The sequence below is a fragment of the Salvelinus fontinalis genome, chromosome 5 (assembly GCF_029448725.1).
Source record: "Salvelinus fontinalis isolate EN_2023a chromosome 5, ASM2944872v1, whole genome shotgun sequence".
Lineage (NCBI taxonomy): Eukaryota > Metazoa > Chordata > Actinopteri > Salmoniformes > Salmonidae > Salvelinus > Salvelinus fontinalis.
This window is the reverse complement of record NC_074669.1, coordinates 10629362-10773540: the sequence shown is the minus strand read 5'-3', so window position 1 is coordinate 10773540 and position 144179 is coordinate 10629362. Positions and strand designations below refer to the sequence as shown.

General features: G+C 42.9%; 3 protein-coding genes across 6 annotated transcripts in view; all 3 read left to right on the top strand.

Moving 5' to 3' along the window:
* The window catches only part of grm8b (glutamate receptor, metabotropic 8b), a 214148-nt gene extending 198097 nt beyond the window's left edge, over positions 1–16051 (top strand). The window contains exons 9-11 of the mRNA XM_055922410.1: positions 1–549; positions 14365–14611; positions 15456–16051. The exon at positions 1–549 is cut by the window's left edge and continues 387 nt beyond it. Coding sequence (XP_055778385.1) covers positions 1–549; positions 14365–14611; positions 15456–15505 — 846 coding nt within the window. The 3' untranslated portion in view covers positions 15506–16051. The remainder of the gene's footprint in view (positions 550–14364; positions 14612–15455) is intronic.
* A 52536-nt stretch (positions 16052–68587) lies between these two features.
* On the top strand, positions 68588–115262 carry pot1 (protection of telomeres 1 homolog). Of its 4 annotated transcripts, XM_055922407.1 has the most exons (21): positions 68588–68692; positions 82526–82721; positions 83894–84027; positions 84423–84495; positions 85569–85669; positions 87313–87420; positions 87527–87595; positions 87967–88093; positions 93241–93371; positions 95147–95440; positions 96287–96442; positions 107344–107528; positions 107638–107717; positions 107859–107885; positions 109184–109340; positions 109788–109993; positions 110841–110976; positions 111097–111179; positions 112389–112483; positions 112635–112740; positions 114875–115262. In XM_055922407.1, the coding sequence occupies exons 3-21, from the start codon at positions 83908–83910 to the stop codon at positions 115018–115020; spliced, it is 2400 nt and encodes a 799-aa protein (XP_055778382.1). In that variant the 5' UTR covers positions 68588–68692; positions 82526–82721; positions 83894–83907; the 3' UTR covers positions 115021–115262. The 4 variants fall into 4 exon arrangements, with proteins under 4 accessions (XP_055778382.1, XP_055778383.1, XP_055778381.1 ...); XM_055922408.1 differs by lacking the exon at positions 82526–82721 and having other exon boundaries at positions 85572–85669; XM_055922406.1 differs by lacking the exon at positions 82526–82721.
* Positions 115263–121719: 6457 nt separating this feature from the next.
* Positions 121720–130945, top strand: LOC129855087 (prosaposin receptor GPR37-like). The gene is made up of 2 exons (XM_055922405.1): positions 121720–123240; positions 128827–130945. Exons 1-2 carry the CDS (start codon positions 122182–122184, stop codon positions 129658–129660), a joined length of 1893 nt encoding a protein of 630 aa, XP_055778380.1. The 5' UTR covers positions 121720–122181; the 3' UTR covers positions 129661–130945.
* The last annotated feature ends 13234 nt before the right edge of the window (positions 130946–144179 follow it).

Genomic DNA, 144179 nt, shown 5'->3' with positions numbered 1-144179 from the left:
GGTATCTTCCTGTGCTATGCGATCACCTTCCCCATGATCGCAGCCCCTGACGTTGCCGTTTGCTCCTTTAGGCGCATTTTCCTGGGCCTGGGGATGTGCTTCAGCTACGCTGCTTTGCTTACCAAAACCAACCGCATCCACCGCATCTTCGAGCAGGGCAAGAAGGCTGTGACTGCACCGCGGTTCATCTCCCCGGCCTCCCAGCTGGTCATCACCTTCAGCCTGATCTCAGTTCAGTTAATGGGCGTGTTTGTGTGGTTCGCTGCCGACCCGCCGCACACGGTAGTGGACTATGGCGAGCAGCGCACGCAGGACCCTGAGAACGCCCGCGGGGTGCTCAAGTGTGACATCTCAGACCTCTCACTCATCTGCTCGCTTGGATACAGTATCCTGTTGATGGTCACATGTACTGTTTATGCCATCAAGACCAGGGGAGTGCCAGAGACCTTCAACGAGGCCAAGCCTATTGGATTTACTATGTACACTACCTGCATTATTTGGTTAGCATTTATACCCATCTTCTTTGGGACGGCACAGTCGGCAGAAAGGGTGAGTCTGTTTTGATCGTGTTTGTATTTAATACACCTACATTGGGGGTATTCAAATCTTACCCAACGATGTCCGGAGCCTGCTGGTTTTCTGTTCTACCTGATAATGAATTGCACACACTTGGTGTCCCAGGTCTAAATCAGTCCAAAGATTAGAGGGGAAGGATGAGAAAAGCAGTGGAACTGGCTTCAAGGTCCAGATTTGAATTTGAGGGGTCTACAGTGTAATTGTGAGTAATCTATTGTGTGGAATTGGCTAATATGCTGTGAATCTCAGAGGCTCTTTGGTGATAAGAGTTGGTAGAAAATGGAAAGAGTCTGTGGTCTGTGTCGTGATCTCACTTAAGGTCAGTAATTATTTTGACCCCTAGAGTTTACTAGCCACTCAATTTAATTAACTACCCTCACTTCCATTCTCTGCACTGACTGTTGGTCATGTAATGACATGTGGAATTAAATTGCTAATGATATGGTTGTTCTGGACTATTTTTACAATTAGAACGCTGCATATGATTTGCGGGGAAGTGCGACGGCTATCAGTCACACTTGGGAAGAATGGTATCTGTAAATAAGCTGAGGAACGTCTCTCTCAATCTTCATATTGCCTATTTTGTCATTCCATAGATGAGTTGGTTGTTTAGCAACAAGACTGACGTATGCGCAACTAGGGGGCAAAACAGACAGGGTTGGCTTAGATAGTTGACATGTAAACTATATTTTGTCTCCAATGTTTATTGAAAACATAGATACATTTGCATAATGAGCACTTGTTGTCTCTCAAGTACATCGTTACAGTTGTTGGTAAACTACTTCGAATTTTTGTCATATTAGCATATTAGCACGTGACATCAGCCAAAACACCTCAAAACAAGAAATGGTATCAAGAACAAGATAAAACTAGCTGAAACGGGCCACCTATGATTCTCCACGTGGCAGCAGCTTGTCATTGTTGCCAGCTGTCTGGCCATCCAGAATCAAACAACACACGGACGTCTGCCCCATTGAAGCGTGCTCATCGTTTTCGTGACGTTGTCAGCTAACCCATCTATAGGATTAGGCCTACAATGCACAATGTCAGTCAGTGTTATGCCACACATCACGACCTAGCAAATCCCATGGCAATACTTTCAATTGGTCCAAATTCTACAGCAAACTGGACAATTTCATATGATTTCAAAGGTTACCGTAGATAGGCTGCTAGATGGATGATTTCAAAGGTTACCGTAGATAGGCTGCTAGATGGATGATTTCAAAGGCTACCATAGATAGGTTGCTGGATATAGGTTGCTAGATGGATGACTTCAAAGAGGGATTTTTCCATTGAAGTTTTTTACTGAAAGCTGCGTCAGTCTTTTAAATTGAGTAGCTGAGTGAAGAAAGACTTTGTTTTCTTCCCCACTATTTTTGGGCCAGATCTCATTAGCACAGTTTTCTTGTGAGTTCAGGAAACTCTTGTGAGTTTCTTGTGAAGTTCTGTCACATCGTTACAGTTTTTTTGGATGTCTTGAAACAATGGTTGGTCTGCAACAATTAAGGCGTTACTAATGATCAACACAGAAACCATGACAGTAATGTAGCATATTTGGTTGTTTTTATATAGCCTCCAATGCATTCAGTGTAGACCTCTTTATGGATCCACATTAAAACAGTGGAACATTTCACCCAGGCTTTGAGTAGCAGCAGATGTAGCCAGGCCTTTCAAAGCTGAATATTGGCTTACTTAGGTCACAAATATTGCAAACTATAGTTGCATTATAGAAGGTCTTAACTAGCCAAGCCATACACAGTCCTAATAAATTAATGTAATGCTGTTCCAATTTCATGTAAGAAAACAAATGGTTTAGAATCATTACTATTCATTGTTAAGCTTATTATAGTCTACCCCATGGGAGCAACTTACTGTGGACCAAATAAATAATAAAAACGAGTTATTATTTTTGAAGTCTCTTAAGTGTACCCATAACTGTTTTCCCAGATGGTGATTATACCTCATTATTTTGTATCTTTATTAGTCGAACCTGTTGCAGTCTGTAGGGAGCGACGTACAGTAGCAGACCAAAGTCCCTATGGTGCCTGTGGTATTCTGTTGTCTTCCGAAAATCCCACATGAGTTTAAGAGTATTGAGATATTGATCAGATATGCTCACTTTCTTCAGGGAGAGAAGGACCCTATTGACCATCATGTCACACAACCAATTTAAGTAATTGGACATGACACTGTTAGTGACAAGGTTTTGAGCACTGCCTGAAATTGTAGAATTGCAGGTGACTCTTGGTCATCAGTTTCTCAATGTGGCTTTCTGGGCAAAGTGGTAAGAAGAGGGGAGTTGCTGGCAATGCAGGTGAGAGCCATATTTATTATTTAATAAGATAATAAAGATTGCATTCTCTATCTAATAAAGTATTAGTTCAAGGACAGCTCGTCTTCTAAACCTTTAATGGTTGAAACATGATTTGGGCTCTGTAAAACGTTCTGCTAGTATAATACAGAATGGTTGAAACATGATTTGGGCTTGGTAAAATGTTCTGCTTTTATAATACAGAATGGTTGAACTAGTAGTGTTGTGAATCACAGACTCAGATTTGCAAAGAACCTTATTCCACAAGTAACATATGGAGTCTATCAAATGACCTTATATCACAAGTAACATATGAATGTAGTCTATCAAAGGAACTTATAACACAAGTAACATATTAATGTATTCTATCAAATTGAGCTAGTAATATATACGTTTATAAAATATACAAGCTACAGGGAATTGTGTCTACCATGATATTTACAGAGACTGGGTTGTTTACAGAGACTGGGTTGTTTACAGAGACTGAGTTGTTTACAGAGGCTGGTTTGTTTACAGAGGCTGGGTTGTTTACAGAGACTGGGTTGTTTACAGAGACTGGGTTGTTTACAGCGGCTGGGTTGTTTACAGAGACTGGGTTGTTTACAGAGACTGGGTTGTTTACAGAGACTGGGTTGTTTACAGAGGCTGGGTTGTTTACAGAGGCTGGGTTGTTTACAGAGGCTGGGTTGTTTACAGAGGCTGGGTTGTTTACAGAGGCTGGGTTGTTTACAGAGGCTGGGTTGTTTACAGAGGCTGGGTTGTTTACAGAGGCTGGGTTGTTTACAGAGGCTGGGTTGTTTACAGAGGCTGGGTTGTTTACAGAGGCTGGGTTGTTTACAGCGGCTGGGTTGTTTACAGCGGCTGGGTTATTTACAGAGGCTGTGAGAAACATTACCAACACCTTGATCTTTTATTCTTTTTTGTATTATTTGATATGTAATATGTTGTGTCTGCTTAGCTCTGAAGTAAGAAACACAGCCGTGGCTAAAGGTATTGACTTTTCTGTCACCCCTTCTTTAGGAACAGATGCACCAATCCCACTTCTACAGTACCTAGTGTAAACATATGCTAATAGAATGAATGATACAGTGCATAAACCTACAGGAACATAACATCTGTTAAGCGGAACGACACAGGGGAACCCAAGAACAGACTCAGATGAGGAAACAGTGATGAATGAACCAAAATATGTATTGTTGCACAGAGAGATATGGAGTGCAGATCCGGGGTAGCTCGGATGAGTTGCAGAAAAACTAGATGTGGAGACTGAGGTTGGAGTTAGCTGAGTAGAACAGGGTTAACAGGTCCTGAGGGGAATCCAAGGTAGTGGTGGTGAGTAAAATCCAGAGCAAGGTAGTTGGGTGGTGAGATGTGGAACAGGAGACAGATGCCAGAGAAAGAGCGGTAACTGCAATGAGAGGATAAACGGTGTCAGGCAGGGAAACAGGCACAGCAGAGTAACAGGATCTTGAGTAATAATAAATGTCTAGAGTCATGAACTGACTGAGCAGAGATTACAATCCAGCAGGGTGGAAGTGGTATTTGTTGAGGTCTTGACTATGGAACAGGTTGCAGCTGGTAGGGATCTGCTCTGACTCCAGCATACCTGTCTCCAACCACACAATCACACAGAGGGAGAGGGAGAGAGAGAGTGTACATGGGGAGTAACTGGAGGTCAAGAAGACACCGGATGAACACCAGAGGGCGTAGCGGGAGCAGATGTGACAAAATCAGTGGATGAATGGAATTCTGTTGTGTCAAGAATATTTCACAATTCAACTCCAAGTTTCCATCTTGCACGTCCTCACTGTAGCACTGAACATGATGTATAAAACTCACCACCTATTAATAGATTGATGGTTGATGATTTTGCCTCAAGACAGAAAAGCTCTCCAGGTCTTAACCTCTCTTGGGCACGTGAGACGATAGCGTCCCACCTCTTCAACAGCCAGTGAAACTGCTGGGCGCCAAATTCAAATACAGAAATACTCATTATAAAAATTAAGAAAACAAAACATATTTTACATAGGTTTAAAGATTAACTGCTTGTGAATCCAACCACGGTGTCAGATTTAAAAAATGCTTTACGGCGAAAGCATACCTTACGATTATTTGAGAACATAGCCCACTAGACAAATCATTACAAACAGTAGCCAGCCAGGTAGAACAGTTACACAATTTAGAAATAGAGATAAAATTAATCCCTTACCTTTGATGATCTTCATATGGTTGCACTCAGCAGACATTAATTTACTCAATAAATTTTCATTTTGTTCGATAAAGTCTCTTTATACGCAAAAAACCTCTGTTTTGTTCGGGCGTTTTCTTCAGTAATCCACAGGCTCAAACGCAGTCAAAACAGGAAGTCAAAAAATCCTAATTGTATCCGTAAAGTTCATAGAAACATGTCAAACGATGTTTATATTTAAACCTCAGGTTGTTTTTAGCCTAAATAATCAATAATATTTCAACCTAACAATAACGTCGTCAATTTAAAAGGTAAACAAGAAACGCACTCTCTCGGTCTCGCGCATGAAAAAGCTCTGTGACCCGGCAGGGTCCACTCATTCAGACTGCTCTTAGTTCTTAATTTTTCAGAATACAAGCCTGAAACAATTTCTGAAGACTGTTGACATCTAGTGGAAGGCATAGAAACTGCAATTTGAGTCCTAAGTCAATGGATACTGTATTGGCATTGAATAGAAAACTACTTCCTGAATGGATTTTTCTCAGGTTTTCGCCTGCCAAATCAGTTCTGTTATATTCACAGACGCTATTTTAACAGTTTTGGAAACTTTAGAGTGTTTATCCAAATCTACCAGTTAAATGCATATCATATATTCTGGGCCCGAGATGCAGGCAGTTTAATTTGGGCATGCATTTCATCCAAAATTCCGAATGCTGCCCCCTACTCTAGAGAAGTTAAACAGTGTAGAATACTACCTTATTAATCTTTAGAGAATTAACGAGCCTCACTGGCCATTGAAAAATCACCTCTACAGAAATCCCTTTTTTAGAGGACTGCAAAACACCACATACAGTGGTGAGAACAAGTATTTGATACACTGCCGATTTTGCAGGTAAGTTCTGCTTTTCTGATGTATCAAATACTTATGTCATGCAATAAAATGCAAATTAATTACTTAAAAATCATACAATGTGATTTTCTGGATTTTTGTTTTAGATTCCGTCTCTCACAGTTGAAGTGTACCTATGATAAAAATTAGAGACCTCTACATGCTTTGTAAGTAGGAAAATAGGCAAAATCGACAGTGTATCAAATACTTGTTCTCCCCACTGTATCAAACTCTATATTTGTGGAATTGGGAAAAAGGGGGAACAAAGCATAATAGCCTTTTCATATTTCAGAAAAGTAATGCCGCTTAAGTTGCACTGTCCTAAGAGTTGCACTGTCTAGGGTTCCCGAGTGGGGCAGTGGTCTAAGGCACTACATCTCAATGCAAGAGGCGTCACTACAGACCCTGGTTCAAATCCAGACTGCGCACAATTGGCGGCGCACAATTGGCCCAATGTCGTCTGGGTTTGGCCGGGGTAGACAGTCATTGTAAATAAGAATTTGTTCTTAACTGACTTGCCTAGTTAAATAAAAAGAGACACCCTATTGTTCTCCAGCAGTCCTATTCCAATTGTGAATTACTGACACACATGGTTAAATGTCAATAGAGAATACCGGTATGATTGGTGTCCCTGAAAAAATATATAAAATTGTCAGGACCCAGTGTGAGAAAGTCACTAATAATGAGGCAGAAGATGAGGCAGACACAGCAGTACTAGAGACGGTGGTTTAATCAAAGGAAAGATCTTCCGGCAAAAATATAAATCCACAACGTCCAAAACAAAAGCCAAGAGACAAAAATAGATATCTTCCAAAATACAAAGAAAATCCACAAAGTGGTAAGAACAGCAAGGGAAAAAACAAACCTCAAAAGACTAATCCAAAATAAACAAGAACAATACCAGAGAACCTCTGGAAACTCCAACAAGAGAAAAAGTTAACAGCAGGGCTGGGGCTGGGTGCTAACGTACAAACACTGAGCAAAGAACTGAGGAACACACAGGGTTTAAATACTAACAGGGGAACAACACACAGGTGCAAACAATAATAGAGCAAGGAAAAAACAAAAGGTTCAAAAAAGGTGCAATGGGGACATCTAGTGACAAAAACCAGAACAATCCTGGCCAAAACCTGACATAAAATAATGCTTATATAGCACACGACCATGATTAACAGTCTTTCTCATTGATCAGATCAAGCTGGATAAATGCCCCAGCTCTTGTCATTTTAGAAACAGATGCTTGTCACTACAACTCTCATCACAAGGTGATGTGTTGGGCGAGTGCACATTCCATGGCTGAGATTGCCCACCTTCTACTAGTTGTCATGGTTGCACCCACTAAAGTTTTTATGGTTGCACCCTATTGGTTGTTTATCCCTCAGATTAAAATACCCTGAAATGACTGGTAAAGCATTCTGGATTATAGATTTGCCCTCGGTGACGGGAAAAGTTTCTGTGAAATAGGTCAACTAGAGCTAGTAAATATGTTTTTGTGGATCCGGGATGTCGCCTTCAGCGACGGGAGACCAATCCAATGTACAGGTCTCCCGGAGTGAAGAGGCTACAGAAAACATTGTTGTTTTGAGCTTATGCTGTCGCTTCAATGTCAATATTCACATGTTGTAAGGGGTGCATTGCATTTATCGTGTGTATGACTAAGCCTAATATATGTCCATAAACCATTTCATAAGCATGATCCTTCAGACGGTTATTCTCAGTTACTTTGTTTCCTCATCCGAATTTACATAACATCCTGACTTGGGTTCCTATCATAAGTAAGTTGTTATAAATGTCACCAGTGTGCAGAGATTACATTTCTACAAGCCTGTTTAGGTTCATGGCAGACATGGTCTAATTAGGTTATCCACTCCCCATAAATCCATTAGCCTACTCGTCTTCGGCTTTCATAGTTTCATGCAGTAGCCTACTAGACGTCATCTCCATGCACTGTATGATTCAGTATAGGATTGTCCTCTGTTATTGGATCTGTAGTCTGAGGCAGCTTGAGGTACACCACCTGGACAGGATGCTGGTCTGTCACAAGGGCTTAACCCCAATCCGTCTGAGCGCCAGGCAGAGAGACATCGAGTTTATGGTATGAATTTACATTATGCTGGGAAACTCTTCAAAGCCCTATAAAGTATAGCAATGCCAAAATATGATTAGTTAATCAAAAGCTGTCATGTTTGGTGTTAGTATGCCTTGCATTTTGTCCTGGAACCTGTGAGAAAGAGCACATTTGCTGAAAGTAAAGTTTCACCGCATCTTCTCAGTGAAAACTGATATGTTCTCTGTCATGTGACCCAGGGCAACCTCTCGTTTCAGGGAATATAAAACTGGAGCTTAAGTGATAGCTATGGATGGAGGCAACAGCCACGTTTTTTCTTATCGACTTTCTTTCGACAAGTTCAAGGCATATGAGAACGGGATATGCAGTGGACCAAAGCTAATCGCCACTTTCAGAGACTTTAGAAAAAGCTAGAAAAATAATTTGATAGGAGTGAAAAGAGCAAAACAGCTGATATATTTGTGATAGCTTACACATATCATATCACATCACAGACCTGCTTGGCAGAATACTGAAAGTCGGTCAAGCTTCTACAATCTTCTACAATCTACAGGCAACCAAGGTTCTCCAACATATACTCTCTGATTACAACCTCATTGATGCCTGGTAAGCTCATATCCCTAAAGCAAACGAGTACACTTTCCATTCAAACCAGCACAAAACATTCTCCAGAATCGATTTTGTACTCTTATCTACTCCTTTATTTTATTTAATCAAGAAAATAGAAATTCAGCATATGAACCTATCTGATCATCATGCTTATTACTGCCAGCTACATACTCTATATCAGAATCTCCTTAAAGAGCCATGGCGCTTTAATATTTCCTTACAAAAAAACGTACTTTCTGTGAACAATTTGAAACTGAATTGAATTCATTCATAATGATTAACAACATTTTGACTGGAGCCAAATATGCCCTACCTAATGCCTCTAAAGACCACGATGGAGGGCTCCATCCTAATAGTTTCCCATTTTAAATATTTGGGAATAGATAGATTTCCTTTCTTAAATAAAACCATTGCTAGAAATGTTAACAGAACACTCAAATCAATTCAATCCGACCTCAGTAGATGCACTAATATCCCAGTTGCTGAACAATTAATCAAATTGACTACTACATTGACCCCCCCTCCATTTGTTTTGTATACTGCTGCTACTCGCTGTTTATAATCTATGCATAGTCACTTCACCCCTTCTTACATGTACAAATGACCTCTAACCTGTACCCCCACACACTGACTTGGTACCGGTACCTCCTGTGTATAGCCGCGTTATTGTTATGTTGTTATGTTACTTTTTACTTTACTTTATTTGGTAAATATTTTCTTAACTCTTCTTGAACTGCACTGTTGGTTAATAAGGGCTTTTAAGTAAGGATTTCACGGTAAGGTCTACACTTGTTGTATTCGGCACATGTGACAAATAGAGTTTGATTTGATTTGAAGATTCGGCATGGGTTCCCAGATCCTCAAAAGGTTCTACAGCTGCACCATCGAGAGCATCCTGACCGGTTGCATTACCACTTGGTATGGCAACTGCTCGGCATCTGACCGTAAGGCGCTACAGAGGGTAATGCGTACAGCCCAGTACATCAATGGAGCCAAGCTTCCTGCCATCCAGGACCTACAGTATATAATAGGCAGTGTCAGAGGAAAGCCCTTAAAATTGTCAGAGACTCCAGGTACCCAAGTCATAGATTGCTTTCTCTGCTACCGCACGGCAAGTGGTACCGGAGCGCCAAGTCTAGGACCAAAAGACTCCTTAACAGCTTCTACCCCCAAGCCATAAGACTGCTGAACAATTAATCAAATGGCCACCGGAATATTTACATTGACACCCCCCCTCCATTTGTTTTGTACAATGCTGCTATTCGCTGTTTATTATCTGTGCATAGTCACTTCACCCCTACATACATGTACAAACTACCTCAACTAACTTGTAGCCCTGCACAATGACTTGGTACCACTACCCCCTGTATATAGCCTAGTTATTGTTATGCTATTGTGTTACTTTTTTTTTCTTTCTATGTTTTATTTCATTGATTTGGTAAATATTTTCTTTACTCTTCTTGAACTGCACTGTTGGTTAAGGAATACAACAAGTAAGTAAGCATTTCACGGTAAGGTCTACACTTGTTGTATTCGGCGCATGTGACTGATTTGATTTGAACCAAACGTTGAAATATATTTCCAGGCGCAAGCAATACCTTGCGATCAGGAGGGCAGTCTTTTGCATCCCTCCCAATGATACAAATGTGGAATCCATACACCTGCCGATATCATGGACAGTAACGGTTTGAGAACATTCCAAGATTTGAAAGGCACATACACATTAAATTATCTGGGCTCCATAAAGGCCTGATCTCTATAATATATAAACTTTGATAAGCTCATTCTGAGTTATCCATTAAAAAAGTATGGTCCACAGGTCTAAGTGAATTTGAACAACCCTTTAACTGGAACAGAATATGTTTACAGACTTTATTTAACACCAAAGAAAGGTTTACGATGAAATTGCTCCCAACTGTTCACTGTGTCCCCTAAATCAGGCAGGCACATTCCTTCATATGATGTGGGAGTGCCCTGCAGTTAAATGCTTCTGGGAAAAAGTTACAAAATTAATTTTGAAGTGCATGAATGTAAATATTCAATGTATTGCATCAGGTATGTTACTTAATGATTGCTCCTTGTATCTCACATCTGAGACGGATCCTTGAATCTCAATCCAAGACGATTACTACTGGCAGGCAACACCGCCGCACAAACATATGTTGGCTCTTAGATGGCAATCACCCCACTCTCTCCCAATGCACCAATGGATAATACAAGTTATAACATTCAAATTATCTACAGTGAGAATGAATGGCGCTAATCAAGGAACAATTGAGGTTTGGACAAATACTGTACTTGACTCTGTAAAGAATAATTTCAGCTAAACCCCAACATACACAAATAACCAATCTATAAAGCCCAACACATACATACAAACAAAAAAATACAAAACGTTGGTCACAAAAAAGAAAAGTCAGATATGGTAATTCATGGAGTGAAGTAAAGATGGTTTAACGTAGTAATGGTTTGAAAAACTGGATTTAAACAAGACTGTAGACTACACACAAAAATATTATAGGAAAATGTACAATTGCTGTGTAGAAAGTTAACATGATGAACAGGAATTACATTTACTTCCATGAGTGTCCAAAAATAACTATATGAAAGCCACACCCGTAATAGGCCACGCCATCTGAAAAATAACCTATGGATTACATAAAAAAAGACCCAACTGCTGGTGAAAAAAACAACAACTGATGGTTAAATTAAGCCATGTTTAGGTCATCCCATCAACCCAACTTGTTTGGTTATTCACACAACACAACTGTCTGGGTCAAAACAACCCAGTGTGTGTTCTGTCCACTATTTAACCAGCACTGGGTTACCAAATAACCCAAATTGGGTAGTTTTTAGCCCATCATTTTTTTGAGTGTATGATAGACTGTGATACAACATCATTATATTGTTGTTTTTCATAGCAGAAGACTGACGTCCAGTTTAATGACATTATGACAAAAATAAATATCATCCTCATACCTATGTTCAGTATACCCATACCTACCAGTACCTTCAGTTAGACTCCTCCCCATTTCCCCCCACTACCATTAAAAACAGTGTGCTTATGACCATGATGTGCTTGTGATGTGGGTAGTAGTCATTCTCTTCTCTCTCTGCCATGGCCACATCGCCACACTCTCTCTCTGCCATTGCCACATAGCCAGGCTCTCTCTCTGCCATGGCCACATCGCCAGTCTCTGGTGGTAAATGTCACTGAGCTTCATGCCCCAGATTCCTAGCTGACCTAAAAGCGAGGGTGATCGTTCCTCAGCTCTTGCCTTTTGAAGCCCACCCCATTAGTCTTATTATAGATCTAAAGAGGCTGTTGAACTGGTTCAAACTAGGACTTGCCACCAGCCCCGACTGGTGACTCACTGGAAAACACTCTGTAGCCAAAAGATTCAGTTAAGATAACCTTAGGGAATGATAAGGGGTTTGAGCCACAGATGGTGCTTAACTTACCGGCATCTCAATGTTTCTACTGCTTGAGTACCTGCTCCTCTTTATAGAGTATTAGCTCAAAAGTATTGTATCAAAACTATCGCACCTTAAATTTAAACAGTACCGGCACCCAAATGAGTACTGGCAGCTGGCTACAGGTAATATTATCACCTTTATAAGTGGTTAAGAAATGGCTTGTGCTCCAGTATGGTTAACCTTGAAATCTACGCCCAACATTGAGTAATATAAACTTTTTTGTCACTATATAAAAAATTCCTAGATGTTTGTCTAAAGGCCCTCTAAATGGCTTTATGCTTAGATGTCTACTAGACATTTTCCTAATAATAGCTTTATGTGTGATGGAATGGCTTCCTCTGTGGAGATGTTTTAGACTCAAGGGAGCTGTGCCATCTGCCAGTTCCTTTTCATTCTCTACCACACTAACTGTACAGATATGGCTGAGCAAACGCCCTCTGAGAATTCTCACTGTCGGTTTACCGCTCAATGAGAGGGCCATTAGTTGTGTTGACGTTTCTAAAGCCTGTTGCTATGACGACTCAGGTGGTCTCTTAGCAGGATTGTTTGGTGCAGGCGTTTTTACGTCAGCGGTTCTTGACAGGCACTGTGGTACTGTGACATTGGAAAGAAGTCAAGGAAACTGTTTCCGCTTAGCAGGTGGGAGAAGACTGGATGTGTGTGCATGAGGTCGGGGTACTTCACCTGGTTGTTGGTGGTTAGATGAGTTTGTTTTAAGTGGTTATAAGAAACCTGAATAGTGTAATAGTGTACCGTGAGTTGAACGTTCCATGTGCATCACATTTACATTTAAGTCATTTAGCAGACGCTCTTATCCAGAGCGACATAACAAGTGAACAGCAACTTGGTTGTATACGGTTGGTTTGAGTTTGATCCCAGTACGTTCAATGGACCTCACTATTAAACTGACAATACGTCTTCTGAGGAAAGAGCACCTGCCGAAATACAAATCAGATCACAACAAATGTCATCACAGGCGCCGAATACAACGGGGGTGGATCTTATCGTGAAAGGCTGACTTACAAGCCCTTAACTAACAATGCAGTTTTAAGAAAATAGAGTTAAGAAAATACTTTCTAAATAAACTATGGTTAAAAAGTAACATAGTAAAATAACAATAATGCGGCTATATACAGGGGGTACCGGTACGAGTCAATGTGCGGGGGTGCAAGTTAGTCGAGGTAATTTGTACATGTGGGTAGGGGTAAAGTGACTATGCATAGATAATAAACAACGAGTAACAGCAGTATAAAGACAAAGGGGGGGTCAATGCAAATAGTCCAAGTGGCCATTTGATAAATTGTTCAAGAGTCTAATAGCTTTGGGGTAGAAGCTGTTAAGGAGCCTTTTGGACCTAGACTTGGCCCTCCGAATCATTTCAGTCTTCTAAGGGGGAAAAGGTGTTGTCGTGCCTTCTTCACGGCTTTCTTGGTGTGTTTGGACTATGATAGTTCGTTGGTGATGTGGACACCAAGGATCTTGAAACTCTTGACCCGCTCCAGTACAGCCCAGTCGATGTAAATGGGGGCCTGTTCGGCCCTCCTTTTCCTGTAGTCCACGATCATCTCCTTTGTCTTGCTCACGTTGAGGGAGAGGTTGTTGTTCTGGCACCACACTGCCAAGTCTCTGACCTCCTCCCTATAGGTTATCTCATCATTGTCGGTGATCAGGCCTACCACCTTTGTGCCGTCAACAAACTTAATAATGGTGTTGGAGTCATGCTTGGCCACGCAGTCGTGGGTGAACAGGGAGTTCAGGAGGGGACTAAGCACGCACCCCTGAAGGGCCCCCGTGTTGAGGATCAGTGTGACAGATGTGTTGTTGCCCACCGTTACCACCTGGGGGTGGCCCGTCAGGAAGTTTAGGATCCATTTGCAGAGGGAGATGTTTAGTCCCAGGGTCCTTAGCTTAGTGATTAGCTTTGTGGGAACTATGGTGTTGAACGCTGAGCTGTAGTCAATGAACAGTATTCATAATGAGGCTATATACAGGGGGTACCGGCACCGAGTCAATGTGCGGGGGTACAGGTTAGTCGAGGTAATTTGTACATGTAAGTAGGGGTAAAGTGCATGCACTCTGTGCCATGCCAAATCAAATCTAAAATGTGATGCAATATGATTGGATTGATAGAAGATGCTGTGTCAGGGATCACAAAGGTTCCCCTCCAAGGACTCTCTTTGAAGCACCTCAGACTCATTGACTGATTTCCCCCCCCCCCCCCCCCCCCCCCATGTGTCTCTCGTCAGATGTACATCCAGACAGCCACGCTGACCGTCTCCCTCAGCCTGAGCGCCTCCGTCTCCCTGGGACTGCTCTACATGCCCAAGGTCTACATCATCATCTTTCACCCAGAGCAGAACGTACCCAAGCGCAAGCGCAGCTTCAAGGCCATTGTCACTGTCGCCACCATGACCAGCAAGCTGTCCCAGCTAACCTCAGAGCGACCCAACGGAGAGGTGAAGACCGAACTCTGTGAGGGCATGGACACCAGCAGTGAGTATAAAGATGTGATCTGATCCCCTTAACATATTATGCCAGGAGTTTCCAAACGTTGTCACTCATGCCTGCCTTCCAGCATTGGTGAACATCCCGCGCCTCTCCTGTCTCTTTCTATGGGCACAAGCACTTTTCATGACACAAACAGTTCACACCCCTCTTGTTGGTGTCGCCCCACAGTTTGTGAACCACTGTATTATACAACCACCCCCATTTATTTTTTTTACCAATAATTGTATTTTTGTGTAGCCTATGTTCATTTTAAACACAGGTTTGGCAAGAGGCTTTGGAATTTCTACATACAGTAAAATCAAGCGCAGTTCCTCAGCTACAGCTGCAGTATCTGAGATATCTTGTTGAAATCAGCTTGTAGAAAATGTTTTGTATTTTCTCATCTACGATAGTTAAAAAGACACCTGAGAACTGATTAGGCAAAACTGTTCATCACTCGGATTTAGACATCAAAGGCCTTTCTGAGCCCGTCTGCAGAAGTTTCATACAGGCAAGCAAGAATCCGGTTGTTTACTTATCACGATTGTGCTGACTGCACAGTTTGATCTCTAAAACTTTGTTGCTTTTTTCCTATGTATGGACAATTTCTCCAATTAATACATGAATACATCTGGAAAATTCAACTTCATTGTGAGTGATTTAATAATCTCACATAGCCAACTGTATTAGTTTAGGTCGCCGGTAGAAAGCCATGGTAGCCTCAACATTCCCATCAAGACTGTTCGGTTATGGGGTAATGCATTGAGGGAAGGAATGCAAGCAATACAATTAGTACAGAGGGAATCACTACCCTCTAGGAAACTAACACCTCCATTCTTTGTCTTTACAGTGCCATCATCCAAAACAACATATGTCAGCTACACCAACCATGCCATTTGAAGAGAGAAGTTCTGAATAGAGGATTACTGAGGAATTCCACATGCAGACTTGGATGTGTCAGATTCACACATGACAGGGCCTTCAAACAAGCATGAGACATTGATATTGATCAGAGTCAAAATGATGTCTGAGAGGGTGGCAGCCAAAATAAATATGTCTGCTCTTTCATGTTCAAAGACAGAGCTAATGGGCCTGTTAGAAGCAGACAAAAAAATATATATGGTCAGTAAACAAACCATCCAAGAGACTTAACGAAAAGAGGATGGTGAACAGAAGAGGAAAACGAAACCTAATTTAAAAGATCATTTAAAAATACATTGTTGGGATCAACCTTGTTAGTTGTTATTCTAATTGTACGTATTTTGTGGTTGTGAAGATTTCAAATTCTTGTCTCATGTCGTCTGACCTGCATTACAAGATGAGTCTGTCTGTATCGGCTAACTAAATCGTAGCCTTGAGTTGTAAAATCTGTTAATGACATGGTTTAAGCATGCACATTTTTATACAAATACTTTATTTATAATAAAGGAATGTTTTGGAAATGTTTAGCATTGTTGGATGTGTATGAGGTAAAAAATACTGAACAAAACTATAAACGCAACATGCAACAATTTCAAAGATTTTAGTTCATATAAGGAAATCAGTCAATTTAAACCCTAATCTATGGATTTCACTTAACTGGAAATACAGATATGCATGTGTTGGTTACAGACACCTTAAAAAAGGAGGGGTGTGGATCACAAAACCCTGTCGGTATCTGGTGTGACCGCCATTTGCCTCATACAGCGCCACACATCTCCTTTGCATAGAGCTGTTGATTGTGACCTGTGGAATGTCCCACTCCTCTTCAATGGCTGTGCGAAGTTGCTGGATATTTCCAGGAACTGGAACACGCTGTTGTCGATCCAGAGCATCCCAAACATGCTCAATGGGTGATATGTCTGGTGAGTATGCAGGCCATGGAAGAACTGGGACATTTTCAGCTTCCAGGAGTTGTGTACAGATCCTTGCGACATAGGGCCGTGCATTATCATGCTGAAACATGAGGTGATGGAGGCAGATAAATGGCACGACAATGGGCCTCAGTATCTCACCATGTTATCTCTGTGCATTCAAATTGCCATCGATAAAATGCAATTGTGTTCATTGTCCATAGCTTATGCCTACCCATGCCTTAACCCCACCGCCACCATGGGGCACTGTGTTCACAGCGTTGACATCAGCAAACCACTCGCCCATACAAAGCCATACACGTGGTCTGCGGTTGTGAGGCCGGCTGGACATACTGCCAAATTCTTTAAAACAATGTTGGAGGTGGCTTATGGTAGAGAAATTATCAATACATTCTCTGGCAACAGCTCTGGTGGACATTCCTGCAGTCGGCATGCCAATTGCACACTCCCTCAAAACTTGAGACATCTGTGGCAGTGTTGTGTGACAACTTCACATTTTAGAGTGGCCTTTTATTGTCCTCAGCACAAGGTACGCCTGTGTAATGATCATGCTATCTAATCAGCTTTTTGATATGCCACACCTGTCAGGTGGGTGGATTATCTTGGCAAAGGAGAAATGCTCACTAACAAGGATGTAAACCAATTTGTGCACAACATTTGAGAGAAATAAGCTTTTTGTGCCAATGGAACATTTCTGGGATATTTTATTTCAGCTGATGAAATATGGGACCAACACTTTACATGTTGCATTTATATTTTTGTTCAGTGTAGAAGGGTAAGGTAGCGGGTATGATTTATGTACAGTAGTTTGCCTCAGTTTAGATGGAAGTGATATTCAATGCATCAACAAGTCCTAACATTTATGTGGTTGCCTTGACACATCAAAAATATATCAGGATGGCAAGTAGGCAAGATTACATAAAGAAGGTATGAAGTCTCAAAGCCAACTTTGAAAAATATCTAGAGCAGCCAAAATCGCCATGGTCTCAAAGGAAGTTTCTCCTGAGACAATCTTTATACAGTCTTGGCAAAATGATATCATGAGTTACCTGTGAGCATTATATAATTCAACTAGAAGGAACATGCAAATAATGAAGTACAGTTTGCAAATATTTGTTCAGTGTTTTACTGACTGTGCAAGGTCACCAAGACTTGACAAGTTTGTTTTAGTTGGGGGGGTGTACTAATTTGAAAGATAATCCCTACATTTACATGACGCTCTGAGCTTTTGTGTGCAAGTGCAGCAGCTTTTTCTTAGTAATGTGGCTGATATTAAAAATATGTCCGCAGGGTGCACAAAGCAAAGACATGTTTAGCACTCTACTCATTTGTGCTATCTTGAACAGGGTAACAACATAATGCAACAATAACGATAAGAGAGGAAATCCGAAACAGAAAGGTAGAGAATGTTGCAATGCTGTAGTAATTGCAATTGAATCGAGGGACCACTATAATGCTACAATGATGGTTTGGGTCTTGAAGAGACTTTCCAACCAAGTCACTTAATTGGATGAGTAATCATTTGAATGAATGCAATTCTGACACACCTAACAGAACGTACTACGACAAAACAAAAAAACTCCCTGCACAGTACCGTATCTGCTTTGCTACAGAATGAGAAAACCAGTCAAGGGAATCAATATAGCTGTTGGAACAGGCAAAGCAAGATCAATACAAGCTGCAAGTGAAAACTCCTCAACCATGAAATTATATTTCAGCATTTTCTCCTGAAGAAATGAGGGCAGGTAGAGTTTGAGTGATGAACCTGTGAGCATTCAATGCATATTTCCCTGGTTGATGATATCATTTCACTAGATAAAGCTGGGAGAACTTGAGAGCTTCTCTTCAGATACTGATGCGAAACATAAATCCTCAGTGTGTTTATCGTGCACCCACAATGTTAGTATTTGCTGCTAACTGCTCTCTCTACTTTCGTTTCATATTACTAAATGTTGACAAATGTTGATGTTTATTGACAGATTGGTACCAGGAAATAGATTTCAATATCACATTAACTAAACATGTCAACTTCTGTCCCACTTTCTTCCTTCAAAGAGTTTTCATAGTGGCAGCGATGGGATATCTCACACTATAAAGTCTACAGGGTATGATTGTGCTTGTCCTTGGACACACTGTTCCTAAGCTCAAAGGTTGCAATATTTTTTTTTATACATTTCAGATTTATTTGAGTTTTGGCCGACTAACGACAGCCAAGCAGTCCCCAGTGTCATCACGGCTGTAAAAATAGTTTGGGCATATTGATCTTCCCCACACAGGGAGACTTAAATGTGTGGCAGCAACTCCACCTATAGAGTACCCCAACTCCACCTATAGACTACCCCAACTTCATCTACTGACTACCCCAACTCCACCTATAGACCACCCCAACTCCACCTATAGACTCCGCCTATTGGTCTTACCTGTGTTGTTCTTTTATACCAATGACAAAAAATAATAAGGAGTTTTAGGATAGGGGGCCACTTTACACTGCTGTATTTGGATTCATCCCCTTGTCTCTTTCTTTACCTTTAGTGAGCTCTTTGGAAGAAGACTGAGGTTCCTGCACCATAAACTTAATTGGTTATTTGACAGACATACTGGAGGTTCCCTGCTACTAAGCACTTCCTCCATGCTCCTGTATGGGTGGCGACTCAGCCAATTATCCACTGAGCGCTTACAATACTCTAATGACCCTCGGTGTGTCACTCTTGGGAGTAGGGAGATCTGAGTGAATAGAGATCAATTAGACATGCAGTATGCTTTGTCAGTTGAAACTCTTTTAAGCCTTGCCCAAAAATTGGCATTTCCTTCCTGAAATATTTCATAAATTGTATCTATTTTATAACATAAAACCAACCTCATTTGAGTTGAGAAACCAAAAGAAGATCTTGGTAAGGTGACATCTCGTGAGTCCAGTGTTGTAGGACGATCTTGTGAGTCCAGTGTTGTAGGACGATCTCGTGAGTCTAGTGTTGTAGGATGATCTCGTGAGTCCAGTGTTGTAGGACGATCTCGAGAGTCCAGTGTTGTAGGACGATCTCGTGAGTCTAGAGTTGTAGGACGATCTCGTGAGTCTAGAGTTGTAGGACGATCTCGTGAGTCTAGTGTTGTAGGATGATCTCGTGAGTCCAGTGTTGTAGGACGATCTCGTGAGTCCAGTGTTGTAGGACGATCTCGTGAGTCTAGAGTTGTAGGATGATCTCGTGAGTCTAGTGTTGTAGGATGATCTCGTGAGTCTAGTGTTGTAGGACGATCTCGTGAGTCCAGTGTTGTAGGACGATCTTGTGAGTCCAGTGTTGTAGGACGATCTCGTGAGTCTAGAGTTGTAGGACGATCTCGTGAGTCCAGTGTTGTAGGATGATCTCGTGAGTCTAGTGTTGTAGGATGATCTCGTGAGTCCAGTGTTGTAGGACGATCTTGTGAGTCCAGTGTTGTAGGACGATCTTGTGAGTCCAGTGTTGTAGGACGATCTCGTGAGTCTAGAGTTGTAGGACGATCTCGTGAGTCTAGTGTTGTAGGATGATCTCGTGAGTCTAGTGTTGTAGGATGATCTCGTGAGTCTAGTGTTGTAGGATGATCTCGTGAGTCTAGTGTTGTAGGATGATCTCGTGAGTCTAGTGTTGTAGGATGATCTCGTGAGTCTAGTGTTGTAGGATGATCTCGTGAGTCTAGTGTTGTAGGATGATCTCGTGAGTCCAGTGTTGTAGGACGATCTCTATCAAGTTCTCTACCGTCAACTTAATTATAAAAAATATTCAAGGCACAAATGGCTTTCATCCAGTAAAACCATCCCTCTCAACTGTTTATATCATTCTTATGGATCAACGTATTTCTGAATCTTATAAGACAAACTCCAGTCCATTCTATGCTGTCATTAGAAACAGCCGTGGAAGTTTATTTCTGACCTTCTGGCGATATTCTGAGTTATCGATTTATGGCGGACTCTGGCCACAGTCCTGTGGAGCACAGCTCTTTCATGTCTGAGCCCGGACGGAGAGGGGAGGCTGGGGAAGTGCCGAAGCCTCTCTTTGATTTGCCAAGGGATCAATTGGCTGAGTAGCAATCAGGCCTGGTAAATCCCAGATGGCCTCTTTGCTGCACTGTGACTGATAGTGTGGTGTTTGCTTGGTTGGCTATCTTGTGTCTTATAACTAACACCAAACATCTCCCTCTATTCCTGGTACCTTCAGACATTTACTTTTTTATCCTGAACATGTGAATGCAAAGAGGTTTTCTGGACGGGTTTGAATTGCATTGATGGGTTGAAATTGGAGCTAAATGCGGTTAAACCTCAGGATTGCTCAAATGCAAAATGCTATGATGCATTGGGCTAATTCACAATGACATGGACTATGACTTATTGCAGCCTCTGCATGTCTTGCACGGTCTCCTAACTGGGAAGAAATATTCAGTGTATTCACTAGTTGATGCCATAAGGACCTAACCAAATTGCTTAAGTCATGATGGAAGCATCAGCCACATTCACTGCAACAAAGGATGATCTATTCCTGAACATGTGTTATGTAGTCATTCATATTTCTCTTTAATCACATTTAAAATCGGAACCCAAAATGCTACTGAATTCAATTCAGTCAATCAATCAATCAAATGTATTCATAAAGCCCTTTTTACATCAGCCGATGTCACATAGTGCTATACAGAAACCCAGCCTAAAACCCCAAACAGCAAGCAATGCAGATGTAGAAGCACGGTGGCTAGGAAAAACTCCCTAGAAAGGCAGGAACCTAGGAAGAAACCTAGAGAGGAACCAAGCTCTGAGTGGTGGCCAGTCCTCTTCTGGCTGTGCCGGGTGGAGATTATAACAGTACATGGCCAAGATGTTCAAACTTTTATAGATGACCAGCACGGTCAAATAATAATAATCACAGTGGTTGTAGAGGGTGCAACAGGTCAGCACCTCATGAATCCGTTTTTTTAAGCAGAGAATGGAAGCTCAGTTTGCATTGAAGTGTCAAATTCTCACAAGTACGCCAAAATTAAGGATGATTTTGCTGAAATTAGAAAAAGGACACTTTTGCCTGGAAGTGACAGCTTGCTTATTTATTTTCTACCAGGGGTTGTCATTACCAGTTCACCAGCTTCTGTCACTTTTGTTGGCACATTATACTTGACATTTTCAAAGAGTTAAAGCCACAATGTGCCATTTCAACAGCCTGACCCTGCCACTTGTTTGGTAATCTGAAGGATGGGCCTGGGGGAAATGAAACAGCTCTCAAATTCATACAGAGATATGGAGTTCAAGGATTGACAGTGTATAATCATTTTAAACATGTGTGTGACAAGCCCAATAGGGCAATCAGTTCTGTATTTGGGTTAAGGATGAGTGAAACAAATCTGATGGGACCAACAACTCCCTCCAGCTTTCATAAAATGAGCAGGTTCTTTAATTTTCTATGAATCATAGGGTCTCAATTAGTCACTCTCTGCTAAGGGTTAGAATACTGATAAGTCATAGATGGTACAGCACTCCTTTAATCTCAATGACCATGACTGATACAGTAGCAGTTCAATTCAGACCATGTCTGCCCTAAGACTAAGGCTGTAGTAGGAACACTCAGATGTGCAGATCCATATCTCTAGCAGAGCAGACCAGGGTCGCGCTCCCTCCTAGGAGGGCGCAACGTTCTGTACGTTGCAGGTTGGAATGTTGGGTAGCAAACTTTCACATGATATTAGAAGCATGTCTGATCTACATTATTTATTTCTATCTGAACATTCTGTCATGTTGAATAACACTGAAAGCAGCCCAGTATGTTGGGTGGATCCAGGGATAAACTCATAAATGAGAGGAGTACTAACGTGTTGATGTCTCTTCTCAGCATCTACCGCATGTCTCACACATAACTTGCTGTGGCCACTGACTGCTGACCAACCGCAGGAGAAGCTTGATTTATCACACACACACTATACTCCCTCCCGCTCTTCCTCCCGAGGTAACTCTATAAATATCTTGCTAATTCCCCAGCGGAATTCTGGTGAAGACAACGGTCGCTGGATGGCCTGTGCCTGTGTAACCCTCTCACCAGGCTCGAATTTGACTCTCACGATATTAACTTACGTAGAATATCTCAACAACATGGGATGTTAGGTGAGAAGGACATCTCCAATAAGAATCCCTATTGTAAACTCTCTAAGGTGATGACAACTAGGGTGTTAACTTCAGATGGAATGATTATAGATTTCTGTTATTGTATAAGGATATGCTTTCCCATGCATTAAATGAAATTGAAACAGTAAATGACTCCAAGGCAACATACATAAGGTTCAAGATGTGTATTATTACATTTTCAAAGCACCACATCAAAATAAATAAAACTAATAAACCCCAATGAGTCGTGCACAACACATGACCAAATGATTTCAAGTTTGCTTAATATGTAGGCTGCGTTGGAGATCCCAAAAAAATGAAGACACACATAAAGTCCAGAAGCACCCCACCGTTGTGGTTACTCACTACTCGTCGATATTCCCTCAGTGAAGTATGGCAGTTCCTTGCAGGTTTCCTCACAAGATCCACAGCAAGCACAGCTATCAAAACAGACAGTACTCTTTAGCAGTAACCGATATCCCATGGGAACATGAACTTGTTAATTCTCATTCGGTTTCACACGATGCTAGGCTAACCTCAAGGCTGTCCAATACCTCCATGATGAGACGGTAGCTTCAGTCTTTACTAAGTCTTTCTTAACAAAATTATAACAACTCTCTTATAAAATACAATCGGTATTTCCCTTCAAAACTCGGTAGGTATGGGTTTTGTTTTTATTTTTATCGTCTTCTTTTATAATTCTTCTTCACCAACGGTCATAATGTAACGTCCATCCTTTTCCCAACGTCTCTCTCCCTCTCTTTTTTTCCCAGGCCTCCCGTTAACCAGGTCAACTCTCCCATTGGACACAGCTTAACATGCGACCTTATTGGTCAAAACTTAAACGTAAAAGTAAACCAACCGATTCACTTATACATTACCAATTAACTATAACAAATTAACAAAATACTTGGTTCTAACAAGAGTATTAGACCTGAATTATCCACGGTGTGTCGTCATGCGTTAAAAATCTGGTTTTTCTGTTCATTTTTCTACCATTTGGCTATTATTGAAAAAGTCACCATCCCCTCCCTCTTATTAATGGCTCATCAATGACAGTGTGCTTTTCCCCAAGATTACAGCATCACTTTTAGCAAGCAGCCAATCGCAAATCTACTTTTTTAATAAAACATCACTAGCTACCAAGGCCTGTTTGAGAGAACATCACTAGCCACCAAGCCTGCTTGAGAGAACATCACTAGCCACCAAGCCTACTTGAGAGAACATCACTAGCCACCAAGCCTGCTTGAGAGAACATCACTAGCCACCAAGCCTACTTGAGAGAACATCACTAGCCACCAAGCCTACTTGAGAGAACATCACTAGCCACCAAGCCTGCTTGAGAGAAATGGTACATTGTGTACATACTTATTTTGTGAGTGACTCTTGCAATGTAGGCACATATTCACAGAGTTTGTGTATGTAGTTCGATGTGACATCTCCACGTGGTGTAAGCTACAGTACTGACATTTACCAAATGAATGAAACAAAAGAATAAGTATTTAGGTCAGCACAGCAAGAGGTTGTTCACAATGCAGCATGTGAACCTTATCCAAAGTAATCATACACAACTGAGTGCGTTTTGCAAAGATTCATTGAAATAACTCAACTATGTAACATACCATCCATAGACTAATTTCGATCCCGACCAACACTTCACACGTCTCTGTTCTTGTCTAATAACACCACATCATGTGCGCTTGCCTGCAATCCTAAAAGAAAACCCCCATGTCAGTGACAGATTGCAGTCACTAATCACATTGAGGAGTGGTGATTAGACACCTACTTGTTTGAAAAAGTGTCAATTCAAATATTAAGGATTAAACCAAGTCTCACAATACAATACAGACAAAATAATCCCTGGAAGTACATTTTCCTGTTTTTAAATTCTTATGAGTGCCCACTTTCCAGAGATTGTTTTTAATTCAATGTCAGACAATGGCATTGTTTTATTGCCTAGATTAGACTACGACCTCAGAGGCTGACCTGTAGGAGACATTTCTATCTGTCGATCATGCAGAGTTTGGTGTTTATTGATTAAGATAACATTAGCCATAATGCTCTTGGGGAATTTTGATTTACAACACCAGCCATATCATTATTTATTTAGTCTCAGAATGTTGTAAGTTCCCTTCTGAAGAGTCTTAAAAGATTCTGCATGTGGAAGAAGGTAGGCTGGGAGCAGCACAGGGTCAGTCAGAGAGCAGCGTCCCTGGAGCAGGGTTGGGGTTAAGTGCCTTGCTCAATGCCGGTTGGTTAATTATGAAAGCATTGTCTTTGTTGTGATTATTCAGACAGAGAATCATTCTTTGGCATGAGCAAGGATAGTCACACAATCCCACAACAACTATCCTTTTGTGGCTGCTGGTCAGGCCATCGATGGGGGAGAAAAGATGAGTGAGTTGTTGACCTTTTGCATGTTGTACACCAAGCTTTAGATGATCCCCAGAGCACAGATGTGTCAATATTACACCTCTTAAACTGGCTCAACATAATGTTGACATGTGGCATTAAGGAGTGAAATAAATCCCCAAATAAATGTTGCCTTCCATCCTCCAAAAGTGAGAAATCCCTTTGTTTGACTGACCAGAAGGATAAACCAGAATGTGCACTCTAACATGCACTCTAACGTGCATTCTAATGCCTAATGTTTCGGGTGGTTTCAGACAGATACATACTCAAGACACAAATGTTTTTGTCAAAGCAATTTTCTAGGCTGCCAGTTTGCCAACTTCTTAATAAGCAAGTGCGAAAAATAAACTAACCCTGAACTTTGAACTGAATCAAGTATGTCTGGTTATACAGCTACTGTAGTTGTGTAAATCCTTCGAAATTGGGGTGAATATTTTCTATGTCAAACAATGTATTTTGAAATTAAAATGTTCTTCTGAGAAAAGAATAGAAACAGGAAAGTACACCAAGCCATCATGGAGAGACGATTACTAGGCCAAATTCTTCAATGGCTTTGACAGCATAGTTGTGTCAATGTTGTAACACATTAGAGGCATTTGCCAATCCCAAATCAATCCCTAGCCCTCTATGCACTTGTCGAAATCTAGCATAGACAAAAGATACGGGAATATTTATCTGCCATATCCCATTAGGTACTTTGTTGATTCAGATCGAATTTTCAGATCAGATTCTTTGTCCTCAATATGTCATGTTATATAATGTGCATACTTATAGAGAAACATATAGTTTTCAGTGATTAGTCATCAGGGTTCCAGTGTGGCTTAGCTGGCAGAGCACAGTGCTTGCAACGCCAGGGTTGCGGATTTGATTCCCACAGGGGACTAGTACGAAAATGTATGCACTCTGGATAAGAGGGTCTGCTTAATGACTCAAACATAAATGTATTCTCCTGTCATTTAAGATGTTCTCTTTGGACTTTCTGAATGCTGAGATAAAGTGGTGAGGTGGATTTTCTGTCTTCAGAATTCAAATCAAAGGTCTTATCCTCATATGGGCGTAGGAAAGATACAGGCCTACAGCATTGAGCACTTTATCTGATGAGCATTTATTTAGTCTATATCGCTATCTTTAGTTTGACATAATTGTCACAACTTCCGCCGAAGTTGGTCCCTCTCCTTGTTCGGGCGGCGTTCGGCGGTTGAAGTCACCGACTTTCTAGCCATCGCTGATCCTCTTTTCATTTTCCATTGGTTTTGTCTTGTCTTTTATCACACCTGGTTCCAATCCCATCAATTACATGTTGTGTATTTAACCCTCTGTTCCCCCTCATGTCCTTGTCTGATTGTTTGTTTGTAAGCTTTGTGCAAGTTATGTTCTGTTGTGCGACGGGTTTTGTACCCACTTGTATTATTTTGCATATTTTGGTTTTCTGAGTTTTTGAGCACTTATTAAACTGCTCCGTTTTATACCAAGTTCGATCTCCTGCGCCTGACTTCCCTGCCACCAGCACGCACCCCCTTACAATAATACATGATCGTTAAGCACATTCTAGTTTTAAATGAGCCTGGAGGTTAGAGAGGTGGACCAGTAACCAGACAGTTGCTGGTTCAAATCCCAGGTCTGACAGGAAATAAGGGGGTATCTGGTATCTAAGAGATAAAACAAAATTACCATCTGGTATCTTGCCCTCGCCATCCTCACCACCATACTGGCTTCCACAGAGGAGCGAAACCCAGGACCTCCATACAGTGTCACCTTCTTTAGATGCTCTGCACTCTATGGCTGTTTCATGAGCGACCAAAGTGTTCATATTTGCTATAATTACTTCACAACCGAGACAGGCCCCCAACCATGAGAGAAATACTCTACCCTGCAATAACATCCTCCATTAGTTTCACTCTGTCTACTTTCCAGCTGGATTGGGATGAGGGTCAATATCTCATGATTGTAGCAGAAGAGTCCAAACTGGAACTGGTACAGCTCCCGGATTGGTTTGCTTACAAACAATATTGTGGACACCTGCATATCCCTCAACGATGTACCAAATCACTTAGACTACAAAGAGGTGGGCAATATCAATATCAATCAGCGTGTGATAGAATATTTGAAATTCTATATTCAACATTTCCTAACCTTTTCTTAGTGTCCATTGCTTTGTCCAATTTCAGCACTGTGGTGCTGTCCTCAAACGCTGCCTAGTCTCTACAGGGTTCTAACCATTTCAGAACAGTGGCGCTGTCCACCAATGCATAGTCAGTTTACTAAAGGGACTTTAATTCCCTCAACTACTCAGCCAAACTTGCTTTTCGTATATTTGAAATAATACGTTCACTTAAATTATCCCATTGCAGAAAGCATTATTGTAATGGCGTTCCTCTCTCTCTTCATGAGAAGAGGTGGAGTAGTGATGAGCCAAGGCGCAGCGGGTTGTGAATACATGATGATTTATTAAATAAACAAAACAGACAAAGACGAAAACGAACTATACTTGATATAACTAACAAAATAACAAAACGATGTAGACAGACCTGAACAAACGAACTTACAAATACACGAAGCACGCTGACACAGGAACAGACTACATAAACGCACGAACAAACCGAAACATTCCCGTATGGTGTAACATCGACACAGACACAGGAGACAATCACCCACAAACAAACAGTGAGAACACCCTACCTAAATATGACTCTTAATTAGAGGAAAACGCAAAACACCTGCCTCTAATTAAGAGCCATACCAGGCAACCAAAACCAACATAGAAACAGATAACATAGACTGCCCACCCAAAACACATGCCCTGACCTAAACACATACAAAAACAACATAAAACAGGTCAGGACCGTTACAATTATGAATAACATTTACCCCTATGTTTCATCCCTATCCATCAACTTACAATAACTTTGTATTTCCTGCATAGTTATCAGAAGATGATTTGTTTAGGGGGGCCTCTGCACCAGACAGACAAAGCAGTGTGTTGCTACTGGTTGGACGGCTAAAGACAGGGACAAGGAAAAACCTGGGAGGTGCGGGCTGCACGTGTCTGTTATTAAAACAAGCAAGGCGCATTTGCCACAACAAACGCTCCCATCTGTTGTTTGCAGTGGTGTAAAGGACTTTAATAAAAAATCTTTAAAGTACTACTTAAGTCGTTTTTTGAGGTATCTGTACTTTACTCTACTATTTATATTTTTGACAACATTTACTTTTACTACATTCCTAAAGAAAATGATGTACTTTTTACCCCATACATTTTCCCTGACAACTAAAAGTACTCTTTACATTTTGAATGCTTAGCAGGACAGGAAAATGGTCCAATTACCGCACTTATCAAGAGAACATCCCTGGTCATCCCTACTGCCTCTGATCTGGCGGACTCACTAAACACAAATGCTTTGTTTGTAAATTATTGTCTAAGTGTTGGCAGTGTGCTGCTGGCTATCCGTAAAATGGAAGGAAAAAAACAAGACAATCGTGCTGTCTGGTTTGCTTAAATATAAGGACTTTGAAATGAATCATAAATGTACTTTTGATACTTTAGCAGGGGTGGAAATAGTACTGTAAAATCCATTCAAGTAGAAGTACTTGTCGAAGCTGTCGCTCTCCTCATCCTCAGATGAGGTGAGGAGAGAAGGATCTTCGGACCAAAATGCGGAGTCAGGGAAATAAGCCATTTTTATTACAAATACGACGTAGACTAAACGAAACAAAACACTTTCAAAACTTACAAAATAACAAAACGACGTACAACGGAACCTGAACATAAACTTACATAGACAAACGTAAACTCACGAACAGGAACGGACATCGAAACATACGAACAGCCCAACAGCTCCAAAAGTGAATATATCGAACACAAACGAAGACATCACAAGAGACAATCACCCACAAACAAACAGTGAAAATGCCCTACCTAAATATGACTCTTGATTAGAGGAAAATGCAAACCACCTGCCTCTAATCAAGAGCCATACCAGGCAAACCGAAACCAACATAGAAACAGATAACATAGACTGCCCACCCAAAACACATGCCCTGACCATAAACACATAAAAAACAACATAAAACAGGTCAGGACTGTTACAGTACCCCCCCCCTCAAGATGCGCACGCCGGGCGCACAAGCACAAAGTCCAGGGGAGGGTCCGGGTGGGCAGTTGACCACGGTGGTGGTTCCGGCTCAGGACGCTGTCCCCATACCACCATAGTCACTCCCCTCTTCTGTCTACCCCCTCTAATGACCACCCTAACACTACCCTCCCCTAAATAAACAGCTAGCACCGGGACAAGGGGCAGCACCGGGACAAGGGGTAGCACCGGGACAAGGGGCAGCACTAGAACAAGGGGCAGCACTAGAACAAGGGGCAGCACCTGGACAAGGGGCAGCACCGGGACAAGGGGCAACACCGGGACAAGGGGCAGATCCCAGCTGAAGGACTCTGGCAGGTCCTGTTTGGACGGCTCTGGCAGGTCCATGCAGGCTGACGGCTCTCGACGCTCATGGCAGACTGACGGCTCTCTACGCTCATGGCAGGCTGACGGCTCTCGACGCTCATGGCAGGCTGACGGCTCTCGACGCTCATGGCAGGCTGACGGCTCTCGACGCTCATGGCGCTCTGACGGCTCTGGCTGCTCATGGCGCTCTGACGGCTCTGGCTGCTCATGGCTCTCTGACGGCTCTGGCTGCTCATGGCTCTCTGACGGCTCTGGCTGCTCATGGCTCTCTGACGGCTCTGGCTGCTCATGGCTCTCTGACGGCTCTGGCTGCTCATGGCTCTCTGACGGCTCTGGCTGCTCATGGCTCTCTGACGGCTCTGGCTGCTCATGGCTCGCTGGCGGCTCTGGCAGATCCTGTCTGGTTGGCGGCTCTGGCAGATCCTGTCTGGTTGGCGGCTCTGGCAGATCCTGTCTGGTTGGCGGCTCTGGCAGATCCTGTCTGGTTGGCGGCTCTGGCAGATCCTGTCTGGTTGGCGGCTCTGGCAGATCCTGTCTGGCTGACGGCTCTAGCGGCTCCTGTCTGGCTGACGGCTCTAGCGGCTCATGGCTCTCTGACGGCTCTGGCTGCTCATGGCTCTCTGACGGCTCTGGCTGCTCATGGCTCTCTGACGGCTCTGGCTGCTCATGGCTCTCTGACGGCTCTGGCTGCTCATGGCTCTCTGACGGCTCTGGCTGCTCATGGCTCTCTGACGGCTCTGGCTGCTCATGGCTCGCTGGCGGCTCTGGCAGATCCTGTCTGGTTGGCGGCTCTGGCAGATCCTGTCTGGTTGGCGGCTCTGGCAGATCCTGTCTGGTTGGCGGCTCTGGCAGATCCTGTCTGGTTGGCGGCTCTGGCAGATCCTGTCTGGTTGGCGGCTCTGGCAGATCCTGTCTGGCTGACGGCTCTAGCGGCTCCTGTCTGGCTGACGGCTCTAGCGGCTCCTGTCTGGCGGATGGCTCTGTAGGCTCATGGCAGACGGGCGGCTTTGCAGGCTCATGGCAGACGGGCGGCTTTGCAGGCTCATGGCAGACGGATGGCTCAGACGGCGCTGGGGAGACGGATGGCTCAGATGGCGCTGGAGAGACGGATGGCTCAGATGGCGCTGGGGAGACGGATGGCTCAGATGGCGCTGGGGAGACGGATGGCTCAGATGGCGCTGGGGAGACGGATGGCTCAGATGGCGCTGGGGAGACGGATGGCTCAGATGGCGCTGGGGAGACGGATAGCTCTGTAGGGAGGAGAAGGAGAGACAGCCTGGTGCGTGGTCTAGGCACCGGCTGCGCTGGAGAGGAGGAAACAGCAGGAGAGAGAACCCGGAGAGACAGCCTGGTACGGGGGGCTGCCACCGGAGGACTGGTACATGGAGGTGGCACCGGATATACCGGACCGTGAAGGAGGACACGTGCTCTTGAGCACCGAGCCTCCCCAACCCTACCAGGTTGAATGAACCCCGTAGCCCTGCCAGTGCGGCGAGGTGGAATAGCCCGCACTAGGCTATGCAGGCGAACCGGGGACACCACCTGTAAGGCTGGTGCCATGTACACCGGCCCGAGGAGACGTACTGGAGACCAGCTACGTTGGGCCGGCTTCATGGCACCCGGCTCGATGCCCAACCTAGCCCTCCCAGTGCGGCAAGGTGGAATAGCCCGCACTGGGCTAAGCACGCGTACTGGGGACACCGTGCGCTTTACCGCATAACACGGTGTCTTACCAGTACGACGCCTTCTACCTCCACGGTAAGCACGGGGAGTTTGCTCGGGTATCCTACCCGGCTTTGCCACACTCCTCGTGTGCCCCCCCCCCAAGAAATTTTTGGGTCTTACTCACGGGCTCCCAACCGCGTCGTCGCGCTGCCTCCTCATACCAGCGCTCCTGGGCTGTGGCTGCCTTCTTCTCCTCCTTTGGACGGCGATATTCCCCTGGTTGAGCCCAAGGTCCTCTACCGTCCAATATCTCCTCCCAAGTCCAGAAATCCTTATTGCTCCGTCGAGCATTCCCATACCGCTTGGTCTATGTGTTTTGGGTGGGTGATTCTGTCATAGCTGTCGCTCTCCTCATCCTCAGATGAGGTGAGGAGAGAAGGATCTTCGGACCAAAATGCGGAGTCAGGGAAATAAGCCATTTTTATTACAAATACGACGTAGACTAAACGAAACAAAACACTTTCAAAACTTACAAAATAACAAAACGACGTACAACGGAACCTGAACATAAACTTACATAGACAAACGTAAACTCACGAACAGGAACGGACATCGAAACATACGAACAGCCCAACAGCTCCAAAAGTGAATATATCGAACACAAACGAAGACATCACAAGAGACAATCACCCACAAACAAACAGTGAAAATGCCCTACCTAAATATGACTCTTGATTAGAGGAAAATGCAAACCACCTGCCTCTAATCAAGAGCCATACCAGGCAAACCGAAACCAACATAGAAACAGATAACATAGACTGCCCACCCAAAACACATGCCCTGACCATAAACACATAAAAAACAACATAAAACAGGTCAGGACTGTTACAGTACTGTTACTTTAATGAAATTGTAATCAAGTAGAAGTAAAAGTACTGGTGTAAAAAACTACTCAAGTAAAAGTAAAAAGTACCACATTTAAAAAGTACTCAGAGTAAAAGTTAATAAGTTACTTCTAAAATAATTTGCTATTTCAATTTTAATGGTTATTTTTATTCTCCTTTTACAAGAATTTGAAAAGTGTGTGGCAAACGTTCCATAAATCACCAGAAAATAACCAACAAGATAAGATCCAGCACAGCTGATTTAATATAAAATCTTCAACTTCCCATACACAAATGTTCAAAGGAATGTTCAAAAGGCAATTTTTTTGTGGAACTACCTATCGAACACTTAACTCACTTCACTTCTCTCTGAATTTGCCATTCAGTTTCAGTATGAGATGATTTTCTAAGTTAATGTCACGGATCCCTCCGGAACTTTCATTGCGCACACCTGCCCCCTATTCCCATTGATTGGTATTTGTATATCTGTGCCCTTTGATTTCCTTGGTCTTGTCGATTATTGTTCCCATGTCCGTTGATGGTGTGAGTACCTGTGCGCTGATGCAGCTGTTATGCTGCGTGCTATATATATATTGTGTATTACGGGTATCGTCCCGTGTCGGTCAACGAGGTTTACCCTCGCTCTTTGTTTTGGAGTACAGCCCAGTGTTTTTGTGTACGTGTTTGTTTTGGGTGTATTAAAAACCCCCATCGTGTATTCCTCCGCCTGTCTCCAAAATCCTTTATACCAGCATGACAGTTAATTGACTCTATCCTGGCTCGCTTTGCAGTGAAGAGTAGTCTAGCACAGATAAAAAGACGCTCACAGGCGGCAGAAGCAGGCAGGCCTGTGTTGAGTTTGAGTGACAACTTCTATATGTGGCGGCAGGCAGCCTAGTAGTTAGAGCATTGGACTTGTAAACAAAAGGTTGCGAGATCAAATCCCCGAGCTGACAAAGAAAAAACCTGTTGTTCTGCCCCTGATTAAGTCAGTTAACCCACTTCCAAAGCCGTCATTGAAAAGAAAAATGTGTTCTTAAATGACTTGCCTAGTTAAATAAAGGTACGTAAACAAATGAAGTAAATCCATTTTGTCCGATGGACTAAGCAAGATACCCATCCAGCTCCCATGTACCTTCTGACTGTTTCCATTGTACCTTCTAATCCTCTTCATCAGATGAATGCGGCCTTAGATGCTCAGTCTCATCCTGTGTGATTGTGTCACGATAATTCTTCAGGGACGCCATACCTGTACATTGGAAACAACACAACATTCACATATTCAGTGTTTCAGCAAACTCTATATGTGGCTGGCAACACAATCATATTATTGGCATTGCAATGGCTCTAACACAGACGTCAACACTTGTTATTCTCATATACTGAGATTGATTTGAGTTGTTCAAATACATTCAGACCTAACAAATTCTCTAATGTTGAGGTGAGTCCATGTCTGGCTGTACCCAAACATAGTTATATGCAAAGGTCCAGCACCTGTAATGGAACTTAAATAATGAAAAAAAGAAAAACATAACAAAAAACAATTAAAGAAAAGACTCAAAGACCAAAATATATCATCATATGGACAATGAGGTTAAAAACTTTTGGAGTAAATAAATCATACTGGCTGTGATGACATCAGCTTTGTCAGTCCAAGACATCTTGAACTTTGGCAGAAGGATTGCAGCAGCAATAGGCTGTGGCTCCTCCATAATTTCTCCAAAGCACTTTTGGAGACCGTTCTGAATGGCTTCGATAAGTGGTAGGCACAATGGAAAGATGCTTCCAGCCTTTGAAGTTTCGTTTTTAGTAGGAAGATCCCTGGCAGCAGCCACCCCAGATGCGTGTTGGTCTCAGACTGTAGAATGTTCAAAGCTGAGACCATAGGCTTTATCACTTTGCAGTACTCATTCAAGAAGGACATTTCTGCCGGGCTCAGCCTAAAAGAAAAGGTACATGTAATATCTCTTAGAATTCTAACATTTCATGGACAATAAATATTACTGTAATAGGAAAGCATTACATTGATTCAAAGAATTGCTACTCACATTTTCACTTCTAATTCTTCACACACATTTCTCATGGCATCCTCCCCCTTCTCTTGTATGATACGTGTGATCCTCTCCACAGTCAGGTAAGTTGAGTTCCAACGTGTTTGATTTGGACGGATCAACTGCAGTTTGCAGGTTGACTGCCCCGTTTTATTCCACATGGCTTGGCATTTGGCAAAAGACCACCTGGACAACCTTTTGTAGCTTTCACTATTTGTTTCTGCCAACGCAGAATCTGTTGCAATGAGGTTCAGCAGGTGACATGTACACCGTTGATGCTGAGGAAGTTGATATTCTAGGCCACTATCATTTTCCAAGATGGAATAGGTGTCTTGGTATTCAACCTGCTCTGCTGGCTCTTCAGCATCTGAGTCTCGGTCTGCTGACTCGACTGCCTGGCTCTGCTCACCAAAAACATTGAATGCTTTGATGAAGTTTGATCCACTGTCTGTTGTGGTTCTTATCACTTTTCCCCTGATCCTGTATGCATAATGGATGTCATCGAGGGCACCTGCAAGCACATCAAATTTGTGGGAACCTCTCAGTCTCTTGCAAGCGAGTGTAGCAGAACGTCTCACCAGAGTTTCTTCATCTATCCAGTGACATGTGGCCCCGAAGTAACTCCTTTGATGAGCTGTCCAACAATCAGTAGTGGTGGCAACATAATTTACCCTGCCAAGGTGTGCCATAACTGTCTTCTTCATGTGATTGGCAGCTTCATGTATTGTTGAACTAACAGTAGGTTTGGAGATGACTTTGCATTGAGGGTGCAGGGTGGTTACCAACTCTTTAAAAGCTGGTTGTACGACCACAGAGAATGGCTGTTGGCCCTCACAGATCAAATTAATGACAAGCTTGTCAACGGTTGCCTGTGAGACGGCTCCTCCCACTGCCATCACTTCAGACATCTTTGCTTGCTTGCAAGTTGAAGAGGTGTTTGATAGTTCCTTGGTTCATTTGTTTGTGGTTGCAGAGGTGAGCATATTGTAGTTTGTCTTCTTTAATGGATGTTTCCTCTGTGGACAAAATTATTGCATCAATCTGGGCAAAATGTTTGGTTTTATACAAATTAACTTAAATCAGCACATAAAGTGCAATCTGTAAGTATTTGGGCAATGACAAGATTTTTGTTTTGGCTCTCGGACCAGCACATTGGATTTTAAAAGATACAATGACAATGGGGTTAAAGTGCAGACTGTTAGCTATAAGATGTTTTTAATCATATCAAATGAACCATTTAGAGATTACAGCATGTTTTGAATAATGCCACTGTCCAAATACATACGGATGTTGGAATATTGTTCTTTCTTTTCCCCAGTTATAAGAACTACAGTTTAACCAAACATGATTTTTGGCTATTATTCGAAACTCAGTGATCCAACCAGATATAGCTAGGTAATAAGCATGCAAAAAAAGATCATGCACATACCTAAAAATCCCAGGTCTCAAAATTATTTATTTATTTTATCTTCACAAGTTCATTCATTTCACTTTTAGCTATTCACAACAACTTACATTGTTTCCAAGATGGCGTAGCTGTTCAGATGTCTTTGTCTTTGTCTTGTTGTGTCCTGTGTATATATCTTTTTTTCCCCTTCATATATATTTCTTTAGATTTTTAACCTCAGTTTCAACATACTCTCCTGCATCCCACCTCACCGAATGTGGTATGGATCTGCTATTTTCTATACCATAGAACCGGAACCCCCAACAGAAGCAAGTCATCTAACTAGCTATTAGCCAGTTAGCCACTGCTAGCGGTCATCAGCTAACCTTAGCCTGGTCAACTCCTGCCAGTCTGCACAGGGCGATTCAACCCAGAGCATACCAGACTGCCTTTTCTCCACATCTCCGGCTTCCTACCGCAAGCTCTGGACCTTTTCACCTGGATTATCGCAGCTAGCTAGCTGCTATCCAAGTGGCTACAACCTGGCTAACGTCTCTGTCCCGAAGCAAGCACCAGTTAGCCTGGAAATAGCCTCGTGCTAGGCCCATCTCCCGGCTAGCTGAAGAGGTCCATCAGCCACTCCTTGGGCTACAATACATATTTTGCCAATTGGCCTGGACCCCTTTTACTGCCGGCACGGAACCCCGCCGATTCCACCATGACTGGTATACCGACGTAATCCGCCCGAGTGGTTTCAACAGGCTCCTCCGTCACGACGTCCCCTGAAGGCCCATCCGCTAACCTGCTAGCCGTGGCCCGCTAGCTGTCTAGAGAATATCGGACTGTTAGCTGAAGAGGACAATCAGCCAATTTCTTGGGCTACAATACCTATTTTGCCAATTGGCCTGGACCCTTTTACTGCCTACACGGAGCCCTGACAATCCAACAAGACTTATTCCGTTGCGACGTCCCCCCTAAGGCCCTTCTGCTAGCCTGCTAGCCCCGGCCCGCTAATTGTCTGAATCGCCGTGTCTCCAGCTCGCCTAGCCTCCCACTGGTCCCTATGATCACTTGGCTATGCATGCCTCTCCCTAATGTCAATATGTCTGGTCCATTGCTGTTTTGGTTAGTGATTGTTGTCTTATTTCACTGTAGAGACTCCAGCCCTGCTCAATATGCCTTAGCTAGCCCTTTTGTTTCACCTCCCACACATGCGGTGACCTCACCTGGTCTAAACCTCTCTCATCGTCACTCAATGCCTAGGTTTATCTCCACTGTATTCACATCCTACCGTACCCTTGTCTATACATTATGCCTTTAATCTATTCTTCCGCACCCAGAAACCTCTTCCTTTAACACTCTGTTCCGAACGCACTAGTCAACCAGTTCTCATAGCCTTTAGCCGTACCCTTATCCTAATCCTCCTGTGTTCCTCTGGTGATGTAGAGGTTAATCCAGGCCCTGCAGTGCCTAGCTCCCCTCCCATTCCCCAGGCACTCTCATCCTGCCTGTTTGGCCCTGTCCGGGGGTATCATCGGATGGGGCCACAGTGTCTCCTGACCCCTCCTGTCTCAGCCTCCAGTATTTATGCTGCAGTAGTTTATGTGTCAGCTAGGGTCAGTCAGTCTTATATCTGGAGTACTTCTCCTGTCTTATCCGGTGTCCTGTGTGAATTTAAGTATGCTCTTTCTAATTCTCTCTTTCTCTCTTTCTTTCTTTCTCTCTCTTTCGGAGGACCTGAACCCTAGGACCCTGCCTCAGGACTACCTGGCATGATGACTCCTTGCTGTCCCCAGTCCACCTGGCCGTGCTGCTGCTCCAGTTTCAACTGTTCTGCCTGCGGCTATGGAACCCTGACCTGTTCACCGGACATGCTACCTGTCCCAGACTTGCTGTTTTCAACTCTCTAGAGACAGCAGGAGCGGTAGAGATACTCTTAATGATCGGCTATGAAAAGCCAACTGACATTTACTCCTGAGGTGCTAACTTGTTGCACCCTCTACAACTACTGTGATTATTATTATTTGACCATGGTGGTCATTTATGAACATTTGAACATCTTGGCCAAGTTCTGTTATAATCTCCACCCGGCACAGCTAGAAGAGGACTGGCCACCCCTCATAGCCTGGTTCTTCTCTAGGTTTATTCCTAGGTTTTGGCCTTTCTATGGAGTTTTTCCTAGCCACCGTGCTTCTACACCTGCATTGCTTGCTGTTTGGGGTTTTAGGCTGGGTTTCTGTACAGCACTTTGAGATATCAGCTGATGTAAGAAGGGCTAAATCAATAAATTTAATTTGATTTGATTTGTTGACTTCTGTCACCGTAAAAGCCGTGGTTTCATGCATGTTAACATTAGAAGCCTCCTCCCTAAGTTTGTTTTACTCACTGCTTTAGCATACTCTGCCAACAAGGATGTCCTAGCCGTGTCTGAATCCTGGCTTAGGAAGGCCATCAAAAATGCTGAAATTTCCATCCCTAACTATAACATTTTCCGACAAGATAAAACTGCCAAAGGGGGTGGAGTTGCAATCTACTGCAGAGACAGCCTGCAGAGTTCTGTCATACTATCCAGGACTGTGCCCAAACAATTCGAGCTTCTACTTCTAAAAATCTACCTTTCCAGAAACAAGTCTCTCACCGTTGCCGCTTGTTATAGACCACCTTCTGCCCCAAGCTGTGCGCTCAACACCATATGTGAATTGATTGCCCCCCATCTGTCTTTAGAGTTCGTACTGTTAGATGACCTAAACTGGGACATGCTTAACACACCGGCCATCCAACAATCTAAGCTAGATGTCCTCAATCTCACACAAATTATTAATGAACTCACCAGGTACAACCCCAAATCTGTACACACGGGCATCCTGACCAACCTGCCCTCTAAATACACCTCTGCTGTCTTCAACCAGGATCTCAGCGATCACTGCCTCATTGCCTGCGTCCGTAATGGGTCACACCTCACCACTGTCAAACGCTCCATAAAACACTTCAGCAAGCAAGCCTTTCTAATCAGCCTGGCCCGGGTATCCTGGAAGGATATTGACCTCATTCCGTCAGTAGAGGATGCCTGGTTATTCTTTAAAAGTGTCTTCCTCACCTTCTTAAATAAGCATGCCCCATTCAAGAAAGTTTAGAACCAGGAACAGATATAGCCCTTGGTTCACTCCAGAACTGACTGCCCTTGACCAGCACAAAAACATCATGTGGTGTACTACATGAGCTTCGAATAGCCCCCGCGATATGCAACATTCCAGGGAATTTTGGAACCAATATACACAGGCAGTTAGGAAAGCAAAGGCTAGCTTTTCAAACAGAAATTTGCATCCTGTAGCACAAACTCAAAAAACTTCTGGGACACTGTAAAGTCCATGGATAATAAGAGCACTTTCTCCCAGCTGCCCACCGTACTGAGGCTGGGAAACACTGGCACACCAATAAATCCACAATAATTGAGAATTTCAATAAGCATTTTTCTACGACAGGCCAAGCTTTCCACCTGGCTACCCTTACCCCGGTCAACAGCCCTGCACCCCCTACAGCAACTTGCCCAAACCTCCCCCTATTTCTCCTTCACCTAAATCCAGATAGCCAATGTTCTGAAAGAGTTGCAAAATCTGGACCGTTATAAATCAGCTGGGCTAGACAATCTGGACCCTCTCTTTCTAAAATTATCCACTGCAATTGTTGCAAACCCTATTACTAGCCTGTTCAACCTCTCTTTCGTATCGTCTGAGATCCCCAAAGATTCGAAAGCTGTCGCGGTCATCCCCCTCTTCAAAGGGGGAGACACTCTAGACCCAAACTGCTACAGACCTACATCTATCCTACCCTGCCTTTCTCAGGTCTTCGAAAGCCAATTTAACAAACAGATCACCGACCATTTCTAATCCCACCGTACCTTCTCCGCTATGCAATCTGGTTTCCGAGCTGGTCATGGGTGCACATCAGCCACGCTCAAGGTCCTAAACGATATCATAACCGCCATCGATAAAATAAAATACTGTGCAGCCGTCTTCATCGACCTGGCCAAGGCTTTCGACTCTGTCAATCACCACATTCTTATCAACAGACTCAAGAGCCTTGGTTTCTCAAATGACTGCCTCGCTTGGTTCACCAACTACTTCTCAGACCGAGTTCAGTGTGTCAAATCGGAGGGCCTGTTGTCCGGACCTCTGGCAGTCTCTATGGGGGTGCCACAGGGTTCAATTCTCGGGCCGACTCTCTTCTCTGTATACATCAATGATTTCGCTCTTGCTGCTGGTGACTCTCTGATCCACCTTTATGCAGACGACACCATTCTGTATACTTCTGGCCCTTCTTTAGACACTGTGTTAACTAACCTCCAGATGAGCTTCAATGCCATACAACTCTCCTTCCGTGGCCTCCAACTGCTCTTAAATGCTAGTAAAACTAAATGCATGCTCTTCAATCGATCGCTGCCCGCACCTCCCGCCCGTCCAGCATTACTACTCTGGACGGTTCTGACTTAGAATATGTGGACAATTACAAATACCTAGGTGTCTGGTTAGACTGTAAACTCTCCTTCCAGACTCACATTAAGCATATCCAATCCAAAGTTAAATCTAGAATTGGCTTCCTATTTCGCAACAAAGCATCCTTCACTCATGCTGCCAAACATACCCTCGTAAAACTGACTATCCTACCGATCCTTGACTTCGGGGATGTCATTTATAAAATAGCCTCCAACAGTCTACTCAGCAAATTGGATGCAGTCTATCAGAGTGCCATCCGTTTTTTCACCAAAGCCCCATATACAACCTGTATGCTCTTGTTGGCTGGCCCTCGCTTCATATTCGTCGCCAAACCCACTGGCTCAGCTCACTGGTCACAATATCAGCACCCACCCATAGCACAGCCCCAGCAGGTATATCTCACTGGTCATCACCAAAGCCAATTTCTCCTTTAGCCTCCTTTCCTTCCAGTTCTCTGCTGCCAATGACTGGAACAAATTGCCAAAATCACTGAAGCTGGAGACTCATATCTCCCTCACTAACTTTAAGCATCAGCTGTCAGAGCAGCTCACAGATCATTGCACCTGTACATAGCCCATCTGTAAATAGCCCATCCAACTACCTCATCCCCATATTTTTTTATATTTTTTTGCTCCTTTGCACCTCAGTATCTCTACTTGCACATTCATCTTCTGCACATCTATCACTCCAGTGTTTAATTGCTGAATTGTAATTACTTCGCCACTACGGCATATTTATTGCCTTACCTCCTTAATCTTACTTCATTTGCACACACTGTATATAGATTTTTTTCTATTGTGTTATTGACTGTAAGTTTGTTTATTCCATGTGTAACCCTATGTTGTTGTTTGTGTCACACTGCTTTGCTTTATCTTGGCCAGGTCGCAGTTGTAAATGAGAACTTGTTCTCAACTGGCCTACCTGGTTAAATAAAGGAGAAATAAAATGGGATGGGATGGGATGGCTAGCTACTAGCCACCATAATGTCAATGCGGTAGTAGCCCGCACTACAGCTTGTAGTTCCTTCAGCTGTGTAAAGATGTTTGTCAGGGTTAGCTTCTAACTAGCTAGCAAAAGAATGAGCTAGCTAACGTTAGCATTATGCTACAGATTGAATGCACCTGGCTAGTAGCAACACTTTGTTAGCTACATTATATAGCCTACACAACAAACGCCATTCACGGCGACAAAATATATTTCTAACTTTACTTTTCGTACCATTAACTTACCTGTTTCCTCAAGTCTGACAGAGTTTTTGTAGGCAGCCACCTCCACCATCTTTGGTAAGCAGAGTTTACATTTCCTAATTACACTATCTCCTCTTCTCTGCTTGAAGCTGAAGTGTTCTTTTAGATGCGGCCAGGGACTTCCTTCCTCATGGTCTTCAGAAGATCCGGCCACTGTCTGTGTGTGTCTGTATTGTCTCCTGAACCTGCTCAATCTTGTTAGGTTCCATTTATTTTTCAATTTGATTAGGAAACCTTTTTTTCATGGCATGTAGCTACATTTTTCTTACTGTTACAAAATCCTGCTACTATCATTTGGTTTACATACACAGCTGTGATTGGGCGTTTTGGCGCGATGCGTGAAATTGAATTGTATTGGTCCATCTGGTCATGTAACTTGTCACTGACAAACAAGTGCGCAATTTTTATGTGCTTGCCATGATGATGTGTATCATTTTTCTAGAATCTAGATTGTACTCTGTAATTATGGTTTTGAAAATGTACTTAAGTACTTTACTTCATTCAAAAAGTACTTAAGTAAAAGTACAGCCTTTGAATAATACTCAAAAAAGTACAAGTACACAGAAAAGCTACTCGATTACAGGAACGTGAGTAGTTGTAATTCGTTACTTACACCCCTGTACTTAAGTATATTTAAGACCAAATACTTTTAGACTTTTAGTCAAGTAGTATATTACTGGGTGACTTTTACTTTTACTCAAGTATGACAATTGGGTACTTTTTCCACAACTGGAATTGACAGAAGACCCCATGGTGGTGGCCATGTGCTGACTGACCAGCAGGAGCGGTGTACATGATGAGGGCCAGGAATGACATACGGCTGTCCGAAATAAAGCAGGCCATTGAGGAGAACAATAACACTTGTCATCCATCAGCCTACCAACAATCGCCCACCTTTTGAAGAAGCACAAGGTATCTATGAAACACCTTTACCTGGTGCCTTTTGAGAGAAACAACGACGGGCCGAGTATGTTCAGGTACAGCACTCTATAATGTATTACCTTTACAATTAATGCACATGCTACTTCACAATATCATATTGGAACTATACAGTAAAAATAACTAACCAAATATATTTTAAGAGGGTGATGGTGCTTGACGCTGCTGTGAACCATCACAAGTGTATCTTTGTTGATGAAGCGGGCTTCAACCTTGATAAAACTCAGTGCCGTAGGCGGAAACAAGTTCCAGGATTTCGTGGGGGAAACATCTCCATGTTCGCAGCTATCTCTGAAGATGGTGTGGTAGGACGTAGGCCATTACTTGAATGCTGCAATGCTGCACACCTCCCTGCTGAGCAGGCTATTCAAGGTGAAGGGGTTACCTACACAATATATACAAAAGTATGTGGACACCCCTCCAAATATTTCAGCTACAACCGTTGCTGACAGGTGCATAAAATCGAGCACACAGCAATGCAATCTCTATAGACAAATATTGGCAGTAGAATGGCCCATACTGAAGAGCTCATTGACTTTCAAAATAGCACCGTCATAGGATGCCACCTTTTCAACAGGTCAGTTCGCCCTGCTAGATCTGCCCCGGTCAACTGTAAGTTCTGTTATTGTGAAGTGGAAACATCCAGGCGCAACAACTGCTCAGCCCCAACAACTGCTCAGCCCCGAAGTGGTAGGCCACATAAGTTCACAGATCGGGACTGCTAAATGATGAAGAGCTCAGTGCGCAAAAGTCATCTGTCCTCGGTTGCAACACTCACTACCAAGTTCCAAACTGCCTCTGGAATCAACGTCAGCACAATAACTGTTCATCAGGAGCTTCATGAAATGTGTTTCCGTGGCCGGGCAGGCGAATACAAGACTAAGTTCGCCGACATTGGACTCTGGAGCAGTAGAAACACATTCTCTGGAGTGATGAATCCCGCTTCACCATCTGGAAGTCCGACGGACTAATCTGGGTTTGGCGGATGCCAGGAGAACGCTACTAATCGAATGCGTAGTGCCAACTGTAAAGTTTGGTCGAGGAGGAATAATTGTCTGGGGCTGTTTTTCATGGTTCGGGCTAGACCCCATAGTTCCAGTGAAGGGAAATCTTAACTCTACAGCATACACTAACATTCTAGATGATTCTGTGCTTTCAACTTTGTGGCAACAGTTTGGGGAAGGCCCTTTCCTGTTTCAGCATGATAATGCATCATGCACAAAGCGACGTCCATACAGAAAAGGATTGTTAAGATCGGTGTAGAAGAACTTGACTGGCCTGCACAGAGCCCTGACCTCAATCCCATCCAACACATTTTTCATGAATTGGAATGTCAACTTCGAGCCAGGCCTTATCGCCCAATATCAGTGCCCAACCTCACTAATGATCTTGAGGCTGAATTGAAGAAAGTTCCCTCAGCAATGTTCCATCGTGTAGTGGAAAGCCTTCCCAGAAGAGTGGAGACTGTTATAGCAGCAAAGGGGGGGACCAACTTCATATTAATGCCTATGATTTTGGAATGAGATGTTCGACGAACAGGTGTCCACATACTTATGGTCATGTAGTGTATGTCATTGTGTTGGATAATGTTAGGTTACACTATGCAGAGTTGATTCAGGCATGGTTTCAGACCCATCACCGATTCGTGAGCCTATACCTGCCCCCAGACTCTTTACTCAACTCTATTATGGATTTTCTTTCAGGATGGAGGTGGAAGGTGTACCATCGTCATCCCCATGATCGAGCCACCCTCCTGGCCATGGATGAGGCATGTGACGACATCAATGCAGACCAATGTCAAGCTTGGATTCGCCATGCCTAAAGGTTTTTCCAGCGGTGCATGAACAATTAGGACATTCACTGTGATGTGAATGAGAATTTATGGCCAAATGCTCGAGGTTTCATGCAAATGAATCCGTGCTAAACGTTATGTTTTATTTTCATTCATTTCATTTCTTACATTTGATTAAACAGTACACCTAAGATGCAATATTTTAGCATGAATGATTGCAGAGGATGCCTTCATTGATCACACCATTGATTACACATTGGATAGATGTTATGGAAATGATAGATTTTCTTTACATTTTGTTGGGTAATGTAAGCGTATTGCCTAATGTGAAAACTGTGTAATCTATTGTAATTTACAGTACTGTAGCATATCACTTTCAGCACTTCTAAGGGTGATTTGAAACACGCATCTTGCATTGTTTGCTATTGGATTAACTATTAGTTAAAACAACTAAATTGAAAATATATCATTATGTTGTGTTTTTTTTATTAAACCAATGTTCTCATTACATTTCACAATAAATATATATTTTGAATTAATGGTTGTGTGGTGAGAGATGTTTACAATTCAAATTAATGCAATGACAGGTTTTGAATAAAAGACTGGCTGCGTTACAAGTGTCACCAGTTTGAAGTTTGGAACTAAGAGTTGTTAAAATGTACCACATACTTGTGAAAATAGTACCAAAGAGATAAAAAAAAAAAACTGTACTATCCTTGGGGGGGACCAGAAGTCCTCACAAGGACAGTAATACATGGAAAATTCGGATAAGTGGGGACATTTCGCTTGTCCCCACAAGGAAAAATACTAATTTAGGGTTAGGGATAAGGAAATTAGGATTTTGAATGGGAATCTATTGTTTGGTCCCCACAAGGGTAGTAAAGTGTGTGTGTGTGTGTGTGTGTGTGTGTGTGTGTGTGTGTGTGTGTGTGTGTGTGTGTGTGTGTGTGTGTGTGTGTGTGTGTGTGTGTGTGTGTGTGTGTGTGTGTGTGTGTGTGTGTGTGTGTGTGTGTGTGTGTGTGTGTGACTATGAGAGAGGGAAAGGTACTCAATGATATATTTTAATTTGTTTAACACTTTTTTTTGTTGGTTACTACATGATTCCATGTGTATTTTTACATAGTTTTGATGTCTTCAATATTATTCTACAATGTAGAAAATAGTACAAATAAAGAAAAACCCTTGAATGAGTAGATGTGTCCAAACTTTTGACTGGTACTGTACCTTACGCAGAGTCACGGATGACGGGACTCCTCTATGATCACACCCCAATGGGCTGCTAATGGCAGCTATTGAGAGCCCCGGAATTGTGTCTCGGGGGTTAAATGCTTGCATATTGTTGCAACCCTACTGGAATAATTGCCAGCTGCTGATTGACTCACTAGAATAATAGCCCAAGGCAGCCCAATCACTCAGGCTCATATTATTTATGAAAGTGGTACTTGAATGTCAATAGCAATACATGGTACAGTCATGAAAGGGAATTCACAGATACAGAATGAATGCAATAGTCATGGGCCTCTTCTCTGACACAGAATTAAACTAACAGAACATTAGTATATCAATAGAACATTACTTTTTCTGTATAATGTACTTAATTCTGACATTGTCTCGGTAACCTGGAATGAAGAGTCAAAAGTGCTGAATCAAATGTACCATGGCAATGACTTTACTATGCCGCTGCTACAGAGGACAACTGATTATGAGGTCATTTTTGGTGGGGATCTTTTTAAAGTTTCCGGCCACAGGACCAAATACTGAAAATGTATTTACGTTAGTTAAAACGTTAGTCCTCTACCATATAACCATAGGCTATAATGCCAGTTATGAAGTAAACAAACACAGGATTCCCATGAGACCATTGACAATTCCCTAGGATCGCAAAGAACAATCCCTGCACCTCCCTAGAAACAATGATGCATGAATAGCATCAGTAATGATATCAAATGAGTAATACACTATCCCAGCAGGGGCTACATTTAAGCTGCAGTCATGGTTATGCATGATTTACTGTAAAGACATTGAGTCTGTTATTTTACATGATACGGGGACGCTGGGAAGCAAGATGAGTGAGAGAATCTCCATACACGCAAAGCTAAGGAATGTGAATGCATGCATACATTGAGCATCAAGCGGTGAACATTCCCTTTGGGAATTCTGCTGATTGTAGGACAATTAGATGAAGTCTTATTTTGGATTCCCAATGAAGGCATGCTGCTGAGGTAACAGAAATGTCTGTCTTTTTGTAAAAAAATGTTGTTGAATATACCCAGACATCAGATGTATATAGAATCAAAACTAGATTATGACCAATAAAAATGTTGGTCATTACAACATTCTATTTATTTTCAAATTAATTTTGAATCAACGTTGACTGGCTGTGTTCTTCAGACTTCATATTGTCCTACAGTCAAGCTCTTCTTCAAATGTTACCTTTGTTGTTTACCAAGCACTATAGAGAACAAATAATAATGAGAAGAGACCATCATACATACAGTATTTCAGTACAATTTTATCAAATTAAATGTTCCTGGCTAAATCATTTCTTACAATAATGCTGGGACAGCTGGTTTACTGATAGGTAAGTACAAGGTAGTGAGAAATAGCTAAACTTGCTATGATTCACTAACATAATTGGGTGCTTAATAGCCTGCTGTTGCTGTGGAAACATATTTTCTGAACCTGTGTGAGTAGCCTACTGTAACTACTTCCTGTCTGGCTGCCCCTCGAGTCACACAAGAAGCCTGGAACAGTTGGGAGTGAAGAAATAGGAAAGAAAGCAGGGAGCAAAAGAGTGATTCGATTGTATGGACTATATTGGTACAGTACTTTGACCTGAGAGACAGAAATACTTCAAATCAATTATTGACGGTGAGGTGCACAGGAACAAAGCATGCCAAAGGAACTTGTTAATGAATGACCCAAAAAATGATATCCTTAATCTAGCCTAAAATTCTTCCAAATTGAATGCAGGTTGAGAGAATTTCATTCAGGTGGGGAATTTTGGTAATTGGGCAAGCTCTGGATAATTTTCACCATATAAAAATGGTGGCAACCATGCGTGTTGAGTTACAGAGCTTCAGGATTGAACAGCATGAATTATTCAAACTCTGAGTAGAAAATGTGTATATATCACTTCCATTAAAATATTGTATTCACTGTAAAATATTAGCTATGCTATCTTTGAATGTTTAACATATTATGTTTCTGGAAATTCCCCATGGCTTCAGCAAAATGCTGCTCCCATTTTGGATGAATGTCATAAAATGTAGATTCATATTTTAGCGCTGTCTCATTTTAATGCTAGACAATAGTAAACTAAGCAAAATGGGAGAGTTTGATATATTGTACAACATACTGAATCTGTATAGAGTATGTGATGACATTTACATTTACATTTAAGTCATTTAGCAGACGCTCTTATCCAGAGCGACTTACAAATTAGATGACATAGTCAGTTGTCTTCATGCTATTATCACAATAAAACATCCTATCATTGATGCTTTTACACAGGTACAGTGTCCTGGGATAACGGATTATTACAAGATCATGGTTGTTAATTCATAACTGACTTTCTTAATTATTCTCAGTTGAAAGAATACCAGTCTGACAAATATGTTCATACTTTTGTAACGTCCTGACCAGAGTTCTTATGTGTTTTGCTTGTTTAGTGTTGGTCAGGACGTGAGCTGGGTGGGAATTCTATGTTGTGTGTCTAGTTAGTCTGTTTCTGTGTCCAGCCTAATATGGTTCTCAATCAGAGACAGCTGTCAATCGTTGTCCCTGATTGAGAATCATATATAGGTGGCTTGTTTTGTGTTGGGGATTGTGGGTGGTTGTTTCCTGTCTCTGTGTTTGTAGTCTGCACCAGATAGGACTGTTTCGGTTTGCCACATTTTGTTATTTTGTTTGTTGTAAGTGTTCACTGTTTTTGTTTATTAAACATGTTGAGCACTGGCTACGCTGCGTGTTGGTCCGATCCCTCTTTAACCCTCTCTTATAGTGAAGAGAGGGAAGGCTGCCGTTACAACTTTTTAATAAAGAGTTGTTTCAGGTGAATATGCCTCATCTTTCCATGAGCCGTTTCCTCAAACTTAACAAATGCATCTCATCAAAGGTCTATGAGACGGAGAAGAGCAGTTCTGTCAGACAGTTGATTTTAATTAAAGGCTAAACAAATATCACTGCTGCTGTAAATGGGCCAATGATGGCAGTGATGGAGATGCTAAAACAAGTCCCGTCTGTTGCCTTGAATATGCAATTACTTGGGGCAGACAAGCAAGGCAAGTTGGATGTTGTTTGCAAATTAACAGCAATTTGGGAATCCCTATTTTGTGAATAAAACGTTTGTTTTAAAATTCAATGTCCAGCTATCTTTTTTAAGATATTGCATAACTGGAAGTTAGCCACAATAACGCCCTGCACCGTGTGCAAAAATCTATTAGGTACTTCACATAGTTCTAGATTGCAATATAATTTCAGCAGATGTCCAATACAAAACTGTGGTGAGCATTCAGGCTACTAATGCTGCTACACACACAGAAAGTACTGTCCACAGGGGCACAATTAGGACCTATAAACCTCAGTCAGAGGCTAGAACCTTTGCTCCAGCCCCAAGCTGGGACACTGGTGGGATGTAGACAGATGTAACCAGTCTGGATAGTCAAAGAGTCCCTTAAAATGATCATTGCCTTCTTATTATTGATCCTGTTCTATCTGTATTCTCGACTGAATTACATCTGGTAATGTGGAGAGCATTTCATCTGGAGGCAGCTGCCTGGAGGTTTTGGTTGAGTCTGCCCAGGGCTCAGAGCTAATGACCCTCCACAGCCCTCATGTTGACACGATGAGGGGCCCAGTGACCAGGCAGTGTGCTTACGGTCATGGACGCTGACAGCAGGGACCTTTAGAGTCTGCTGCTTTCAAGACTAACATCACTGCTGAGTGTCTAAATGTTTTTAGTTTAATAAGATGTGCGAAAAGTGGTCAAGAAGGTTAAAAAGACAATGTATGTAAGAACTTCCCTTTGAACAAAATGTTCTAATGTACATATGGAAATAAAACCTTGATAATAATAATAGTAACGTCCAGCAGAAGCAGAGTTTGAGAGGCCATTATTACACAATTCATATCAGACTTTTCTGACCAGTCCCCTAGACATGCAAGCTTGGTTACTGTCGTTGAAAATACACATTTTTGTTTTGAGAAAATATCCTTATCTGCTTCACACCTGTCTAGGAGAATCATATGAATACGTAAACAATACATTCTGTTTGAAGTTTCTCTGAGTTTTTCAACCTGATGGGAAAGTCCCCATTCTTTAGATCCCTTTCCTGGTATTTCTCAAGAATCAGCAGTCAAACGTCAGCACCAAGGGATAGATTATTGTTCAAATTGCATATCAGAGTATGTGTACGCTCAGTATTCTAGAGGCTTCTTCCTAACACCCGGGCACACATGATTATAAACTCTGGATAAGCTGGGGGACAGGGACTGACAACATACACACACATTCCACTGCTGATTGTATTTTTTCCCCACAGTTTGCTGTATAATTTAAACATAAAGCTGGTGGAGAGGAAACTGAATGCAGCATCAACCCTGAGAGGACCGTAGAGACAGCAGCCTGAGATGCACAGCTGTAGACTCCACAGACAGTGCTATAGATATACAAGTATTATCTAGTGTCAAACAGAATCATAATGATTTGAGAGATGTCACATTTTTATGAGAGATAAAGTTGTCTGGTAACTACACACAGTGCACAGGTTGGCCAATAATATCACACACACACCCACAGCTACAGAACATTTGCATTTCAAAACCCTTTTTCCCAAGGGCAAAAGAACGATTTCAATTCCCAACCTGTAACAAAACACAACCTGTCATTTCCTCTAGCGTACCTGGCAGGAGACAAGAGAAGGAAATCTATAACATGCTGTAGCTAATACATGGATCACTCACTTGAACGGGGGGTGGAGTGCAATCCCCTGGCCTTCACCCCTTGCATGCACCCTGTGTCTCCCCAAAAGGGTGGGGTCAGGGGACTTGTTTCTTGACACTTATTTTCACTGTCACAAACTACTCACTGTCACACTGCACAGATGGCTGTCTAACAGTTGCACTTAACTGTTTAACAGTTGCACCATCACACGTGGAGTGAACGGGTGGAATTCTGAGGGGGGGGGGGGGGGGGGGGGGGGGAGGGCAGTGGAGGGGGAGAGGGTTGGGGTAAAGGGCGAAGTGATGAATGGGTTTGGGACCCAGGGAAGACGTACAGCACTATTGCCTCTTCTTAGTAGTTTACGGCCAGCATCCTCTTCCTCATATTTCTCCAGCCGTCTGGTCCTGGACCTGGTCGGTTAATGTGAATCATCTTTACTTTACTCATCAGAGGAGAGATTTTTCCTTATCAATCAGGAAGATTTGCATTGTCCTCTATTCATAAATAATTTAACTTGACCAACCACCAACATCCTCTTCTTCCTGATTGTCATAATGCTGATCACATCTCTGTCTATACTGTGTTAAGATACATGGCGTTGAATGTATTGTAATCAAAAACAAATGTTCATGAAATAGGAAGCCATGTTTCTGGACTAAAGTTTGTCCCAAATGGGTTAGATTTGAAGTTTTCAGTAACTTGAAAAAATGCATGTGGACCACACTGGTCACTTTTTGTATGTATATTTGTAATCCTCTAATCTCTCCTCTATCTACTCTATTTTGGAAATAAGGTATTTGGGAGCGTCACTCATTTTTCTGACACACTGTATTCTATTTATCATGGTTTGTCACCAGGAGTGGCTAATGAGAACAGTGATGATGAGGAGGAGGAGGGCCACCTGTACTCTCCCAACCCCAAACAGTCCTCCTCAGAGAGTGACTATGATGACATTGCTAACCAACTGGACTCAAACCCAGAGCAAGGCAACTGAATGAGCTGGATAGAGATGAGTTTTATATCTCCAGTTTTCTGTTCATGTAAAAGAGTAGCTAGCTAATTACAATGATTTATTTTTCTATTATTTTTATACGTATATAACATTTTTAGATTTCTTGAAAACAACAACAGTACAATGCACAGATAGTGGGTACGCTTGCCCCCACCCGCCCGAGACGCTGGCAAGGCAAGGCCCCGCCAAATTTTCCAAGGGTGGGAAAAACCAAGCCCCGCCAGACGCCCAGGCGGGCATGGAAGCAAGCGCACCCATAACTACCAGGACCAGCACACCGCTCACAGCATGAAACCAAACCACAAAACATAAATAGCGAAACGCAAAACAGACAATAATCCCACCCTCACCCCTGATTGGAGGACCTCTAACATTTATACTGTACATTTGTGTATATAATTATTTCAACACTCATCAATTCCACCCTTCAGACAGCCACACTGGCACGGCTTAAAGATCAAAAGATATCTTTACAAAAAAGTAATCACAAACTTGAATCTACATTTAGTTGAGTTCATTCTACAAGTCATACACACTATATGGAATTAATAGCAACATCCTGCATTAATAAATCGTTAGAATCCTCTCCTAGTACTCGGAGGTTATTGATTGTGTCGTTTTTGAAGTTGTTGGCCCCAATTAATTTTATTTTGAGCAAATCTTTCAGAATCAATATGACTGTTTGTATTCTCTGTCATCTTGAATGGGTTTTTGTTCTTTAGTGACAGCATTGAAATTGCTTTTAATTAACCGCATCGTAATTTTTCATCAGACTTCTAAATCACATTATTATTTTCATTATATGATTGTTCATATTGTCATTGATCATGAAAATTATTCTGTCATTGATATTTCTCACACTATCAATTCCAATTAACTGGTAGCGTCAACAGTTAAGACATTAAACATTGTTCGAGGGGAAAATGGTTTCCAGCTAATTTAGACATCAGTAAAGTGGCCCCTATATACTGAATTGAAAATGTGTCTGAATTTGAATGACTGTAGAAGTGTACACCATGTGTGACCAACCCTCCTCCTGGAGCGCACTTGAGTACAGTATGCAGACCTTTGCTTCAGCCTGTGGCAGGTAGCCTCAAGGTTAGAGCATTGGGCCAGTAACCGAAAGGTTGCTGTTTTGAATCCCAAAGCTGACAAGGTGAAAAATCTGTCACTGTGCTCTTGAGCAATGCACTTAACCCCAATTGCTCCAGGGGCGCTGGACAATGGTGACCCTGGCAGTGACCCCAGTCCCTGTGGGTGTCTCAGAGGGAGTTGGGATATGCAACAAACACATTTCCATTGTGTAACAGGACAAATATAAGCACCCACCCCAAAAAATTTTTACACCTGATTCAACTAATGCTGATTTGATTAGCAAATCAGATGAGTGAGATTAAGGCTTGAACTAAATCCTAAAGAGGAGGACTCTCCAGGAAGAGGGCACCAGTAGGAGGGTTAGTCACCAGGAAGAGGGTTGGTCTCCAACAGGAGGGTTGGTCACCCTGGGTAGTGTTCAGTAGGGAGAAAACATTGTGAAATGTTGTCCAATAAATACAGACACAGATTTCAGTTGGAGAACCCTGCTATAGTTTGTATATGGTAGGCAAAACAGGCCCTGTCAGAATAACACATGGCACAGGGCTGTAATGTTGGGTGTGCCCCGGTCTTATTCATAGGCGGCCCCAGTGTTCTGTGGGATAACACAACATCAGTCAGGTACTGCAGGGGACAGCCCTGTCCCAGGCTCCACCCTCCTCCTGGCGGGAAGTCGTTTCTCAAGGCGATGATGGAAGACGTCCGGAGGCTGGGCAGGAGGAGTAAATCACTGTGCCTCCCCTTCCGTAGCCTGGAGGTGCTGGCAACGGCCGGAGGATTTATGACCATCTTTGTTTCATTTTTGTAGGGAGGCGACTCGCACTCTGTCACCCTCTTCTTGTTATTGTGGTTATTATTAATGGATGGAGGTTCCCAGGTACTGTACTCCTGTGTGCCATCGGGCCTGATATCTCTCTGCCGCCTCGGATTTGACCATTGTCTAGTGTGGTTTTATGTCTACATAACTACCCTGTCAAATATAATAAAAGATGCAGTGACTTAACCATTTTTCACACGGTCTTGAAAAGTGCAAAGGATATGCCATATCTGCTGCAAAAGGAAATCAGACTGCTGACCTGAACTGGGCAATAAAATATCCAGCCACATCCCCTCAACCATACTGAATAATTGAACATTGTCCAAAGAGGATGGTGTGAAAATGAGGTTCACTGCCATGTTCAATAACAAAAGCAATGTCATTGTACTGCTCCTTGGTAGGTCTTTGTAAATGATCTCAGACAATAATGTTTCATAATATTGTGTTCATGCTACACATTGTTTGGTGTGATATCTAAGTGTACCAGTAGCCAATTCTTTCTCAAGACTGCACCATTGTAAGAATGTAATACTTAAAGATCATGAACAGTCAAAATCATGTTTTTCATGAAATTGGATAATATTTGGATGAAACCAGATGAATGTACGATGACCAAAGTATGCCAAATGACTGTTGCTTCTACATTGATAAAGTTTGATCATAAAGTTACTGGTCCCCTCCACCATGTTAAACACTTGGATTAATTGTTAAGAGGACAAGGTCACATCACCTTAACTCTCATTTTAATACACCAATGGTAACATGATATTCTCTTACCTAATTGAAATAAGTACTGCCTTGTGACCAATATCTGAGAAAGTGAGTTTGCGGAGGGGCGTTGTTAAAATAGCTAGATACTGTAGCTACTCCACTGGTGCCGAAATTAACTGTAGGGTGTCAGTAAATATAATTACAAGTTTAAACTATTCATCTATGGCAAAGAGATGTATATGTTTCCCCCTTCATCTGTGTATATGTTTCCCCCTTCATCTTCATCTAGTTAGCTAGTTACTGGCAGGCTAGGTCTCCAGCCAGCATGGAATAAAAGTGGGGGAAGGGTCGTTCAAACTCTGATGCAGTTGTCATGTCAACACATACGTTAGTGCTGCTGTGAACCCCATCACAAGAGATATGACAATCATTGATGCAATTGCAATGTTTTATTAGTTACTTTGTGTATCACTAATCACTGCATCCAAGTTTCTTGACATATGCGTTTCAAAGAGCTGTCAGTCTAGGCGAGCTTATAAATATAAGCTCCCGCCCACTCAGCCTGTCTTTTCAAACTTCCTGGTAGTTAGCCATGAGAAGAAAAGTAATTTTTCTCAAATATTTAGCATTTCTATCCCCCCATAAATATTGTGAGGGTATATATTTTTGCCACTCAAATGGCTATTTTACATGGGACCCAGAATGACTGTTCGGGACCTTTAGCGGGACTCAAGTCCTCCTTTTTCAATTGGGTGAAATTGAAACCTTTCACTTGCCATTTGATTTGAGAGGTACTTGTATGTGTTGTATCTATTATGCCCCTCACTGACCATCATGGTCTATGACAGACATAAACAAAGGCAGAAACACAATACACTTCCTTGTGATGTCTCTCTTGACACTATTTACTGCAAATTGCCATGGCCCCATGACAACTGGAAAACTCATTAGAGCTGAGTAATGAGCATCCTACTAATACAGAGGGGGAGGGAGATAAAGCACTGAATAAAGAATTATGGTTTCTATCACAGACTTTGTGATTGTTAGGCATTTTTCAATTTAATTAAACAGTCACAAATCTGGTTGTAAAACTCAGAAGCTTTACATCCATAATATAATAATAATTGTTCCTCAAATGCAGTGTATGATATATACGTTTGTAGCTCTGTGTCTCTGTTTAAATCCAATGTAAAAGGCACCATTTCAAATATTACAAAAGACCGAATCAAGGCAGTCGGTCACATATGGATGATATCAGGGTAAAATGGATGCTGAAGGCTGGCATACTGTTGGTAAGCATTCATGTTAGATTTGTTTAATAAGATAGAATTGCATTACATTGTTGCACCTGTTTTTGGATGATTTAGAAGATGCAATGACAGGCAGTATTCAGAAAGTCTGTCTTGGTCAGGGGTGATGAATTAATTTGTAATCAGATGTTTTCCCCTTTTTTTATTGGTGCTGCAGGGCAGATAGAGTTCAAAGAGTGACATTATTTTGAATCTTCACATGGAGTGGTGGAGAAATGCCTACACACTATCCAAGCTTAATGGAGGTATTGACTGCAAAGTCACTACTTCTCTTACAGTATGTCACTTCCAATGGCCAGAGACTCCTCAGGCTGGCAGGTTACACTTCAGCAGCTGAGCTCTCCCAGCGCCTGTTAGTCCCACACAGACTAGCCTACTCTAGTCTGGGGCCTTAGCATCAAAAAGTGATGAAAACCGATACACGTTGGATACAAGCTTGAAATGTGGCAGAAATGCTCTTTGGGACGTATTAATTGATATTAGAAGGGGTGCCCAAAAATTGGGGCGTGGCACCCCTCTTATTATTTTATTATTATTAAACCGCCAATACTGAATCAGATTTTGGAAAGCTGATATTACTGTTGACTTTTTGTTGCCATATATAATAAAAAATCTAGTGAATTTGTGAGTCCGGGACCAGTCTTCAACAATATGCCATTACATTTCATAAGAAACCTGCCTAAAGTGGTAGAAATGGCCTGGAAACACCAGAAGTCTACCTGTAAACCACTCAAAATGTGTTGAACTACTACATGAATCACCTCAACAAATGCCTTTAAAAGGTTAAAAAATGCCATGTTATCAGGTTAAAAAAATTCTTAACACACCCTAGGAGTTACATTATGTAGCTCATTTATTGAGAACATGGGTAATTTACTCTGAATATGACCTTAAACAGGAGATGGTCATTCGAACATAGGCTTTTACATTAGACTACAATTTATGCAATATCACCTTGATATTGCACTGTTACAATTGAACTGTTACACAGTGGATACAAGCGTCAAAGTTGTTAGAAATGCTCTTTGGGACGTAATAATTGATATTAGAAGGGGTGCCCAAAAATTGGGGCACGGCTCTCCTGTTTTTACATTTTTTTTATTCATCCGCCAAAACCGAATCAGATTTTGGAAAGGTGATATTACTGTTGATTTTTTGTTGCCATATATAATACAAATTCTGTGTACTTGTGGGTAGTGGACCAGTCTTCAACAATATGCCATTATATTTCATAAATAACCTTCCTAAAGTGACAGAAATTGCCTAGAAACACCAGAAATCTACCTGTAAACCACGGTCCAGAACCTCCTGAGACGGTCCACGGTCCGGAACCTCCTGAGACGGTCCACGGTCCGGAATCTCCTGAGACGTTCCACGGTACGAAACCTCCTGAGACGGTCCACGGTCCGGAACCTCCTGAGACGGTCCACGGTCCGGAACCACCAGCAACGGTCGGCAGTCCAGAGCCTCTAGCGACGGTCTGCGGTCCAGAGCCTCCAGCGACAGCCTGTGGTCCAGAGCCTCCAGTGGGGGTTCCCAGTCCAGAGCCTCAAGCGAGGGTTCCCAGTGGGGAACCCTGAAGCCTCCGGCGACGATCAACGGTCCGGAGTCCCCGGCGACGACCCACGGTCCGGTTCCTCCGGCGACGATCCACGGTCCGGAGCCTCCGGCGACGATCCACGGTCCGGTGCCTCCGGCGACGATCCACGGTCCGGTTCCTCCGGCGACGATCCACGTCCGGTTCCTCCGGCGACGATCCACGGTCCGGTTCCTCCGGCGACGAGCCACGGTAAGGTTCCTCGGGCAACGATCCACGGTCCGGAGCTTCCGGCGACGATCCCCGCACCGGAGCCGCTATTGAAGAGAATGTAACCGCGAGCGGAGTGAGTACTTGGCCCCGCACCGGAGCCGCCCCCGACGGTAGATGCCCACCCGGACCCTCCCCTATTGAGTCAGGTTTTGCGGTCAGAGTCCGCACCTTTTGGGGGGGGGGGGTTCTGTCACGCCCTGACCATAAAGAGCTTTTTATTCTCTATGTTGGTTAGGTCGGGGTGTGACTAGGGTGGGTCATCTAGGTGATTATATATCTATGTTGGCCTGGTATGGTTCCCAATCAGAGGTAGCTGTTTATCGTTGTCCCTGATTGGGGATCATATTTAGGCAGCCATTTCCCCATTGTGCTTTGTGGGATCTTGTCTAGGTGTAGTTGCCTGCGAGCATTACATTGAGCTTCACGTTTCATTTTGCGCTTTATTGTTTTTTTCTTTGAGTTTTCTCTTCCAAATAAAGAGGATGGCAACATACCACGCTGCATCTTTGTCCACTCATTATAACGAACGTGACACTCCTCCTCATGGACTGCACCAGATTTGCCAGTTATTGCTGTGAGATGTTACCCCACTCTTCCACCAAGGTACCTGCAAGTTCCCGGACATTTCTGGGGGGAATGGCCCTAGCCCTCACCCTCTGATCCAACAGGTCCCAGACGTGCTCAATGGGATTGAAATCCGGGCTCTTCGCTGGCCATGGCAGAACACTGACATGACTGTCTTGCAGGAAATCACGCACAGTACGAGCAGTATGGCTGGTGGCATTGTCATGCTGGAGGGTTATGTCAGGATGAGCCTGCAGGAAGGGTACCACATTAGGGAGGCGGATGTCCTCCCTGTAACGCGACTCGTCAGTGAAGAGCACTTTTTGCCAGTCCTGTCTGGTCCAGCGACGGTGGGTTTGTGCCCATAGGCGATGTTGTTGCCGGTGATGTCTGGTGAGGACCTGCCTTACAACAGGCCTACAAGCCCTCAGTCCAGCCTCTCTCAGCCTATTGCGGACAGTCTGAGCACTGATGAAGGGATTGTGCATTCCTGGTTTAACTCGGCAGTTGTTGTTGCCATCCTGTACCTGTCCCGCAGGTGTGATGTTCGGATGTAGAGGTCAGCCCGGTACCACCAGTTCCGGCACCACGCACCAGGCCTACAGTGTGCCTCGGCAGTACAGAGCGTCCGGCGACAGTACCCAATCCAGAGCGTCCGGCGACAGTTCACAGACCGGAACCTCCTACGACGGGCCACAGTCCGCAACCTCCAACGACGGGCCACAGTCCGGAAACTCTAACGACGGGCCACAGTCCGGAACCTCCAACGACGGGCCACATTCCGGAACCTCTGGCGACGATCCCCAGTCCGGAGCCTCCGGCGACGATCCCCAGTCCGGAGCCTCCGGCCACGATCCCCAGTCCGGGGTCTCCGGTGACGGTCCCCAGCCCGGGGCCTCCGGCGATGAGCCACGGTTCAGCTCAAAAAAGGCGGAGGGACCAGGGTAAAGATGGGGGGTGGCGTCCAGAACCAGAGCCGCCACCGAGGGTAGATGCCCACCCAGACCCTCCCCGATAAGTTCAGGTTTGCGGTCGGGAGTCCGCACCTTTGGGGGGGGGGGGGGGTACTTTAGTGACTTTAGTTATATATGTTTTCTGTATTATTTTGGTCAGGTCAGGGTCTGACGAGGGTGGCTATTTGTGTTTTTGTCTTGTCTAGGGTTTTTGTTTATCTATGGGGATTTTGAATGTCTAGCTAATGTAGGTCTATGGTGGCCTGAATTGGTTCCCAATCAGAGGAAGCTGTTTATCGTTGTCTCTGATTGGGGATCCTATTTAAGTTGCCATTTTCCATTTAGGTTTTGTTGGGTTATTGTCTATGTGTAGTTGCATGTCAGCACTCATTTGATTAGCTTCACGTTCGTTTTGTTATTTTGTTATTTTGTTTAGTTTTCTTCGTTAATAAAAGAAGAATGTATTCAAATCACGCTGCGCATTGGTCTCCTCCTTACGACGAACGTGACAGCTGGCATATGTGTACCAGTGCCCTACGTTTTTCTTTTCTTCACTAATCAGAATTTAAGGAATACATTTGATGGGTTGGAACCAAAATTATTTTCCAATAATAATTATTTTCCAATTCTGAACAGAACCATTATTATGTTCTACTGACCAGCAAAATAAAGTTCTGAACCAGTTAGAACCAATTAAAAGTTATGGTTTATATCATTCCTTTCTGTTCCTTTTTAAACCTCTGAAATCTACTTTAGTTTTTACATTTAGTTCGACATTAAATAACTTCACCAATCAATGTGGACAGAGTAGCTTGCTATGGAGCGGGTAAACGATTTAATCTGTATAGCAAAGTCATTAAGAGCTAATTGTATTTTGCCAGGACATAATGGTTTAATCATAATGAAAGACAAACACACGCTGTGCTGCCAGTAACAGTTTAGGGCATGAGACGCAACTGAAATTTTGTAGGTGAGGAGAGAGCAAGAGAGGATGGAGGAAGCTTGCCTTGAAGCACTGTTATGACATGCATTATATGAATTATGCCCACATAAATATACCTACAGAGGAGCAGCTTTTATGGAGGAACTTTGAATGTCTTTAAACTTCCGAGTTGGTTTAACATTGGACTAGAGCAAAAGTTAGCCAGCTAGCTAACTAGCTTGCTTGCTAACAAGCTTGTGTGTGCAAATCAGCACTTCAATTAAAAACACATCTTACCTTTTTGTAGTTAATAAATCCAATGTGAAATATGATAACTATAGTATGCTTAACTAGTATGGAAAAAGTTGATCCATTCTTTTAAACATGTCTCCCTGATTTTTGAATCATGCTTGTAACGTTGTCAGTAGGCTACAGTAACCTATGCTTTAGAGGGGAGGAGCAGGTAGCCTACACACACACATGCTGGCAGGCAGACAGACACTGGAATAAGTTTCTGAGTGACATAGTAAATGCTTTTGCATAGGTGCTTTGTTTTTCCTGGAACATAAAATAATGTTATTAACTAGTTCCCATGCTTTTAAAATAACGGTTATGATTCTGGAATAGTATAGATCACTTGAGTTTCCGGTTTGGGTTCTGTTCCTCAAATAATTTCATAATTTTCTAGTTTTCTGTTCTGTTCCCTGAACCGGTTACAACCGTTAATTATTACTTGTTTTCATGTTTTCGTTTTTATTTCACTTAATAACTGTTTTAAATATGACTTTGGATACGTTACCATCTCCATTGGTGGCCATTTTGAATTCCACTTTCTGGATGATTTTGAAATGAGCATCCCTTCTAGGATGTTTTCATACCACCTGAGTAATGTTTATACCACATTGCATGCTTTTACTTGTTGCATGATTGCATTTTGATTACTGATACAGTGCTATTTGTGTTGTTAATTGAATGCGTCATGAACTTTCTTGATCATTTGTAATTATTTTTACTAATTTGTTTTACATTTGAATTATTTATGTACTTGTTTGACCTTTTACTGCATTGTTAGGAGCTAGTAACATAAGTATTGTGCTGCACCCGCTATAACATCTGCTAAACTGTGTACGCGACCAATAAACTTTGATTTGAATGTCAAATACCAGCTGTTATGGCAGCGATTTTGAATTTTCGCGATAACTCGCTTCCTGGTTAAGTTTGAAATGTGCATCCCTTCTGGGATGTTTTCATATCACCTGCGGAATGTTTGTACCAAATGTCATGCTTGTAATGTTTTTTTCTTCGGTAATGCCCAGTAGGCTCAATTCATTATCTTTGGTATTATCTAACTCATTATCTATTGGGACATTTTTTGCATAAATTTGCCCCCAAATGTTTTTTACATCCCCACCATTAAACATGTAGCCTACAGGCTACTGAAGCCTTACTTACTCTTACTGACAGTTGTGGCTTCTTCACGTGATGTATTGTTATCTCTACCTTATTGCCCTTTGTGCTGTTGTCTGTGCCCAACAATGTTTGTACCATGTTTTGTGCTGCTACAATGTTGTGTTGCTACCATGCTGTGTTGTCATGTCTTGATGGCATGCTATGTTGTTGTCTTGGGTCTCTCTTTATGTAGTGTTGTGGTGTCTCTCTTGTCGGGATGTGTGTTTTGTCCTATATTTTCTTAAAAAATATATAATTATGCTAGCCCCCGTCCCCGCTGGAGGCCTTTCGCCTTTTGGTAGGACGTCATTATAAATAACAATTTGTTCTTAACTGACTAGCCTAGTTAAAAAGAGGTTTTAAAAAATAAATAAAAACATATATACAGGGGGTACCGGATCATGATACGTTGGTGATGTGGACACAAAGGAACTTGAAACTCTCAACCCGCTCCACTTCAGCCCCGTCAATGTTAATGGGGGCCTTTTCGGCCCTCCTTTTCCTATAGTCCGGGAGGTTGTTGTCTCTGACCTCCTCCCTATAGGCTGTTTCATCATTGTCAGTGATCAGGCCTACCACTGTTGTGTCGTCAGCAAACTTAATGATGGTGTTGGAGTCATGCTTGGCCACGCAATCGTGGGTGAACAGGGAGTTCAGGAGGGGACTAGGGACCCCAGTGTTGAGGATCAGCATGGCAGATGTGTTGTTGCCTACCCGTACCACCTGGGGCTGTGACTGAGGTGGTATACTCCTCTATGCCATTGGATGAATCCCAGAACATAGTCCAGTCTGTGCTAGCAAACAGCCCTGTAGCATAACATCTGCGTCATCTGACCACTTCCGTATTGAGTGAGTCACTGGTATTTCCTGCTTTAGTTTTTGCTTGTAAACAGGAATCAGGAAGATAGAATTATGGTCAGATTTTCCACATGGAGGGCGAGGGAGAGCTTTGTATGCGTCTCTGTGTTGAGTAAAGGTGGTCTAGTTTTTTTCCCCTCCGGTTGCACATGTGACATGCTGGTAGAAATTAGGTAAAATGTATTTAAGTTTGCCTGCATTAAGGTCCCCGGCCACTAGGTGGTGCCTCATACCGCTCGTTGAGTGCGGTCTTAGTGCCAGCATCGGTTTGTGGTGGTAAATCGATGGCTACGAAAAATATAGATGAAAACTCTCTTGGTAGATGGTGTGGTCTACAGCTTATCATAAGGTATTCTACCTCAGGCAAGCAATACCTGAGACATATTTAATATTAGACATCGTGCACCAGCAGTTATTGAGGGCAGCTATGTCTTACCAGACGTAGCTGCCCTTTCCTGCCGATGCACGGAGAAGCCAGCCAACTCTATATTATCCGTGTCGTCATTTAGCCACATCTCGGTGAAACATTACAGTTTTTAATGTCCCGTTGGTAGGATAGTCTTAATCATAGATCATCCAGTTTGTTTTCCAAAGATTGCACGTTGGCCAATAATACGGAGGGTAGTGGTGGTTTACCTACTCGTCTGCAAATTCTTACAAGGCACCCTGCCCTCCTCCTTTTTCTCTGTCTTTTCTTCACGCAATTGGCGGGGATTTGGGCCTTGTCTCGACAAAGCAGTATATCCTTCGCGTCAGACTCATTAAAGAAAAAATCTTGGTCCAGTTCGAGGTGAGTAATCACTGTTCTGATGTCCAGAAGCTCTTTTCGGTCATATGAGACGGTAGCAGTAACATTATGTACAAAATGAGTTACAAACAATGCGAAAAAAATAGCACAGTTGGTTAGGAGCCCGTAAAACGTCAGCCATCCCCTCCAGGGCCATTATACCTGCTACGCTTTCAGAACTTTGCACCCTTCTGAAAGTGACCATGTTCCTCCTTGGTGGAGGTACTGATGGCTTTTATTTGTATTTATTTTATTCAACCTTTATTTTTACTAGGCAAGTCAGTTAAGAACAAATTCTTATTTATAATGACGGCCTACCAAAAGGCAAAAGGCCACCAGCTGGGACGGGGGCTGGGATTAAAAATGTAAAATAAATATAGGACAAAACACACATCACGATAACAGAGACAACACAACACTACATAAAGAGAGACCTAAGACAACAACGTAGCGAGGCAGCAACACATGACAACACAGCATGTTAGCAACACAACATAACAACATGGTAGCAACACAACATGGTAGTAGCACTAAACATGGTACAAACATTATTGGGCACAGACAACAGCATAAAGGGCAAGAAGGTAGAGACAATAATACATCACACAAAGCAGCCACAACTGTCAGTAAGAGTGTACATGATTGAGTCTTTGAATGAAGAGACTGAGATAAAACTGTCCAGTTTGAGTGTTTGTTGCAGCTCGTTCCAGTCGCTAGCTGCAGCAAACTGAAAAGAGGAGCGACCCAGGGATGTGTGTGCTTTGGGGACCTTTAACAGAATATGACTGGCAGAATGGGTGTTGTATGTGGAGGATGAGGGCTGCAGTAGATATCTCAGATAGGGGGGAGTGAGGCCTAAGAGGGTTTTATAAATAAGCATCAACCAGTCAGTCTTGCGACGGGTATACAGAGATGACCAGTTTACAGAGGAGTATAGAGTGCAGTGATGTGTCCTATAAGGAGCATTGGTGGCAAATCTGATGGCTGAATGGTAAAGAACATCTAGCTGCTCGAGAGCAACCTTACCTGCCGATCTATACATTACGTCTCCGTAATCTAGCATGGGTAGGATGGTCGTCTGAATCAGGGTTACTTTGGCAGCTGGGGTGAAAGAGGAGCGATTACGATAGAGGAAACCAAGTCTAGATTTAACTTTAGCCTGCAGCTTGATATGTGCTGAGAGAAGGACGTTGTACTATCTAGCCATACTCCCAAGTACTTGTATGAGGTGACTACCTCAAGCTCTAAACCTTCAGAGGTAGTAATCACACCTGTGGGGAGAGGGGCATTCGTCATACTAAACCACATTACCTTTGTTTTGGAGGTGTTCAGAACAAGGTTATGGGCAGAGAAAGCTTGTTGGACACTAAGAAAGCTTTGTTGTAGAGCATTTTACACAAAATCCGGCGAGGGGCCAGTTATGTATAAGACTGTATCATCTGCATATAAATGGATGAGAGCATCCTACTGCCTGAGCTGTTATTGATGTAAATTGAGAAGAGCGTGGGGCCTAGGTTCGAGCCTTAGGGTACTCCCTTGGTGACAGGCAGTGGCTGAGACAGCAGATTTTCTGACTTTATACACTGCACTCTTTGAGAGAGGTAGTTAGCAAACCAGGCCAAAGACCCCTCAGAGACATCAATATTCCTTAGCCAGCTCACAAGAATGGAATGGTCTCCCATATCTAAACCTTTTGCCAAGTCAATAAAAATAGCAGCACAATTTTGCTTAGAATCATGGGCAATGGTGACATCATTGAGGACCTTTAAGGTTGCAGTGACACATCCATAACCTGAGCAGAAACCAGATTGCCTACCTGAGAGAATACTATAGACATCAAGAAAGCCAGTCTGTTGATTATTGACAAGTTTTTCCAACACTTTTGATAAACAGGGCAAAATAGAAATTTAACAGATAGGATCAGGTTGATCTCCCCCTTTATATAAAGGACGAAACGTGGCTGCCTTCCAAGCAATGGGAATCTCCCCAGAAAGGAGAGACAGGTTAAAAAGTTTGGAGCTTGGCGATGATAGGGGCAACAACCTTAAAGAAGAAAGGGACTAAACCATCTGACCCAGATGTTTTTTTGGGGTCAAGTTTAAAGAGCTCCTTTAGCACCTCGGACTCAGTGACTGCCTGCAGGGAGAAATTTTGTAGCTGGGTGTAACGGATGTGAAATGGCTAGCTAGTTAGCGGTGGTGCACGCTAATAGCCTTTCAATCGGTGACGTCACTTGCTCTGAGACCTTGAAGTAGTGGTTCCCCTTGCTCTGCAAGGGCCGCGGCTTTTGTGGAGTGATGGGTAACGATGCTTCGTGGGTGACTGTTTAAAAAAAAAAAAAAAATTAGGGGGTGGATCAGCTTAATATTGCGGAAAGAATGTTGCTTCCAGTGTAATTGTCTGCATCATTTCCAATCCCCATTATTTTTGGGGGTAAATATATATATATCCATACACGTATGCATACATATACACATATATACATACACATACCTATATAGACATACATACTTTTTAAAAGAATATACCTTTATTATTATTCCCCGCAAACCCTACCACCGATCCCCCAATTGGAGTAAACTGATAAACATTTCTGTTTTTACCTTCAATTTATACATCTTATACACATTTTACAGACACAGTCTACTTTATAATAGTTCTCTCTTGTTTGTTCTTAGTCCTTCCTCTATTTCTGTTGTCCATCCAGTTTGATTTCCACTTGTAACTGTGCTATTTCACAAAAGCTCCGCACCTATAAACATTTCACAGATCCCGTATGCCCTACATTGTTAATCTTGTTATTAGTCCCACCCTTCAGCTCCACTCAACCCTTCCCATCTATCTTCCAACATCATCCATTTCGGATTTTTATTTGCCATATATTTTTCAACTGTGCTGTGATGCTTCACAAAAGATTTGAATCTTCCTATTCTCATAGCTTCCACGGATTGTAAATTAAAAATAAACATTTTTGCTAAAATAATTATTATATTATTGATTGATTGACTATGGCTTTTCAAATCCCCCAGTATTGCTATCTGTAGCGTTAGTTCTACGCAAATGTTGCAATTCTTCAGCCATTCCTGGACCTGTGACCAAAAACGAGCTACATACAGACAATACCAAAATAAATGATCTAGTGACTCTGCCTCCTCACAGCAGAATCTGCAGAGCTGGGAAGATTGTATCCCCCATACATATAACATTCTATTAGTTGCAAGAATTTTGTACAGTAATTTAAATTGAACAATTCGAAGTTTTGAATCCGGCGTTGTTTTGCGTATCAATTCATAAACCATGTGCCATGGAATGGGTACATCGAAAATCTCTTCCCAACTATTTTGCAATTTATATGGCACAGCTGTCAGTTTTTTGGTCCTTAAATTAAATTGGTATATGTTTTTATTTATCACACTTTTCTTTAACCATTTATGTTCTTTAATATAGGGCCGACATACAAGTTCCTTACTTTTTCCCCTTCTACTTGCCTCTTCCATTTTTGTGGTAATGCTGCAATTAATTGGTTGTAATTTTGGGTAGAGCAGACATTTCCATATGTCTGTGTTAGCTGCACGTGTGACATTACTCCACCAGTCCTATTTATGATGCATTCACAATAATTATACCTTTTTTAAACATTTCTTCGATAAATACAGTTTTTTTATCAATTAATATATTTGATTTTAACCACAATATTTGTGGTACTATTTGTTCCGTCCTTTCAGGTGGATTAAACTGAAATTGCAACCAACTTTCTAAGGCTTGTTTAAAAAATAAAGATATTTTGGGGATTATTTCCTTTTCAAACAACCGAAAGTGAGCAGGTGTAATCTGAATAAAGGGAAAAAGGCCCTTCTTGAACATAGGATGAGACATTCGTACCAATTTACGTGGGTGACTGTTGTTGATGTGTGCAGAGGGTCCCTGGTTCGCGCCCGGGTCGGGGCGAGGGGACGCCATAAAGTTAAACTGTTACATTGATGCTGTTGACCCGGATTACTGGTTGCTGCGGAAAAGGAGGAGGTCGAAAGGGGGGTGAGTTTAACAGATGTGAAATGGCTAGCTAGTTAGCAGTGGTGCGCGCTAATAGCCTTTCAATCGGTGACGTCACTTGCTCTGAGACCTTGAAGTAGTGGTTCCTCTTGCTCTGCAAGGGCCGCGGCTTTTGTGGAGCGATGGGTAACGATGCTTCGTTGGTGACTGTTGTTGATGTGTGCAGAGGCGCCCGGGTCGAGGGGACGGACTAAAGTTATACTGTTACATGTGTAACAGTATAACTTTAAACCGTCCCCTCGCCCCGACCTCGGGCGCGAACCAGGGACCCTCTGCACACATCAACAACGGTCGCCCACGAAGCATCGTTACCCATCGCTCCACAAAGGCCACGGCCCTTGCAGAGCAAGGTGCAACACTACTTCTAGGTTTCAGAGCAAGTGACGTAACTGATTGAAACGCTAGTAGCGCGTACCCGCTAACTAGCTAGCCATTTCACATCCGTTACACATGGGCAGGGGAAAAAGCAGGAGAAGCATCGTAGATAGTAGCATTACAAGGGATGGGAGATGATGAAATGTTGGAGGCATGGCTGAGTCAAATAGGAATCGTGACTAAATGAAGTGGTGATTAAAGAGCTCAGCCATGTGCTTCTTGTCAGTAACAACCACACCATCAACATTAAGGGACATGGGAAGCTGTGAGGTGGGTTTATTCTCCAGGTCTTTAACCGTTTTCCAGAACTTCTTGGGGTTAGACCCACAGAGAGAGAACTGGGCCTTAAAGTAACTCTTCGGCCTTCCGGATAGCCTGAGTGCATTTATTTATAATTTGTCTGAATGAGAGTCATTCAGCCTGAGTATGCATGTGCCGAGCCTTTTGCCAAATGCAATTCTTGAGGTGTAGTAACTCCGCAAGATCACGGTCGAACCAGGGGCTGAACCTGTTTGTAATTCTCATTTTCTTTAAGGGGGAGTGTTTGTTAACAATACCACTAAAAATATAAAAAAAGAAGGTCCAAGTGTCTTCGACAGAGGGGATCAAGCTGATTCTATACCATTTTACAGAGGACAGTTCATGAAGGAAGGCTTGCTCATTGAAGTTTTTTAACAAGCGTCTATGACAAATCAGGACAGGTCGTTTCACTGAGCAGCCATTACGAACACCGGCTGTAAAACAGTGATCACTAAGGTCATTACAGAAAACACCAAACTGATACTTATCAGGATTATTTGTGAGGATAACATTGAGGAGAGTAGCTTTTTCTCGGTGTTTGGAGTCATACCTTGTAGGATTGGTAATAATCTGAGAAAGATTTTGGGAGTCCCATTGCTTTAGAACTTGGTCATGTGGTTTAAGCATGTCCCAGTTTAGGTCACCTAACTGGACAAATTCATGCTTAGTGTAAGGGGCCTGGAGAGAGTTTAGGGCAGGTAGGGTACAAGCTGATGGAGGACGATAGCACCCAGCAACAGTCAACAAAGAGTTATTTGAAAGTTTAATGCTTAAAACCAGCAAATCAAATTCTTTGGAGACAGACTTGGTGGAGACAACCGAGCACTGAAGGTAATCCTTGGTAAAGATTGTCACTCCCCCACCTTTAGAAGATCTGTCTTGCCGAAAAAGGTTATAACCAGAAAGGTTAACATCAGTATTCAAAACACTCTTCCTTAACCACGTCTCAGTAATGACCAACACGTCTGGATTGGAGCTGTGTACCCACACTCTCAATTGATCAATTTTAGGTAATACGCTTCTAGTGTTAATGTGCAGAAAAATATAGCCTCGTTATTGTCATGTAATTTTATTTTATTTTTCAATTTTTTTTAACTTTAGTTTATTTTGTATATATTTTCTTAACTCTATTTCTTGAACTGCATTATTGGTTAAGGGCTTGTCAGTAAGCATTTCATGGTAAGGTCTACACCTGTTGTATTCGGCGTAAGTGAGAAATACAATTGTATTTGAGATAGAAATTACTTGAAACCCTGCATAAGATTCTCTGGAAGCATGTCTGACTGTTTGCACGCAAGCAAAGAGCATCTATATTCAGTTATTTTTTTATTGAACCTTTATTTAAAAGGCAAATCAGTTAAGAACAAATTCTTATTTACAATGACGGCCTACCCCGGCCAAACCCTAATAACGCTGGGCCAATTGTGTGCCGCCCTATGGGACTCCCAATCACGTCCGGTTGTGATACAGCCTGGAATCGAACCAGGGTCTGTTGTGATGCCTCTAGCACTGAGATACACTCGGGAGCCCCCCTCTGAGCTCAATTCAATGGGCTTTATTGGCATGGGAAACATATGTTTACATTGTCAAAGAAATCCCCCATAAACAAATGTGAAATAAACAATTAGAAATGAACAGTAAACATTACACAAAACTTTCAAAATATATAGTATACTGACTTCGCCTCCCCTCTGACACAGGTGATCGCGGCCCTCCATATGCCGTACGCATGCGCAAAAAGATGACGTCGATATCTGTCATACTGGTAGTTGGTTAATCAATAGTTGAAAACAAGAGGGAAATTCAAGGAATCAGTCCGTGCTGCATGTAAACTCAAAGTAAGTTGACAAACTTTGACTTTCATTTAGTCATTGTCTCATCATAATTTATATTGGTGTCCTCGTCTGTCACGTATGAGGAAAAATGGACTTGCTTTAGATCCTTGCAAGACTTGTCTTTTTGTCTACTGCTAGCTATCGTGCATGCTAGCTGTGAAGAAGCTGGCTATCTCACCGACCAACGTTAGCTAGTGAACAGTCAGAAACGTTTCGTATGGTCAGAATATGGATACCTTTATCTACTTAATATGTAAATTAGGAAATTTAGCTAATCAGATTGAGGCATAATGTCGCGTGATATCTACTAGCAATTGTTTTAGCAAGTTATTATACCTAGCCATTTTAGCCAATTAGCTCTGGACCATCGCGCAACAACAGCAAGTTGTCTTTTTTTCCCCCCCGATTTTGTTTAGTGACTATCTTCAGTATACTTTCGTAACCTCAACAAAGTAAAAATGTTGTTAAAGTGCTGAAAAAGTGTTGTGTGCGCAGGATGTCATTTCTAAAAATGTTTTGCATTTTAGCTCTCCACGCGCATGCGTTGCATCTGAGCTGGGTTTGCATCCGACGCATGCGCCTGGACCAGAATGCTAGAGCTAGCAAGTAAGCGGCGAACTGAAGCCTGCAAGCCTTGCTACTGTCTTTAGCTAGCGAACTAGTTTGACAGTTAATTTATGAACGTGTTAGCGAGACATAATTTAAGTTAGCTAGCTAGTCCAAAACATTTCAACTTAATGGTTTTATTGTCACATGCACAAGTACAGTGAAACGCTCAACCCAACAGTGCAGTAATCAATATCTAAATAGTATAACTAATATTTAATAAAGAAAACACAAGAAAATAGAGGAAGCTTTATACAGGGTCAGTGCCAATACCAAATTTACAATGAGCAGGGATACTGGTGTAGTTTGAGGTAGATGTACATATAACACGTCGTCCGTGTTAGGGTTTTGTCGGGGTAGGTCGTCATTGTAAATAAGAATTTGTTCTTAACTGACTTGCCTAGTTGAATAAAGTTTTTTACATTTTTTAATCTAATGGGCCAAGATGACTTTCTGTTTAAATGTAATGGAATAAGTTCCCAGTGAACTTACAAAGTCACTGAAGCAGCTAAATTACTATGTAGCGCTACACTTTGGGCCCCAAAGCAGGCATAATGACCATTTAAGGGAACTGTAATTCCACTGTGTAATTGGTCCCCATTGGGTGGCTGTATGGTGGTACAGAGACAAACGAGTAATGATTAAGAATATTAAATAGCAGACTAGTTCTAGTGATCAAGACAGCACGTAGACAAAATAATTTAATCAAGTTAAAAATTGTTGAGAGCTATTGTTAATCATAAATCACTGTAATTATACGGTCCTAACAGCTGCGGTTTTCCATCTTGAATTCTAAGTTACTTTATTCACCTTTTTGGTTTTTCTTTGTAAATATATTGCTTAAAAGGGTGAGTCAAGATCAAACCCTGTAGGTCTGTGGTGACCGGCCCTGTTCCTGGAGACCTACAGGGTGTGCAGGTTTTTGTTCCTGGCCAGCACGAACACAAACTCTTAATTAATTAACACCTTGGTTAGGCTACTAGCATCAGCTGTTGTAGTGCTAGGCTGGGACGAACGCTTGCTACTAGTATCAAGGCTGGAGGGACTGTATAGGGCAAGTTTACGGCAAGAAGGTTGAATAGCTTAATGTTTGAAATTGAGCAAATGTGATTTTGAAGAAGATTTAGCCCAGAGTAGAGATGACACAGAAAGGGACAACAAATACCAAAGACCTATAGGGAGGTAACCGACGCGGCCTTTGTTTTGCCCCCTCTATTAGGGATGGGTATGGAATATGTTTTTCCAGGTGAGACTGAGTGCAACAGAAATAGAGCATGATAATGATAGAATGCATTTTGTAGGTCTTAACACGCTTTTACATTGTAATTCACTGCATCCACCATCAGAACATAGACTAACTTTTAATTCTCCTTAACCCATACACTCAAAGCTTGCTAATTTCTTGAAGTGTTTTGAAGCACAGGGTAGATGGTTGTGCTGGAAATGATTACAAATGTCCCACTTGAATGGCGCAGGTCTTGCTGACTATGTTGACATCAGCCTCCTCTGGCGTTATGGTACGTCACTGAAATCGGTGCAGCACACTGATTACGCCGATAATACTAAAAAGAAAGCCTATTTGATAGGCCTTTCTCCTAAAGGTAGGCCTACCCTACAGCAGCAGGGGTTTTCAAACCTCTCCTCGGGCTTCACCAGACATTCCATATATTTGAACTATTTTACTGCTAGTAGGGCTGTGGCGATCATTGAATTTTGGATGACGGTTATTGGTCAGCCAAATGATCTCGGTCACCGTAATAACTATTCGAATAGCACCACAAATAATAATATCTATATATTTTTTTAAGACTCACATTTTCTCCTCTCCGCTCCTGAACACATGAGCTGCTGCTGCAGGGAAGGGTGTTTTGCATAGGCAACCGAAGACTCGTTTGCTACAACATGTTGCTTGTTTCAGCAATGTGCAACAAAGTTTCTTCATGTTGTAGAGTCCATGGTACAGTAGAAACGGACTCAACCGCATTAATGCCCGGCCATCCCGTCTTCAGTCAGCTGTTCTTTCCACAGAAAAACAAAAATGAATATTTTATTTTCATGATGTCTTCATCCATAACTGTTGGTTACATGGTTATACAGTAATTCATGGATCACATTAATGTTCAGAAAACTGAATTTTCAAAACTCAGACCATAAATACATCTGTGTTTTCAAACCATTTTACCTGCTTTTCTTTTGAAAGTCGAGTCAAGTTTTCTTCACTAGTGATCAGGGGCTTGCAACTATAGTTTTCCTTCACAGAAAATACATTAGTGCAACACATTTGTCAGAAAATAGCTTTATTTTCATCATATGAGAACAGAGGTGCCACGATATTTGGCAAGTAGCCACACAAGTAATTGACAAAGGTCTTTTTTGTAAACATGATGCACGGCCATCATATTTCAAATGTTTATCATAGAAAGAATGTAGCCAGCTACGTTCCCTAATGTTTTTCTTGAAGTTAATCTTGCATTTTACCCGATAAAAGTAGGCTACACCGAGAAAAGTACCAGAGAAAAGTAGCTACACATCAGTCCGAGTGCTGTCTGCTGATGAATGCCTAGTTCGTGAATTTTCTTCCAAGTAGAGAAGTGCAACTGAAGCACAAAATTCGTCTGATGCCAAGCAGAAATTACAACAACAAGCATTTTAGGTCTGCGTTTACAAAATGCAGAAAGACATTTCTTATGCTTTTTTTTATCAGGGGACCCCTGGTAATTGTGCCAGCCCTAACTGCTAAGCAGACCTTATTTAACTTGTCAACTAATTATCAAGCTCTTCAGGTGAATCTGGTGAGCTAGTCTGGGGGTATCCAAGGAGAGGTTTGAAAACCACTTCCCTATATTACGAGGTGAAGGTGTCTGTGGGGCTTATCATGTTCATTTAGTAATAAACAGGGTTTAAATTAGGCAGAGCCAAAGTAGCCCAAGTAAATTTTTACTAAAGTGTTGCAAGGCTACATTTTAAATCATAGGCTTATTAGAACATGAATAACTTCTATCACCAAGGGCCTTTAAGATAGTGCCATATTTGTTAAAGGTAGGCCATTACATGTTTAAATTAGCTCTGTAATTTTAACTAATTTCTTTAAATCCCTGTTTACTTTAATCTGCTCTATCATTTAGGCTAATAGATTTGTTTTGCTAAATTGCCCGGTGCCATTATTTTAGGATCTCGCCTTTCGGCGGCAGCTAGAATCAAAGCATACATCTTTGAGAGTAATGGTTCAGGTACAGGATAATGTAATGAATTATCACTGTGTGAAGGGCCCCGTATGGAATTAATAATCCTCTTGTATTTTCCTGTCTCTTTCTTTGTAAAAAAACAAACATGCTTCCTTTTGTTTAAATCTCCCTGCGTCACTGGGCAATTAATTAACCACGTGAATTCTACCCTACGATGCGCACCAGAGGCAGTAATTTCATGCTGGAGTGCCCAGTGTAATAGTGTGAGAATATTTATAAGCCTCAATGCCAGTGAGGTTAGCCTGTGAAAGTTTGTCCAGTGCTCCTCCCTTTTTTAGGTAAAAACTGCATGCTATGGATCAAAAAGTGCTGTGCAAGACCCTGGTATTATCTGCCAGGGCATAGGTGTGCATTCATTCACTTGAACTCAAATAGTGAACACACGGTTTCAGGACACGGGCAGTAAGCCGTGGTTGACCCTCCCTATCCCCACAGTGATCAGCCGACCCAAACCTTACCATCATGGCTCCCAGTTCTGGTCTTTGGCCAGTATTGGGCCCAGCTGAGATACTGTATGTGGGTGAAAGCGAGGGCCCCTAACAGAGACTATGTAGGAAATATTTACTCAAGTCTAATTGGATTAATGCCAGTGACAACTATAGTTTCAGAGCCTTACCTAATAGGAAGGAACATTAACTTGTTTTCAAAGCAGAGAGGTCTTTTCTCCACTTCCTTGAAGTCTATGTAAGTCACATGAAGAAAAGTGGAAGTCCTGGCAGGTGGAATCTGCAATGAACATCGACGAGAAGTTCTGGACGGGAAGGCTGACTGATGAAGATGTTGAGTGCTTCATTGAGAGATACTACACCATTCTACAGCCAGCTTTAAAGCCTGTAGATAAGTATGGTTTCTGGTACAGAGTGAGGAACTACAGGGTGAAGTTGAAGAGGGGAAGGACAGGAGAGCTGTGGGCTCCTACAGTGGTAGGATTTTCTACCCCGGACAGGTCCTGCGCTGCTTCACCTGTGGCCGTGCTGACCATCAAGAATGCACATACATTACAGTGCTAGTGCTATGAATCCCTTGGACACAAGGCCAGAGAATGCAAGAACTCCAGCAATGCACCCTATGTGATGAAGATGGCCACTCCTCCTTCGACCAGCCAAGAGAAGACAGGCAGCTTCTAGCGAAGAGCTAGCAGAAGAGGAATGCCAGCAGCAGAAGCTTGAAGGCGAGCAACCCGAGAGGCAAACCAGTCAGTCAACAAGCAAAAAGCAGAGTGAGTGACAGCGAGGAGGAGGAGATGATTTTGAAGGTGCTTTTGATAGTGACTATACCAGCGACTCTATCCTTCCTGAGAGTGAGGTCAACATAGGTGAATGGTCCTCCAACGAGGGGACCCAGAAGGAACCGGAGACAACGAGGACAACGAGAGTTCCCCCACCCCTCCCGAGAAGACCAGAAGACTGCACAACCTGTTAAGCGATGTCACAGCTCCCCATCTACAGGCAATGCAAAAAGATGAGATGCCTAGTCCTACATAGTAAGCCATCCTAAATAAGGAGAAAATATATGGGGGAAAATGTTGATATTTTTGGGCACAAGAACTCCGCCTGGAAGATCTAATAGACGTTGACAAAAAAAAATGGTAAAAAGAAGGACCAGTCGGTGGTTTTTAATAGGTAAGATGGTGACTGGTTAAGAATGAGGAGGGGGTAAATTAAGGGATATTGTTGATATTCCTTGCAATCATTCTCATATTCTCTTTTGTATTATGGAATGTGCTGTATTTGATAATAATTTCCTCTTATACAGTGCCTTCGGAAAGTATTTAGATCCCTTGACATTTCCCACATTTTGTTATGATACAGCCTTATTCTAAAACTGATTAAAAAAAGACATCCTCAATCTACACACAATACACCATAAAGACAAAGCAAAAGCAGGTTTAAAGAAATGTTTGCTATTTTATTAAAAATAAAAACTGAAATATCACATTTACATAAGTGTTCAGACCCTTTACTTAGTACTTTATTGAAGTACCTTTGGCAGCGAATACAGCAGTGAGTCTTCTTGGGTATGCTGCTACAAGCTTGGCAATTTTGTATTTGGGGAGTTTCTCCCATTCTTCTCTGCAGATCCTTTCAAGCTCTGTCAAGATGTTCGATCGGGTTCAAGTCCGGGCTCAGCTGGGCTGCTCAAGGACATTCAGAGACTTGTCCCGAATCTTGTTTCTCATGGTCTGAGAGTCTAGGTGCCTTTTGGCAAACTCCAATCGGGCTGTCATGTGCCTTTTACTGAGGAGTGGCTTCCATCTGGCCACTCTACCATAAAGGCCTTATTGGTGGAGTGCTGCAGAGATGTTTGTCCTTCTGAAAGGTTCTCCAATCTCCACAGAGGAGCTCTGTCAGAGTGACCATCAGGTTCTTGGTCACCTCCCCGACCAAGGCCCTTCTCCCCAATTGCTCAGTTTGGCTGGGTGGCCAGCTCTATGAAGAGTCTTTGTGGTTCCAAACTTCTTCCATTTAAGAATGATGTAGGCCACTGTGTTCTTGGGGACCTTCACAATGCTGCAGAAATGTTGTGGTACCCTTCCCCAGAGCTGTGCCTCAACACAATCCTGTCTCGGAGCTCTACAGACAATTCCTTCAACCTCATGGCTTGGTTTTTGCTCTGACATGCACTGTCAACTGTGGGACCTTTTATATAGACAGGTGTGTGCTTTTCCAAATCATGTCCAATCAATTGAATTCACCACAGGTGGACTCCAATCAAGTTGTAGAAACGTCTTAAGGATGATTAATGGAAACAGAATGCACCTGAGCTCAATTTAGTCTCATTGCAAAGGGTCTGGATACTTATAGGAATAAGGTATTTCTGTTTTTTTACCTGTAATAAATGAGCAAATTTTTCTAAAAGCCTGTTTTTGCTTTATCTCTATGGGGTATTGTGTGTAGATTCCCAGGAAAAAATAAATATTGAATCAATTTTAAAATAAGGCTGGAACGTAACAAAGTGGAAAAAGTCAAGGGGTCTGAATTCTTTCTGAATGCACTGTTAAAACTAGAGAAATATATATATATATATATATATATATGAAGGAAAATACGTACTTAGACTATTAAATATGGAATAAAGATGATGATGATAATGATAATGATGATGATAATAATAATAATAACAAGAGGATGCAAAACTGCTCTCTGTAATTCATGAAAGAGAAAATAAACAGATGTTGTTTTTTAAAGATGGTCTTGTGTTTTCTGTCTGCTACCAATTCTTCCCTTGTGTCCATTGAAAGAATTGACCCAGAAGCAAATACCGGGGCCTTAACGGCAAGTGTTTGTGCTAAGATGATCGCCTAAATCACAACAGGTGCACAGAAGAGGAATAAGCTCCATTTGAAGGAAGAAGAGCAGCGATACAAATTGGAGTCTGCTTTGAAACCCCAACAGAAGACTACAGATAAGGAGAGAAAGATGGAGAAGACGACATTCTGGAAGAACCCTGTCCCATCACACTTCTTACATAAACAGCATAACAGCTGCAGCATCTCTGTCGGAGCCATAATTCCCCATGCACTGTAGAGATACAGGAACACAAAGCTTCCCTTGGCAGTGGGTATCGTTAGATTTGGACAAGCCCTTTTGAAGACCTATTTCGGTAGCCCCATTCTGTAAGCCTTTATCAAAACCAGATTATGGAAATGTGGAGCAAGCGAAGGGTCCTCCGTTCATCCGCAACAGTTTGTTTGATGCTTTGTCAGCATTGCCCTGGAGGCATCACTGAATACAGACGTCGCTCTTTGTTCAACATGTTTTTTTGTTCTCTATGCTTTTCCTCAATCCCACATTTACACTCTGCAGCAGCAAGACATTTGGTACGGCATATTATTTACATGTTCATCGTGTCGTGAATCCCTCACTGGCAAGATTTGTGGAATCAAGACGATTTGCAAAGGCCTTGGTGGATGAAAGAATTGAAACAAACTAAATCAACTGACTATTTAGCACAAATGTCGAAATATTTGGATGGTTAATTCGGTTGAATTAACAAAACTATCAGTGCTTTCATACTGATATCACATTACCAGTCACACTGAAAGGTGTGTAGCCTTGGCCTAATCCATAAAATCCCAGTTCAAAGGTGTCAGAGCGACACCTCACATCCAATCCTTAAACAAAGATGACAATTTTGTGGTTGATCTTTTTTTAGCATTTGATAAAGAAATAAGTACCTTGACCTAGATTTTTTTTAGGACATTTTAAAGTTTACACCAATTTATTGTGAAATTTGTCAAGTGTTTATTTTCTCTTTTGTTTGGCATTTCTGGGAGTTGTGCCCCTCTCAAGCACAGCCTGATGGGAGTTTCTCTGTGAGGCCTGTCACCTTCAAATGCCACACTCACCTAGCTGGGGATTTAAGTCAGGCAGCAAAGAGACTCAGCCACTTGGAATTTCAGCTCCTTCTGTGTTTACGGACCCAGTAGAATGGCACCTGTGGAGTGAAAATAGAAAGGAGAATATGGACCGTCAACACTTGTTTTCAAATTAGATCGCTGGCTAGACTAATTTACCAATCTAAAAAAAAAAGTGACTGTGACTGACATAATGAAAGAAACTGCTGATTCACAACCACATTTCAAAATTGCACCTTGTGTATTCTAACTCTGGACAGTAAGCTTTTTTGTTTGTTTTTGGAAATGTATTAGCAGGCCTACAAAGGGGGGCCCTTTGAATTAAAGCCGTGGCATCTCCTACAGTATCCTCTACTATGACACTCCCTCTACGGATGTTGACTGAGTTAGAATCCCTTCCTACGCTGTCGTGCAGAATTAGCAGTGAACGGACCGACTCATCATTGCCACCTCAGTCTGTCCCCAGCCCGATTTCCTCGAGGGCGTGAGGAGAGACAACCAAAGAACAAGGGTCTGAGGCAGTGTCTATCTGGCTGGACAGACTGCTAGCCATCCCCCTCTCCAGTCACCTGCAGAGAGTCTGACTCAGGAACAGTGACGCCGAGTTTTAAATTGGGTCTGTGAGAGAGTGGCCTTGGCTCCGCCGGCGCATAACTAGGCTCTCGCATGCACTCACACTCCCACTGGCAAACTGTTCCCCAGCTGATAAAAGAGCAATGGAAAACACCTGCTGTACCGTTTTATCTTTTATTGGGTTTTTACTCAACCAAAGGATACATTTTCATACACCTGCAAGAGCATAAAACTGAATAATCTGGCGTTTTTATATTCAGGAAATTAACCTTTTGTTACAGACTAATGTTAGTGCAATTGGGGTTTGAACAGTAAGGCTTGGAGATTGCTATGATCTATCATTAAGAGGAGACTTGAGTATCATAAAGTCAAATTATGATCATTATTGGTTAAATAAAATTGTGATTAAAAAGAATTATACCAGTTTCATTTAAGGACCAACAAATTGACAGCTGTGCCATACAGATGGCAAAATAATTGGGAAGAGATTTTCGATGTACCGATTCCATGGAACATGGTTTATGAACTGACACACCAAGCAACGCAGGATTCAAAATGTAGTGTTTTATTTATTATACTAAAAGGTAGGGGTGGTATACAGAATATAACCCTGTCCAAGCACCTATCAAGAGCTACCATAACCGCAATGAGGATACTGACTCTCATGAGGACCGCCACAGGAAAGGAAGACCCAGAGTTCATTAGAGTTACCAGCCTCAGAAAGTGCAGCCCAAATAAATGAGTTTTAAAAAAAATCTCTATTTTTTTTCACCTTTATTTAACCAAGTAGGCCAGTTGAGAACAAGTTCTCATTTACAACTATGACCTGGCCAAGATGAAGCCAAGCAGTGCGACAAAGACAACACAGAGTTACACATGGGATAAACAAACAGAGTCAATAACACAATAGAAAAATATTTATACAGTGTGTGCAAATGAAGTAAGGAGGTAAGGCAATAAATAGGCAAATAGTGGCGAAGTAATTACAATTTAGGAATTTACATTGTAGTGATAGATGTGCAAGTAAAAATACTGGTGTGCAAAGAACAGAAAAACAAATATGGGGATGAGGTAGGTAGTTGGTTGGATGGGCTATTTACAGATGGGCTGTGTACAGCTGCAGCGATCGGTAAGCTGCTCTGATAGCTGATGCTTAATGTTAGTGAGGGAGACATGAGTCTCCAGCTTCAGTGATTTTTTTTTTTTTGCAATTTGTTCCAGTTCTCTGGCAGCAGAGAACTGGACGGAAAGGCGGCCAAAGACGTGTTGGCTTTGGGGATGACCAGTGAAATATACCTGCTGGAGCGCGTGCTACGGGTGGGTGTTGCTATGGTGATCAATGAGCTACGATAAGGCAGGGCTTTACCTAGCAAAGACTTATAGATGACCTGGAGCCAGTGGGTTTGGCGACGAGTATGTAGTGAGGACCAGCCAACGAGAGCATACAGGTCGCAGTGGTGGGTTGTAAATGGGGCTTTGGTGACAAAACGGATGGCACTGTGATAGACTGCATCCAATTTGCTGAGTAGAGTGTTGGAGGCTATTTTGTAAATGACATCGCCGAAGTCAAGGATCGGTAGATAAGTCAGTTTTATGAGGATATGTTTGGCAGCATGAGTGAAGGAGGCTTTGTTGCGAAATAGGAGCCAATTCTAGATTTAACTTTCGATTGGAGATGCTTAATGTTAGTCTGGGTGGAGAGTTTACAGTCTAGCTAGACACCTAGGTATTTGTAGTTGTCCACATATTGTATGTCAGAACCGTCCAGAGTAGTGATGCTAGTCGGTCGGGTGCGGGCAGCGATCGGTTGAAGAGCATGCATTTCGTTTTACTAGCATTTAAGAGCAGTTGGAAGCCATGGAAGGAGTGTTGTATGGCATTGAAGCTCGTTTGGAGGTTTGTTAACACAGTGTCCAAAGAAGGGCAAGATGTATACAGAATGGTGTCGTCTGCTTAGAGGTTGATCAGAGAATCACCCGCAGCAAAGAGCGACATCATTGATATATGCAGAGAAAAGAGTCGGCCCTAGAATTGAACCCTGTCTGAGAAGTAGTTAGGGAACCAGGCGAGGCAGTCATTGGAGGAACCAAGGCTGTTGAGTCTGTCAATCACCTTATTCTTATAGGCATAGTCGATAGCCTTGGCCAGGTCAATGAAGACAGCTGCACAGCACTGTCTTTTATCGATGGCGGTTATGATATCGTTTAGGACCTTAAGCGTGGCTGAGGTGCACCCGTGACCAGCTCGGAAACCAGATTGCATAGCGGAGAAGGTACGGTGGGATTTGAAATGGTCAGTAACAGTTTGGGTCATGAGGGTCCTCCCGCTTTGAAGAGGGAGATGACCGTGGCCGCTTTCCAATCTTTAGGAATCTCAGACGATACGAAACAGGGTAAATAGAATAGTAATAGGGGTTGCAACAATGACGGCGGATAAGTTTAGGAAGAGAGGGTCCAGATTGTCTAGTCCAGCTGATTTGTAGAGATCCAGATTTTGCAGCTCTTTCAGAACATCAGCTGTCTGGACTTGGGTGAAGGAGATGCAGGGGGGGGCTTGGGCCAGTTGCTGCGGGGGGTGCAGAGCTGTTGGCCGGGATTGGGTTAGCCAGGTGGAAAGCATGGCCAGCCGTAGAAAAATGCTTATTGAAATGATTGTGGATTTATCAGCGGTGACAGTGTTTCCTTGTCTCAGTGCAGTGGGCAGCTGGGAGGAGGTACTCTTATTCCCCATAGACTTTACAGTGTCCCAAAACTTTTTGGAATTAGTGCTGCAGGATGCAAATTTCTGTTTGAAAAAGCTAGCCTTTGCTTGCAAAATGACAAAATGACCTCCAGCAGGCCTTCTGTTTGTGCTTCTGTCTGTTTGATTTCACAGAAGTGTGATTGACTTGGAGTTACATTGTGTTGTTTAAGTGTTCCCTTTATTTTTTTGAGCAGTGTATATATGTATACAGTGGGGAGAACAAGTATTTGATACACTGCCGATTTTTGCAGGTTTTCCTACTTACAAAGCATTTAGAGGTCTGTAATTTTCCATTGTATGATTTTTAAGTAATTCATTTGCATTTTATTGCATGACATAAGTATTTGATCACCTACCAACCAGTAAGAATTCCGGCTCTCACTGACCTCTTAGTTTTTCTTTAAGAAGCCCTCCTGTTCTCCACTCATTACCTGTATTAACGGCACCTGTTTGAACTCGTTACCTGTATAAAATACACCTGTCTACACACTCAATCAAACAGACTCCAACCTCTCCACAATGGCCAAGACCAGAGAGCTGTGTAAGGACATCAGGGATAAAATTGTAGACCTGCACAATGCTGGGATGGGCAACAGGACAATAGGCAAGCAGCTTGGTGAGAAGGCAACAACTGTTAGCGCAATTATTAGAAAATGGAAGAAGTTCAAGATGACGGTCAATCACCCTCGGTCTGGGGCTCCATGCAAGATCTCACCTCGTGGGGCATCAATGATCATGAGGAAGGTGAGGGATCAGCCCAGAACTACACGGCAGGACCTGGTCAATGACCTGAAGAGAGCTGGGACCACAGTCTCAAAGAAAACCATTAGTAACACACTACGCCGTCATGGATTAAAATCCTGCAGCGCACGCAAGGTCCCCCTGCTCAAGCCAGCGCATGTCCAGGCTCGTCTGAAGTTTGCCAATGACTATCTGGATGATCCAGAGGAGGAATGGGAGAAGGTCATGTGGTCTGATGAGACCAAAATAGAGCTTTTTGGTCTAAACTCCACTCGCTGTGTTTGGAGGAAGAAGAAGGATGAGTACAACCCCAAGAACACCATCCCAACCGTGAAGCATGGAGGTGGAAACATCCTTTTTTGGGGATGCTTTTCTGCAAAGGGGACAGGACGACTGCACCGTATTGAGGGGAGGATGGATGGGGCAATGTATCGGGAGATCTTGGCCAACAACCTCCTTCCCTATGTAAGAGCATTGAAGATGGGTCGTGGCTGGGTCTTCCAGCATGACAACGACCCGAAACACACAGCCAGGGCAAGTAAGGAGTGGCTCCATAAGAAGCATCTCAAGGTCCTGGTGTAGCCTAGCCAGTCTCCAGACCTGAACCCAATAGAAAATCTTTGGAGGGCACATTTGTGGCCTGCTGGAGGTCATTTTGCAGGGCGCTGGCAGTGCACCTCCTTGCACAAAGGCGGAGGTAGTGGTCCTGCTGCTGGGTTGTTGCCCTCCTACGGCCTCCTCCACTTCTCCTGATGTACTGGCCTGTCTCCTGGTAGCGCCTCCATGCTCTGGACACTACGCTGACAGACACAGCAAACCTTTTTGCCACAGCTCGCATTGATGTGCCATCCTGGATGAACTGCACTACCTGAGCCACTTGTGTGGGTTGTAGACTCCGTCTCATGCTACCACTAGAGTGAGAGCACCGCCAGCATTCAAAAGTGACCAAAACATCAGCCAGGAAGCATAGGAACTGAGAAGTGGTCTGTGGTCACCACCTGCAGAATCACTCCTTTTTGGGGGGTGTCTTGCTAATTGCCTGTAATTTCCACCTTTTGTCTATTCCATTTGCACAACAGCATGTGAAATTTATTGTCAATCAGTGTTGCTTCCTAAGTGGACAGTTTGATTTCACAGAAGTGTGATTGACTTGGAGTTACATTGTGTTGTTTAAGTGTTCCCTTTATTTTTTTGAGCAGTGTATATATTGAGGCCCTTGATGAATGACAGAGGCTGTTAGCATGTTTACGTGTTACTAATATAGCCTAACTATTAGCCAATGATAATTGACACCTGGGAACTTATCCACTCTCAATATTCAGGTCTTGCTTGGGAGTGTTCAGTTCAGGAGAGCATTATGTAATGTAGTGTAGTTTGTCTAATTTGGTCCTCAATATCACTGTTGGTCAACCACTACAGAACACTGGAATGTACTAACCTACAAACCCATAGTAGCCAGTATTTCTCCCTCATTCTCCAGCGTTATTCAGCCATTTAAACCTCTCCATTAATCATTTGTTTGGCTGAACTTGAATTAGCCTCTTTACTTAACGAGCGCCTTGTGGTTTGAAGGAGCCAGGCAGGGCTGGGGGTTGGCGACTGAGGAACGGGTGAGGCAGCTGTCTCTCCACCGCGGGGCCTAGGCCAGAGCGTCTGCCATCTCACTGGGTACAGGCTGGCACCAAGCTCCAGGGCTGTGGGTGGTATTTACAGCTGGTGCGCCTCTACCCCTCCTCAACCCCACTGTGTCGCTGCCACTGTTCTGAGGGTAAGATGCACACGGAGAGAGCCAGGAGCCAGACTATCCTCTTTTAGTTTTACATGGAGCTGAGAGAGAATGACAGAGACTGCTCTAGAGAGTTGCGACAGGGATTATAGATGAAATGGAGATGTTCTTGGTTAAGTCGGAACGTTTTTTCAAAAGTAAACAATTGACAGTTCTAAGTACAATGAGCCTCCCAGCGTGCTCACACGTTGTGCCTGTGGCTCCTCCCCCCTAGTCGAAATTGGAAGGAAAATCTTTCATTCTGACTGACTAAATGGTTAACTGACTGGCTGCCTCCAAGGCTGTTCTTCCTTATCTGCCATTGGTGGCCACACAATGTAGCACTGTAGGAGTCGGATGCACCAGTCAAATCCCCCCCAAAGCAAACAAGTACTCACACTGACAGGTAACAACCTAGCACCTGCTGGGAATGCATCTAAAACACCTCTCCTGTGTCCCTCGCTAAGGCTTTTGTGATATGCCAGCAGCATACCACCCTGCTTCCCACTGCTGGCTTGCCTCTGAAGCTAAGCAGGGTTTGTCCTGGTTGGTCCCTTGATGGGGGAGACCAGATGCTGCTGGAAGGGGTGTTGAGGGCCAGTAGGAGGCACTCTTTCCTCTGGTCTAAAATAAAAATATCCAAATGCCCCAGGGCAGTGATGTCCTGACTCTTTAGTCACTAAATATCCCATTGCACTTATCGTAAGAGTAGGGGTGTTAACCCCGGCGTCCTGGCTAAATTCCCAATCTGGCCCTCGCCTAATTATCCCCAGCTTCCAATTGGCTCATTTGTCTATCCTGTAACTGTTCCCCAGGTTGTTACTGTAAATGAGAATGTGTTCTCAGTCAACTGGCTGGGGAAAATAAACATACACCCTTTTGCTTGTTGATGCGTCAGTTGTATTTTGAAGTTTAGTCATTTCATTGTAGGCCTATTTCTTTGAACAGATGTCTGTTATTTCTGTGCCAGTAGGCTACATAGTGTATAGCTAGCCCAGCGGTTAAGAGTGTTGGGCCAGTAACCGAGAGGTTGTTTGTTCACCTAGTTGGCTCAGGGATTCGAAGCATCACTCTGTGCCCTTGAGCAAGGCGCTTAACCCTAATTGCTCCTGTAAGTAGCTCTGGATTAGAGCTTCTGCTAAATGACTAAAATATAAATGTATGTTTTTCATCAGGTATTCTTGAAGTAATGCCTGTCCTTGTGGTCAAGGACGGGCCCGGTCCCGGCACCCAGGTTCCCGCTCAACTCCAGAGGATCCCCATTCCACTCCTCAGCCCTACCTCAGACTGCACTGGCAAGACTGTGAAGGTGTGTCTCGGTCAGGTCAAACCCTTCTGCTACGCTTCGTTTCTTATATCTCCATAAATCCCCCTCTTCTCCCTTTCTTACATTCTCGCTCCTGTCCTCCACTGCCTGCTTTTCTTTTTCACTCTCATTCTCTGTCTATTTATCCATGTTCCTCTCTCCACAGTTTATTTTGTGTTGATGTGTTTTTTTTTACCTTATCTTTCTTTCAAGTACACTATTGGCAGATGATTGTAAAGCAGACAAAGCAATTAACAAAAAATTCACTCCCCGTCCTCCATTTTCCGTCTAAGGGAGTTATGTTTTAATTGGCTGGTGGACTTGACCGATTTGACACTCATCGATTTTTATATGTTTTACCATTCATCTAAAGTTTTGTTTTTCTGCTATTCTACCAGGGGAGAGTAGTTCACAAAGGGCCATTGGTATCCATGGGAGAAGACAACTATGTCCTGAAGACTGTGATTCAAGGTATTGTATATGAGAAAACATTTAGGCCCAGAAGGATGTAGGCCTATACAATGAAGGAGTGACTGCCCAATCATGCATTGGTGGAATTTCCTTGGAGGGCATGTAGCTGGCTGTGTTAGATCTCAGCTGGCTCGATTGTCTCACTCCCACTATAAGCCGTTCAGCTGGAATGGATCTTAATAGGATTGTCGAAAAAGGCCATTTCTTCTTTGTTGTGTCGTCCATGCTACATTTATCCCTCTGCATTATGATTAACATTCATACAGCAGCACTGCTTATTCAGAGAGAGTTATCTCGCTTGTTAATACAGTACTTCAAACCCATTTGAAATATGCCTTGTTTCCTTGTCTTGTGTAATAATTGTATTACCACAGCAATTGTCAGTCGTGACAGAATGATCAGTGCTATTTTTTTATAATGTTTTTCACTTTGTTCTTCTGCTGACATTTACACAACCCAGAGCGGTTGGAATTATAGTGAAGTTCTAATTGTCTTAGTAGTGTACAGAGCATTTCAGAGATGCTGATTGCAATGTCCTTTTAGAGCAACTTTTTCACTCAGGCCCCCCTTCCAGCACCGGGGAACATCCCTCGCATGCCACGTCTATTTCTATGGGCACAGGCACTGTTCATGACACAAACTGTTCACACCCCGCTTGTTGGTGGAGAGAATATGTTGCAGGTTTAAAGCTTATTTCCTGCAATTCTATACATTTTGCCATGTCCAATGTGTGTTCATGTGATATTTGAGTGACCCAAACATTACTACAAAATCTATGGGCTGAAAAACATTAGCTGACATGGGCTAGTTGATCTGGACATTTCTGACAAGTTATAGCTCTCTAAGATATGCAATGACTGACAGGAAAACGGATTACACTCTATCCAATTTTGAACTTGACCTTGTGCAGAGAGGAGTTGGGTGACATTTTAATTGAACTGTAGCCCTAATAAGAGAATACCCTTATAAAGCCGTACAGGCTCTGAGGTATTTTCTGTATATGTCAGGCATCTGTCAAATTTGCTGCGTGTGTACACTATCTTCTGCTTAAGAGTTGTCTCTGCCTCTGTCAGAAGAAGACTCCCAACAGAACATGTCCCCGGAACACTCATCCATCAATATCATCCTGTTTGGTGCGCTGGCGAAGGACTACTCCGAATCCGTCAGTCAAGGGGTAGGTCTCCGACCATTCCCTATAGGATCTCAAACACAGTGTAGTAATGGCTCTGATTTGTACTTACTGAGGAAGTGTGCACAAAATTCTTAATTGGAATGTAATGGACGTTAATGGTGTAGGTGGCTGTTTTATCTGACAGAATATAATGCTGCATTTTGTAATTCACTTGTAACTGCATGCATATCCTCAGTTCCATATTGTAACTGCATGCTTATCCTCAGTTCCATATTGTAGCTGCATGCTTATCCTCAGTTCCATATTGTAACTGCATGCTTATCCTCAGTTCCATATTGTAACTGCATGCATATCCTCAGTTCCATATTGTAACTGCATGCTTATCCTCAGTTCCATATTGTAGCTGCATGCTTATCCTCAGTTCCATATTGTAGCTGCATGCTTATCCTCAGTTCCATATTGTAGCTGCATGCTTATCCTCAGTTCCATATTGTAGCTGCATGCTTATCCTCAGTTCCATATTGTAGCTGCATGCTTATCCTCAGTTCCATATTGTAGCTGCATGCTTATCCTCAGTTCCATATTGTAGCTGCATGCTTATCCTCAGTTCCATATTGTAGCTGCATGCTTATCCTCAGTGCCATATTGCTTTGAGGAGTGGTATAATCTTCAAAAGAGATGATTGGAGCGTTAGCTGCTGATCAGAGCTCTAGTCATTGGGAGCAAAATTGCAACACTCCCAATGAGAGAGAGCGTCTTCCTTGTGGAGCGAGTTCTTACACAATTATCGTCTACATTGAAGTAGATTAAGTCAACAGTTTGATCTTAGGGATGCTATTCAGAGTCTGAGGATCAGACAGACTCTTGTTAAGTGCAAACACATAGGGATGTTAGTCATTTTGGTTGTTTATGTCCTCTAGTCTATAAAAGTGTTGACGTCCTACATGCTCTCTCTGTAACAGTGTTGACATGCTCTGTAACGGTGGTGACTGATCAGCAACTATTTTTATTAACCTTGATAAAATGACACTCAAACCCAATGATAGGATTCAGGCATCCATGTCATTTAAGACCAATGCACAGACAAAGTTGAATGAGCTGAGTGATGCACCAGTGTTAGACAGGCTGACCTATTGTCTCAGAACACCCCTGAGAGGAGAAGAATTATCACATTCTGAGCAGACGTAGCGGGAAAAGGGATTGGCTATCATGGCTGTAGAGTACTCTGTCAAACAATGGTTTGTTTAATCCACTGTAACATGATTACTTTGTATCTCTCCCTTCCCTTTGTCTGCTGTATGAGTTATGTCAGAGAACACTGTTAAACCATTTGGAGGACAGTCACACACTGCTCCCCAAGCAAAATACAACTGGCTTATCTCTATTTTGAGTGTAGCATATTACTCACAAGCCTGTATTTCTTACCACAACATCTGCTATATTAAACGGTCTGTGCTATACTTGGGACTTCCCTACCCCATTCAATTTTAAATGGTTGGTTAAGGTTAGGGTAAGAGTTAGGTTAGGGACATCCCAAGTATCCCAGATACCAATGACTTATACTAAACCCATTTTACATCGTTTATAATATTTTGTTTTACATTTGGGGGGGGGGGGGGAGCAGTGTTATCTCACCTCTCACCACACCACATAACTCTCTCTGTTGCATGCGTTTGTTCCCTCAGGACATGCTGCTGGTGACTGGCTTCACTGTGGGCAATTCTCCCACAGCTCAAAAAGACAAGCTCCATGCCTGTAACCTGCAGCTAGCTGGAGATGATGCCTGGATGTATGTGAGTACATATTCAGGGAAGGGTTCCTCTGTTGGTTGTTAATTAAAGGGAGGGTTTAATAAAATATGACCCTTAGTTTTATGAAATGTTTTTCTCTGTGTCCTAGGTGTGGCCATCTACTGTAAGCCCGAGAGCATCTGTACCCCGCAAAAGAACCTCTCCAGCAAGCACTGAGGTCAGTCTGTGAACTCATTAGCTCAAAGACCTTGGTTTTATGGAGGCTGTCAGATGCCGTATTGTGCCTGTCTGAAAAATCTCATGTCATCAGATGTTCATCCCAATGTGAACTTGCGTGTGTCATGTTTTGCAGGATCTTTTTGGTACTGAATACATGTAAAATAGCTGGCCTATGGCCCTTCCACTTAAATCACTCTTACTGATCCCAGAACTATTTTACTCTGTCCAATCGATTCATTTAGGGACTGACCATATCCAGTCTCTACAACTGACTGTTGTTCTCTCTGAAGTCATTTACAAATAGACATTCTCTCTTTACTTAAATTGCTGTCTGATCCTGAATGGTAATGCAGTAGTGTTTGTCTTCAGGTCACTAAGGCAGTGAAGGTGGTTAAGTACACCTACGTCCCACTGAGCGACCTGAAGCCTGGGGTAGTGGTGAATGTCTACGCTGTAGTCACCTTCTTCAAGCAGCCATTCCGGACCAAGGGGACAGGTAAGTCAACCTGCCCTGCAAATGCACTAACATGGTATAGACAAATATGCTGATATTCCACCAGGCCAATGTTGAGCTCAGTTTAAGGTGTTGGCTCTGTGCTAAGATACTCTACAGGCAGAAAAGGACACACTTCCTACTCAGCAAAGCACTTTGAAGTCCATATTCAACCAACAGGCTGGTTGCTATGACTACTGGACCCCCTGACCTGCTGCTGCGAGATAATAAGGGGTTTGTGTCTAGGTGGTGTCATCCAGGGTAGGTTGGGTGGGGGTTACTGTACTGTGATCTCATTAAACAAGCATTTGTAGAGGCGTAGGGTTTGGCGGGCAGGGGAGGTGAGGTGGAGGCTGGCAATGGGAAAAAGAGGACCTCTCTCTGCACCCTCTCACTAAGCACCCAACATCACAGGGTACATATGAGTCCTTGCGGTGTTGCTTAGCCCTTCGACTCGCGACCTTTGACTTGTAAGTGCTGCGACTGCCTTTTTAACTGGTCTGCCCTTGCCGGGAGTCAGGCAGTGTGGCGAGGTTTGTTCCCACAGAAAGAGAGTGGCAGAGTGGTGGTCCGAGGTAAGGGAACCTCGCTCTTTTGCTTTTATACGAACATACTCTGTCCTATCCTGTCCTCATTGCACCTATTCTCTGACTCCTTTCTTGTTCTCCTCCTCTCCTTCTCCTCTTTTCTTCTCCTTCTCTCCCCGTCTCATATCCATCTAATATTCTTCATCTCTAGCTTCTCCAACTCTTTTATCACCAATGGTTTTATTATGGTTGTCCAATAATCTCCAAAACAGAACAACCGGATACTCAACATTTACAGTGTCTGCTCTTTATTGCTACTATTCCAAACCAATGACTTTTTTAAATTGTACAATACAAACACATTGGAAAAATTACAAGGTAAATTACAGCACCCTGTATTAAACCACAGTCACTGAGTCCTCGTGCGGTTAATCTCTGCCTTAACACACCCTAAGCATTGATCGAGCATTAGATCTTGTCATGCAAGCTGACAAAGTGGTGAAAAATCAATCCTCATCCTACTCAACCAACCCTGTAGATATCTGACTTGATTTTGATGTACTGTACAATGTGCTGGGCCATCTCGTCCAATTGAATCAGAGGCCCAGAATGGAGAAGTTGGTTCTTTATTGTGTCTGGAGGGAAAACTCTGCATGAAAGATCCATTTTGAATGCAAGTGCCTGTGATGCAAATGACAAAAAAAGCAATTATAAACAGGGTGGTTCGAGCCCTGAATGCTGACTGGCTGACAGCCGTGGTATACAGTGGCTTGCGAAAGTATTCACCCCCCCATGGCATTTTTCCTATTTTATTCCCTTACAACCTGGAATTAAAATTGATTTTTGGGGGGTTTGTATCATTTGATTTAAACAACAGACCTACCACTTTGAAGATGTAAAATATGTTTTATTGTGAAACAAACAAGAAGATTAAAAAAACAGAACTTGAGCATGCATAACTATTCACCCCCCCCCCCCCAAAATCAATACTTTGTAGAGACACCTTTTGCAGCAATTACAGCTGCAAGTCTCTTGGGGTATGTCTCTATAAGCTTGGCACATCTAGCCACTGGGAGTTTTGCCCATTAAAGTAAAAACTGCTCCAGCTCCTTCAAGTTGGATGGGTTCCGCTGGTGTACAGCAATCTTTAAGTCATACCACAGATTCTCAATTGGATTGAGGTCTGGGCTTTGACTAGGCCATTCCAAGACATTTAAATGTTTTCCCTTAAACCACTTGAGTGTTGCTTTAGGGTGAACCTCCGTCCCAGTCTCAAATCTCTGGAAGACTGAAACAGGTTTCCCTCAAGAATTTCCTTGTATTTAGCGCCATCCATCATTCATTCAAGGCTGACCAGTTTCCCAGTCCCTGCCTATGAAAAACATCCCCACAGCATGATGCTGCCACCACCATGCTTCACTGTTCTCCAGGTGATGAGAGGTGTTGGATTTGTGCCAGACATAGCATTTTCCTTGATGGCCAAAAAGCAACATTTTAGTCTAATCTGACCCGAGTACCTTCTTCCATATGTTTGGGGAGTCTCCCACATGCCTTTTGGCAAACACGCTTTTTTTTTTCTTTAAGCAATGGCTTTTTTCTGGACACTTCCGTTAAGCCCAGCTCTGTGGAGTGTACGGCTTAAAGTGGTCCTATGGACAGATACTCCCATCTCTGCTGTGGAGCTTTTCAGCTCCTTCAGGGTTATCTTTGTTTTCTTTGTTGCCTCTCTGATTAATGCCCTTCTTGCCTGGTCTGTGAGTTTTGGTGGGCAGCCCTCTCTTGGCAGGTTTGTTGTGGTGCCATATTCATTCCATTTTTTAGTAATGGATTTAATGGTGCGCCGTGTGATGTTCAAAGTTTCTGATATTTTTTTTCGAACCCAACCCTCATCTGTACTTTTCCACAACTTTGTCCCTGACCTGTTTGGAGAGCTCATTGATCTTCATAGTGCCGATTGCTTGGTGGTGCCCCTTGCTTTGCGGTGTTGCAGTTCTCTGGGGCCTTTCAGAATAGGTGTATATATACTGAGATCATGTGACGGAACATGTGACACTTAGATTAGACACAGGTTGACTTTTTTTAAACAAATTATGTGACTTCTGCTTGCACCAGATCTTATTTGGGACTTCATAGCAAAGGGGATGAATTCATATGCATGCACCACTTTTCTGTTTATTTTTTATTTTTTGAAACAAGTAATTTTTTTCAGTTCACTTCACCAATTTGGACTATTTTGTGTATGTCCATTACATGAAATCCAAATAAAAATCTATTTAAATTACAGGTTGTAATGAAACAAAATAGGAAAAACACCAAGGGGATGAATACTTTTTCAAGGCACTGTACCACAAGTATGACACATTTCTTTTTACTGCTCTAATTACGTTGGTAACCAGTTTATAATAGCAATAAGGCACCTCTGGGGTTTGTGGTATATGGTCAATATACCATGGCTAAGGGCTCCGCGTTGCGTCGTGCATAAGAACAGCACTTACCCGTGGTATATTGGCCATATACCGCACTTCTTCGGGCCTTATAGCTTAAGTATAGTTAACTGATCTTAAGATGGTAAAAGGGGGCCTGAGCAAAGCATGTGTTAATGCTTTGCAAAGCTGTAATCTGTGTGTGATCCATCTTGTAACATTTACCATTTTAATGTGGAAGTACCTTACAAAATTATTATTCTTGTGTGGTCAGGGCTTTGCTCTGCTTATTTTCTTGAGGCGTTTACATGGCAAGCACAACAGACTTCAAATGCTTCGAGAAGCACAACGTTTACGAGCCAAGCCATTTATGCCTTGTTTTTGACCTGAGGGGACAGTCGGTTAGTAGTAATCTCTGAACCCCTCTTGTCTCGGGAAGTACCGTAATGAAAGAAAGAGCTCAGTAATATATAATACAGTAATATGTCCATGGCTTTCCAATTCACATTTTCTTGTGCGTCTCGCAGACCCTGCAAACAGTGTACCTTGGTGTCCTTTTTGTTTGTGTGAGCCTCATACAAAGAGTTCCCCCTTAAGCCAAACTGGATTGAGTAATGAATGAATAAATAAATAAAACAGCAGTGTTAGTAGTACAGCATTAACTGACCATGTATTGTCATGCTACTGAATCCTAGTGGCAGCAGAAGGGAGATATTAAGAGAATCCATCAGTTGAGACACTGGTGGGGTGGCAGATGGATGAGCCCCTTACCTAGCCTGGTTGACGCCACCCACTTGACTACACAGTGAAGAGAACACAGAGTTCGATGTTAGCCAGATGACCCTTTACCACCCCTCAGCCTAGGAATCTAATGTTATTATATACAGTTTATTAGGTACACCCATCTAGTACAGGGTTGGACCCCTCAGAACAGCCTGAATTGTTTGGGGCATGGATTCTACAAGTCGGACATGTTCCACATGGATATTGGTCCATGCTGACGCGATGGCATCACGCAGTTGCTGCAGATTGGACGGCGATGCACCACCGCCACCAGCCTGTACCGTTGACACCAGGCAGGATGGACTCATGCTGCTTACGCCAAATCCTGACTCTGCCATCAGTATGACACAAGAGGAACCGTGATTCGTCAGACCAGGTGATGTTTTTACACTCCTCAATTGTTCAGTGTTGGTGATCGGGTGCCCACTGGAGCCGCTTCTTCTTGTTTTTTGCTGATAGGATAGGAACCCTCTGTGGTCGTCTGCTGCAATAGCCCATCCATGACAAGGACTGATGAGTTGTGCGTTCTGAGATGCCGTTCTGCACCCCTCTGTTGTACTGCTGTTATTTGTCAGTTTGTGGGCCGCCTGTTAGCTTGCACGATTCTTGACATTCTCCTTCGGCCTCTCATCAACAAGCTGTTTTTGCCTACAGGACTGCCGCTGACTGGCACTAACGATCATACCACACTCAGTCGCTTAGGTCACTCGTTTTACCTATTCTAACGTTCAATCTAACAGTAACTGAATGCCTCGATGCCTGTCTGCCTGCTTTATATAGCAAGTCACGGCCACGTGACTCACTGTCTGTAGGAGTGATCCATTTTTGTGAACTGGGGTGTGTACCTAATAAAACCATCCGGTGAGTGTATTTCTTACATTGTGTACTGTTGTGTGCTGCTTTTCAGTAAACCGCATTCCAGCTCTACAATCAAATTGTCTTTGTGGGTGGACCTCTAATGCAGCATTCAATGGCCCTTGTACCCACAGACTAATTTAAATGAGCCAAATCACTTCCAATAGAGCAGTGTTTCTCAGCGTTCTAATCCTCGAGTACCCCCAAAAGTACACATTGTTGTAGACTCAAATTAGCACACTTGATTCAAGTAGTCAAGGGTTTGATGACTTGCTTAATCAGGTGTGCTTGTCTGGGCTCTAAAATAAATGTGTACTGTTGAGAGTATTCAAGGACCAGAGTTGAGAAACACTGCATTAGATGGGCTTTTGTTGGGAGCATAAGAAGGTTGAGAACATTGCCTTTTGAAAGCTGCAGTCAAAGTATGTTTAAAGCAAGCAACCATTTTGGGCTGTCTCAAATCACATTGCAATGAGATGTGCATACTAGGGCCCGTCTCAGTATTCAGCAGGCCATATCTGGAATCTGATCTGACAGTGGTCCCGATTTCTATCCCCCATAGATTACTGCTCTACACTGAAGATTACAGACCAATCAAATAAAAAAGTGGGCTGTACCATCTTTTGTGACAAGCTCGAGGAACACCCTAAAATCTTCAAAATGGGAGACGTCATACGCCTACACAGAGTCAAGGTAAATGTGTGATCAGCAGGTAGCCTATCAGTTAAGAGCTTTGGGCCAGCAACCGGAAGGTCGCTGGTTCGAATCCCTGAGCTGACTAGGTGAACAATTTGTCAATGTACCCTTGAACAAGGCACTTAATTAACCCTAATTGCTCCTGTAAGTTGCTCTGGATAAGACCGTCTGCTAAATGACTAAAATGTAAATGAGTGATGCTGAGAATCAGATTTTTCACTTTTTAAAATGTATGACAAACAAGAACCAATGATTGCAAAGTTAAACAAACCATAAGGACTACTTTGTTGTTGTACGTTTACCCCCTTTTTGTGATATCCAATTGGTAGTGACAGTCTTGTCCCATCGCTGCAACTCCCCTACAGCCTCGGGAGAGGTGAAGGTTGAGAGCCATGCGTCATCTGAAACATGACTCTGCCAAGCCGCACTGCTTGCTTAACCCGGAAGACAGCCACACCAATGTGTCGGGAGGAAACACCAGCCCATCTGGCGACCATAGTCAGCTTGCAGGCGCCCGGCCCGCCACAAAGGAGACGCTAGAGCACGATGGGACCAGGAAATCCCGTCCGGGCAAACCCTCCCCTAACCCGGAAGACGCTGGGCCAATTGTGCGCCGCCTCATGGGTCTCTCGGTCACAGCCAGCTGTTACACAGCCTGGGATCGAACCCAGGTCTGTAGTGACGACTCATGCACTGCACTGTGCCTTACACCATGCCCAAACTGGACGCGTGCGCAAATTGATTTTGTCCCCCCACACCAAACGCAATCACGACACGCAGGTTGAAATATCAAAACAAACTCTGAACCAATTATATTATTTTGGGGACAGGTCGAAAAGCATTAAATATTCACGGCAATTTAGCTAGCTAGCTTGCAGTTGCTAGCTAATTTGTCCTATTTAGCTAGATTGCTGTTGCTAGCAAATTTGTGCTGGGATATAAACGTTGAGTTGTTATTTTACCTGAAATGCACAAGGTCCTATACTCCAACAATTAATCAACACATAAAACGGTCAAACGAATCATTTCTAGTCATCTCTCCTCCTTCCAGGCTTTTTCTTTTTTGGACTTTATATGGCGATTGGCATCTAACTTCTATAATAAGGTGTATCACCACAACTGACCGACCGACCTCAGTACATCTTTCAATCACCCACGTGGGTATAACCAATGAGGAGATGGCACGTGGGTATATGCTTCTATAAACCAATGAGATGGGAGAGGCAGGACTTGCAAGGCGTTCAGTGTCAAAAATAGAACTGACTTCTATTCTATTTTAGAGCATGGCAACGCAGACGCTTGTTGGTGTGCGCGAGCGAGCAGTGTGGGTATGTGTAAATTGTGTGGTCTGAATGTTAGACCCCTGCGCCACTCGGGAGGCCACAAGGACTACTTTAACTAAACAGTTTACAAAAACACATTTACTTGAAGAGCAGTGTAGATGCCACGTTCTGTAACAGAATAACGTTTTGTGCAGTTGGTGGTAACAGAATGACGGCAAACTTTGCATCTGTAAAATTTTCTGTGGAAATTATGAAAGGTCATCCTTGCGCGTAGAGTTGGATGGTTTGTTTAACTTTGCAATCATTGGTTTTTGTTTGACATTATTTTAAAGTGAAAAATCTTAGTCTCAGCATCACTCTTACTGTGGACTTGCCCAAGATTGATTCTGACCTTATTGTAATTTGAAATGAACTGATATTTAGAATGTGAGCCTTGCTGAAATGTTTGAGATTATCCAGTCAAAAAGCTCAAATCTCTTTCTCTCTCAGACCCAGCTTTTTAATGGAGCCATTAGCCTTTTGACCAGCCATGGTTTCTCCGTGGTCACCTTTGATGGAATGGTAGGCAGTCCCGTGGTCCCTCGTACCTCCAGCGGGTCCTTCAAATTTGGGGAGGAAGACTGCCAGGTCGTGGAGGCCCTGCGCACGTGGGCGGCCAACCAGTCCCTGGTTCCTGCCGAGCCCTGTGTACCCCTGTCGGCAGTACAGCCCAAGACTTACTTTGACCTGACCTGCCAACTGCTGGCTACAGCCCCTGTGGACAGCAGCTGCACCCTGTTGAAGGTAAGAATCACGAAGAACCTTTTTCCACTTCTTTAGCGACTGTCTGGACCTGTCAGTATGTTTGATTGTATTGAATCAGGTAGCTAGGAAACTCTGGAAATCCAGTGGAAAACGTGATATTTTGGTCATCGGATGGCTTACCTTGGTGTACAGTGAATAAAAGGTTTGACATTTAGCAAAATCATAATGATGAGAAACGTTTTCTGATTTAGGCTAGTGTATGTCTTTAAGCATCCCTCTTAACAGTTTGTGGCAAAGGCGGGGAAGACGTTTTCTTTTCTACTTATATCTGCGAGCACTTCATCTCCCTGCTTATACAGTTTGAAATATATATGAGGACGTAAAAAGACATGGGCTTAGTGCAATGATGCGGTTGTGAGTGTTGACACTTAATGCCAAAGAACATACTCATTATGAGGTAGGAACCGTGTCAACCCTCAGGGAATTTGTCCTCATTGGGATGCCACTTCACTCAGTTTAATAATAGTAATGTATGTTTACATAAGATCCTTATTGTGGGTAATGACGCAGTGATAAACCACAGAACTGGAGGCCCATGACCCTCCTGTGTTGGGATGACAACGTGACATTTGCGGTAAAGATTACTAGTGCCTGGGGGGCCAACTTGTAATGCCCTCCTTTTTATTTGTTCTCACTTTGTAGCACATTCTTTCCATTCTTGAATTTTTTGCACGTAGACCTTTTGTATGGCAGTTGACAACTTGAGTCGTTGACTTGTTTTGTAGTTGTGTTGTCTTCCTCTTCAGTTTTTGGCTCTCCGTCTTGTTCACTCTTTCTCTCTCCCTCTGTGTAAGTTAAAAATGATCAACCTTTTTCTTTCTCCAGGTTTGGGATGGATCAAAGTGCCCTCACCCCCTGCTGGATGTATTTGTGGAGCCCAACACTCTTGAAGGAAGTCTCACGTTGTCCAAGGACATGGCAAACCTCACAGCCAACGTCTTGGTCTACGACAACCATGTAGAGGTCGCCCGGCAATTTAAGGTGAGAGGTCACAGACTGTTGCCTAGCAATGTGGGACGGAAAACCACATCAGGTACTTTGTGCTCTATCGTCAATCCAATGGTTTGACTTTGAAGTACAGGCCTACCAGTCCGTGATGGTAGGCTACATGGCTGTGTGATTACACAGAGATCGGGAGGGAAGGTAAAAAAAGAATAAAGCATTAGTGCCCTGTCACTACATCAACACCTGAAGGTTTTGCCACGGGCTGTTTCTGCTGCGTCGTGCCCTAATTCAACGACGCAGTTTCTCTCTCTCTCTCTCTCGTCTTCTAATAGTTCACTGTGTTCTCCTTCAAAACACAAACTCTTGAGTTCTTTGCTTTTTGCAGCGCCTCAGGCAAATCTGTTTTACTTTCTTCCCCCTCATTTCCCCTGCTGACAATAATAGCGATGAATATTTAAAATGCTACAATATGCATCGCTTTCTCACACGTTCCATTTCTTACTCTCTCCTTCTCCACCCTTCCTGAATGTATAATTCCATCTTTCTGCTTGACAGAAGCAGCAAAGCTTTGATCCTCTGCCTTAGTGATCATCCTTATCAGTGGAGATAGGCGCTATTAGCATATGGTTGCGTGATTGCATAATTTGTTAACCCACTCTGACAAGATTCCTCTTGTCACCAGGGTGGCCTGTCCACACCCACTCAACCTCTCGTTTGTAGGACTCATCGGGGTCATCTGTAGGACTCATCGGGGTCATCTGTAGGACTCATCGGGGTCATCTCCATCAACAACCCCTAGCCTAGACCAATGCATTGAGTAATATGTTGTGTTATGTGTAGCTACAGTCAATGCTCTCTTGATTAAGAAGAAGCGGTTTCACATTGTGCTATTTTATTAAGGATGATAAGACAAAACCTTTCTGTCACAAAGGAAAACAATGTTCTGCTTTTACCAAACTGTGCAAACTACCCATTTTGCCAAACTCCGTAGAATACAGGTCGACCTACATTTTTGTACAAGTATGTACAGTATCACAAGCTTAAAAGTCAATGATAACTCCCATCTAACATGAATTTGTATCATGGAGTTGGTTTACATGGTTTACATAGATTTTGGTGTCGGAGTCCCTGTTATAATGTCTTACCTCAACATTAGGTTTGCCTGCTGGCCTCTCAGATCACTCTTTCTCCCTCCCTCGCATCTCTCTCTTCCTCAGTCTGGAGATTGTCATCATTTTCCTCTTTACCCTCTTTCTCTTCATTCATTTCAACTCTGTCACTATCATCAGTATCTATCCGTTCTTCATCACTCTCAGGTCTCATCCGTCTCCCGATCAAGCTGGAGGTCAGCTTTCTTTTCTTAATTCCCGTCTTTCTCGTTCTCCTTTTTGGTTGATTTGCTCACTCCTGTCATGTGCTCTGTCTGCATTCCTTCACAATCTTTTTCCTCTGCTCAATTGTTTTCCGTTTTGTTTTGCACCATCATGATTACTGTGTATTTCCTCACTGCAGTCCGTCTGACCGTTCTTCACCACTGTTCAGCTCTTTCTCCTCGGATGTGGTTTTCACCTAGTGCTTATGGTGTTCCATTGTATGAGTCGTTAAATGGCACTTTCAATTAACAGTTCTTCTGTTACAATAATACTTCACTAAATCATATTTTGCATTATTCTGACTGTGTGCTTATTGTGCATGTATTATTTTGATTTACATTTTTTGGTCATTTAGCAGAAGCTCTTATCCAGGGTGACTTACAGGAGCAATTAGGGTTAAGTGCCTTGCTCAAGGGCACATTGACACTTTTTTCCCCCTGACTTTTCGGTTACTGCACCAACGGTCTTAACTGCTAGGCTACCTGCTTCTGTGATACAGAACAGAGATTATGTGTCTCTTATGTATTGTGGTGAACCACTCGTCACTGCTGTCCACTGGCCTAACTGTCCCTCATCATGGATAAACATTACCGTGTGTCAGCAGAGAGATGACCTATGCTACACACACAATAATTTAGCTGCACCTGCTAAAACATCTGCTAAACTGTGTATGCAACCAATAAACGTTCATTTGATACACACATGCACAAACAAATCCTATGTGGATACATGAATAAAAAGTTCCACAACTTTGAATTTCAGTCTTTTGGTTGTAACTGGGAGAAGAAAAGGTCAAAACAAAGTGTTATCCTCCACACTTATTTTTTTATACTGTAAGACTATTGATTTTGTCTTCACACATTCTCCAGTTATTTCAGACTTACTCTGATTAGGTGGAATACAGTATTTAATATCATAGCCTCTTAAACGAAAGAGGATTTATTTGATAGGAGTCATTTAATGCTTATCAATCAATTCACCCTCCTAAATAAAGCTTTTTCAGGGCAGATGAGTGTGAATAGAAATATTTCCCCATTTATCAATCTCCTCTGGCGAATCGTCAGTAATAGTGTGTGAAATTGGCAGAGCCGGCTTTTGAGAAGACGGCTAGTTAGAGAAGAAAGGAGGTTATTAGGATAACAGAAAATGAGAGAGAGTGGGGGAATTGGGAGGGGAGGAGAAGGAAAAGTGCCCAATCGATCCGCTTCCGTCATGGTTTCCCTGTGGTCACCCTCACAGCATGGTGTCTCTGACACACACACACACACACACACACACACACACTCGCCACTGCTAAAACAGCAGGGTGCTTTCAGTTGCGGTCTGGATACCACATTCTGTTCTCCACACACTCAAACAGATATATGACTACATAGTGAGACAACATGGGACCTGTAGCTTTCAATGGCGCTGTTAACACACACTCTTATTGACCCCTACGCATTCATCATAGAGCACACAACTGATATGTCATCACTCTACTTCTTATGCATTGTAGACCATATGCACGGGGGTATCTGGTTTCATATACGTGTCAACCACTTTTCAACATTTACAGTACATTGAGTTATGCATGCAGGGGACTGGCAGATCTTTTGTGCTTTGTCTGAAGTGCAGGACAGATTGGATCCCCAGCTTCACTAATTTGCTGGTAAGGGTCCAATGACATTGACCACAAAGTCATGATACTGTGGGATCATGCAAATCCAGCTGTATCTTTCTGCGTCTTTAGACCAGAAGGGGAAAATGACGTGTCAGACCCAAAAATGACATTATCCGTATTATCCAGCATGGTCTGTTACACTCTCTGCTCTTTCTCTCTCTTTTTCTCTCCCTCTTACTGCACTTGTTCCATCCCTTTGCATCTGTTTCCTCTTTTCTAACATTCCCTTTGTCCCTTTCCATCTATCCCTCTGTCATTTCTTAAGTTTTCTCCCGAATCTCCCTTCATTTAACTTTATCGAGGATGTATCACAACCGGCCGTGATTGGGAATCCCATAGGGCTGCGCACAATTGGCCCAGCGTCGTCCGGGTTTGGCCGAAGTAGGGCGTCATTGTAAATAAGAATTTGTTCCTAACTGACTTGCCAAGTTAAAGAAAAAAATGTAAAAATAAAAAATCTATGTTTGTCATCTCATGTCCCTTTCTCTCTTTTTCAGCACAAACTCTCACACAGATGTTAACCCAAACACTGTACTAATGCTCAGCTCTGCATCTCCCAATTTCCCTTTCTGCTGAAACCGCAACTGTCTTGGTACAATTCCTCCACATCCAAACCGAGATATACAGTTGAAGTCGGAAGTTTACATACACTTAGGTTGGAGTCATTAAAATTAGTTTTTCAACCACTCCACACATTTCTTGCTAACAAACTATAGTTTTGGCAAGTCGGTTAGGACATCTACTTTGTGCATGACACAAGTCATTTTTCCAACAATTGTTTACAGACAGATAATTTCACTTATAATTCACTGTATCACAATTCCAGTGTGTCAGAAGTTTACATTAAGTTGACTGTGCCTTTAAACAGCTTGGGAAATTCCAGAAAATGATGTCATGGCTTTCGAAGCTTCTGAAAGGCTAATTGACATCATTTGAGTCCATTGGAGGTGTACCTGTGAATTAATTTTAAGGTCTACCTTCAAACTCAGTGCTTCTTTGGTTGACATCATGAGAAAATCAAAAGAAATCAGCCAAGACCTCAGAAAAAAAATTGTAGACCTTCACAAGTCTGGTTTCATCCTTTGGAGTAATTTCCAAATGCCTGAAGGTACCATGTTCATCTGTACAAACAATAATACGTAAGTAATAACACCATGGGACCACGCAGCCGTCATACCGCTCAGGAAGGAGACGCGTTCTGTCTCCTAGAGATTAACTTTGGTGCGAAAAGTGCAAATCAATCCAGGAACAACAGCAAAGGACTATGTGAAGATGCTGGAGGAAACAGGTACAAAAGTATCTATATCCACAGTAAAACAAGTCCTATATCGACATAACCTGAAAGGCCGCTCAGCAAGAAGGAAGCCACTGCTCCAAACCCGCCATTAAAAAAGCCAGACTACGGTTTGCAACTGCACATGGGGACAAATATCATACTTTTTGGAGAAATGTCTTCTGGTCTGATGGAGAAAAAAAATAGAACTGTTTGGCCATAATGACCATCGTTATGTTTGTAGGGAAAAGGGGGAGGCTTGCAAGCCGAAGAACACCATCCCAACCGTGAAGCACGGGTGGCAGCATCACAATGAACCTTCCAGGTACAACCCCAAATCCGTAAACACAGGCACCCTCATAGATATCATCCTAACCAACTTGCCCTCCAAATACACCTCTGCTGTCTTCAACCAAGATCTCAGCGATCACTGCCTCATTGCCTGCATCCGTAATGGGTCTGCGGTCAAACAACCATCCCTTATCAGTGTCAAACACTCCCTAAAACACTTCAGCGAGCAGGCCTTTCTAATCGACCTGGCCCGGGTATCCTGGAAGGATATTGACCTCATCCCATCAGTAGAGGATGCCTGGTTATTCTTTAAAAGTGCCTTCCTCACCATCTTAAATAAGCATGACCCATTCAAAAAATATAGAACCAGGAACAGATATAGCCCTTGGTTCACTCCAGACCTGAATGCCCGACCAGCACAAAAACATCCTGTGGCGTACTGCATTAGCATCGAATAGCCCCTGTGATATGTAACGTTTCAGGTTAGTTAGGAACCAATATACACAGGCAGTTAGGAAAGCTAAGGCTAGCTTTTTCAAACAGATCTTTGCATCCTGTAGCATAAACTCAAAGTTCTGGGACACTAAAGTCCATGGAGAATAAGAGCACCTCCTCCCATTTGCACACTTCACTGAGGCTAGGAAACACTGTCACCACTAATAAATCCACTGTAATTGAGAATCTCAATAAGCATTTTCTACGGCAGGCCATGCTTTCCACCTGGCTACCCATACCCCGGTCAACAGCCCTGCACCCCCCACAGCAACTCGCCCAAGCCTCCCCCATTTCTCCTTCACCCAAATCCAGATAGCTGATGTTCTGAAAGAGCTGCAAAATCTGGACCCCCCCCCACCCTACAAATCAGCTGGGCTAGACAATCTGGACCCTCTCTTTCTAAAATGATCTGCCAAAAATTGTTGCAACCCCTATTACTAGCCTGTTCAACATCTTTCATATCGTCTGAGATTCCCCAAGATTGGAAAGCTGCCGCGGTCATCCCTCTCTTCAAAGGGGGTGACACTCTAGACCCAAACTGCTACAGACTTATATCTATCCTACCCTGCCTTTCGAAAGCCAAGTTAACAAACAATTACTGACCATTTCGAATCCCAACATACCTTCTCCGCTATGCAATCTGGTTTCAGGCTGGTCATGGGTGCACATCAGCAATGCTCAAGGTCCTAAACGATATCAAAACCACCATCGATAAGAGACAGTACTGTGCAGCCGTATTCATCGACCTAGCCAAGGCTTTCGACTCTGTCAATCACCACATTCTTATCGGCAGACGCAACAGCCTTTGTTTCTCAAATGACTGCCTCACCTGGTTCACCAACTACTTCTCAGACCGAGTTCAGTGTGTCAAATCGGAGGGCCTGTTGTCCGGACCTCTGGCAGTCTCTATAGGGGTGGCACAGGGTTCAATTCTCGAGCCGACTCTCTTCTCTGTATACATCAATGATGTCGCTCTTGCTGCCGGTGATTCTCTGATCTTCATACTCGTCGCCAAACCCACTGGCTCCAGGTCATCTACAAGTCTTTGCTAGGTAAAGCCCCACCTTATCTCAGCTAAATGGTCACTATTGCAGCACCCACCCACCCGTAGCACGCACTCCAGCAGGTATATTTCACTGGTCATCCCCAAAGCCAATTCCTCCTTTGGCCGCCTTTCCTTCCACTTCTCTGCTGCCAATGACTGGAACAAACTGCAAATATCACTGAAGCTGGAGACTCATGTCTCCCTCACTAATTTTAAGCACCAGCTGTCAGAGCAGCTCACAGATCACTGCTCCTGTAATTGCCCATCTATAAATAGCCCATCCAACTACCTCATCCCCATACTGTATTTATTTATTTATCTTGCTCCTTTGCACCCCAGTATCTCTACTTGCACATTCATCTTTTGCATATCTATCACTCCAGTGTTTAATTGCTATATTGTAATTACTTTGCCGCCATGGCCTATTTATTGCCTTACCTACCTTATCTTACCTCATTTGCACGCACTGTATATAGACTTTTTCTACTGTATTATTGACAGTATGTTTGTTTATTCCATGTGTAACTCTATGTTGGTGTTTGTGTCACACTGCTTTGCCTTATCTTGGCCAGGTCGCAGTTGTAAATGAGAACTTGTTGTCAACTAGCCTACCTGGTTAAATAAAGGTGAAATAAAAATAAATCAAATAAAAAAAATGTTGTGGGGTGCTTTGCTGCAGGAGGGACTGGTGCACTTCACAAAATAGATGGCCTCATGAGGAAGGAAAATTATGTGGATTTATTGAAGCAACATCTCAAGACATCAGTCAGGAAGTTAAAACTTGGTCACAAATGGATCTTCCAAATGGACAATGACCCCAAGCATACTTCCAAAGTTGTGGCAAGATGGCTTAAGGACAACAAAGTCAAGGTATCGGAGTGGCCATCACAAAGCCCTGACTTTGTGGGCCGAACTGAAAAAGCGTGTGCGAGCAAGGAGGCCTACAAACCTGACTGTTACACTAGCTCTGTTAGGAGGAATGGGCCAAAATTCACTCAACTTATTGTGGGAATCTTGTGGAAGGCTACCTGAAACTTTTGACCCAAGCTAAACAATTTAAAGGCAATGCTACCAAATACTAATTGAGTGTATGTAAACTTCTGACCCACTGGGAATGTGATGAAAGAAATAAAAGCTGAAAGAAATAATTCTCTATTATTTTGACATTTCACATTCTTAAAATAAAGTGGTGATCCTAACTGACCAAAGACAGGGAACTTTTACTAGGATTAAATGTGTTAAGGTGCATGTAAACTTCCGACTTCAACTGTGTGTGTGTATATATATATTATATCTTTTTTTTATATATATATATATATTTTGGGGGGGGTGTGTAATTTATAGATACTTTTGGATTCAGCTTATTCTATAGAAACTGGAAAGGTGTTGGTTTTGTTCATTTGCTATTAGTCAGAAAATAGGCAGAGTAGAGTCCCCTAATAGCTAGTGACCTTCCACGTGTACGTACAGACACGTACACATATAGAGGACAACCTATGGTGATTATTTACAGCTGACCCTGCACTTACTGGATGCAGTTTCCCCTCCCCCACACCCCCTTGCCCTTGCTTCCTGTTTGTTGAACACAGTGTATGATGGTGAAAATGAGATTAACGCTGTGGTTGAAAGTCTCCTCTTAAAGTACAGAAGTGTCAGACGCCATTTCTCCTCATGCTTTAAAAAGCAATTGCGCATGGCGAGAGCATTCTGAGAAAGAATAACGTTCACACTTCTGCTTCATTACTCCGCTCGCTCCCTTTGCCTGCGAAAACATGATCTGCCATGCTCGCCTTCTGTGAGAAGGCATTTTTAACCCAATGCCGTTTTTAGAGTTCTTTTAAGGGTGGAAAAATGGCAAATTGGGAGCGCTGCTTTGCATAGGTCTGTGTTCGTATAAATAGCCCCATTTGTAAGTGAACCCTGGTGTCTGGACAAAGAGAGGTCGCGGTGTCATTGAAGCACCTGGATTCCAGATTCCTATCATTGCTGTTTTGTGAAGGGTCCTTAATCATTGTTGGGATGAGGGGTTTGAGGCTTATTGACATCCTCATTAGAATTGCAATGTGAAGAGTAGAACTCAAAACTGGACCTAGTTCCATTGGTCTGCTCCCAGAATGCAACTCTCCTAGTAGTTGTATAATTTCTTGACTCAGGTTGTCTCAAGTTGAGGATTTCAGTCCCATTCTCACACCGGTGTTCTACCTCACCCTGTGTTTCTGAGATTGCATTAAAGCGTGTCAGTTACGTGACTGGGTGCGTGGACAACTTTGAACATGTGGCCTGCTCTACAGTGGTAATAAACTGCCGCCTCTATGTAAATGTCCCACCACTTTAGCCTTCATGGACCGTGCATGTTGACCAGAGAGATGACTTTCCTTCTGTGGATAGTTAGGCCCATCCCCCATACTGTACCACTGTGACCTCTTGGCTAGCCACACATCTTATCATCTGTTATTCATGAAGCGCGAGAGAAATACAAGAGCGAGACAAGGCACCTGTGCTGTCTGAACACACTTGTGCTTCCATAACTTACCTCCTCAGACAACCAGTGGCTGAACTCCGTATGTGTGTAGGCACGTATATTCAAACCCGGGTCTCCTGTGTTCCACAAGACGGTGTTAGGCTGCTGAGCTAAAGCCTAGCCATTAGTTCAGGGAGTCTACACAAGTCTTCAGGTCTCACACAAGGTTACTTGTCACATGAGCGTGGTCTGAAACCACCTTCATTACCATAGCAGCGCTTGTTAAAAAAAAGTAATTTCAATGCACTGTTTCCTCATTTGTTTTAATCTTGTATCTTAGGGAACACTTTGTCTGACTTTGTTTACCTTCCAGAAAAGTGTTAACAAAATGGCTGCCAAGAGCCCCAAACATTCTACTTTAATCGAGGTGCTTAATCTCAATGAGCCACACTTATTGTGCTACTCCCCTTCCCCTCTCCTGTGAGTCTCCCCACTCCCCACACACAACCCCTGAATCCTGTAACTGAGTAATGTCGGCTCTCTTTCTAGCTTCTGGTTCTAGTTTCCTTCTATTATAAAAAGACTGGTGTGAAATTAGTTGTTTGGTTTTTTTTCTCTGCCAGGCGACTAAAGTTTGGTCCGGTTTATTGAGCCTGACTCGTTAAGAAACTGTAAAGGCGAAAGCAATCTTCTGAATTTGGAGAATCCTTTACTGAGCCATCATTGCGTCACACGGAGAATGACACACTGTTAGTCGGTGGGCTCATGACGTTTGGTCACACAGACGCACTTGAACATGTATTTTTGGGCGATGACTGTTAAGCGGATAGAAAACGTCACCCTAATGCGTCAACAAAATATATCAGGAACCAGAGCTGTCACTGGCTGAAAGAGAGCCACCATCGCTTGGCTCAGTATGTGTTCTCATTATAACCACACCTGGCTACTTTGGGCAGAGGATGGTAGATTTAATAGCTGTAGCAAGGCAGGAACAGCTTTGGGGTTAGCAGCAGTGCTTGGCTTGGCTGGCTTTGAACCAGAAGCATGCAGCATCACCCCCGTTTCTCTAAAGTCTCACTGTCCTCCTGTGTTCTCTCACCAGTCTCTGAGCATTAATCATTTACTCTGCGGCTCTAACACCTGTTTCTATCTTTGGCATTTAAACACAAACAAAACTGTGGCCAACTCACAGAACTCTCAAAGACTAAACATTGAACACCCCAATGTTGTTGATCTTTTCATTTTTTTTTTAATACTTAGGATATTGTGACAATGTTTCTGTGAAATGTCTTCAATGTGCTACAATTTTGGTGCCCCCCCCCAGAACCATTATCAACCCCCTATGCTCCAGTCAGCTCTGACTGATGGAATCTTCAGAACTGAGTGTTGCTCCAGAAAGGAAGGTTTTGGGAGAACATCAGGCAAACCTTGCTTGCCTCTGTCTGCACATAAGGGAATGTTTTTGGGCTGTACATTTTGCAGTTGAGGATAAAGAATGAATTGGACCATTTTCTTCTGCTGTTAGCTTTTTTCACCCTGTGGAGGATACTTCTAAGAATTGTATCAATTCCATAAATGTTCTTTTGGTATGCCTGCTTTGTGCAGTCGCTTTACAAAAAAACGAAACAAGAACATGTTAAGGAAATGAATGCCGTCTTTTAAACATGGCCAGTGTTACTAGATAGGTACACGATACTATCCCATGTTGTGACCGGAAGCTGAACAAAGCCCCTGATGAGCAGTAGAGCTAAACGGTGCTCCCCTACTACTCTTCTACCCTGTACTCATGTGCTCTCACAGATAGAGCATGAGAGGTGAAGTCAGGTTCCTGTCACCCTGAAGCTGATCGTGACCGTAACGCTCATCTGTTAAAAAAACATTCAGTTTAGCTGATTTGTGTACCCTTGATGAGATATACTTGTTAAAAATACTTAAACCTGATTTGTCTCGGTATCACGGGAAAGGTTTAGATTTGGTACCATACCGCCCTCTTCTGGCTGAAAGTGTTAAATTAAACTGATGCATCCTTCTACTTATTATTCAGCAACAGTGAAATGATTCAATGACCACTATGGGGAGCAGTATGATGTCTGGTGCTGATTTCCTTCTGATGCGAAGACTGCAACTACATTAAAAAAAAATTACAATCGGCATTGCAAAAATGATAACATTGGATGACTCAAATCCAAGGATCGTGAAACAGTGACTCACCTCATCAATTTCCAATATGCAGGTGCTATTTTGAACCAAAGCATTCAACATACTTCATTAGTTGAGAGGGGCTGGAGTGATACATATAATTCTAACATGTCTTTGACCCCTCCTTCTCCTTCTAGCCCGGGTCATACCTTCGGATATACAACCTACACGCAGTACCTGGGGCTAGTCGGTTGCCAAGCAATGACTCTGGCCAGTCTGATCAGACGGGACACCTGGGTTTCCACCTGCATGGGGGCACCTCATACGGCAGGGGGTTACGCGTGCTGCCTGAAGACAGCCCAGATATACTGGACCTCAAAAGGTAAGAGGGGGCTGTCTGCCAATTTGTGTTGTCACCTCATAAGGCCTAAATGATAGGACACTTTCGCTTGAACTGCCAATCTTTTAAGTTTATTTTCTCATTGTTTCAGGATCTTGGAGACATTCTCAGAGTCTGACATAAATGACTCATCCATGTTTGAAGTCTGGAGTACACCACCAGAGTCTTTTGGTATGTTGACATTTTTCACTTTGATGCTTATATGTACAATACCTCGTTTTCCTGTTAATATTGCTTAAAGTCATAATGGCTTGGAAGGCTGTGGTTTGGAGGAAACGTATGGCACCACATAAGTTTCTGCTGTCATTTTAGGTACTGCTCCAGATGAAATTGCTACAGGTATGAAATGAGAAGTATGGAGCTATTTTGTTACACTTGTGGGCAAAATATAAGCATATATAATTGTAAAATATTAGGATGTGAGCAGAAAAACAAAGGGTTGAATCACATCTCAAGAAACAAAATCACTTCCCAGTCTAGGTGTAATTCACATCCTCAGCCAGTACAAAATCACTTCCCAGTCTAGGTGTAATTCACACCCCCTGCCAGTACAAAATCACTTCCCAGTCTAGGTGTAATTCACATCCTCAGCCAGTACAAAATCACTTCCCAGTCTAGGAGTAATTCACATCCTCAGCCAGTACAAAATCACTTCCCAGTCTAGGTGTAATTCACATCCTCAGCCAGTACAAAATCACTTCCCAGTCTAGGCATAATTCACACCCCCAGCCAGTACAAAATCACTTCCCAGTCTAGGTGTAATTCACACCCCCTGCCAGTACAAAATCACTTCCCAGTCTAGGTGTAATTCACATCCCCAGCCAGTTCAAAATCACTTCCCAGTCTAGGTGTAATTCACACCCCCTGCCAGTACAAAATCACTTCCCAGTCTAGGTGTAATTCACACCCCCAGCCAGTACAAAATCACTTCCCAGTCTAGGTGTAATTCACATCCTCAGCCAGTACAATGGAAACTGGGTTTCAGACTACTCCACAACTAATGTACATGTGATAGAAGTCTATGTCTTTGATTTGTTGCAGTCCTGTCTGACACTAGCTAGCTGATTGTAACGGGCTAATGTGCTGCTCCATTAGCCGTTACAGGCTAGATACTGTTCGGCATAGCACCGAGAATTTTCGGCCAACCTTAACTTTGACGATATTATCTTCGTTCTCGATTCGCCCAAATATATATCTCCAAAAATGTCTGTGTCCAGTTGTAAGTGGTTCGTTTGAATTTAGAAAATGCTCTGTTATTAAATTAAATCATTTGTTTTGCTCCATGACTTGATCCAACACAGTGAGAGAAGATTTGAAATAAAGATGGTGGCGTACACATTGTTGGATTACTTCATAGAGCAAAACATTAATTTGTTTTAATTATGGAGCAATTTCTACATTCAAACAAACCAGCTGCGACTGGACATGGGCATTTTAGAAGATGCATGTTAGAGTGAATCGAGAACTAAGATAGCATCGCCAAGTTAAGGTTGGTGGAAAATTCTCTGCTACGCCAAACAGTACCTATCTCGTAACGGCTAATGGAGAATCACATTGTAACGGGCTAATGGAGAATCACATTACCCCGTTACAATCTGCCAGCTACTCTGACACTTGTTGTATGTGTGTTGGTGTAGAGAGGACGTGTGACCACACTGTGGAACAGGTGAGTCTGGCTGAAGTGAAGAGCAGAGGCCCCCCTCAGGTGTTCCACGTTCAGGCTCAGCTCAAGTCTTACCAGCCTCAGAGACTCTACCAGTCCCTGAAACTCTTCTGTCACAAGTGTAAAACCATGTGAGTTACTGCTATACACTGACAACCAAACACAAACACTCAAGACACAACATTCACTTGATTGTATTAGCTACATAGCTCCAATTGTGAGATCATAGGTTATCCATGCTTCTTCATATACATACTCGCACATGTCTCTCCCAATCCATTGGGACCCCCAGGGTGTGCACAATTATCTAGTCCAGCACTAACACACCTGATTCAACTAATCACCAAGCCCTTGATTAGTTGAAGGTGTGTGCACTCTTTGGGTGTCAATCAGGAATGGTCCTTGCTATCTGGGATCCTTGTGACATCCTTACCCCATTTGAAGTTAACGTTTAAACATTTTTAAATGTTAAGGACAAGGTTAGGGTTTAGGGTAGGGACGTCCCAAGGATTCCGGACAGCACTAATCAGTCAGGAATAGATTGAGAAACGATTGAAAAACTGCCCTGTACCTTTCAGACGGGACGTCCCTGATGATGTCACAGTGGGGGGCTTGTTCTCAGAGGCCCAGAAAGACGTTGGACCTTGTAATAATGGGTACTGGACTCTGGATCTGCCTCTCCCCAGAGAGCCTCCTTCTGAATCCCCCAGCCGGACCCTGACCCTTCTGATGTCCAGCCAGCTAATGGGAAAGGGCAAGGCAAAGGAGCTGATCTTCCTGAAGGGTGAGAACCACACAATTGCCTTGTTACTATGGAGACACGGAGTGTTATCTGCATCTCTCGTCCTCTCATGGCCACAACCGTACAGACTTGTAACCTAGTAAAGAAACGCTATATAAATGCAATCTATTTCTACTGAAACACAGTGATGCATGTCTCTTTTAGTGATGCATTTCACGTTTACCTTCTAAAACCTACGCTATGAATCAAATACAATTTTATTTGTCACATACACATGGTTAGCAGATGTTAATGCAAGTGTAGCAAAATGCTTGTGCTTCTAGTTCCGACAATGCAGTAATAACCAACGAGTAATCTAACCTAACACTTTCACAACAGCTATCTTATACACACAAGTGTAAAGTGATGAAGAATATGTACATACAGATATATGAATGAGTGATGGTACAGAACGTCATAGGCAAGATGCAGTAGATGGTATAGAGTACAGTATATACATATGAGATGTGTAATGTAGGGTATGTAAACATTAAGTGGCATTGTTTAAAGTGGCTAGTGATACATTTTTTACATGTATGGCAGCAGCCACTCAATGTTAGAGGTGGCTGTTTAACAGTCTGATGGCCTTGAGATAGAAGCTGTTTTTCAGTCTCTCGGTCCCTGCTTTGATGCACCTGTACTGACCTCGCCTTCTGGATGATAGCGGGGTGAACAGGCAGTGGCTCGGGTGGTTGTTGTCCTTGATCTTTATGGCCTTCCTGTGACATCGGGTGGTGTAGGTGTCCTGGAGGGCAGGTAGTTTGCCCCCGGTGATGCGTATGACAGTTTGATTCTATATTTTACGCCAAAGGCTAAACTGTTATCCGTTATTTTGTCTGCTTTCCCGTAGGGGCTACCTTGGAGGAGACGTGTCGGATAGCATCCGCGTACAGTAACATTGTCCCAGTGACATCACCACAAGGAACCATGACCCCGCTGGATCTCTCGGCTCCCTTCCTCTTCCGGGGCACCAAAAGATACTATGGGTCTGTATCTATCTTGAAAGTGACTGTCTTAGCCACATCTGACACAGGCCACATTTTGTCCATCAGTGTACTTAAATACACTAAAATGTGATGTGGGTTTTTATGCCTTTTGTTTTTCAGATGCAAACAGTGCTCCCAACTAAAAGTGGGAGAGTCATTGGGAGAAGGAGTAGAGGTTTGGGATGAGAAAAGTGTGGCAGACGGTATGCCGATCTCTTTCTCACTGTGTACACCTTTTAGGTGGTGGAGATTTAGTGTGGACCTGACCCCATCGTCATTTCTCCCTATTCACCCCTTGATCACATTAATAACCTCTTACCTGGGTCGTGTTCACAGGCAAAACCTCAGTAAAACATTTTGCAGTGGTAGGAAGATCTTATTAGACCAGTTAGACCATTACGTTCCATGTTTACTGAACACGACACAGGTTATCAGTCAGAGGAATCATCTTAGTAATGGAAATGGCAATGAAGATGTAGTTGTTGTTTATGTGCTTCTGTAAGTTGTTCCTATGTGTATGTTTGTATTTGGTGGGGGGTTTTTAAAAGGGAAAAAAATCAGATTTAAAGGAAATGGTAATGAAATTGCAGTTAGCAATAAAAGTACAAGTTTAAGGGCTTGAGTGGCTTGAACACCTGTGACCTGGTCTTTGTGGAACATGAGCTACAATACACAGAGACAGGTCTCTCACGGTGACCTTTGTGACCTGGGTTTATGTTCTTGCTGTTTTTGTTATGTAGCTGCTTCCTCTTCAGCTTTCGTGGATATTCTGGCTCGGCTGGGTTTTCCATTTCACTGCTCTGTTGTGTCTGTGACGTCTCGGTTTGTTAATGCTATGGTCACAGCATCCGTTTTGATCATGTTAGGATTACCTTCATCCCTCTTCGCTTTTAAATGTACTGGCTATTCTTGACCTTCTCTCTGCCCCAGGCCCTCAGCTAGGGGAGGCTGGTGGGAGGAGCTATAGGAGGAAGGGCTCATTGTAATTGCTGGAATGGAATGAATAGAACGGAGTTAAACATGGTTTCCATATGTTTGTTGTGTTTGATACCATTCCATTTATTCCATTCGTATTTACAATGAGTCCTCCTATAGCTCCTCCCACCAGCCTCTTCTGGTTGGACTGTATTGTCTTCTCTCTCCCTCTTGTTACTAGGCTCCTCCCCCTTTCCTGAACCCTCAGTTGTTTTGATCTTATGTCTCCTCTCCACCGGCACTTTTAATGTTACATCTGCTGTGTTTCTTTACTCCACCAATCCTCAGTTTTATGTTCTGGCTTCCCTCCTGATTCAGCAGCACCTTAGGTTGTAAAGTTACGCCAAGCGTCCGCTCCTGCCTCTGCTCAGGTCTCTCTCTTAAATCATGTGGTTTTAATGTTATGGCTCTCCTCTCGGCTCTCTTCGCTCGCCCAGCTCTCGGGGTGCAGCTGCTGCAGTATGGCCTACTGATGAAGCTTGAGCTGCAGGATGGCACCGGCTCCCTGGAGGCCCTGCTCTGGAGAGATGCAGTACGTGAGGGGATGGGTGCCAGTCCATATGAAGAGACAAGACAGACACAACACATTGAAATATTTTTCAACTTGGTGCCCATGGGTATTTGGGCTCTATGTGTGTTGTATTCTTGTTGTCTAACTGGTAACGCCATTAACCCTATGGCAGGAATCCTTCTTCCACGTGTTAGCTGAGGACGCAGCAGCTGACCAGGAGGCACAAGACAGGGTCCAGGAAACCATGGACAGACTCTGCCCACCAGGGAGTAGCACGGGTAATCATATATTATAATACTAATATGCCATTTAGCAGACACTTTTATCCAACCGACTTAGTCATGCATGCATACTTTTACAAATGGGTAGTCTGGGAATTGAACCCACTACCCTGGCGTTGAAAGTGCCATGCTCTACCAACTGAGCTACAGTGACTCATTTGCCCTGTCCAGAAACATCCCTTATTATTTAGGCTTTGCTGCAGGCTGCTTCCAGCACTGTCCACGGATGTATCACTATCACATAAATAGACCTGTGAAGTGAGAATGTTTTTGTCAATATTTCAAGGGCAGAGTTTTTAACCCCACATCAACAGTGGGTTCTAATGAAGCATTGACAAACAGCGTGTAGAGGTTTCCCATTAGTGAGCAATGAGGCTGGATGAGCTTCCAGGCAGATGGCCCCTCAGAGCGTGAATGCACTGCAGCAATTGAGCAAGTGACTGGACAGCAATTAGTATTCACATGTCCTCCTGAGCAGACGAGGCTAAAATATGTATTTAAGGATGTCAATTTGGTGTATGTGCGGCATGTTTGTGTGGTGTATTTATGGTTTGTGTGGTCTATTTATGGTTTGTGTTGTGTATTTATGGTTTGTGTGGTGTATTTATGGTTTGTGTGGTCTATTTATGGTTTGTGTGGTGTATTTATGGTTTGTGTGGTGTATTTATGGTTTGTGTGGTGTATTTATGGTTTGTGTGGTGTATTTATGGTTTGTGTGGTGTATTTATGGTTTGTGTGGTGTATTTATGTTTTGTGTGGTGTATTTATGGTTTGTGTGGTGTATTTATGGTTTGTGTGGTGTATTTATGGTTTGTGTGGTGTATTTATGTTTTGTGTGGTGTATTTGTTTTGTGTTGTGTATTCATGTTTTTGTGGTGTATTTATGGTTTGTGTGGTCTATTTATGGTTTGTGTGGTCTATTTATGGTTTGTGTGGTGTATTTATGGTTTGTGTGGTGTATTTATGGTTTGTGTGGTGTATTTATGGTTTGTGTGGTCTATTTATGGTTTGTGTGGTGTATTTATGGTTTGTGTGGTGTATTTATGGTTTGTGTGGTGTATTTATGGTTTGTGTGGTGTATTTATGGTTTGTGTGGTGTATTTATGTTTTGTGTGGTGTATTTATGGTTTGTGTGGTGTATTTATGGTTTGTGTGGTGTATTTATGGTTTGTGTGGTGTATTTATGTTTTGTGTGGTGTATTTGTTTTGTGTTGTGTATTCATGTTTTTGTGGTGTATTTATGGTTTGTGTGGTCTATTTATGGTTTGTGTGGTCTATTTATGGTTTGTGTGGTGTATTTATGGTTTGTGTGGTGTATTTATGGTTTGTGTGGTGTATTTATGGTTTGTGTGGTGTATTTATGGTTTGTGTGGTCTATTTATGGTTTGTGTGGTGTATTTATGGTTTGTGTGGTGTATTTATGTTTTGTGTGGTGTATTTATGGTTTGTGTGGTGTATTTATGGTTTGTGTGGTGTATTTATGGTTTGTGTGGTGTATTTATGGTTTGTGTGGTGTATTTATGGTTTGTGTGGTGTATTTATGGTTTGTGTGGTGTATTTATGGTTTGTGTGGTGTATTTATGTTTTGTGTTGTGTATTCATGTTTTTGTGGTGTATTTATGGTTTGTGTGGTCTATTTATGGTTTGTGTGGTCTATTTATGGTTTGTGTGGTGTATTTATGGTTTGTGTGGTGTATTTATGTTTTGTGTGGTGTATTTATGGTTTGTGTGGTGTATTTATGGTTTGTGTGGTGTATTTATGGTTTGTGTGGTGTATTTATGGTTTGTGTGGTGTATTTATGTTTTGTGTGGTGTATTTGTTTTGTGTTGTGTATTCATGTTTTTGTGGTGTATTTATGGTTTGTGTGGTCTATTTATGGTTTGTGTGGTCTATTTATGGTTTGTGTGGTGTATTTATGGTTTGTGTGGTGTATTCATGTTTTGTGTGGTGTATTTATGTTTTGTGTGGTGTATTTATGTTTTGTGTGGTGTATTTATGTTTTGTGTGGTGTATTCATGTTTTGTGTGGTGTATTCATGTTTTGTGTGGTGTATTTATGTTTTGTGTGGTGTATTCATGTTTTGTGTGGTGTATTCATGTCTGTCTGTGCCCTTTCCCTTCCTGTGCCCAGCGGAGAGGCCCTGGATGGACCTGTGTCTCAGTGCCTACACAGTGGAGGAGAACGGCCAGAGACGGGCCTGCTACCAGATCTGCCACACTGATACCAGAGGCACTAACCCACATACACACCCTTACGCTGCACCTAGTGACACATAGCACTCAACCAACCAGAATATCATGTATATGCCAAATAATAATTTGTGAATATTGTATACAGTTGTGTACCTCCAAATTAATAAAATAAATAATATTGGCTGAAATGTATCTGGCTTTGAGTGTCTCTGACCATTTCCTTTGTCTTATTTCCTCCTTTGTACCAACATTTTATATGTTTTGTACTTTATTGACAGTATGTGTAAACTCTGTTTTCCCCTTAGAAATAAATGATGTGAAAATTATTTGTATTGTCAATTTGAATTTAACCATGGCATTTTTATTGTCTACATCCCTCAAACTCAATTCTGAACCTTGAAGCCAGTTCCACTGCATTAGAGTTCCCCTCTAATCAGGGTCTGGTTTAGACCTGAGACCAGGTGTGTGTGCAATTAATTATCAGGTAGAACAGAAAACCAGAAGACTCCGGACCTCATAGGGTAAGAGTTGAATACTCTACATCGGCTATTCCCAAACTGGGTACACGCAGTACCGTCGGAGGTGCGCCAAATAAAAATGTGATTCACATTTTCAAACAGTCCATTTAGATTTTCCAACGGGGCTATACAATTTAGTGATGTTTTTTTCTCGCTTGAGTAGCCTCGTTTCACTGTCAAAAATAAAATTAAAACCATCCACTCTTCAGCGAAATAATAAGACAATGTCAAATAGAGGTAGCCTAGTCAAATAATTAACATCAAATCACATTAACCGTTACTCTCACGGGAATTCCACTAACGGTCCATATGTAGCCAAACGTAGCTGCTGCTCATTCCGTTTGCTCGAAAATTGATAAATGGTTAAAAAAAGTAAGGCCTGCGTCCATAAAGACACATACCAGCTCTACTGGTAGTACTGCTACTGCCAGCAGTCCTACGCCTACACCTGTCTGACACAAGTTGTTCTGCTTCCACGAGCACTTCCAATGCTAGCATCAGTAAATCTACATTTGTTGCTAGTCCAGCTAGCATGGATACTAACAGTTGTGAATCTGATGCAGCCGAGGGCTACTGCCCCCTTACCCAGGAAAGCACCGAACAACCGACAGGGACGTTGGACCATTGAAGAAGCGCAAATATGATGAGAACTACATTGATTTGGGGTTCACTTACAGTTGAAGTCGGAAGTTTACATACACCTTAGCCAAATACATTTAAACTCAGTTTCACAATTCCTGACATTTAATCCTAGTAAAAATTCAGTCTTAGGTCAGTTAGGATCACCACTTTATTTTAAGAATGTGAAATGTCAGAATAATAGTAGAGAATGATTTTTTTCTTATATGATCTGAATCTAGGATTACAGGGACTCCACAAATATATTCATTGTGCAGATGAAATTTAGGCTATGATTAAGAAGTTGGGGCTCTTCTTTGTCTGCATTAACAAGGACAACATGTCTTTCCATTGTTGTAGGATTTTTTGTGTGCAAATTAACTCAAGCTTACAGACAATGTCAAATGTGATATAGCGAAGCACCTGAGTGAGCAGACTCTTTCCTGAAACGGACGACACAAACAACTGGATTCGTCGTCCATTTCATGCCCTGCCTCAGTCCACTTACCGATATCTGAACAAGAGAGCCTCATCAAAATTGCAACAAATGGTTCTGTGAAAATTGAATTTAATCAGAAGCCACTGCCAGATTTCGGGATAGGGCTGCGTTCAGAGTAACCTGCCTTGGCAAGCTGTTATTAAGACACGGATTCCTTTTGCACATATCTATGTGAGAGTGGATTCTCGGCCCTCACTAGCACAAAAAAATAAATACATCCACAGACTGTGTGTGGAAAATTATTTTAGACAGACTCTCTCCAATACAACCCAACATTGCAGAGTTATGTGCATCCTTTCTAGCACACCCTTCTGATTAACCTGTGGTGAGTTATTCCCAATTTTTTATGAACAAATAAGGTTTTATATGTAAGATGGCTAAATAAAGAGCAAAATTATTCATTATTATTTGTGCTCTGGTCCTATAAGAGCTCTTTGTCAATTCCCACGAGCCGGGTTGTGACACAAACTCACACTCATTCTTATGTTTAATAAATGTATTGTAAAGAGTGTGTGGCAGGATGATTACAATGACGCCAAAAAACATTTGAGAGTGCGCTGACCCTGGTGCTAGAGGGGGTACGCAGCTGGAGGTTGAATGTTTGAAGGGGTACGGGACTATAAAAAGTTTGGGAACCACTGCTCTACATCATATCACACTATTTCTTCTGTAGCCTTTATAGGGACAGATTTGAAGGTTTGCATCTGCTTAATTGCAGCAAAAAGAATATATTACGTTTTTAATTGGATATCATTACAGTAGGCACTTTCAACCCAGGGCCGCCGCAGGGTGGAATGATGTCATGTCAAAACCATAGAATTACTATTTCTGTGCTCAATGCCTACTGATAGTTCTTAATTATCTTCGAATTTCACTGGCACCTGATGGGTTCTAAAAGCACATTCGTATCACTCTCAATGGAGTTCATCTGTGGGTGATCGATTGTTTTATGATATGCTTCATGGCCCGTAGTAATGTGGCTGAAATGGATATAGTTCACTGGGAACTAGTAGTGACGTTCTATTGTCCATGTAGCTCTAGGGCTCCATCGGGTGGTGTATCAGTGAAATGTGTTATGAACGCTATGGAGCCCCTATGGGGTGTATGCAAGTTTTGGTTTCTAATGTATTACTTGATCATGTTTGATTATTAGGCTAATGATGTTAGTGGCCAGTCTTGTTGTTCTTGGAATTTTGGTAACAAAATTCTCCAACTTCTGCTTTGGCCACAAATACAAGTATAGCACAGGGTCAACAACATTTACGTATGAGTTAACAGAACATGAACTATTAAAAGTTGGATTTTCACTGGGCAGTTCCTTATAAGCTTTTTTTACTGCAATTCTACATATTTTATCATAGGGTGAAGAGAACATTTGACTGTTTTCAACCTATTGTCCTGCAGTTCTACACATTATGCCATTGCTATTTTTTGTTCTAATGCTTTCTGAGTGACTCAAACATAACAAAATCAATGGGGGCACCAATGGGAATTTTAGATTCTCCCCAACTGTAGTTTTTATTTGGGCGTAGTTAGCTCTCAAAGATCTTGTTAAAAATGCATATATAGCTTCATTATCTTGTGTAGATACTGTACTTTGTATTTGATTTTAAGTTTACACTGAAAACATTTTACCATTAAAAAAAAAATCTAAATTGCAGCAACAAAAAAATGCCCGCTGCTAAATGAATAGAGGGGAAACACTGCATCTGCAATAAACAGATAAAACATTGGTTGAAACAACCAAGAACCTAATTACCGGATGCATTCTTCGGATTTAGGTAATTGTGATAGTTTAAGTCCTGTATAGCAAATCAATCAGGCGGGTACTGCCGACAGCAGGTAATATGCACAGAATATATCAAACATTTGGAACACCTTCCTAATACTGAGATGTTGAGTTGCCCCCCCCCCCCCCCCCCCCCTTTTGCCCTCAGAACAGTCTCACTTCGTTGGGGCATGGACTCTACAAAGTGTCGAAAGCGTTCCGCAGGGATGCTGGCCAATGTTGAGTCAAAGGCTTCCCACAGTTGTGTCAAGTTGGCTGGAAGTCCTTTGGTTGGCGGACCATTCTTGTTACACACAGGAAACTGTTGAGCGTGAAAAACTCAGCAGCTCAAACCGGGGTGCCTAGCATCTACTACCATACCTCGTTCAAAGGCACTTGCATTTTTTGTCTTGCCCATTCGCTCTCTCTGAATGGCATACATACACAATCCATGTCTCAATTGTCTTAAGGCTTAAAACTCCTTCTTTAACCTGTCTCCTCCATTTCATCTACGCTGACTGAAGTGGATTTAACAAGTGACGTCAATAAAGGAATCATAGCTTTCACCCGGCCAGTCTATGCAATGGAAAGAGCAGATGTTCTTAATGTTTTGTGTACTCGGTGTATAGCCCAATGGCTCCTAAGTCAAGGGCACACTGATCAAAATGATTAGCAAGATGAATAAGACTCTGGTGCCTGGAGTGATGTTGATGTGTGCTGTAATGCGGTTGGCAGGGGCCTTTTTGATGTTAGCTTTAGTCTGATTTCCTGAACCCTGGTTTTGTACCGTATGCATCATCCATGCTGTGAGGAACCAGTGTTCGCTTGGGGACAATCCACCCACATCAACACCTGCTCTCTAACTTCATCCCTTTGTGTGAGCAGAGAGAACCCCCCCCCCCCCCCCCCCCCCCCAGGCATACCTTTCTCACAGACAAAGCTTCAAAAGGGGTTTTCAATGTCCCTGAAATGGATATTCACAGTGAAACAAATGTATACAGTGGAATACACTGCTACATGGTGTAAGGAAGGAGCTACGGTGGAAAGAAGCTTGTGCTGGTGGCATAGTGGTCATTCTGTACAAAGGTGAGTAGCAGTTTATCATAAATAATCCTGTGCAGAATTTGCTTAGCATAGTGCACTTTCTGGCAGGGACATTCTTCTCACTCCCTTTTTAATGAGATGTTCAGTATAGTTTGAAAGTAATATATGGGTGCATTATAATATAATATGCAGCTTAGCAGATGCTTTATCCAATGCAACTTGCGGTACAGTTCGTGTTTGTATGTGATCCCTGCAGGAATTGAACCCACAACCCTGACTTTTGCTAGTGCCACAATTTTTGCCAACTGAGCCACACAGGACCCGTGTGTGAGACAGAGCTGTGAGAACTTCCTTACCTGAAGTAGTTTTTCCTCTTTGTTTTGACCAAGTTCATAGACCAACTCTTCTGTTGGCATTAAGTGAAAAACTGTGGTGCAGATTTCCTTTCTTTTAGACAACAGCATACCTTAAGTCCAATACACAGGATGAAATGTCTCTATGACTCTTAACACATCATATTCAGCGATGACACGGCCTGTGAGAGAGATTGTGGAGAGGGAACTTTGTCTCTATTTTAGGCTTGTGCCGTAAGCTAAGTTGCTGCTCCCCGGTTGGCTGCTTAGAGCAGACTGGGCCTGAAGATTTTTTGCTTACATTTATTTACATTTTACTAATTTAGCAGGCACACTTATCCAGAGAAAAGTGGTGTACATCCTAGTCTTATTCATTGTTTGTGCTGCAAATCAGATTATCTTGGTAGTGGGGGGGGGGGGGGGGGGGGTAGACACAGCAGCTGTTCAAACTGTAGAACCCAGTTTCTACATTTTAATATAAAAATTTATTTTATCAAACACAACTATGCTACATTTTATCTCTGGGACCCTCAGGATGACAAATCAGAGCAAGATTACTGAATGTAAGTACATTATTTACCTTCAGAGGTGAATGTATCAAACCAGTTGCCGTGATAATTTCTTTTGTGTGCACTCTCCTCAAACAATAGCATGGTATTTTTTTCACTGTAATAGCTACTGTAAAGGACAGTGCAGTTCAATTAACAAGAATTTAAACTAGACCTCTAGTGGCACAGCTAGCACTGTGATGCAGTGCCTTAGACCACTGCGCCACTCAGGAGGTGAAATCTCACTTTCAAAAGTTAATATCCTGTTAACTCATTCCCACATCATTGTGTTGACTTATTCTATACTTGTGTTTGTTGCCAAAGCATAAATTAGAGGGGAAAAAACATCAAAAATCCCACCTCACTTGTATCTCAAACAGACTATTATTTTTGTTTTATTTTATTTAACCTTTATTTAATTAGGCAAGTCAGTTAAGAACAAATTCTTTTTTACATTGACGGCCTACAAAAATGCAAAATGCCTCCTTCGGGGACGGGGTTGGGATAAAAAAAATTATTTATATACATATATATATAGGACAAAACACCCATCATGACAAGAGAGACAACACAACACTACATAAAGAGAGACCGAAGACAACAACCGAGCAAGGCAGCAACACATGACAACACACCATGGTAGAAACACAACATAGTCACAGCACAAAACATGGTACAAACATTATTGGGCACAGACAACTGCACAAAAGGCAAGAAGACAGAGACAACAATACATCATCCAAAGCAGCCACAACTGATGATTGCTATTTTCTCACAGAGTATGATGTCATACTCCGGAGGAGGAGGATCTGGCCAGTCAGCTGAATACTAGCGTAAATATTTTTTATCAAATGCATATGGCCACACCATTCTGTTATTGGGGTACCCCCACACCATTCCAACACAGAAAAGATGAACATACTTAATTACTGTTTTCTGGAAGGAAACTATTCCACTCATATTGTAATTAATTATAAGTAATATTTCATAGAGATCTGGAAACCCTGGACAGTTACTTTAACTCCTGTCCACTGAATGTGGCAGCCAATAGCCTAGTATGCTGGTGTTTTTGGAATTGCTGAAAGCATGGGCCCCTGTTTAGTTTTACACAAAAAAGACAATGAATGCTTTGCTTCCATGAACCCGAGCGCCCCAATACAGCGCAACCGTGAGATGCCTTTTACACGTTGTGGTCCTGCAGTCCAGGACATATCCATTGATGTTTATAGTAGTCCCTATACAACATGCCACCACGCTGAACATAAACGTCTAGTTGCAGTGAATCATGTTGTTGGAAAGTTGCACCAAAACACCAAAACAAAAAAACATTTGTAGGCTACTTACAGTATTTCAAGGAGAAACATTGTCTGACGTGGTTGAGTGATGCTGACTAATTTAGTTGAACAGATCCGGGTTAGCCGCCAGGGGAGCCCGTCTCTTCTCTCCGTGATGCTCACGTGCGCAGCTCCAGACAGAGCTTGGCACATCCCGGACAATACGCACTCCATCTCCGACTCTGGGCGCCCGGATCGTGGGTACCAGTAATAACCGCCCAGGGCGCTTTTCGGACCTAGAAGCAAATGCTTTTGAATAGGAAATGCGATCTTGTGTCCATTTAAAACCCTTTTACAATCTGTTATATATTCAGAGGCACAGACGAAATTCAAACATACCCTACTTCACATGGTGAGAAAACAACGGTTGTTGAACTTTACTTTTCGCATTTCGGAGACGCACCTGTCAATTGCCAAGTGCACTTTGTTTAATTCGAAGTGGTGTTGACAACTATGGAATGAAGGTTTGGCTTTGTTTCTGTCGTCTCTCCGATGTGGTAATCATCCATGGATAAATATATTTGGAATACAAAATACTATTGTTGAGTGTTTTAGAATAAACAATGCTGGTACTACTCTTAAGATTACTGTGTTTCTCTCTTTGGAGCGAGAATGTGTTCACGCAAATACACGAGGAGAAGACAAATTTGATTCCTAGACATTATGAAACCGCCGTCACTATCGGGAATTTACACAAAACCGATAGTGGTAGTCAGAGATTTCACTCGTCGTATGGCAGAGTTATCAACGAAATTGACAATAAAAGGGTGCATACTCCAAGTTCATCCTCTTGGGATGTGGTTAGGACATGGATGGATAACTTAAATGGGACTTCATTCAATACGAAAAGGGTTATGAATGAAATAACAATGCGCAAAAGCAATTCGTCAAATGGAACAGAACCCATTTGGTTACCCGAGGAAGGCGAGTCAAAAAGGCTGATGGAGGAAAAGTTGGACACGGAGAAGCATGCAGCCATGGAAACGCGAGATGGTGTATACATTCATTTAAAGCCCTCCACGAGACATAAGCGAGGAGGACACCACCGTGACGAGCACAACCGGATCTGCATACACAAAAGAGCAACTGCAGACCGTCGGAGAAGAAATGCGAAGGATGGCAGTAAAAAAGGTAACAAAATAAGCGAGCCAACCTTGCTGTCAGATGCGTCTTTGGACACACCGCTGTCCACGTGGGAACCGCTGCCTAAACCTATGGCCCAGAACCAGTCAACAGACATGCCATTTCATTCCACTGATTATGAAGAGTTCACTCTGCCAGACCTCCAGGACTATACCCCACTGATTCCTCTCAATCCTCAAACTAGGAGAAAAGATGTAAAAAACCCATTTTATCCCGTAACAGCAGAATCATATGGGGCATATGCCATCATGATCATTTCGGTCATCATTTTCACTGTTGGATTAATTGGGAATATAGCAATCATGTGCATTGTGTGCCACAACTACTACATGAGAAGTATTTCAAATTCTCTTCTAGCCAATCTCGCCCTATGGGATTTTGTTGTCATCTTTTTTTGCCTGCCCCTGGTGATCTTCCATGAACTGACCAAGAATTGGCTGTTGGGGGAGTTCTCCTGTAAAATCATCCCCTATATTGAGGTAATAATGTCCACTAGCTATTGTGTTACTTGATTGAATGTTATGATTGGGTGATGAAGTTGGTGTTCAAAGTCTGCTGTCATTAACCATCTCTTCCTTGTGAAATCTGTCACATATGGTGAGCAAAAAAGTGTTGGGGCAGTGACACTTTGGATTTGAAATGAGACTATGACTATGAAGTGCAGCCTGTCAGCTTTAATTTGAGGGTATTTTCATCCATATCGGGTGAACCGTTTAAAAAGTACACCACTTTTAGTACTCCCATTTTAGGGGAAATTAAATAATGTATATTAAAGTAGTAAAAAGTATTTGGTCCCATATTCCTAGCACGCAATGACTACATCAAGCTTGTGACTACACGTTTATTGGATGCATCTGCTGTTTGTTTTGGTAGTTTTTCAGGTTAGTTTGTGCCTAATAGATATGAATGGAGTCACATTTATTATAAATAAGAATACAATATGTTTCTAAACACTTCTACATTAATGTGGATGCTACCATGATTATGGATAGTCCTGAATGAATCATTAATAATGATGAATGAGAATGTTAGACGCACAAATATCATACCCTCAAGCGATGCTAACCTCTCACTATTACAATAACAGGGGAGGTTAGCATTTTTGTGGGGGTATGATATTTGTGTGTCTAACTTTCTCACTCATCAACAACAACAAAAATGTGTCCTGTCCCAATACTTTTGATGCTCACTTTATGTCAATTCTTACACTGTACAATGTTCTGTGCTTCAAGTGTTTGCAGTATTTGGAGGATCCCATACTAGGTCTAGATTTTTTTTTCTCTCGAATGTCACCTCAACCTGTTGTTCCAAACTTTTAGGGGAGGTGTCACTATTCTAGCTACAGAGGTAAAAGCCCCTAGGCGACCTATGCTATGTCAGGGATAAGGTTACAGTCCTACTTTCCCTAATAAGGCAGTAGTCTGAAACTCACTTGGCCTCAATAATTACATCAGACCCACACCCGTTATGGCATCAACTTACCTGTCTGTTTCAGCTGTAAGGCAGCTCTTCTGTCAGCCATCTATTGTAAAAGATACAATGTTAAATGTAGGTGATGAGGGATCACACAGAGCCAAGACAGTTCTTTAAAATAACAGGTTTTCCAGAGTTACAGAAAGCTAACCATACAGTAGTCTATATTTTGTAGCCATAGCATTGAAGGGTTTGTATTAACACACTTGTACTACGTACTGAATGTCATATACTGTATGTGATTTGAATGTTGCAGGACCAAATTATGAAAAGAAAATCTATTATTGCCGCTGGGGTCTATTCAGACAGTGAACAGTTTGTATCCAGTTTCCAGGCATCGTCAACACAGGTCCTAGAGAGAAACGGAGTGTGCTTATGTTTCAGCCGACCACTAACGCACCTGTTTCAAATAATCAACCAATCATGGTCATTAACCTAGACCAAAATTAGCTGAATCAGGTGTATTAGCGCTGGACTGGAACAAAAGCCTGCAAACCCACTATCTCTCCTGAACAGAGTTGGAGAAGACTGAGCTCTGCTCTGCTTGCTGTGTAAGTGCAGTAAATGGTGATTGTTGTGTTAAGAAAGGCGTAATCTGACACACCACACATCATAGAACTGAGCCTCATAGGACAGGATATCCACCTTTCAAAAAACAACAGAATTGCTGGTTATATCACATACGGTCTAAAAGGCAACCCACCAGACCCAGTTGCAGCTAGGGACAACACCCAAGAATCTAGATGATATGGAAAAGTCTAAACAAGATCCTTGGGATGTCCCAATGTCAAGGTTGGGACGGGGTAAGGGTAGGGACGTCCCAAGGAGTCCGGACTAACCTAGATGTTATGCAGCCCAAGAACTTGGAACACCTTATACAGTCTGAGGTCACAGTGTAAAACCTATGCTGCTCAACAACTGAGCCTTCTTGGTGAAAGTAGCGTCAATGAAAATGAACAAAGATCTGAATTGATTGGATTAAGTATAATCAACACGTTGACAGACCCACCTTGTCCTCTGATAGTCTATGTGCAATTTTTACTATTGCTTACACCTATCCCATCTTTTCAGATCTCCACAAGTCCAACATCCTAGGGCTAGGGCTTACCTGTCTCTGTGTTTTATGGAGTCCAATCCTCCACTCCTTTACAGACCTCTTTGGTTCAGCTCCTGCTTTTAGCAGTCTGTCTGTTCTCTCTGTTGTGGAAAAGTACTTAATGTAAGATAGATGACATAGTTTTGCTGTGGTTCACTATCATACTGTTGGTTCTGAGTGCCTTTTATGGGATATGTGTGAAGTATTCACCCGGAAGAAACTCAATTCTGTTCATTAAGAAGGAAGCACACTCCTTTTGGAAGAGGAAATGATCTAGATAAAAATCCTTCTCCAGGTGGCACAGTTCATCTGTCCGGGCACATACACTGAGTGTACAAAACCTTATGAACACCTGCTCTTTCCCTTACATAGACTGACCAGGTGAAAGCTATGAACCCTTATTAATGTCACTTGTTAAATCCACTTCAATCAGTGTAGATGAAACGGAGGAGACCATTTAAAGAAGGATTTTTAAGCCTTGAGACAACTGAGGCATGAATTGTGTATGTGTGCCAATCAGAGGGTGAATGGGCAAGGTATGGTAGTAGGTGCCAGGCGCACTGGTTTGTGTCAAGAACTGCAACGTTGCTGGGTTTTTCACGCTTAACAGTTTTCCGTGTCTATCAAGAATGGTCCACCACCAAAGGACATCCAGCCAACTTGACACATCTGTGGGAAGCCTTTGAGTCAACATTGGCCAGCATCCCTGCAGAACGCTTTCGACACAATGTAGAGTCCATGCCCCAACGGATTGAGGCTGTTCTGAGGGCAAAAAGGGGGGGGGGGGGGATTAGGAAGGTGTTCTTAATGTTTTGTACACTCAGTGTATAGGCCTACACAATGACTCCAAGACAAATAAACAACCTCAACACGACCCAAACGATCTGTATGAGTGATGCTGTATAAACTGCCAGCGCTAGTCTGTAAGCTGCTTAGTTGCAGTGATTGTCATTGTGTTTGTAAGTCCCATTCTATGCCAACATGACCTGTAGGCCATTTTAAAAGCACAGTCCCAGACATAGCACTTTGAGTCTCTTTGAGTAGACAGACTCCGTGGTAAGAACATTAAATGGATAGCGGCAGACGCATCCTCGTTATGCTAAGCGACTCCCTAATCAAGCAATTAATGGAGCATAATTACACAAACAGTGGAGGAATTAATTCTAATGGCTCCTGTGGCAACTAAGTGCTCTGTCACATGACAATTTGTCATTATGGACACCAAGGTGAGAGGTTAGTTAGACAAGGCCTGCCCGCCACTGTTGACACAGCTCTAGACGATAGCTGTCACGTTGACGATGATGGTATTTGCTGAGAGCGCTTTGTCTTGACAATACTCTCTCCCTCTCTCTTCTCTCTCCATCTCTCCCTCTCTCTTCTCTCTCCATCTCTCCCTCTCTCTTCATCTCTCCCTCTCTCTTCTCTCTCCATCTCTCCCTCTCTCTTCATCTCTCCCTCTCTCTTCTCTCTCCATCTCTCCCTCTCTCTTCATCTCTCCCTCTCTCTTCTCTCTCCATCTCTCCCTCTCTCTCCATCTCTCCCTCTCTTTTCTCTCTCCATCTCTCCCTCTCTCTTCATCTCCCCCTCTCTCTTCTCTCTCCATCTCTCCCTCTCTCTTCATCTCTCCCTCTCTCTTCTCTCTCCATCTCTCCCACTCTCTTCTCTCTCCATCTCTCCCTCTCTCTCCATCTCTCCCTCTCTCTTCTCTCTCCATCTCTCCCTCTCTCTTCTCTCTCCATCTCTCCCTCTCTCTCCATCTCTCCCTCTCTCTTCATCTCTCCCTCTCTCTTCTCTCTCCATCTCTCCCTCTCTCTTCATCTCTCCCTCTCTCCATCTCTCCCTCTCTCTTCATCTCTCCCTCTCTCTTCTCTCTCCATCTCTCCCTCATCTCTCCCTCTCTCTTCTCTCTCCATCTCTCCTTCTCTCTTCATCTCTCCCTCTCTCTTCTCTCTCCATCTCTCCCTCTCTCTTCATCTCTCCCTCTCTCTTCTCTCTCCATCTCTCCCTCTCTCTTCATCTCTCCCTCACTCTTCTCTCTCCATCTCTCCCTATCTTCTCTATCTATCCCTTGCTCTTCTCTCTCTCTCTCTCTCTCTCTCTCTCTCACTCCCTCTCTCTTCTCTTGATTTCTCACAAGCTAGATAAGACGTAGGAATGTAAGGGGTCTGCTACAAGGTAAGGGGTCTTCTACAAAAATCATAGGCAATCCCAGGACATAGTGTCTATAATACTGTAATAAGCTCACATAGTTGCTGTCACAAACTCCACACAGTTGTCACCGACTAGTTGTATATTCATTTCCCACTGAGCAAACCATTTCTGTACAGCATTCATATAAAATTAAATAAATTATCAGGTTTTTGCTTTGGCTGACCTTGTTTTTTTTATTGACACTTGTCAGTAAAACTCACGAATGCAACTGTTTATGTCAAATTGTTTTGTGTTCTACTTGTCTCCCTGGTTGTCCTGAAAAGAAAATGGAAAACACTTCGCTAAAATAAGATCTGGACATGCAGATACATTTAAGTCAGATAATGAATAGCCAGTTTTAGCTGGGGCCTCTGGAGTGATGGTGTGTTTTAACAGATTTGATCATAGCTGTGATGAAATTACTGGCTACGTATGTACAATTACTTAGCAGTACATTTCCAACTTAAACTGACCAAGCATATTGAGGGAAAGATACTAGGGACAAATCAAATCATGACACATAGCAAGGATATTTGGAGGTGTCCACACATTGTTGTGATAAACATTCCTCATACCCCCCTCCAGGCACAGAAAAGTTCATTTTAAACCTGTTCATATCAACGAATCCCAATAAATAGAACCCCCTGAGGGAGTCACAAGACCTAGCATATAAATCAAAGTCTTTCCACAGTCTCTCTCTCGCTCTCTCTCTCTGTGTCATGGGCTCCCTTGCACACGGTATACTGTGCACCTTATTATGTTATACAGTCATCAATATTATAATTTGATATAATTAGAAAGTCTAAAGTTCCCCTTTTTGGCGCCCAACTGTAGTCTTCCCACTCTTTAAAGTATCACACATAAATCATTACTCATGGCTACTTTCAAACATCTCAGTATGGGAAATTAGGAACTCGTGTGCGGTAAGTAACAGAGCTGTCCCGCTCTAAACCTGTTGACATCTAGTATACTGTGCTGTGTGTACCATTGTCACATGGGAATTGTTCCAAACTGTGTTTTGAACACGCATGGTGTACAGTGGACACATTCTTTCGGTCTTTTCAGAGAACAAGATGGCTCTGGGGCCTTGGTATTTCAACCAGACTTCCCAAGGTGCATTGCAATTAGGAGTAGTCTCTCCTCTATTGTGTGTTAAGCCTAGGGCCTGGATACAGTCTATACTTGTTTCTCTCTAAAAAATGAAGCACTTTGACAGAACTTGATGTTATTGTTAATGTGCAGTAATAACACATCAACTGCATACAGTAGTGTCTGACTTCCTCCTCTCTTTTCTTTGTCCTTCCAGGTCTCCTCCCTCGGGGTCACCACCTTCACCCTGTGTGCTTTGTGCATTGACCGCCTTCGCGCCGCCACCAACGCCCAGATGTATTACGAGATGATTGAAAACTGCGCCTCCACGGCCGCCAAGCTGGCCGTTATCTGGATCGGGGCTCTCCTATTGGCCCTGCCAGAGCTCCTGATCCACCAGCTGGTCACTGAAGATGGCGAGCCTCCGGATGTGACGCCCTGCCAGCGCTGCGTGGTTCGTATCTCCACCGACCTCCCCGACACGCTCTACGTGCTGGGCCTGACCTATGACGGAGCCCGCCTCTGGTGGTATTTTGGCTGCTACTTCTGCCTGCCAACGCTGTTCACCATCGGCAGCTCCCTGGTGACTGCCCGTAAAATCCAGCAGGCCGAGCGGGCCTGTGTGCGTGGCAACAAGAAGCAGCTCCAGCTGGAGAACCAGATGAACTGCACGGTTGTGGCGTTGGCCATCCTCTACGGCTTCTGCATCATCCCTGAGAACATCTGTAACATCGTTACAGTCTACATGGCAGCGGGTGTGCCCAGACGGACCCTGGACATTCTCCATCTGGTCAGCCAGCTGCTGTTGTTCTGTAAGTCGGCGGTGACACCCGTCCTGCTGTTCTGCCTGTACCAGCCCTTCAGCCGGGCCTTCCTGGACTGCTGCTGCTGCTGCTGTAACGAGTGCGGCCCTCCCAGGTCTTCCACCACCGCCACCACCAGCGAGGAGAACGAGCACGAGTGCACCACCACCGACCTGGAGCTGTCGCCCTTCAGCACCATCCACAGGGAGGCATCCTCCTCCTACACCACCGTGGGGACCCACTGCTGAGAGGTCAAAGGTCATGACCTCCTTCAGAAAGTTACAACTGCCCTGTGAAGAGTTCAAGAGGTCGGACTTTAAACCAATTGGACCGGTTTCCCCGCACCCAGGTTAAGGTTACTCCTGGAATAAAAAGGAAGGCTCAATGGACAATCTCCAGTGAGAGTGCTTGTAAATCAGAGAATAGGCTTAATCTGAGTCTGGGAGACCGGCCCTTAAGAGTTACGATCAGTTCATTTTTTATTCCTGTCAATTTAGGAATTGAATTGATAATGCGGATAAAGGGCACATCCCATTCTAAATCCATGTCCACTTCATTTCCTGAATTTACTTTGAATTAAATTGACGTAAACTCTGGTGGACATCTGTGTCTCGGTCTACTTAAGGGCAGAGTTCTGTGTACGTACTTTAATGTCTGTCCACTCTTTGTTTACAGCAGTGGTCACCAACCGTGGTCGATCTCCAAGGCATTCCTAGTCAATCACCAAACATTTCTGTAAAAAAATTAAAAATAAAGCCTTGCGTTCCTATTTTGTTATTTGTTTTGTGCTGTTGGTGGTAGTTGCACTTTATTTTTGATTTGTTTTAGGTTGTAAGATGTAGGTGCACTTGATTCAGCAGCCCTAGTGCGAGGAAGGCAAAGTCTTCCCATTTTGAATCACGTTTTTTAAATAGAATTTCCAAATGGTCTGAGAAGAAAAACATTGGCAGGGAAATTCAAGCATTCATAATGTATTGGGCCTATAGCCTACTGCACAAACCTCATTGTTACAGAACTGTAATTGGTTAATGTTGCAAAGGCTTACGTTTTCTAAGTCATGTTTAAAACAAATCTGAGCAGTAGATCTCAGCTTCCATTTTGACTCAAAGTGATCTTCACTCAATGGTTGGTGACCACTTGTTTACAGAAACCATACGGAAAGTAATACATATGTATAGTTCAATTCAATTTATAGCAAATTCATTATAAACTCACCAGTGTTTTCTCTTTTTAATTATTATATAATTTGTTTGGGGGGGTCATAATGTTATTTTTCTGCCTCCACAGAGTGTCTGCGTCAAATGGAAAGTAATATATTGAAAATGGCTGATCGTACTGTATTGTGTTTAGCTTATAATGGTGATTCTTGTGAATCAGTTCAAAGTTATGCCTAGCTCCCTTGCTATGTAAGTATATTATGCACTCTGTATTTGATAGCAGAAAACTGTACGATACACTTCAGTCAGTCAGTAAAGTTACTGGAGTGGTCTTTTTTGTTGTTGTTGCTCACTTTAATAAAAAAAGAACACAGAATTTGATTGAATGTTTCTTTGACCCTCAAAATGTTAATATCTTGGAATAAACAATCCACTTACTATTTGGGGACTAACATACCTTCTTCCAAAACTGTTAACCATGGATAATAAATCTACCTCATCATTTTGTCTTGGGAACTAAACATATGTGAAAATATTCTCCAGATGGAGAAGAGGTGTGTGGTTTCCTGAAAATGGCCAGTTAGCTCTCAGAGGGGGAGTTTCTCATCTGGCCATTGTGACATCACTACCCACTCCCCAGAGTACACAGTAACCCTTGTTTCACTACCCGTCGCCAAGGCAACCTCAGGAATCTGCTTCTCAGCTGTCTCCATGACGTCATGGTTGGCCGAGTGGCAGGGAGTCAGATCAGATGGTAGGGTGGGTAGAGAGAAGGGTTCATAGTATTGGACTTAACTAGGGTATGGTGCGAATCATGCATTTCCATGGCGATGGTCGGTTGTTGGCTCTCAGGAGTTCATTTCAGACGTGAGCCTTGCTAACTGCTAATCATGTTTCTGGTTGGTTCAGTTCAGCCTTCCTTCAATGTTCTGTATAGTCGTCCAGTTTTCTAGACAGTCTAAGAACGTTTCTATTGAAAACTGTGTCCTTAGAACATTTCTGGAACAAGCTTGACTTGAATGTCAAGCTTACAACATGTTTGCGATTAAGTAACATCTGCGCTGATAGGAACGGCATAGATGGACACAATCATATTTTAGGCAAAATTGCATTGTCTCTGTTTAACAGAATAATGTTGTTTTATAGCTTCCTGGTCCTGATGTGTAATACATTGTGAAGATATTGCCTGCCTGCAATACTACAGTAGCAAAACCTACTACAACATGGCTGCCATCACGTCCATACACAGTGCAACAAAATGGTGTACGACTTTCATCTGCCGTATATAGACCCATGATGTCCACAAATCATTTGGCTGTCAGATCCGGTCTTGTTATGGAACACAACGTCTTATTCTCCTCACAACACTGTCCTCCCACAGTGCTTCTGAGCCCGTCTTTCATTTTCAATCACTCCCTCTGTTCCTGATGGGATTATGCAAAGTGACTACACTTTTTTTTCTCTCCACAGGAAGTAAAAGGCTCCATAGAGTTCACTCTGACTGTTAGGATAATGCTGTAGCTGAGGGCCATTGAACAACAACACATTTTAGAGGCCAACACATTACCAGAAATGAGACATTGTTGTTCAACGTTTTGCTAAACCTATTTTGACAAAAAGACTGGAATAGTGTATTCATTTGGAAACCGGGAAAATAAGTATTTTTGAACCTCGACCGTTATGCAAATCCATGGCTACGGTAGGTGATCTGTGGATGGAACTGCTGTTTTCAATGGAATGGCATGTCTCCAGAGTCCAGCTATCAGAAAAGCAAAATCTGATCAAAAGCAAAAAAGAAAATGTTCCCTCAAAATTATTTTAGCCTCCCATGCTCATCCAGTCATGAGTGAGGTCCTTTTGTTGAGGCAGTGCATTGATGTTGTTAAGGAATGTGTTCTCACTGTAACTGAGTTCTTACTTTAGCTAAGCTTGTGGTGACATTAAACATGCACAATTGTATCTACAGTATGTATACCCTGTTCAATGACAATGGCATTTTTTTTATGGGAACTGAGAATATTAGCGCTCATCTCTATTAACTATCCAAAATAACATGCCTGAAAGTGTCTTTGTCAATCTGCAACTCACTGTGAGGTTCAAGCTCTCTGTTGTATGAAAAAACTGTTCTGCCACAGAAGCTGCCATTCAGGACCTCCGCAGAACAACAAAGATGTCAGTTTTCCTGAACCCGCATGCTCCTCATTTCATTCATCAACAATCATACTGACCACAGTCACTGTTTGTATGGTATTCAACAGTTATGTACAGTATGCACAGGGTTTTTCAGTGTAGTCTACAGATGAAAACAACCTTGGTTCCTTCTTTATGTTATGTGCCCATGTAATAGAATTATTCATTTAAATCCACAGGCATTTATTATAACTTAACAAGGCAGCTGGATGTGATTGATGGGCATCTGTCGGTCGGCCGCTAGAGTGACAGTTACCTGAGCGTCCCTAAAAAAATCATGCTTCACTTTTCATAATGACGATCAAAAACACGAAAGATTTATAATATGCCAAAAGTCCAGTATATCACAGTAATTCCTTTCCATGAAAACCTGTGAGTCGGTTGGACATCCCTGCTTCCTAGTTGCAATTAAAGGTTCCTCTATTCATTTGGTAACAATAGCTTGAAAATACATTGATGTATTGCCGCTAAACAAGTTGCTCAGTGACCTTAGACTAACTCCTTTCAGGGTTACGTGGGATGGGCAGGGCATTCTGTACAAGCCCAGTATCCTTCATGATTGACAAGGAGCCAGGGTGCCATGGTAACCAAAACCACCCCTGGGAGTTATGCCACATGCAAACTAAGGTGTGAAATTAGAAAACAGTGAGTGTGGATATCGAAAGCAGAGTCTAAAGCAAGTCTCCCATCTCACAGCTGGATCTATCAGGTAACTATACAGTAAGCATGCAGAAATGCAGCATCCATCGATTAAAGTGTCTGTCATTGGTTCAAAACACATTCTCACATAACATCATGTTTTGGTGCGCTACTCACTGCACTCTGAAACGATGTGGTATTTCATTGTTGAAAAGCCCCTTTGGTATTGTTCGAAACTGTCATGTATTTTCATGAAGTCTGCCCAGTCAAAAGATTTTCAGATGTGTCCCAACCCACACATCTGAGGATTAATAATTATACTGTACAAGTGAACATCTATTCTGTTGTAAGGCGTGTGCCCTGTGAATATGTAAACTCTTGTTTCTGATATGACTTGGAACTTCAGGGCAATATAGGTGGTCCACATGGATATAGTCTGCGTTTGATACGTGAAGTGTATGTTGTATTCATCTGTGTTATGAATGATGGTACTCTCATATACATAGAACGTTCTATATCTGGTACAGGGCAACGCTGTCCGTAATGTTACCCATCACAGTTTATGGTTGCCATGTCAACACGCTCATCGAGACTAATGCTACAATATGAGTCCACGATAACCAGGTCTGTCGCCACGTTTCTGTCAAATTCCCCTATGTGGTATACATGGACACAAAACATTTACTATGGGCTAGTATATCACTACCACTCTGTCTGCATGACCAGTTGGATGTTCCTCAAACATCTACTCGTGTGTTTGCACAACCCAGTCTCTCATTTATATATTTTTATTTATTTAACTAGGCAAGTCAGTTAAGAACAAATTCTTATTTTACAATGACGGCCGACCCCAGCCAAACCCTAACCCGAACGATGCTGGACCAATTGTGCACCGCCCTATGGGACTCCCAATCACGGCTGGTTGTGATACAGCCCGGGATCAAACCAGGGTCTGTAGTGACGCCTCTAGCACAGAAATGCAGTGCCTTTAGACCACTGCACCACTCAGGAGCCCCTTGGGAGGAAAGAAAAGCCCCTCGGAAAAGACAGATTTCCTCAAATAAACTCTGGTGAGCCTAACACCATCTAAAACACAGACCAAACAATGCTACGTGACAGCCAAAACATGCCAAACATAATTTCCCTGGTTTCTATGAAACAGACACCAAATGGCTATGTAAACACACAGGCAAGTTTCCCGGCATCAATGGATCTTTAATATTAAAGCGTCACAGTTTTACAAGTGTAGAACTCGTAAAGACGTTAGTGCTGCAAAACTTCTGGGAAACTCACCCCCGCAGAGATTCTGGCACTGAACTCCTTTGTCTCAGAAAGGATTAGCGGTACCTCGGCTCTACATTGGCATATGTACTATATGTAAAAATAAGCACAATGTTTTGATGCACTTGTACATATAGTACCTAGTTAATGAGAGACCGAGTTGATTTGCATGCACATCCCAATGGCTTTTGGAGGAATCCACAGCGCACAGTATGGTTGCCATGTCGTGACTCCCTGCTGTGGGCAGTGCCCTGTGAGTGCGGGTGCAGACGGGGCTGTCGGCTCAGCTCAGCCTTGTTGTATATGGGATCCATCTGATGGAGCGGATGGACAGCCATCCTGGGAGGATAAGGGCTTTATTGTCTAAACCCTCTGTTGCATTGTTTCCTAATATCTAGGTCACCGCCTGTGATTGAATGTTTGAGTGCATAAATTAGTGTTTTTCGCACTGAGAATTCCCTCCTCCCTCCCTTACTGAATGCGCTGAAAGGACTGCCTGCCTGCTATTAGGGGTACAATAAGTGGTCCCCCCTTCACCTCCTCTACTGGGATGTGAGGCTACAATGACATAGCTATGAGCTGCCAAATGATTTTTTTCTCTTGACAAAAAGCTTTTTTCGACAAAAGGGTTATTCATGGCAATAACTGGTGTTCAGTAGGACCTTCAGATCTCTTCAGCTATCTCCACCATTTTGTAGGCTCTCATTATGTCCCATTCACTCTCCTCAGCATCATTATTACTGACCCTGATTTGTAATCATAGCAGGGTTTAGCCAATAAACTCAGCAACAAAAAAAAGTTCATTTTTTCAGGATCCTGTCTTTCAAAGATAATTTATAAAAATCCAAATAACTTCACCGATCTTCATTGTAAAGGGTTTTAACACTGTTTCCCATGCTTGTTCAATGAACCATAAACAATTAACGAACATGCTCCTGTGGAACGGTCATTAAGACACTAACAGCTCACAGATGGTAGGCAATTTAGGTCATGTTATGAAAACTTAGGACACTAAAGAGGCCTTTTTACTGACTCTGAAAAACACCAAAAGCAAGATGCCCAGGGTCCCTGCTCATCTGCGTGAATGTGCCTTAGGCATGCTGCAAGGAGGCATGAGAACTTCAGATGTGGCCAGGGCAATAATTTGCAATGTCTGTACTGTGAGATGCCTAAGACAGAGCTACAGGGAGACAGGACGGACAGCTGAACGTCCTCGCAGTGGCAGACTACGTGTACCACCTGCACAGGATCAGTACTTGCGAATATCACACCTGCGGGACAGGTACAGGATGGCAACAACAACTGCCCGAGTTACACCAGGAATGCACAATCCCTCCATCAGTGCTCAGACTGTCCGCAATAGGCTGAGAGAAGCTGGATTGAGGTCTTTGTAGGCCTGTTGTAAAGCAGGTCCTCACCAGACATCACCGGCAACAATGAAGCCTATGGGCACAAACCCACCGTCGCTGGACCAGAAAAAGTGCTCCTGACTGACGAGTCGCGGTTTTGTCTCATCAGGGGTGATGGTTGAATTTGAGTTTATTGTCGAAGAAATGAGCGTTACACCGAGGCCTGTACTCTTGAGCGGGATCGATTTGGAGGTGGAGGGTCCGTCATGGTCTGGGGCAGTGTGTCACAGCATCATTGGACTGAGCTTGTTGTCATTGCAGGCAATCTCAAGGCTCATCCTGACATGACCTTCCAGAATGACAATGCCACCAGCCATACTGCTCATTCTGTGCATGAGTTCCTGCAAGGCAGGAATGTCAGTGTTCTGCCATGGCCAGCGAAGAGCCCGGATCTCAATCGCATTGAGCACGTCTGGGACCTGTTGGATCGGAGGGTGAGGGCTAGGGCCATTCCCCCCAGAAATGTCCGGGAACTTGCAGGTGCCTTGGTGGAAGAGTGGGGTAACATCTCACAGCAACAACTGGAAAATCTGGTGCAGTCCATGAGGAGATGCACTGCAGTACTTAAATGCAGCTGGTGGCCACACCAGATACTGACTGTTACTTTTGACCTCCCCCCTTTGTTCAGGGACACATTATTCCATTTCTGTCAGTCACATGTCTGTGGAACTTGTTCAGTTTATGTCTCAGTTGTTGAATCTTGTTATATTCATACAAATATTAACACATGTTAAGTTTGCTTAAAATAAATGCAGTTGACAGTGAGAGGACGTTTCTTTTTTTGCTGAGTTTATTAGTGCTCACACCTGGCTTTGACAGTTGGGTATTGATACTAAGAAGTCATTATCTAAGCACTAATGATCTGCTTCACCCATACCCTCTAATAGCCCTGCTGGAAAATTACTTCAAATATTATGATTTCTCCATATTAGTTTAAGAAGGATGATTTTAATCAACAAGAAAGAATGGTGGCTCGTATCTTGAATTCAGTAAAACAAAAGCCATGAACAGGACGGTTTTTGCACACAAACCATAAATCCTGACAAGAATGGTTTGAACCTTTCAAGTATCTTTGCAAAGAGATGGTGCCCCCTCTTAAGAGATCCAGGGAAGTTTTGTGAATTCCGCCAGTGCTGGCCAATGGTGTACCAAACCGAGGAAGAGGAAGTGAATCTAACCAAAAAGTAAGCCCATAAGTCTGCATAGCACTCTGTACTTTTTACAGCAATTACACACCATTTACTGCATCAATTGAAGTGCTGTGACTGTGGCTATCAAGAAAAACGTTCAAATGAATTCTGTTAGGCATCGAGTTACGACCAGGCATATGCCCAACTGGCCCCAGGTGTGATCCCTAGCACAGAACGTCTGTAATGAAACAACATAGCCTTTTAAATAAAGCAATGCACTCATCCATTTAATGTTGGAGTCACAAAGAGTGAATGTGCTTGGAGCGGAACTCTGGTGACATGAGACACAATTTGGCTCAACATCACTCGGGCACTGACGCAAACCAAATGGTACAGCACTAGCAAAACTGAATCCTTGGGAATGTTTTTCTAGCTTCGGCTGAGGCAGGAGTCAGGAGTAGGTGGTTCGGTTAGCTGTTTACTGTGGAGAATCCAACGTAAAAAGGTTGGGAGGGAATAAAGCTCTAGGGTGCAACACATAGCAGTAGGACAACATCTTAATATGTCAGTTCACCTGAGCAGTGTGACAATGAATGGGGCTCTTTTTAAAACTTTGACCCCAGGGGTCCAAGGGGCCACTGAACACAGTAATATGGGTCCCACTAGTAGAGGGGAAAACGACTTCTTCCACAGGCCAACGTAAGAACAACATAAACTACACAGACCTTATTTGGCCTCTGCAGCCTTTGGCCTCGTTTTCATGATGAAAAGTTACAACGTAATTAAATCATGCTTCAGATTCTCCACTCTTCCCTTTTCCTCCCTTCCTCTCCTTCTCCTCTCCTTCTCCTCTCCTTCTCCTCTCCTTCTCTTCTCCTTTCCTTCTCCTCTCATTCTCCTCCCTTCTGTTCTCCTTCCATCTCCTCCCTTCTTCTTTTCCTTCCTTCTCCTCTCCTCCTCCCTTCCTCTCTCTCTCCTCCCTTCTCATCCCTTCCATTCTACTCCCTTCCTCTCCTTCTCTCCTCCGTTCTCCTCCCTTCCTCTCCTCCTCCTCCCTTCACCTCTCCTCTTCCCTTCTCCTCCTCTCCTCCCTTCCTCTTCTTCTCCTCCCTTCTCTACTTCTTCTCTCCTCCTCTCCTCCCTTACTCTCCTTCCCTCGCCCTTCTCCTCCCTCTGGCCAGTTACCAATGGCTGGTGAAGGGTAACACAGCACTGATCAGAGGCCATAACAAACTCTGCATTGTGTCACTCTGTATAAGCATTTGTGTGTGTGTGAGAGAGAGAAATAGAGAGAGGACAGCTATGGCATCGAGGCCATCTCTTAATGGTGGTTTCACCCTGCACCAACTGTCACAACGCTCTGACAGGACACAAACACTACAAGGGCAGCTCTTCATGTAACATATGCCATGTAATATCAGTTGATATCTGTGAATAAACTGAAACATTTAAATTTGAAATAAATGTATTACAGTACATTGGTGACAGTGTTTTTGGGATAACCATCTGTATGACAGAACACAAACTGAAAAGTGTGAATCTATTTCAAGAGCCAGCACTTCCTATTGTTTTCATTCACATTTGATAAAGTAAGCATTTTGAAAACTAAACCCACACTGACTTTCTTTCATTCAAAAATGTACGTTTTGCTGACTTTACAGGAAGACAAAGAAGAGGGTTTGCGTCACTGTGTGACTCGGATTGAGGGGGAACAATCGGTGCTTTGTGTGGGGTTGTTTATGGCATGTGGGCAATGGCCAAGGCAGCCACGGATGGTCTGTAACTCACTAAGGAGCAGCCATGGGAGACACACCCTGAGTGAGTGGGCATGCTGTTAGGCCACACTCTGATCCTTCAAGTGGCAAACATGCCAACACAATTGGAAGAAGGAGGACAATTGACCATATATGTCCTGTCCTGTCAGGAGTAAGCTAATGTTGCCCCCAGACCCACCCCATATCTGGTTATGGTTAGGATTGTGGGAGGGTTAGGCTGATCCTAGATCTGTGGGAAGGGTAGGCTGATCCCAGATACAGTTTGTGGGAGGGTAGGCTAATCCTAGATCTGTGGGAGGGTAGACTGATCCTAGATCTGTGGAGGGTAAGCTGATCCTAGATCTGTTAGAGGTTAGACTGATTATAGATCTGTGGGAGGGTAGGCAGATCCTACATCTGTGGGAGGGTAGGCTGATAATAGATCTGTGGGAGGGGTAGGCTGAACCTAGATATGTGTGAGGGTAGACTGATCCTGATCTGTGAGAGGGTAGACTGATTCTAGATCTGTGGGAGGGTGGGCTGGTCTTAGATCTGTGAAAGGGGGTAGACTGATCCTAGAAATGTGTGTGGGGGGGGGGGGGGGGGGGGGGGGCTATGGGGGGGGGGGGGTCTGATCCTAGATACAGTGCATTCGGAAAGTATTCAGACTCCTTGACTTTTTCCACATTTTGTTACATTGCAGCCTTATTCTAAAATGTAAATTTCCTCATCAATCTACTGACAATACCACATAATGACAAGGTGAAAAAACGTTTTTTATAAATGTTTGCAAGAAATAAATAAAAATAATACCTTATTTACATAAGTATTCAGACCCTTTCCTCTGAGACTCAAAGTTGAGCTCAGGTGCATCCTGTTTCCATTGATCATCCTTGAGATGTTTCTACAAATTGATTGGAGTCCACCTGTGGTAAATTAAATTGATTGAACATGATTTGGAAAGGCACGCACTTGTTGGTGCCACAGTCCCACAGTCCCACAGTTGATAGTACATGTCAGAGCAAAATCCAAGCCATGAGGTCAAATTAATTGTTCGTAGAGCACCAAGACAGGATTGTGTCGAGGCACAGATCTGGGAAGGGTACCAAAACATTTCTGCTGCATTCAAGGTCCCCAAGAACACAGTGACCTCCATCATTCTTAAATCGAAGAAGTTTGGATCCACCAAGACTCTTTCTAGAGCTAGCCGCCCGGCCAAACTGAGCAATCGGGGGAGAAGGGCCTTGGTCAGGGAGGTGACCAAGAACCCGATGGCCACTCTGACTCTGAGTTCCAGAGTACCTCCGTGGAGATGGGAGAACCTTACAGAAGGACAACCATCTCTGCAGCACTCCACCAATCAGGCCTTTATGGTAGAGTGGCTAGATGGAAGCCACTCCTCAGTTAAAGGCACATGACAGCCTGCTTGGAGTTTGCCAAGAGGCACCTAAAGGACTCACAGACCATGAGAAACAAGATTCTCTGGTTTGATGAAACCAAGATTGAACCCTTTGGCTTGAATTCCAAGCGTCACGTGTTGAGGAAACCTGGCACCATCCATACAGTGAAGCATGGTGGTTGCAGCATCATGCTGTGGGGATGTTTTTCAGCGGCAGGGACTGGGAGATTAGTCAGGAACGGAACAAAGTACAGAGAGATCATTGATGAAAGCATGCTCCAGAGCACTCAGGACCTCAGACTGGGGTGAAGGTTCACCTTCCAACAAGACAACGACCCTAAGCACACATGCTTATGTAAATGTTAACTGTTTTTGCTTTGTCATTATGGGGTATTGTGTGTAGATTGATGAGGGGGAAAACTATTTCATCCATTCTAAGGCTGTAATGTTAACAACATGTGGAAAAAGTCAGAATACTTTCCAAATGTACTTAGCAGAGGGGGAAGAATACTCAGCTCTGAGGGACAGTTATCAGAGAAAGGGAGAAATAGAAAACAGCTTTTGAGAGGCAGACATGACTTATTCTCCTGTGGCTGGTCTACGTTTTGTTAGATAATGAATGACATGATCATGCACATGGCCTTCCCTCCTCCTTGCTAACGAGCTAGCATTCCCAAAGCTTTAAGCCAAGTTTGTCTCATGCATGACAGCTCCTAATTATTCTGATGTTTTACAACAACATCACAAAAATGTATGTGCGCGCATCTTTGAGGCAGAAGGCTGTGTAGTGTTATGATTTTGAACAATCAGATAGCTAGAAACAATGACAAGAAGCTGCCATGTGGGTAATCATAGGTGGCTTGTTTCAGCTAGTTGTGTCTTGTTCTTGATATCATGTTTTGTTTTGAGGTGTTTTGACTTATGTCACGTCTATGCTAATATGATAAGATTTGCTAAATAGCTAACCAACAACTCTAATAATGTATTTGATAGAAAACAATTGTGCAAATGTATTTATGTTTTCAATAAACACTTGAAGACTAAATATAGTTTACATGTAGTCAATAATGCTTTAACAGTTGTTTTGCCCCAAAATAGTTGTTTAACAACCCACCCATCTCTTTATACTATCTCTCAATGAGAGAATCTTGAGGTTAGTGTGTTTGATGCTTGAGTTGTCCAGTAACTCCACTCTGGCAGACCCATGCACTTGATTTCAGTATAGCCCTTAAAATGTACTGTTACTAAATGTATGCATGATTTATAAAGACATTGTCATCTTCGAGGGCTTTATTCAAGTGTTCTTTTTTTTACTCCTAATTTGTGATTTAGTCAAATATTCATGTTAGGAATCTACTCATTTATCCCCAGGCAAGTCAAATCAGTAGCTGCCACAAAATGAGACTTCAAAAGTTCAAACAGATTTTGTGTAAAAAAAACACAGTGCACAGTCTTAGCATTACCATAGTAACGTCACATTAATTCTCAGAGGATAAATTCAGACTAAAATGAAGGACATATCTGTCCTCATATGGCTTCTCTGTCACTGATGCTATTTTATGTACTTTCTGTACAAAGCCTCATGAGGTTTTGCATATTTTGGGAGAATAATGATGATGATAGAAGCCTTAACTGTTCCCTATGCATTTCTGTATTGGTTGTTTAAAATCATAACCCACTTCTTATTTAACTATGCAAGTCAGTTAAGAGTTTTTTTTTTTTACAATGACGGCCTAACCCGGACCAATTGTCCGCCGCCCTGTGGGACTCTGAATCACGGCTGTTTGAGATACAGCCTGGAATCGAACCATGGTCTGTAGTGATGCCTCTTGCACTGCCTTAGACCGCTGCGCCACTCGGGAGCCCAATTCGTCCGTGTCAAAGTTAACAACTTTGTAGGCCTACGCTCCATTGGGCCGAAGATGCAGCAAAATCCCCATCCTCCACCTCCACCCTCCCAACATTGTATGTGGAAGACAGTGAGGAATGGATGGGCTTGAGCTCCTCATATCACCAGGGAACTGGTCCATTGCCTTGACAGACCAACAGAGGCCTGTAAAGAGAAGCCTGCTGAAAGACTGATGTTCTAGGTGGTCTGTCATTGCACCGTTGAACCCAACAGGGGCTGTGTAATTACATACACCCTTTATATGCCTCAAAGTCAAGAGGAAAGAACGTCCTTTCACAGTAATCTGTGATACAGAGGGAATATTAATGCTAAATGGGCTCAAAATGGACTGGACTTGCACCCTCAATCAGGGGCTTTAGTTGCACTGACGCAAATGTCGGAAAACACACCCAAAAGACAAACTATAGAATTCAGTAAAGGATCTATTTTATTCTGAGGACGGACGACAGTCTACTGAGAAGAAGGAAAGATATACCCAACATAACACAGTTATATAGCACAGAGAGAATGTCGACCATTATTTTACATTCTAGTGCATCCAAATGGTGTGCTAATGCTGGAATACGACAGTATAGGGCCCCAGAGGCTCTTTGTCTCATGGTGGCTAGCACCTCTTTTTAAAGCTGCATGTGTCCAGACTGAGACTGTTCCTGGGGGAAGATGAGAAGTAACAAGATGACTAACATAACTTAAGGAAGGATCCAAGAGGCCAAAGGAAATATTGCTATAATCAAATGCACGTTCTATTGTCGGGAGAATAGAGAGGGAAAACAGCTACGCCAAGGGAGCTATTTTTGAAGGAGACAAGTATCTCCACACAGCACACGTCTCTGTGTATGATAATTTACTGGTGTTCTATAGAACATTCTGGCTCACAATCAATTCAACACAATGCCATGCCATAGATGCAATGCACACAATCTGCCAGTCAATCACCAGTCAACTTTGTTGCTAAGGAACAGGGCTCATAACTCACCAATAAAAGTCCTCAAAGCAATATGTCCTCATTGTACATTTGGTAATATCAGGGTAGAAACTGGGAATCCAACTGCTTGCACTACATCCACTGAGATCTCTTTACATACTGTACATTCGTAAAATGTGTTCAGACCCCTTGACTTTTTTCACATTCTGATACATTACAGCGTTATTCTAAAATGAATTAAATCGATTTTTCCCTCATCAATCTACACACAATACCCCATATTGACAACATTTTTATTCACATTTACATAAGTATTCAGACCCATTACTCAGTACTTTGTTGAAGTACCTTTGGCAGCGATTACAGCCTCGAGTCTTCTTGGGTATGACGCTACAAGCTTAACACACCTGTATTTGGGGAGTTTCTCCCATTTCTCTCTGCAGATCCTCTCAAGCTCTGTCAGGTTGGATGGGGAGCGTTGCTGCACGACTGTTTTCAGGTCTCTCCAGATATGTTCGATCCGGGCTCTGGCTGGGCCACTCAAGAACATTCAGAGACTTGTCCCGAAGCCACTGCTATGTTGTCTTGGCGGTGTGCTTAGGGTCATTGTCCTGTTGGAAGGTGAAGCTTTGCCTCAGTCTGGAGCAGGTTTTCATCAAGGATCTCTCTATACTTTGTTCCATTCATTCCATTCTGCCACCACCATGCTTCACCGTATGGATGGCGCCAAGTTTCCTCCTGATGGGACGCGTGGCATTCAGGCCAAAGGGTTCAATCTTGGTTTCATCAGACCAGAGAATCTTGTTTCTCATGGTCTGAGTCCTTTAGGTGACTTTTGGCAAACTCCAAGAGGGCTGTCATGTGCCTTTTACTGAGGAGTGGCTTCCGTCTGGTCACTCTACCATAAAGGCTTGATTGGTGGAGTGCTGTAGAGATGGTTGTCCTTCTGGAAGGTTCTCCCATCTCCAGAGGTA

Excerpts from the sequence above, each read along its gene's own strand:
- LOC129855087 (XM_055922405.1), top strand. The coding sequence starts at position 122,182 with ATGCTGGTACTACTCTTAAGATTACTGTGTTTCTCTCTTTGGAGCGAG. Across the intron at positions 123,241-128,826 it reads AAATCATCCCCTATATTGAG|GTCTCCTCCCTCGGGGTCAC; the intron begins GTAATAATGTCC and ends TTGTCCTTCCAG.
- pot1 (XM_055922406.1), top strand. The coding sequence starts at position 83,908 with ATGCCTGTCCTTGTGGTCAAGGACGGGCCCGGTCCCGGCACCCAGGTT. Across the intron at positions 95,441-96,286 it reads GCAGCTGCACCCTGTTGAAG|GTTTGGGATGGATCAAAGTG; the intron begins GTAAGAATCACG and ends TTCTTTCTCCAG. Across the intron at positions 109,994-110,840 it reads GGAGCTGATCTTCCTGAAGG|GGGCTACCTTGGAGGAGACG; the intron begins GTGAGAACCACA and ends GCTTTCCCGTAG.